This window comes from Meleagris gallopavo, chromosome 1 (genome assembly GCF_905368555.1).
Source record: "Meleagris gallopavo chromosome 1, MGAL_WU_HG_1.1, whole genome shotgun sequence".
Lineage (NCBI taxonomy): Eukaryota > Metazoa > Chordata > Aves > Galliformes > Phasianidae > Meleagris > Meleagris gallopavo.
The window spans coordinates 162737739-162881917 of record NC_139404.1 but is presented as its reverse complement, the minus strand read 5'-3'; the positions used below and the strand labels follow the sequence as shown (position 1 = coordinate 162881917).

At 36.8% G+C, this 144179-nt stretch overlaps 1 non-coding gene across 1 annotated transcript; it reads left to right on the top strand.

The window, feature by feature from the left end:
* The first annotated feature begins 9720 nt into the window (after positions 1-9720).
* On the top strand, positions 9721-9801 carry LOC116216249 (small nucleolar RNA U2-19). Its single transcript, XR_004158702.1, has one exon. It is a non-coding gene; the product is annotated as a small nucleolar RNA U2-19 (small nucleolar RNA).
* The last annotated feature ends 134378 nt before the right edge of the window (positions 9802-144179 follow it).

Below are 144179 nucleotides of genomic sequence, written 5' to 3'. Positions count from 1 at the left end.
GTTTCTGTATTTTTTTTCTGACAGGTTGTCATTGATCTAAGTCAAAATCTATCTTAATGTAAATTAACTTTTTTTGTGACGAATATCAGCAATGAAAGTTTAAACTTTGCATTTTGCCAATAACAAGGGTTCAAAGCCTTTATTTGTGAAGGGAAACAAAAGTTAATTCATCATAATCCTAAATAGATGAAGCAATAGAGAAGAAAACTGCGAAGTAAATATGAAATTTAATAATGGTCCTTTGACAACTTGTTCTCAGATTATTAGGAATTCGTTAAACAGTGGTTGAGCAGAACAGACAATTAAATTATTCTTGTATCAATAATCTATCCATATTATGAATATTGCAAACAACAGTACATATTTCTGAAGAAAAGTTGTCAATTTCCATTACAGAGAATCAGCAAGAGTCTTCATCTCAGCCTCCAGATATACCCATCTTTTTTTCTCAGACAAAATAATAATAATCATAACAATAATTGGGATGCTGATGTATATAAACAGAAAATACAAATAATCTTAAGATTTGCATGCAACCCTGCTACAGTTTAACGCCTGTGGGCAGCTCAGAACCACACAGCCACTAACTCAGTCTCCCCAGCTTGGATGGTGAAGGTAAAAGTGTGAGAAATCATGGGATGAGATTTAGACAGTTTATTGGGTAAAGCAAAAGCTGTGCTTGCTAGCAAGACAATAAGGAATTCATTCACTCCTTCCCATTGGCAGGCAGATGTTCAGCCATTCCAGCACAGCATGGCTCATCATGTGGAATGGTTTCTCCCAAAGATAAAGACCATCACTCCTAATATTCACACTCCTTCCTTCTTTACACAGAATCACAGAATCACAAAATGGCCACGGTTGGAAGGGACCTCAAGGATTATGAATCTCCAACCCCCTCACCGCATGCAGAGCCAGCAACTTCCACATTTAATACTAGACCAGGCTGCCCAGGGCCCTATCCAATCTGGCCTTGAACACCTCCAGGGATGGGGTATCCACAACCTCTCTGGGCAGCCGGTTCCAGCACCTCACCACTCTCATAGTAAAGAACTTCCCCCTAAATCTTCCCTTCTTCAACTTAAAGCCATTTCCCCTTAAAACCATTTTCCCTTGTCCTGCTGTTATCTACCCTTTCAAAGAGTTGATTCCCCTCCTGTTTGTGGGCTCCCTTTAGGTATTGAAAGGCTGTAATGAGGTTACCCTGCAGCCATCTTTTCTCCAGGTTGACCAAGCCCAGATCCCTCAGGCTGTCTTCAGAGGAGAAGTGCTCCAGTCCCCTGATCATCTCTGTGGCTCTCCCCCGGACTCAGCTTGTGTTATTGAATGTGATGTCATACGGAAAGGAATATATCTTTGGTCAGTCTGAGCCATCTATCCTGGCTGTGTCACTTCTTAGCTTCTTGAGCACCTCTAGCTCCTTGCTGGAAGGGGAACTGGAGAAGCAGGGGAATCCACGATTCTGTGTAAGTACTAAGCAACAAATAAAAACAATGATACGGTATCATCATTTTTATTGAAAATTGAAAACAGCTTCATATGAGCATCTAGGAAGAAAATTAACCTTATCTTAGCCAAAACCATGACAAACCTTTTGATGGCTACAGACAGAAACTTACGTCAGTGGCTTGACAGATATTTCAGATATACCTTTTCTGCACAATTAAAACAATCTTACACATAAACACAGGAAGAACTGATACAATGTTCATACCAGAATGAAAATATGTCAATAAGATTAAAAGTGAGTCAAAACAAAGACAAACACAAGTAGAATTTGCATTGCAGTATATCTTGATGTGGAATGAACACCGAATGTTGTGAGAAATTTATCTCATAATAGCATTCAGTCCTGTTGTCATTTTAAACCTGACTTATGACAGATAAGTACTAATCAAAAGAGAATCTGAAAAAGAAAATTTCTGCTTTACTGGACACCTAATCAGATAGACTAGCTATTTATTAGGAATGAACTATGTCACTGAAAGGCACTGATAAATACCAAGAAGCATGCCTAAAACAGGAGTAAAGAAAATTTTGGATTCATTTCAGATGAGAAATTGGAATAAAAAATGCATTTTATTTAATATTCAGAGCTAAGAATACTACCTGGTGCATAAGTTGATTATGCAATTTTTAAAATTAGACTAATGAGCAATATCTAAGATCAAGATGACCAAAAGTATTATAAATAAAATAATAAAATGATATATTTAAAACAGCTTTGAGTTAATGTGTTCTTAAATGAATATTTTCAAAGGGAAAGCTATATGCAAAATACAGATATGTCTGTTGTGCAGATTTACACTGATCACATTCAGATACAGATAATTAGCCAATTCAAAGAGCAGACTCTTACCTAATCTCTAATGTCAGGCTTTTCAGATTATAATTAAAAACATAAGTAGGGTGATCATCTGGCAAACTTGGTAGGAGCTGCCATGCTTGCTTTTCTTGATGTCTTCTCCTGCTTCTTTGTCAGTCTTCTACGACCTTAATCAATGAGAGTACTCTGGCTGCTCTGTTGTCTGTAAGCACTGCAGAATGTTCTTCTATGGTCTCCAGGCAGCTCCTCTGCCATGACAGTCTCACTGAAATGCTAAGGAGTGACAGATTGTTCACTTCTAATTTCAGTGCTAAGATCCTGACTAGATCCAAAACTTGCAAGGCTTTCCCATACTTTCAATAAATCTAAAACTCATTTTGATTGTCTCTTGTTTCAGCATGAATAACATTCTCTCTACACTTGACAAACGCAATGTTGCCTCACTTACATAAAATTATAATTATTTTCTTTTTTCTCATCTATTGCTTGGCAATGCCATGACCCATTAACACATTTTTTAGTGCTTCCCTGCTTTGCTGAGTAATATTATTTCTCACCTTACCCCACCACCTCTTGAACCTTATTTCAAGATTTCTTTGTATTTCTTCACTCTGTATATTGCTTTTTATTCAGTATCATGCATTGAGACTTGGTCTTTTTATTGACTCATCCTGTCCACCTCCATTGTACACTAATTATGTTTTCAAAAAGCACCTTTGCATGTGCCTTCAAATTACATATATGTATGTCAGAGCATGGTTAAATGTATACCAGTAAGAACAGAGTGCCTTTCAGTATTCCTATGCCATGTATTTTAAAAAGCTTTAGAATGTTTTTATCTGGGCTGACTTAATTTCATGCAGGATGACGATGTGCTTGTTCGGCTAATTGAGGTATGCTGGCATCAGCTACAGAAATGTGTGTGCCAGCTGGGAAAATTTTATCTGTACTGGTGAGGCATTCTGTATGCTGCTGAAGAAAAAATCATCTGTGCTCATAGAGCTAGTTGCAATGTTTAGATGCAAACTGAGTTGATGTTTTTTGACTTCATTCAAGAAACCCAGAAATTCTTTTCTCATCCCTTCAGCTGAAGAAAGGCCAAATAATGGAAACTAGGTATTCTTTGTATGTCCTCACTTTGCACAGTGGCAAAGTTATTCTCAGGTATGGCCTTGCTGGGGATCTGGGAGAAGGGGGGCAAGAAAGCATGCCTACTTAGCCTTGAATTCATACTATTTGGTGTTTTTGCTCACCTATTGTGTGAGACAGTTGTATATCCTACTCCTCTGTTTGAACCTGTAGGAAACTTTCTTTTCAGTTATAGCATCTGGTCTTTAATCTTGGTTATAGATTCTTTGTTTATCTATCAGGAGCAGGAGAAGAAGAAAAATGAGAGTGAAACCCCTTCTTCAAGACAATGAGTCAGGAGGCAAGATACACAATTTATTCTTGACAGAAGTCAAAGGAAGAAATAGCTACAATCTAACAGTTCTTGGACAAAGAATTGGCCTTCACAACCAGCCCACACACTCAATTTGGACTCTTGTCATAGATTTTCACCAGAGGTCAAGGCAGCCTGGATAGCTAAGGAATTTGGTCTTGCCAGTATAGGAAAGTACAAAAATAATCATTAGATCCGCCTGCATTTCTGATGTGTAGGTGCCTTGGAAGTATCTCAGGTAGAAACATCTCAAGGCTTTTGACTCATTATTTTCTCAAAGACAATTGAGAAAGAGATTATATTAGTAAAAAACAAACAAACAAAACAAAAAAAAAACTCATATATAACATAAAATACAACCCTAGAGTAATAAGACAGTAAAGGCAGTTCCAGTGTAATATTGGTAGATATAGAAGAAATACAACAGGGTTGAACTGCAGAAAATGAGCAGGCTTTAAATAACCTTTCTCATTGCTCCTGAAGCATAGTACTGGACTAGTTGTACTATTGGTCTGATCCAATAGGAAATTTCCACCATTTTAAAGATAAATCTATCTTTTATCCATAGGAGGACAAAATGAAAATTTAGTCTTCTTTCTCCTCTGAAAACATAGCATTTTCATGATGACAAGATACCTATGAAAAATTGGGACTATGTGCTCTTCATATACTCCTTCTGGATATATAAGCAGACATCGAAATTAATATTTCAAATTTTATTCATTTAGACAGTTATCTTCCGAGGGGTTTTAATTTCATGGGCTAGGGCAAATCAGACCAGGGAATTTACTATTATTATTCTTCCAATGTTATTTAAGGCTAGGCTAGCCTTGGAGGGGATTAATCTTCTGCAAGTCCCAGGGGGAAGAGAGAACATTTTCCAGGCTACTGGTGGAATCCATCTGTCTTGAAGAGGAGATTTTTCATTGCCTACTCACTGAACAGCCTAACAAGGGATGGAGTGGGCTGCAAAGCTATCAATGAATTCTGGAAATGTGCCTTGCCCAGAAATCTCATTTGAGCATCTTATGATCCTTCTGCACAAAAAAATTAGAAAAACCAGCACTAGAGACTTTGATCAAAAAGCAAAGTAGTTTTAGACAAAGATATATAGGTATACAAACTTATTGCTACTTCCTTCTTTAAGTTCATACTGGTATCAACTGTAAATGATATATACATAAGGAACTTTCCAACTACTGCAGCCACTGGGACATAGTCTGGAATGACGTGTCTAAAATTGTAATGTTAATAAAAATACAGTGCATTCAACTAATGTAACAGAGCTGTGCAAGAAAAGGCATATGATGCTGTTACTCAGAAATAAGACTGCTGGCTTCCTTCTTGAACACGTAGACAGCATTAATTTAATCTCTTTCTGGCTGCAGTTCCTAGAATCGCTTTTGTCATTCCTGATTTTATAGTTTGCTATCTTCTGTTACGCCTGTGCTCAGATTAAGGCTGGAACAAATAGTGCCAAGAGACTTTAACAAGTGCCCATACTTCTTGGAGAAGGCAAATATAAGCAAATACTTACCTTGTTCTGTCATCCTGGAAACTTATTTAGCTTATTCTAGACAGAAACTGTTGTGTAAGCAAATATATGTGCATGTATGCTCAATAAGTTTAGTTCAATAGCAAGCTGAAATTCAAACCTTGTCTGAGAACAACATTGTACATCACTGCCCTGTGTTGTATGGCAGTTTAATTAAATTCTTTTCTGCTCTTTAAATTGTCCTCATATAAATGCAGATATAGGATATTTTAATTAAAACAAAACAAAACAAAACAAAAAACAGCCATCCCTCTGGCAGAAATCTTGAGTGTTCCCTCCAGCTAACTAATAATAGCTAAGCATTAGCTGCCTTTCAACGCTGTTTGGTACCTCAGGGCTAGAATAAACCCCATGGAAGCGAAGGTACAAACACCAAACAGGTGTTTGTAGTCTGCTAGGTAACTTCTGCTAAAGGCAAGGTAATGCAAGAAAATAGGTCAAAACATACAACTTCCAAAAATTGTGGAATGATGTGAATAGATTATCTCACCATGAACACAGATTCAATACTAATGTCTTGGTATTCTGTACAAAAATATAAACTCTTTACTCCATGCAGAAAAATTAGTCTTAACATGAACAAATATAATGTTTTAGGGAACTTTTCTGTGGATATGAGATGGTGTAAACAAAATCCAGGGTAGACCTCAGGTTGTACTCTGACAGTGTGGTCAGGTGCTGGAACAGGCCCCCCAGGGCAGTGGTCAGGGACCCAAGCTGTCAGAGTTCAAGAAACATTTGGACAACTCTCTCAGACATATGGCTTGAATTTAGAGTGGCCTTGAGTTGAGCCACGAGTTGGACTCAATGATCCGTGTGGGTTCCTTCCAACATAGGATATTCTATGATTCCATGATTAATATAATTTACAGAACAGATTGGAGAATTGTGACTTTGAAATGTTTAAAACAAATATGGGAATGAAAAAGGGGAAGGATTCAGTCTGAATTTCAGTTAACCAAATTTAAGTGCATCTTCACAAGTTTCTACATGACAGTAGACTTCTAAAATTTCATTGATGCTAATTGGAACAGGATTCAGCTGCATTATGATGTGCCCCATTTAGTTTCTTCTGTGGGTCCTGTGTAAGTTTTGCTAGCTTTTTGCAGATGTTTCAAATGTCCTAGAGTGTTTCAAATTGCACTGGCTACCTGTATTTAGACAACAGGGTCTCATTTGTGGAGATACTCAAAATATTTGGAGGAATTTAGCCTTCTGTCGTAAGGGCACATTTCAGTTGCCTAAACATAGGTTTCTAGCTCAGTTTCAGAAGCTCTGGAGTACTCAAGACGTCTGCACAGGGTAGACAGATATGACACAGAACCTATGGGAGACTGATGCTCTTCTGAAGTATCTTTTAGAGGCTAGGCAGGATATGACTGATCTTTGAAATTGCATACATATCTGTGTTTAGGCATTAGAAACAACTCCCTAAATGTAGATGTCTTAATCTCAGATTGAATCCTACCCAAATAGACTGTGTTAGGAATTTAATTAAGTAAATTGATTTGCAGAAGTTATTGAAAAACAAACATCTTCCACTAAAGTCAGACTCATGCTGGATAAAGCAGTTCTGATTGGTGAATATACATATAAAGAAAAATAAATGATGCCTACCCAGTTTTCTCTCCTCTTGAAAAAAAAAGCAAAAAAAAAAAAAAAAAAAAGCCTCTTTAAATGCAGTACACTTTTTCTTTTTCTTTTTCTTTTTTTCTTTCTTTCTTTCTTTTTTTTTTTTTAATTGTAATTACAGGGGAGAGAATACTCAAATTGCATGAATATTCACATTTATAGACGATTTTTCTTTACCTCTGCTTGTGTCTCTTAACTAACTTGAGTATCTTCAGGCAATCAAATTTAGCTGGCAGAATCATACACACAAGCAAATTTCAGTCAGAAGTGTTTTCACAAACTGATTGGCACACAGAGGGATTTTTTACAGAATTGCTTCTACGCTCATCCAAACACGAACAATGATGTGCAATTTTATCTGACCTGTGCTGGGGAATGAATTTAAAACATTGAATACCGATCCATGCAGGAAACAAATCTATTTTAAAAAAATAATAATCATAACAACAGAAATCAAGCTCCATGTAAATATTGTCAGCCTGCTAATGGGTATTACATGCAGAAAAGAGACTAAATTGATTATATGGATTTGTTTCAGAAAATACACTAAGCTGTGTTAGTAATACACAGAACTAATGATTTCTACACAGAGAGTGTAGTTCAAACCATGGTTTGTGTACATGAAGAGTCAGTCAGCATAGAGGAGGTATAAGGAGTTTATGCTTCCAAACAGTACATTGGTTAGAGCAGACTAACAGTATACACTGCATGTCAGACAGCAAGAGAATCCTCCTGTACTGTACAGATGCTCCTGCCACCCTGTCCAAAACCAACACAGCCTCATTTAGCCCTGTGTGCTGGGATTACTTGCTGCATTGTGCTTCCACAGAGCCCTCAGCAGTGCTTCACTGTAAATCATTCTTGCAAACAGCCATGCCACACCAGTTTCATCTTTCATGCTACCAGTTTCCACCTCCACAAGATGACCTGTGTAGAGGTTAGCTTTACTGCAAGGCAGAGGAGCCCATGGGGCTCTAGCTCACATATGTTTAAACAAGAACAGCATCTGCTAGTGGCAAGAGACATGGATGAGATACTCTTGGGAGAAGACAGGTTGGAGAAGATACTTGGAAAGATGTAGGAGAGGCTCTGAGGGAGACAAAGGGAAGGAAAGGTTGCTGGGGGGACATAGAGAGATGCTCTTGAAGGAAACTTGGGCAGAGGCTCTGAAAGTAATGCCGTTATTTATTTCCATGGAAACTACAATAGATACAAAGAACACTATAATGCTGTTTGATAAGCAAATTCTCAGCTACAGAACACTATTTTTCAATATAGTCACCACCATTATCCGTATTTTCACCAATGATGAAACAGCATTTGCATGCTGTACTCATAAATATCTGCACCAGCGGAAATGACCCACACTTCTGCTATGATGACTTCACCGGTAGGAATATATTGCCCCCACAGATCATCTTTCATCAGCTCAAATAAATCAAAGTTAGAAGGCACCAAATCTAGACTAAACAGTAGGTGTGGTAGGACAGTCCATCCAAGATAAGCAGTATGCTCCACAGTTCTCAAACTGGTATGTGACTAGCGTTTATTATGTTGCAAGAGAAGGGTTATCTTCTTCCTTGGCTTTGTCTTGTTCTCTCACTCTGGAAGTTTGACCCTTCAGTTTAGTCAGCATTGTGATGTAGTCGTCAGAGATTATGGTTTGTCAGGGTTTCAGGAAATTCAGAAAAATCATCCATTTCCTATCCCAAAGGAAAGTGCAGAACACTTTACCTGCTGAAGGCTGCATCTTGAAATTTTTATTCAACAGGGGATTCACACACTGCCACTCCATTTTAACTGTAGTGGACCTGACAGACTTGTATACAGTGTTCTTTTTCTTCCTGTGTGAGCATTTGTGGAACCCACCTGGAGCATACTTCATGATGTTGCAATATTGTAACCATTGTTTCCAATGCACTGAAACAGACTTTCAACTCCATACACAGTTTCTTGATCATAATATTCTGATTCGCATTAATGAGCTGATCATAATATGCTGATATGCATTAATGAGCTGATAGAGATGCTCTTCATTTTGTGGTATGGCTATCTGAAACATGGCTTCTCTTTCGCATTGCTGTTGTCACTATTGAAATGCACCACCCATCACTTCACAGTGTTCAGATCCACTGTTAGTTCTCCGTAAGTGTTCAGCAAGTATGGGTGCAATTTTTTCCTCATGGAGGAATTCAGTGATATATTTTTGCTCCATCCACACTTCTATGTCAGATGTCATTTTGTCAGACTACTCCTCTGCTGCCACCTGTTGCATGACAAGAACAGGTAATGGAACATTGTTGGAAGGTTCAGCCTCTATTGAAATATCACCAACATACACTTCTGAGATTATGGGCCAACATAATAAAATAGGAGGCATTACTTTCAGAGCACCCTTCATATATTAAATGTGTTTATAAAAAAAAAATATAAAATATTCAAAATAATATAGGGAATTGATTTTTTTAGGCTTATTTTTATTTCCTTAATATATGTTAAATTCATAGTTTTGTGAGAAATTAAATGTCCACATATCTTCCTTCAAAAATTGAAAATTTAAGTATCTGTATTCTCTATTCTGTGACTGAAAAGCTTTAAAATTAAGGAATACGATATTTTAGGAAATCTGATATACCTAACTGAAAAAGTAGAATTCAACTCCCAAGTCAGTCTCCTGTGTCCCAGAAGACATAGACCTGAAAATACTTGTAAAATTCCTGAGTTCTGCATTTATATTACTTTGAAATCTACAATTCTACTGAAGAGAGTCTGCAATGAAAAACTGCCAAATCTGAACACCAGAAGATAAAACGATCTTCCAGATATATACAGTATGCAGTTCTGAGAGGTCCCTGTGTGTGTGTGTGTGTGTGTTGAAGAGACGGAGCTGTTGGAGACTGTTGTATCTGGGAGATTGGATGTGAATGTATTGTACTGAGCAATGATGAGTCTGTATTTGCCTGACTGCAAAAAAAGATGAAGTCTTCTACACTTGAACTGAGCTCAGAATAAAATGTGTGGTTGTAAACTTTCAATTTATAGGTGTCTGAATACATGATAACAGATGTGTTAATTTGTCCTAGAAAGTATTTTCTATTGTAATGTCCACAGTCTTACATTCAGAGGCTTCAGTGCAAGCAGTACCATGTAATTTATCTTCAACTATTTTCACTAGAAGCTTTTTTTATTTTTTATTTTTTTTACTACAGAAATGTTGAATGCCAGTCCTACCGACTCTGGCAATTGTTTGTGCTTTTTTTTTTTTTTTTTTAATAATAATAATAATAAAATGGGAGTCATTACTTTTGGAGCAGTCCACATACCTTCACAGAATCATAGAATGACTTGGGTTGGAAGGGAACCCAATGATCATCAACTTCCAGCTGCCCTGCCACAGGTAGGGCCACCAACCTCCAGATCTGGCACTTGACCAGGCTGCCCAGGGCCCAATCCAAACTGACCTTGACAACCTCCAGGGATTGTACATCCACAACCTCTCTGGGCAGCCTGTTCTAGCATCTCACCATCTTGTCTGGATACTCTTTCCTATCTGTTTTGATTCTCTTAACAACTACTTTGAAGCCTATTACTTTTACAGTCTTACCCCAAAAGCTCTTCTGCTTCTGTACACAACTTATCTCTATTTTTTCCTGACAGCAATACTAACCATCATCTTCATAGGATCCCTTCAACTGAAAACAACACTAGGTCCTCCAGCAGACTGCTTTGCTCACCATAGATGCAACCATTCCTGGAAAACCTCACCTGCTGGACTTTCTTATGTCTGGCCATCATTCCACAACTCAATAATGTTTAATATATATTCCTTTGGAAATACAAACTTCTTATGTCTCCTCTCTGCCAATTAATTCTTCATACATGCCACACATGGTTTGAATTGTGTTCACTGCACAGTCATCGCATTAGTCAAATGCTAGTTCTTTATAGGCTATGACTAGAAGGAAGGTAGCTGTGCAAACTCACAGTGCAAACATATAGTAAACTGCACTCCTTTTGTCCTGGAGAAAAATTATTATTGATCAGTGTCTGTATAATAGAGTAGTGGAGATAAAAAATGCAAACAATGTGTGAATACTGAGGTTGCTAGTATATATTAAATGAAGATAAAGGAAGGTATTACTAAAATAATATATTTTGCTTATCAGTGTGTTTGTCTTGAATAACATGGAAGAAAGTGATCATTTTTTTCCTTCTTGACTGTTGTATTCTAATTTACATACTGCAAATGTGTGCAGTGATATTTTTTTAGCTAAGTTATTTTACTAAGTTAAGCACACTGTTCCTTCTGAATAATCAAGTAATAACACTGTAACTTTAAACTCAAGGAAGCTGACTTGAGTGTTTACCAATACTTACGGAACCTGCATATGTATTTCTTTTGTTTATTTGGAAAATATGACCTGATAGTTACTGCAGACATATTTAACAAACCATAATACTTGGATAATGTTAAATTACAAATTCTTTCTTTTCTTACTAAGATTTTATTGTCATATTATACATGTTTGAGGAGCAGCTGCACTTAGGCTAGCTCAATTACACATCATGAATACACGGTTACAAACGTAGAATAAAGAGTATTTTCTGTTGGATGCTGCCTTTGAAGTAGAAAACCATCAGAGACAACCTCAGACTTTCAGATGGCCTTTATTATGTTGTTCTAACCCTTCACATCTCATTATTATCACTTTTTGTCTTTAATCTTCAGATTATAATTTATTTTGATTCCATCGTTCTTTATCTACTTCCACTTCCTCTCCTGACCATACTTCTGCGCTATTTCTGTTGTGGACCTTACCCTTTTTTTAACTAACCATTACTATTTTTTTCACCCAAAACCAATGGATCCAAATAAGGAAGTCCTTTCTTTGTATTTGTATAATTTCATTTCTAGGGTTAATTTGGAAGCTGATTCCTGAACCACAGACTCGCTAGATAATTCTGTACAATGAGCTGAGCTCCAAACTTGAGCTTCATTTAAATTTCAACATCATTTATAAGCCTGTTTCAAACACTGTAAATGACTTCTTTACTTTATCATTAGTTTACATTGGTGGAATTGAATGTCACTATCTTTTCATTTTCCTACTACGGATTTGTCAAGCATAAGCTACCTATTTTAAACAGCAACATTTGATTTTCTTTATTTGTTAAGCTCATAGGCAGGAAAAAGAAGAGCAGAACGATTTGGATTTTAGCTGGGTTGCTCTCTGTGTGCATCTCTGAAACATCTAGATACTTAGCTCAGTAACAGCAGGTTCCCTTTCCGCAACTGTATTGTGAGATTTCATCTAAGAGAAGCTTTTTGCGATGCAGTGCCTGAGGCACTAAATTAATGTTGTATCTGTATATTTATTAGTCATCTCTTCCTGTGGGATCTTCCCAAAGCAAATGCTTAAGTTGCCTGTTTATATTTCTGAAGACCTTCAGATGCCAACTTGGTCCATCAAATTCAAGTCACATAAAGGGCAAAGAGTAATACTGGGAGAATATACTCATTTGGGTTCCAATCCACCACAGTGTCAGATGGAACAGAATCAACTTTTAAAAAAGGAAAGAAGATAATAATGCAGGTTTCACATTTTGCAAAATACCCTGGTGACTAGAGTTTTTCTACCATAATTGAGAGGTCATTATTTTAGATCTAATATAAACAGAGGTTCATGAGATCCATATCTCCTGTATAGCAAATTTTGAGAGTGGGAGTTCTTGCCTCTTTTTTATTGAAATATTATGCATTCAGGAGGAAAGTAATGGCATGATGCCATTCCATTAAGTGCACACAGGAGAATGCATAAGGACAAGAAGAAGGAGACCTCTGTCCCATCATATGATCAAGATCTTAACTATCTGATCTTTCAAAGAATACGCTTTTAAAATCTGTTTGCTCATTAGGATAAGCTCAACTTTTATCTGATGGTGTTTCTATAAGGATGGATATTTATCAAATCTGCACAAAGTTGAATGTGTTGTGAAAAAAAAAGAAAATAGAAAAATACATAAGCAATTCTTTCAAAATAAAGTGTGTTGCCTGATATAGCCACAAAGGTAGAATTGCCACCATTAAAAATAATACATAAGTAATGCACAGATACAGCCTTAAATCATTAGTGCTTCTGTTACTGAGTTAATTAAGAGCTTCAAGATATGTCTTAGTTCTTAATTTGGTGTGTTAATTATAAGACTGCAATGACATTAAAATCAGTCACTGACCACTGCAGTAATTTCATGTACATTAGACATGTCTTTGCTTTTGATGAAATAATGATGATACAATAGATTTCCATCCATCATCATTTCATTAATGAAGAAATGTCAGTTTTCTTTTAACTAGAAGTGTCAGTCTGTCTTAAAGTGTTTTAAATTATGAAAAGCAAAAATAATCGTTACCAAATGCCAGAACATGATAAAATCATACTATATTGTAGGAAAAAAAAAAAAAAAAAAAAAAAACTTGCAGGGAAAGGTGCTGAACGGATTCAGCCTGAGAATACCTACCAAGGGCATTATATATTTCTAATTAGATTGACATACATTTTAATTTAAGAGAACTGAACTTGGTTTTCAATGCATAATTAAGTATGACTTTTGACAAAACTGTTACTACTATTACGAATCTACCAGTTAATAGCTTGATTACGTCATTGACAGGTAATAATATTTACAGCATTTTTGTAACTTTAGTAACTGTTGCACCAGAGGAGCTTGTAACTGCTATAAATCTTAAATGTAATTTTCACTTTCCAACTCTGTTTTCTCTTTGCAGCTAAATTTTTTGCAAAGGATTGGACAAAACTCAACAGGGTCATGTGGCTTTATAGAGCTTCTTGAAAAGAAGGGATATTCTATCCATTAGCATATGATATAATGTTATGCCAGTCCACATGGTAAAGGAAAAATGGCATGAAAGGGGAACTAAACCAGGAATGGGATAGGAAATAGAACTGGGGAATTCAGATTCATAAAAAATGTTTTGTTTGTATATTTGAAATTTGGACTCATTGTTTATGAAATTCTAGATATCTCTGAAGACCCTTGAAAAAAACCTGTGACTTTTGTTTGTGTTCCCCATGGGTTACTGAGAAACTGTCCTTTAGGAAATATAACTTCTAGTGATATATATATCTTCTATAATGTTTGTAAGCTATGTGTTGGAGACAAATTTTAATCAGTGACAAAGTTATTATATATAATCTGTTACTTTCCTGGTATTTTTTTTTTTTTTTTTTTGACAATCTTCCTGAAGCATGGCTACTGACATAAAATCATAGAATTATATTATAGAATGGCTTGACTTGGAAAAGACCTTAAAGACCATCCAGTTTCAAGCTCCCTGACATGAGTAGGGTTGCCACTCAGTAGTTCAGGTTGCCCAGAGCCCCATTCAACCTGATCTTGAATACCTTCAAGAATGGAGCATCTAGGCTTCTCTGGGCAATCTGTTCTAGTGCCTCACCACCCTCTGAGTAAAAAATTTCCTCCTAACGTCTAATCTAAATTTCCTCTGTTTTAGTATAAAACCATTTCTCCTATCACTGTCTGGCCATTTGAAAAATCGGTCTCCCTCCTGCTTATAAATTCCCTTCAAGTACTGGAAGGCCACAGTGAGGTCCCCCCAGAGCCTTCTCTTCTCCAGGCTGAGCAAGCCCACTTCCCTCAGCCTCTCTTCATAAGAGAAGTGCTGCAGCCCTCTGAGCATCTTTGTGGCCTTCCTCTGGACCCACTCCAACAACCCTATGTCTTTCTTGTGCTGGCTTTCTTCAGGCCTAGATGTGACGTTGCAGATGGGATCTCAAAATGGCAGAGCAGGGTGAGTCAGTCACCCACTGTCCACCCTTTTTTCGATGTAATACCATCTGGTAATACAAGTGGTCATAGAAAACAGTTGCAGAATGCACACTTCTAAAGGTAACACTCTAATCGATGACTTAAGTAACGAGTTATAAAAAGCAATTAAGCTAGATTTTGGCTACAGGTATAAAATCATGCTTTAATATTTTATCATCTATCATTATCTTCTGGATGATGAGCAATCATGATTTAATAACACCTGGCTTAGTCATTCTCATTCTGTATGTACATAAACAATAGGGAAGTAATTTGCAATTGAGTAGTTTATCAAAATAACCTGAAAAACCATCATAAATAGTCTAATGTTGATCAAATTGTCCTCAAGGAATCACAGAATTATACAATAGCTGTGGCTGGAAAATACCTCTGGAGCTTATCAACTCCTACGATTTCAATAAAATATGCAATAATTTTAATAAGATGCAATAGCTTACAAGAAAACATGTAAAAGACTTAATCCTCAAAGCAAATTTAAACTAGTTAGGTTCAATTTCTTCAATTTCACCCTCTTAAAGTGGGCTATTAGTTTATTTAAATACTCCCTTGCACTTCTGGATTTTGTCCAGGACCAAGAGCTGGGTTGGTAAAAGATTGCAGAAACCTGTCAGATTCACCTGAAATGTTGAATCTGAGAAGATATGTTACTGTTAAAATTCTTCTTTGAAGATCACATTGTTTCATCTTTCATATCAGATTGTTATTACTGAATTTTGAACTGGCTTTTTTTTTTTTTTTTTTTTTTTTTAAGATACAATTATATTAGCACTATATGAACATTTGTCTCACGGACATACCTAGGTAAATCAGTAGAATATCTCTTGCTGATTTCAGCAACTACAAAGTTCACCCAGTCTAAATTTCATTGCTGAAATGTGTCTACATTAGAAATGTCAACCCATGTGTTCAAGAGTTAATTGACAAAGTTCAAACTAGTCACATGTGACTGTGGGTGATTCACTTCACCCCAAGAAAGACTCTGATGTGAATAAATCACTCTCCCAGCTGATCTAATGAGCTTATAATTCCCTGTACCTTAAGACTTTCCAGAACACAGGATAGCTCTGTGGTTGTCTCATGGTTCTCTAGGCACTTTTTTTTCTATTCCTATCTCTTATTGACTGCAGATGGAATGTCAAACATTTATACTCCTAGCATAGATTCTTCAGTTAGATGTTCAATGTGAAATGGGATTATTTTGAAGTGGGCAGATATCCTCTCAGAGGAATATGCAGTAAATTTACTGCTGTGAACACCTTTTTTCACGTTGTTCACGTACAATTGCCTGAACATTTCCATGTGGTTCCTTTCTCTTTTTCTCCTCCCACCACTTTCTTCCCCACACCCTGTACAACTTCTACTATTTCTGGTGCGTGGGTTGAAACAAAAACTTTTTCTGACAATCTCAATAGACTGTGATTGCATCAGCTCACTTTATGAAAGTACCTACATGCAGCTTTCAGATGGATAACTTAGTTAATATGATTACCAACCCTAATGAATATAGAAATAATATTTAAGGGAAAAAAAGAAATCATACACACACACACATATACAAAAAAAAGTAATAACAACAAAAATCCCTAGATTTACTAAGGATAGCTAATTTTTACAAGAATTCAGTGACTTGGATCTTATTTAGACATTAGAATCTTGACCTAGAGTTTCTTAAAAGATTCATATTTTCAGCGTGTCTCACTGACAATTGTGCTGTTTTTCCTTGCTCTGCCTCCCAAACATCTTCTGTTGTTAATGCCTCACTTCTGTAATTACCCATCAGAAGTGTTACACTGACTTTTTCAATCTGATTATCTCTTTAGCACTCTCTTCCAGCTCTGAGTATCTCATGTCCAGTAAAGTCCCTCCTTCCCTCCTTCCTTGTCCCTTCCCTTCCCTTCCCTTCCCTTCCCTTCCCTTCCCTTCCCGCCCTCTCCCTCTTACCCTCCCTCCTTCCCAACCTCATTTCTTTCTTCCTTCCTTCCTTCCTTCCTTCCTTCCTTCCTTCCTTCCTTCCTTCCTTCCTTCCTTCCTTCCTTCCTTCCTTCCTTCCTTCCTTCCTTCCTTCCTTCCTTCCTTCCTTCCTTCCTTCCTCCTCCTTCCTTCCTCCTCCTCCTCCCTCCCTCCCTCCCTCCCTCCCTCCCTCCTTCCCTCCCTTCATTCTATTCTTCCATTCTTTCTTTCACTCTCTCTCTCTGTTGGTGGCCCTGCATGTGGCAGGGGGGTTGGAGATTCATGTTCCTTGAGGTCCCTTCCAACCCTGGCCATTCTGTGATTCTGTGATTCTCTCTCTCTCTCTTTCTTCCCTTCTTCCTTTCTTCCTTTCTTTCTGTTTCATATCTCCATACATTTGTTTACATAAAGAATTCTTCTGCTTTTTCACCCTAGGGTATTGTAGCATCCTAGGGTATCTTAAGTTGTCAACTAAGCATGTTAATACTTTTTGATGTTCTGTGACCCCTGAGGAAAAATGTGGAAATGCATTCTGGTTTTACATTAACTAAGTCTTCAATTTATGCAAAACTGACAGACAAATGGAGTGGAAGTGATATATAAGTGAAATATAACTAGACACCCTATCTAATAAACTAACATTTATTTTGCCATCTCTATGGAGAAGGGTGTTTTCAACAGTAAAAGAAGTCTCTAAGTATGAAGTTTTCCTTTTATTATTATTATCTTTTTTTTTTTTCTTTTTTTTTTTTTTTTTTTTCTAGAGAGAAGGCAGTTCAGGGTTCAAGAGCACACTTTGCAAACAAGAATAAAAATTTATGTAAAGCAAATAACTAATCCTTTTTTGATGATGTCAGAAATGACAAGGGGATATACGGTGCTGAATCCTTATAAATCTTTGGCTTCCCTTTCTTCTACATCATTCCTTATGTAAATGTTTGTACTTGTGAAGAAAATGTATAGAATGTAATCATTTTAAAAGGCATGGATGATACATAGAGGAATATAATTCACATTACTATAAAATAGGAAGCATCCCAGGTAACAGTCCTAAAGTAACTTGTCTGTTTTCACTGGCTGTGGAAGACTCATATAGACCAGATTTCAGTTTTCAGGTGGATAATTTAGTTAAGATGATTACCAATTCTGAAGTATGCCTAGATTGAGATTTAAGTCAAATTTAGGTGTAATAAATCCACCCTTAGGCCCCTAGGTCCCTTAGTTGCTTTTGAAAATCTTAGAATTAATCACATTCTTTTCAGAAAGATAAAAGGAACTCGACTTTTAGCAGAAGTAAGCATCTTTTATCTATAACCACAAAGTTTATGATGTGCCCACAAAGCATAAAATGTGATACCTTTCCAGCATTTCAAATCATGTCCCTAATTTTTATCCCAGAAAGTTGGATCTGAAACTATCTTTTAAAATTCATTTCATTATATGAGTTTTTCTGCTTTGTAGCTCACACTGTGCCTTGATCATGAGCTTGTTTGCTAGCCTATATTCACTTGCAATTTTGTATTTGCCTGCCTCCATTATCTCTTTGCTGGTATAAAGCTTTTTGAACTTTCAGTCACTCTTCCCATTAATAACTGTGATATGACACATTCCCTGAAATGAAACTTTGTATATAAACATCTCAAAATCTTGAAAAATGACTCAAGGTTTGAGTAACTGAATATACTGTATAGCACAGCTAATCTGTCTCTCTCATTAATGCTAGCTGCAGGTCCATAGGACTTCTTCAGTCTGGAAAATTATGTTCTAAAGGAACCAGACATTTCAGTGAGTCTAAATTTAAAGTCAGAAGATAATCACTAAAGCCGATCTATTTGAATTACTTATCTGAGTCAAAGTAATTCAGGTGCAGTGAAACACTTCTAATTTTAAATTTAGGAGCAGTGAACAGTGAGTGGGATTCTTTGGCATAGCACTTAGTTGATACCACTCTCTCCCTCTCACTCTTTCTGCTTTCCGACTTCATCCTTTTAAAGCATGTTTCCAAAATCTAAGTGCTGATGGTCTTAGATAAAAACTGTATCATTAACAAAGCTGAAAACAAATATTGTTACCATGAAATACGCACAACTATAAATATTAATTATGTAGATATTATTTCTAAAATTCTGTAGTGGGTAGTGCCACAGAACATGTTCTGTGTTGCAAAGATTAGAAGGTTGATAAACCCATCAAATGGTTGATAAAGTAAGACTTGTAGGGATTTTCATTAAAGTTGAGTTTGAAAAGATTTATGTAAATAGATGCTATTTGGGCTACTCAGGCACAGCAAGGGCAGGAGAAAATTAAATGAAAAGTTTTAATATGGATGCACTCCATATTAAATGCTCATGCATTTCTTTAGTTCTCAAAACTGGAAAGAAAAGAGTCATTAGTGGTTCTCCAACGGTGTTTGATGACAAAATTGTTTACAAACTCACAGAAAGAAATAATCTCAGCAACATGCACATGAAAATGTTACTTTTGAGTTTCATCATTTTCTTTAAGTTTCACAATATATTAGTCACCATACATTTGAGAATTATTAGTAATTTTGGAATTACAAACACAATCTCTAATAAATGTACTATTTAAAATTCTAGGTTAGACCAAGAGAGATATAAGTAATTTTTGAGAGTCAAAGATTTATGTTCTTTACAAAACAATATGGAATGGGGTTATGCCATATTTTCTATGTGCTACACTTTCTCCAGCTATGAAGTACACTGTTGTACTGAAAGTCCTAAGATGGGAAATCTTAGGTGGTGGTGAAAGGAGTTAAAACCAGCTGGCAACTGGTCACAAATGTTGTTCCTTAGTGGTCAGTACTGGGGCCTATCCTGTTCAATACCTTTATTGATGACCGGATGAGGGGATTGAGCACATCCTCAGTAAGTTTGCAGATGGCACCAAGTTTGAATGAAGTGTTGATCCGCCTGGGGGGTAGAACAGTCCTACGGAGGGATTTGGACAGGATGAATTGCTGGGCTGAGGCCAGTGCAATAAAGTTCAATAAGACCAAGAGTTGGGTCCTGCACTCTGGCCACATCAACCCCAAGCAGAATGACAGGCTTGGGGCAGAGTGGCAGGAAGACTGTGTGGAAGGAACAGACCTGAGGGTGTTGGTCATTGCTCAGCTGAACATGAGCCAGCAGTGTACTCAGGTAGCCAAGAAGGCCAACGACATCCTGGCTTATATAAGTGTCATAAAACCATGACAAGCAGAAATATTGTTGCCAGCAGGAGCAAGGAGGTGATTGCTCCCTGTACAGCTCTGTAAGGCTGCACCTCAAGTACTCTGTTCAGTTTTGTGCCTCTGGTAAGGAGTTTGGAGCACAAGTCTTAAGAGAAGTAGCTGAGGGAATGGGTTATGTTTAGTCTGGAGGAGACTCAGGGGAGACCTTGTAGATCTCTACAAACTACCTGAAAGGAGGTTGTGGTGAGGTGGGGGTTGGCTTCTTCTCTAGTGATAGGAGACAAGTTGTGCCAGGGGAGATTCAGCTTGGTTATTAGGAAAAAAATATTCTCCAAAAGATTGGTCAGATACTGGAATGGGCTGCCTGGGGAGGTGGTGGAGTCACTGCCCTTGGAGGTGTTCAAGAAGCATTTAGATGAGTACTAACTAACATGGTTTAGTGGGGAGATACTGGTGGTAGCTGGGTAGTTGGGACTGGATCCTCTTGGAGATCTTTTCCAACTTTGTTGATTCTGTAATTCTGTGAAGTTCTTAAAGGAGAGAAGGGTAAATCTGGCAGATTATTAAAGTAAGAAGTGAAACAAGTAAATAAATAAATAAATGACACTTCTACTGCCACAGATTAGTAATTCTGATTGTTAGTTATTATAATAACAGTAGGTATATATAAAAAAAAAAAAATTATGGCCCAGCCAGTAGCATCAACCAATGTTATGTGTTCTTATAACACATCATATGATGATATTCACAGCTGTTTTTGCAATTCAGACTAGGACTGCATCTCCCATAGAGTTCATTGATACAGTAAAGAGATAGTCTAAGAAATGTAAAGGACAATTTGTTTAAGAAAAGATTTAATAGTACAAGTCAGTTACTGAAATGGTGGCAGAGCCACAATGCACAAATCAGACATACTGATTCTTTAAACAAATACACAGTTTTGCACTTCTGACTGTGCACTTTTGAGAAAAAAATGTACACTGGCATAATAAGTAGTCTCAGGGAAAAGAACATATCAGGATGCTTTTTGCTTTTGTTAGCTAAATATTGATCAGTAGAAATTTTGACTCTTGGTATACAAGAAGATTACAGGCTAGTAAAGAAATACATGCATGTGTTAAAAAATTGTATTCTGAGAATATGCCTTAAATGAATTAATCCCATCAAGTTTTAAGTAGTTAACTCAGATGTTGGACTATGAGGCAGGTTTCATTAAGGACACTACAGTCAGTGGACTGAACTACCCACCTCAAAGAGTTTCCTTCAGATGGAAATTCAGTCTAGAAATACTTACGTCCTTGTTCTTTGAGTGGCTAGGTAATGTTGTGCAATAGGACTTCTAGTGTAGAGATGAAAATTCAGTTATAAAAGCAAGACTGGGTGTACTTGTGTCTTTCTGTTTTTGTTTTTGTTTTTTTTTTTTTTTTTTTTTCCTGAAAGCAGTTCTTATTTCCAAATTTCCACACAGAAGTGTGTTTCAGTCTCAACAGCAGTGCTGAACTTACTGGTTAACACAATTTCAGGCAGGAGCAAGTTACATTTCTAAAGGTAAGTTAATAATCTTGATAAATTTACCACAGCTTTACTGAAGGGGTAGAATGTTACAAAGGGTAATTGAAAACATTCTATGTACTTGTTAGTTTATGTATCTTTTATGTTGTAGAAGGCATGACTAACCTCTCTCAACATTTATTCTCTCTTTTCCTAATTAATAAATAAAATTAGTAAGCACCTCTTGGCTGCTTTTCCAAATGAAATATGACACAATTTTGAAATGAGGCGTGACATCAATGATTTGTTTTAATACTTTCTAAAATGGGCACAAGTTCATGTGACATATTGGTAAATAAGTCTGAAGATGCCTTGAATTGCAAAAATGCCCAAGGCCATCAAGGAATTCAACAATTATTGTAGAATCATTTGATTTTCTCACAAATAAAAAAAAAATGATTAGCTACATTAAGTACATGTAACCTGTCACAAAACGAATTATGCCAACCCTAGGTAATTCCAGCTTGCGTACACTGTTCATTCAATTCTGTAATATACTGTACTAATAAATTCAGTAATAGATTTGGATGGCAAGTGCTGAACTTAGGAACTTGTCTTTTTTTTTTTTTTCTCAGTGCTAATATCTTTTATATCTAACAAGTTAAATCAGAGAAATAACGATATGATGGGAGATAATGGCCATATGTTGCAGCAGAGGAGGTTCAGGTCGGATGTTATGAATTTTTTTTTTCTAAAAAAGAGTGGTAATGCATTGGAACAGGCTGCCCAGATATGCAGTGGAGTCACTGTCTCTGGAGGTTTTCAAGAAATGTGTAGGTCATAGAATTATAGAATCATTAAGGTTGGAAAAGACCTCTCAGATCATCAAGTTCAACTCTCCACTTACCACCAATATTGCCCACAAAAACATGTCCCTAAGCACTACATCTATCCTCTCCTTAAACACCTCCAGGGACAGTGACTCCACCACTTCCCTAGACAACCTGTTCCAATACTTAACCTAGATGAGGTATTGAGGGATGTGGTTTGGTGGGCATGGTGATTCTGTGCTGCTTCCTGGACTAGATTATACTAGTGGTCTTTTTCAAGCTTAACAATTCTATGATTCTATGTAGAGGTAAACAGAAATTAGGGTAAAACATGATGTATTTATTTGTTACAGAAAACACAGGACTAACTTGGATTTTTTAAAAAGGTATATTATTTTCTGAATCAGTATCTCCCTTAAATTAGTAAAATATTTCATATGGTAATATGGAAATATTATAGGAGTTTGGAGAATAATGTAAAGTACACATGTAACTTCAAATAAGGATGGCAGAGATCGTGACAGTGAATTCCTTACAATCTTTCATGAATTATATATTTGAGCATTTGTGAATAACCTATAAGGTTGAGTCTTGATATGGATTAAAAGCATATAGCTGGGAGGTAGAGTGAGATATCGTTTGTGGAGATTTAGCAACTCTGAGACGCCAACACCAATATAGGATGACATACAACAATAGAAAGTTTAAGGTCATAAATTGAGCATAGGAGGCAATTAATGGGACAATTATGGTCAAGGAAAGATTATTATGTTGTTAGAAAAGAATTGGAAAATCCATAGCCAAATAGAAATGTCTGAAAATATGTCTAGAATATGTGTAAACTTAGAGGAGAAAAAACAACTGAATCTTAGGTACTGCACCACCTGCATTGCATCTAATGACACCTTCACATTAAAATTGTACATAACCTGAAAAATATCATTACTGTCTTTTGAATAGTTACTGTAAGGGAAGAAATCCTAGGTAGCTTAAGACAGACCTTGGCCTACTAATGCATTTAATGGTGTGATTTAATAGTTTCAGAACTCTTCAGTTGACGACTTAAACAGCTTCTTCTAGTCTCAGACAGAATCACCCATAAAGTTTGTCTTTTGGTAATTAGCAAAACCAACCTCCTGCCTCTTCCTAGCTTTGAAAAAATTGCCCAGGGCCTCTGTGCTGAGACATTTAGAATTTTAAAGAAAGTGAACTCTTCTCATCTTTTCTTGTTTCACCTTATTCTTGAAAAATTTACATCTGTGAGTTTTGAGACTTAGATTCTTTTTCTTTCAAATAGTGTAATTGCAACATTGTCATACATCCATGCATTAAGCATCTGGTTCTCTTTTAAAGGAAACTGTACTGAATCAATGGTATTTGGTTTGAGTTTACTTTTCAAAAGTATGACATTTGCATACTAATGATGAGAACAACACAGTTTTCCTATTAAATGCAAACAAATCATAGCATATAAATTGCTGGATGATATGCACTGGCCTAAGTAGGCATACAGTTAAAATAAATAAATGTAAAAGCCTCTTGACAGAGGGAGAGAAGGAGACCTGATTGTGGCCTTCCAATATACACAGGGGGGCTGTAAGAAAGAAGGGAACAGAGTCTTTATCAGGGCCTGCAGTGACAAGACAAAGGCAAATAGGTTCAAATTAAAGGAAGAGAGATTGAGATTGAATATAAGGAAAAAGTTATTTACAATAAGATTAATGAGGCACTGGACTAGCTTGCACAGAGATGTGGTTGATCCCCTGTCCCAAAGACATTCAACATCAGGCTGAATGGGTCTCTGAGCACCTGATCTAGCTGTAGGTGTCCCTGTTCATTGCAGGAGACTTGGACTAGATTATCTTTAAGGGTTCCTTCCAACTCAAACAATTCTATGATTCTATGATTTTTTTATTATTGTTGCAAGAGCCTCCCACTCCCAAAATATATATGTATATGTGAAAGAAACCTCACCACCATGAAACAAAAGAGTAAAACAAAGACATGAGTTCCAATTCCTGTGTAAGTGACTTATTAACACTTTTATGTCAAAATAGAATGCTAACAAGGCAAATAGACATAATGTCAAAAGCCAAATAAAAAATAAAAAAGCTGTTTCTCAACTAAGGGGTGTTGGAAATATCCAAATAATTTTCCAGGACGTTTCTCTGATAAAGCAGATATTATTCGCAATTGCAATGGCGGACGTCCCGCAAGCAGGAGCGCCCCGAGAAAGCAGTGTTACACCTTTTATCCCCTATTGCCCGATGCTTATCTCTTTCTGCCCTGGTTCCTCATTGGCTGAGTACTGCAGGTTCACACTCTTTCGCGACGCTTCACTAATCATGCAAATACCAAGTAAGCACAAATCTTTTACCGCTCGGACACAAATATCTTAATTGATTAATTGCCTTCTAACAATTGCTTTCTTGACAAGTGTTTGATCATAACTTTTTGATGATGACTGTTGTACAACCATAAACACCAACACGGCCTCTTAATTGTTTAATTACCCCCCTTGACACTTACCCCCCTTTACAATGGGTCATTGTTCTGGTCATTTATTTGTCCTTGCATAGAGATAAGCTCGAAAGGAGGATGGAGGGGAGCATCCTGAAGCCTGCACGTGGCATCCTCACATTCCCACAGAGTGGGACAGCTCTGCTTTGTGTCAAGGCCCTGACTCCTTGAAAGTTTGTTAAGTATATTTCACTCTTGCCGGTCGAATGAACAACCTCACAGTATGTTTCCTAGTTCAGAACACTATACCACATTGTTTAAAACATTTAAATTCTATTGCAGCTTTGTGAGAAAGTATTTGTTAGGCAATCCGGTAACTATGTTTCTAAAATATGCTACTAATATGTATATGTTATTCTTACATTCCACATCAGCTAATTCTAAAGATATGTTACAGCTTAATTCTTTAGATCAATTGCCCCTTTTCAGTGATCAGTGCAGAAACAACACTTTTCACTTTCCACAGGGGTAAAAGAGAAAACTGTAGAATGAAAAAAGAGTATAAAATAAGACGATCTTAAGGTTGCCTTCCAACACAAACAATTCTGTAATTCTGTGAAATGTGTAGCACATTTCAGTTCCTCAGCAATTACATTAAACTGCAGTATGTTACAGAATACTTCTGTTTATAAAGAGAGTGTCATGGTTTCATGATTTTTCGTCATCATAACATCATGTAATGCACTGGGGGTTTGACTGCTGATGCTCAAGTTCCGGGTGCCTGTCCGGAGGAGAAGAAGAGCTACATTTCCCCAGGGGGCTTTGCGGTCAGCGAGGAGATATAACTCCCAGCAAGGTCACCTTATGTTCTCTTCTTTGCCTGCGCTGCTTCGCTTGCGCTTCTCTGCCTGCGCTTCTCTGGACTGCACTTCTCATCTCAGCGTTGTGGTGAGGCCAATCCACCTTCAATTTCACACTCTCTCTCTCTCCTTATAAAATTTTGCTGATACCATATTTAGTAAATTAGTTTGTTTCATCTCAGATTGTTGCCGCTGTTTTCAATTATTTCGGGGTCCCCTATTTTCCTTTTCTGGGAGCGCGGATCCGCGGATCCCTCCGCCCTTCTACTCACGGAACCGGGCCGAACCAGCCCATAAACCATTGACATTCTTGGTGGAGAATGCGGGCATCAATCCCGCTACCTCTCGCACTGAGCAGGATTACTAGCGCAGGATTACCACCCCACCCCGCAGCCCACGCACGCTGCTGAGACGCTCCTGGGCTGAGTGGGTGAGCGCGGGGCGGGCTTTCGTCACGGCCACAGACACACAGGTAGTGCGGAGGCGAGTCCTGCCAGCCAGGGCCGCAGCACCAACAGAAGGGGCTCACTCTCAGGCCATCCCCTTCCAAGAATGTCAACGGTTTACGGGCTGGTTTGGCCCGGTTCCGTGACTAGAAGGGCAGAGGGATCCGCGGATCCGCGCCCCCGGAAAAGATACTTGGCCATCAATACTAAAAATCTGTGTCACAATTGTTCAAGTTCAGTCATATTCATCATTTATCTGTGTCAAATAATATTTACTGAAATCTCTCTTATGTAGAACAGCCTAAAAAAAGAGAGGGATATGTAATTTACATGCTCTTATCCCTTAATACTTCACATCCAGGGGACTGTAAGAGTCTTCTGGACCATGAGATCTGTGTGGTCAAATCCTAACAAAGCTGTGAGAACAGCTGTTGTTTCCATACACAGGAAGAGAGAAGAGCTTTAGTTATTGAGAAGCTGTCTGGAAGAATGGAGGCAGCACTTCATTCCACTGCCGTTTTGAAGAAGAGTGTTGCTCATTCATTTTCTCTTGGAGAAAAAAACTAAGGAGCCCTATCTTAAAGAAGAAGATATTGGAAATATCAATCCTGAAAGAAAACAGACATTTTTATATTATGTAAGACTAAATAGAGTTAAAGTCTAGATTAGCTGTCTATCAAATTTGCTTTTGTACCTATATCTACCATCATGTTCTGAATAAATTTCTATTAGAATGTGGTGAATTTCACATGTTTATGAAGATGCCAAGTTTTAAACATGAAGTGAAGCTTTAGATAGCATGAAGAAGTTGTAAGATCATTAGGACATGAAGACATTAATATTTAGCTACATTGCATCATGCATTAGACCGTCTAGAATAAAGAAGAAAAAAAAAACAAAAAAACTTCTTGTGCTTCCGATCATTATATAGTGTGAAGGAAATATAAAGAAATAGAACTTCTAAATTAGAAGGATTTTATCACAAACTCTAGGCTATTAGAAACATACAAAGTATTATTAGAGGCACTCTTCATTTGAAATTCACATTTAACTTATTCAACCATTGGATTGATGAGATAAATAACAAGAAAAGCCACTGAAACAATTTTATTTTTAATTGAGAAAGAAACAGAGCACAAAAGTGATTGAAACTTATAATGTGAGCAGCTTTCAAATGAAACAAACTAATATAAATCTTCTTTAAGAAATTTACCTGGATCTATCTTATGTTTGAACTTAATGTGAATCAAAGTGCATTACTTTAAATTGAGATGTGTGATAAGTAGTGGAAAAAAAAGAATAGAATTAAAAAAAAATAGCCTTAACTGCTGCAAATACAGACAAATTTGTGAAATAAAAGCATTTTGTAATGGTGTAGAATGAGGTAATCTTTTGTGCAAAGAATTATGCTACTCAAACTCTGATTAATAATATAGAAGGGAGAAAAATACAACGGTATCAGCTATCTTTTAGATGCAAGTCTTTCCAGCAACCTTATGAATTGATCCTCTCAAGTGAGAAAATTACTAGCCTCATGCTGAGGGACTCTGGTATAAAATTCAGAATAAAAATTTTTGGTTGTGGAAGAATTAATCTCTAGTCTTGTGATTGTCACATGCTGGTTTTCTATAAATAAAGATGATGTCAGTTATCAGAAGATTATTCTTTTCCTTTTTTTTTCTGTTTGAAAAACAAATAGCGTGGATGCATCTGGAATAATTTTTGTGTTGTTTATGGCAATGATGAAGTTGTGAGGCTACGATTTATTGTATGATATGTTAAACTGGGAACATTAATTTAAAATACATGTTTTGGAAGCTGGGTAAGAACACACATATTGAGCAAGTGATATGATGAATATCTGAGGGTAGGACAATTCACTTTTATTGTGATTTATTACATTACTGAAAATCATTTGAAATAATAACTTCTGTAAAAGAAGATACTGAAAAGCATGCAACAAGGTAATGTATCAAAACTCATTGGACACTAGAAGGAGAAAATATCCTACCAGAAGTCAGAAATACTATAACATGTAGTAAAGTAACTAAACACCTAAACCTAAATATCATGTCCTGGAATAAAATTTTAGCAAACTACTACAATCCTGAATTAAGATTACTTCTAACTATAAAGCTATACAGTGAAGATGGTAATGGGCCATGACATAATAGCCACAAGCATGGAGAATGAGATCTCTACCAATGAAGGTTTTGCATTGTCAGAAACTTGATCACATTTGAATTTACTGCCCATAAAGAGAGATTTATTAGCATAGTTCATTCCTTCTATAGCAACTCAAACATGCAGAATCTTAAAGTGATATACAAGGTAATGCTGCTTGAAGACTGATGTCAAAACAATTCAAATGTTTCAGTGTGACAGGACAGCCTTTCTTATCTGCTAAATAAGTATGCAGCTGAAGCAACGCATGCTGGCTATTTGGAAGTCAGCTGGCAACCAGGGGAAAATCCATTACCACAGCAAACTGTTAGTGGCAAAGCTGGAAAGACACTGTGATGTTTTGATTTCATTCTCTACATGATAATAATGCTTTGATACTTAGATCCTATAAAATCTTACTTTTATTATTTCATATTGTCATTTTTTCAGAGATGAAGGCTTGTCTTGAACAATAACAACAATATTACAAAAACCAAAAACAAAGAGGGAAAGAAGGGAAAAATAAATGCATTTTCCAGATGTGTTAAGAAACCCTTGAATAAGTTAGATAATAGGGATAGTCTTGATCTTCTCCTTAGATTCTGAGAATAAATTTTACCAATCATGCTCAGAAAATAACTACTAGGAATACAGTTATGCTTCCCTGTTGGGACTTGACTGAATACATGGACAGTTGGAAGGACTCTCCCTAGGAGACATTAATAGTTGGTGGGTTTTTGTTTTTTTTTTTAATTATTATTGTCTTCAGAAAGATAAGAAAGTTGACGTCATGAAAGACTTGATATCTTGGCAAATAAGAGGAAAAAATAAGATACCAGTGATAAAGCTTCCCATCACTATTAGAAGTCAGGAAGAGTATCTTAACGAAGAAAGCAAGTTGTCCAAACAGACAATACTTCTCTTTGTTAGACATTCTTTATGACAGATTTAGATACTGATGAGATCTCAGAGGCACAGTATAGCCTAAAGACAATCAGATTTGCTATCAGTCTTCATCTATCTAATGAAGGCTTATAGCCCTTTAATACCTGTATAAAAGTGATTCTTTACATCTCTTTTTGTATCAAGTCTGTCTATACGAATCAAGTTGTGACAACGATTGCTGAAAGCATAAATGTCTGATATTTTGTACGACTGTCATCAAAGTAGATAAACCTTCAACTTCTCTTGAGGGCAGCAGCTGGCTTTCTGCTTTCTTTGGCTTTCTCTTGTGTGAGATGAGAAAGGTTTATTCACATCTGTGGAAATCCAGCATACAAAGGAGAGAGATTTCTTGCTGATTGTTAATTCTGCTTAGGAAAACAGAAAAATCATTGGAAAATGCACATCAGGTTTGCTTAGGGAAGGCTGCTGTGTTGCACCCATGGCATAGAAAATAAATAGCTCTTTAGCCTGGAGATGTTGATCTTCAAATTTTTGAGCAATTTCTCCCTCAGCATGCATTCATTTCCAATCCCACTCAAGGGCTGGCACCTGGAGCTGTTGCTAAGTGGTGTATCTGCCACATGGTGGAAACATAATATTGATTTTCAGGAAAATCAATTCCCAGTTTTACAAGATCAAAACCAGAAGATAGCAAAAGAGATACTGGACTTTATTATATAACGATAATCACTATTCTATACAGATTTTTGAAAGAGATGCATGGCTAAGAGACATCATATTGATTTACTAGTAATAAACTCTGCCTGTTATGGTTCTAACTGAGATGCTTGAATCTCTAGATATAACACTATAACACTATTGATCATAAGCAGTGAGGACTTTCTTATCTGTAAATAAAGAATTCTATTCTTTTTTCAGCCTCTCAAATTGGTGAAAATGTGGAGAAGCACAAAAGGATGCCAGATGTCATTGCAACAGTTTATTGTTAGGGAAGAAAAAAAAAAATCCAAGTAAACTTTGAACTTTCTGAAAATTATGAGGATCAAAACTACAAATGGATTCTTTGGGCAACATTATTTAAAAAGATAGCTTGACCCGTTTCTGCTGAATCCCCATTTTAAATCAAAACATGTTATTATTTTTCTTTAATAGATGAGTGCAACTACTCTCATTTATTAAATAATGGCTTTCAGTGTGGGTGAAGTGAGAAAAAGTCTCGTAAATTGAAAAAAATTATATTATTAGTACAAACAATTTAAAGGGGACATAAAATAATGCATATGTCAATATAACATTATTACGTATACTGAAATATTTTTGTGAAAATTAAAATATTTATTATACTTTTGTAAGATGCTTTTTTTTTTGCTAGGTGATTAGTCTAAGAAAGAAAAGCTGTAACCAGAATAACAATAACAACCTAAAAAAAAAAATTATTCTTGTCAGGCAGACCCTCCTCTGCAAATACATTTAAACATGTTGATGTAGTAACCTAACACTTTGTTACAATAGTTTAATGCTATTTTGTCACTTACAGAAACAAACAAAACTTATTTAGGCAAGCAACAGACCTGCTTACGTTCACCCATCTAAATGCATTAAACCAAAATAATTTGTTTATAAATGGTTTTGACTCTGAAATAAACTGCCCTAGTTCAGACTTCTCTGTTAAGACCTTAATTCAAAGCTCACTGAATCATTTGAAGTATTCTCATAGACTTTAATAGGTTAGGCATCAGTTCCAGATCAGTGGATGTTTGTAGTGCATTTTGAGTTCTTGGATGAAAGGATTCATTTAATCACAACCTGCAATTATTTTATTATAATACAGAATTATTCTTGCTTCTTTCCCCCAATCTTACTGTGAAAGTATTATACTGTGCAAACATTGTTGTTGTTGTTGTTTCCAGATATGCATCCAGAAATCTAAATAAGCAGTAAAAAAAAAAAAAAAAAAAAAAAAAAAAAGGAAATATACAGAAATTTACTTGTTAGCACTTGTGACTTTGGTATAATATGGACATTGACAGTAGCAATGTTTAAAAAGAGTTACTTTCCTTTCTTGAATCCCGGTGATATTGTGTCTGAAACTAAAGACAGAGAGTTTTAAATGGCCATTTTGAACATACTCAGACAGAGAAACAGTTCCTATCTTCACTCACATACTGGAGTGTAAACAAAGCCAAGATCACTCACATATTTTACATCCACTATTCAGTTCTAGTATGCCTGTCTCTAAGTTGACTTCATTTTCCTTTTGATGAACTTGCTGTTATTCCTGAGAGAATGATGATGACCTTTGACCCAAAAGTTGCTCTGTGAAAAATCTTCTTGGTCTAGTGTCAGATCCATCATGCATTGCTAAATAACTTTTAGCAATACCCAGTCTAGCATTCTATTACTCAGAAGTTTGGCAATCATTTTGTGAAGGCAGCTAACACTTTTCAAATTTGTTTAATATTTTAGCATGAAGAAACTGGGCCCCAACTAGAACTGCTGACACTCAAATTGAATTATCTTGTCATAACCAATCCTGAAATATTCAAAAATTTCTTTTTTCTTTTGCACAGAAATGACCAGAACAGGAGGATCAAAGCTAGATTAAGGCTGGAAAGGAAAGGGAGAGGGGAAAAGGAGAGAAGAAAGGGGAAGGGGAAGGGGTGGGGGAAGGGGAAGGGCAAGGGAAAAGAGAGGGGAGAGGAGAGGAGCAAAATGGTAATGTAACTACAAACTAGTAGTCTCACTTCTGCACCTGAGAAGATCATGGAGAAAATCGTTCTGGAAAATGTGCTAAGACATACAGAAAACAGAGAAGTAGTTGATGACAGTCAACATGGCTTCACTAAGGGAAAACTGTGCCTGATATATCTGTTAGTCTTCCATGACGGGGTTAGTGTTTTTGTGGATACGGGAAGAGCAAATGTCATTATCTACCTGGACACATGCAAAGCATTTCACACTGTCTAGCACAGTATCTTTGGGCATTTAACATTGTCCTAAATGTCCTACTTGTTTCTAAATTAGATTTGACAGATAGATCACTCAACAGATAAGGAATTGTCTGGATGTGCACATTCAAAGACTTTTATAAACATTTCAAGGTCAAGGTGGAAATGAATGGTTTCCCTCAGGGATTGATACGGGACAATCACTACTTCACATTTTTGTAAGTGACATGGATAATGAGACTGAATACACTCTCATCAGGTTTTGTTATGACACCAAGCTTTGTGGTATGAGAGAGAGATGGGCTTATGAGAACCTCACAAAGTTCAAAAAGGCCAAATGCAAGGTTCTGCACCTAAGTTGGAGCAATCCCAAGCTCAAATACAGGATGGATGGGGAATGGATAGAGATCAAAAACTTCTTTACAGAAAGGGTTGTTAAGCACTGGAATAGGCTCCCCCTGGGGTGGATTGAGTCACCATCCCTGTATGTGTTTAAAAACCATTTGGATGTGGTGCTCAGGGACATGATTTAACGAAGGGTTGTTAGGGTAGTATGGTTAGATCGTGGTTGGACTTGATGATCTTTAAGGTCTTTTCCAACCTGAGCGATTCTATTCTTCATTGTTGGTGTATGAAAAACTCAGCATGAGCTTTTAATGTGCACTTGCAGAGCAGAAAGCCAACTGCTTCCTGGGCTGTGTCAAAAAAATGTAACCAGCAGCATATTGAGGAAGTTGATTTTCCCCCTTTGTTCTTGTGAGACCCCACCTGGAGTACTGCATTCAGCTCTGGGGTTCCCAGCATGGGAAAGACATGACCCTATGGGAGCAAATCCAGAGGAGAGCCATGAAGATGAAGATGATCAGAGAGCTGGAGCCTGTGAAGAAAATCTGAGGTAGTTGTTTAATGCAGAGAAGGCTCTGGGGACACAGCACTGTAGCCTGCCACTAGTTAAAGGGGTCCTACAGGAAAGCTGAGGAGGAATTCTTTATCAGGGTGTGTGTGTGATTGGGCAAAGGGTAATTAAACAATTATTGAATTAAACAACTCAAAATTAAAGTGTAGATTTAATTTAGATTTAAGGAAGAAATTCTTTGCTATGAGTGTGATGAAGTACTGGCACAGATTGCCCAGAGAAGCTGTAAATATCTTAACCCTGGAAACATTCAAAGTCAGGTTGGATGGGGCTGTGGGCGCTCTGGTCTAGTGGAAGAAGTCCCTACCCATGGCAGCTGGGCTGGAATTGTGTGATCTATCATCTTCCAATTCAAGCCATTCTATGATTCTATAATTAGTTTTATTGAGTTGGAGTGAACAAAATGTCTACCTTACTAATCTGTAACTTCTCAGGATGTCCTTAAATTGTATCTCATTTGCTCATGCTTATTTTTACCTTGTTTATACAATCCCTGGGTTTGTACAGTTCCTAGAACAATTCTATCCTGAAACATAAAAAAGGACTATTAAATACTGGATGATGATGACAGTGTTAATAATAAAAGTATCATTTGATTAATTGCACAGCTCTTTATTTGCATGAAAGAGGTTTGCATTTCCTTCTGCATTTTAATAATATAGTAATGGTTATTGTATTGAACTCATTAAGTCTGAGAGTCAATATTAATGGACTATGAGAAGGATCTTCATGAAATTCATTGGCAGGCTACGAATAGTAGATTAATATAAACTACAGAATGAGTCAATTGGTTGTATAGTTATGAGTAATCAATTTGTATTACTAAAGTGCCTTAAGTTAGAAGCAACATTTTAAAATACTAGGCTGGATACTTGTTAGAAGTAAATCAATAAAGGGAGGTCAGTCTAAATCAGCTGTAGTTTTGGATCAGTATTTTAGCAAAGGAAGTACTTTTTGTATTGATAAAAATATTGCCAATACTAAATCATGGGGCAGACCCCAGAATACCATGATACTAGTACGATAAAATGTGGTTTTAATGGACATCTGTGTATTTTATTTGGTGTAACCATGTATCCATAGACTGCTTTCATGAAATTTTAATTAGTCTATTTTCCGTCTGTTTACTCACATACACATTTTTAATATTTTCAACTCAAGCACTATTTTCAAGCCTTTATCCACTCTGCAAGAGTTAAGCACTTACTTTATTATTTTAAATTACATCTGAGTTAATTTTGTTGTGCAATTGCTTGTGCTTAATAGCTGTTGCAACAAAAATTATGAGAGTTGTATTAAAATTGGAACAGCTGACAATATGGCAGTAATTCAATTGTAAAAATCCATACAAAAAGAACTAATACTCATGGAAACACTACCCTTCAAAATAAAGTTTTTATTAAAAGAAAAAGTGTCATAAGCTGTCATAAAATGGTTTTATTTCCTTGTTCCTTGGCTTTTAGTTGTGAAGTCCATATATAGCAAATAATTGAGTCTTCCTGTACAACGTTGAGAAATATTATGCAGCCTTTTAATCTGACAGAACTTAAATTTCTTAATGATAAAGGTTTCTATCTCCTCTCTTGTGCCTTCATTAGCATTGGAATTGGTAATGCCCAGAGATGTAGTGGTGGAATCAGGAGGCTGGAATGGTGACCGTATCCCTAGACATAAACTGGGAATCGTTTTCTCTGTTTCTCCTTAATATGGAAGCACTTATCTTCAGGTCTCCAACTGAAAATTTACCAATATCCAGGGCCTTCTTGCTGACTTTCACTTATTTGAAACCACTCACATCTGTTAAGTACTGGATTCACCTAACAATCTCTGCCTCAATGAAAGGATTTAACTCCTCTTTCCAGCTCCCTGTTTTCTTATAAACTGTAGGAAATTAAAAATCACCACTGAGATTTAAATCCCTCTGTTGAATTTAGCTGGATATTAGTTGGTAAGTTAAAAGGTGAAGAAACAGATAGAAATTCCTTTTGGAAGAGAAGAAAAAAATTCAAAAGCCTCAAATACTATGCAAATGAATTTTAGCCAGCAGCCTCTTCTCTCTTTTATAGCTTTCATTACTGTACACTGTTATGCCACGTTTTCTTAAAATGCTCTGAAAAATAGTTCCCAGTTTTACTTTTCTCAGTATAATTTGAATTCATGTTTCTTTTCTTCTACATTCTCTCTTGACCCTAAAGTCAATGAGGACTACATGTAAGAGTTTTTTTTCACCAGTTTGTATCAGAGATTCAAAGTGTTTGAACTGAGAATTTGATGCAAGCAAGAAAAAAATGCTGAAATGATCTTGGAATGTGCCATAATGAGCATATCACTTCAGAGCTTAAGTTGGTATATTTCCATATCTTCATCTTACTCAGCTGGTTTTACCTCGCTGAATATATATTTTACAGGCAAGTACTGGTTCAAAATGCACACACACACAGCTTGGCAGCCACTAGAAGTCCCTGTTCAGAAGTGAGAAACAAATAAAAAGAATGAGACCTCAACCCACTCACACACTCCCTGGAGCATTGCATGTGTTTGTAAAGTAGCTCAAATAGAGAAAGAGGGAGAGGAAAAAAGAAAAGAAAGCTAACTCAAACCCACAGTATTTTCTGACCTTCAATGAAATACTTGATCTTGTCACTATTCTGCCCTTTCATTTTTCTCCTAGATATTTGAACAAATGATCAAGTCCATGAATCTTGTTACTATCACTTACTTATTTCTCTCTCATGAGAAGTAGAAACTCAGTTATCTGATTTTTCTCATTTTTTACTTCAGTCATCCAAAGATGAAAACATCTACAGAAATAGTAATACTAATTTACTTCCTTTTTCACAGCTTTTTTTTTTTTTTTTTTTTTTTTTTAATTCTCAGTATTCAATAAGGCATATAACTTACTTGTATGGGATGTTTCTGAAGTATTTGAACTTTTAATATTTACCAACCACCATGAAAAAGAGGTGGTACAGAGGCCAGCTAGGAAGGTTATTTCTTTCTATTGGCAATATAAGGTTTTATTCTTTATGTAAAACAGCAACATGGGTCCTTTAAGTTGTCAAATGCTCCAAACGCAATTTGAAGCAGACAAAAGCTGATTCAGGTTGAAGTAACTCAACATCAAGTTAGGGGTTCTGTTCTTGACACATGATTTTACAACTCTTTAGATGAATTATTATGATTTAAATAGCTGTTAAATTGGCTAATCAAATTGGATACTTCACTGTAGGATGAATTTTTGCATACATAAAATATCAAGTATTTAAATGTTATATTCCTCGATCATTCTCTAACATGCAGCCACATAATTCCCTGCTGTAGAAAAACCTATTAAAATCAAGAAACAACATAAATCTCCCTTAACCTAGATTTCTGTCCTCTTCCCCAAATGAATCTCCCTTTTCTGATTTTGTTTCCCTATTTTCATCCTCTTTTCAAGCTATCTTGCTTCTACTGTTAATCCTTCATTCGTATTTACAGTTTCCCTTCTCAATACATTTGGAGCAGCAGGCAATGGAGTTCTGCTATCATAAATGAGCTGAGGAGCTAGTCTCAGTTGTTGAGACTGTGGGATGTCTTTAGAACATATATGTCCTCAGAACATATGCATACATATGTGAAAGGTCATTACTGCAGTTTGCTGAAAAATCATCAGACCTTTTCAGATATAAATATACACGTTTATGTGACATAGTCTTTTCAGGTATAAAGGCAATTGCTTTAATTAGGCTGCACTGAAAAGGAATTTGATATATGTTAACTGAAGAAACAAGACAGTCTTTCCCCTCTTCACAATTCCTTGTCTACCATCCTCATATTTCTGTTTTCTTTGCTGCGTATCTTCCCAGAGCTCTGGTAGTGAATGTTAATGACGAAATGTTTGGTTTACTCTAGACAATTACTCTCAGAAAATTAAGCTACACACATGGTATACTTTAAGCATGATGAAATTTTCCCACAAAAGAATAATGATGATACGCAAAACAGTTCAAATTCTGATTAGCGAACATTTTACCAACTGGTTAGGAATGAATAGCAATTAATAGAAAAAGATTTGTGGAAGGTACAATGTTTCTCTAGTTTTGTAGATATTGTTCATTTTAGCAGGTTAGAAAATTCTGATTGAGCAGTGGAGAGCTTATGGGTGAGAATCAAGGGGCAGGCTGGTACAACACTGTTGTGGGTGTGTACTACAGGTCCCCTGATAAGGATGAGGTTGATGAGGCCTTCCATAAGCAACTGGATGTAGCGTCACGTTCTCAGGCACTGGTGCTTATGGGGGACTTCAATTACCAGATATTTGCTGGACGACCAACATGGCCAGGCACGCACGGTCCAGACGGTTCTTGCAGTGCGTTGAAGACAGCTTTCTGACGCAGGTGGTGGAGGAACCGACGCGGGGAGGGGTGTTACTGGACCTTATTCTCACCAACAGGGATGGACTTGTTAAGGAAGTAAAGGTTGGGGGCAGTTTGGGTTGTAGTGATCATGAGATGGTGGAGTTCAAGATCCTGAGTGGAGAAGCAAAGCAGTAAGTAGGATTGCTACCCGGGACTTTAGGAGAGCCAACTGCGATCTCTTCCGAGACCTACTTGGAGCAACCTGTGGGCTTAGGTGTTAGAAGGTAAGGGGGCCTGTGAGAGCTGGTTAGCATTTAAACAGCTCTTCTTCCAAGCTCAGGATCAGTGTGTCCCTATGAACAAGAAATCGGGAAAAGGTGGCAGGAGACCTGTGGATGAGGAAGGAGCTCATGCGCAACCTCAAAGGAAAGAAGAAGGTCCATGAAATGTGGAAAAAGGGTCTGACCACCTGGGAAGAATATAGGAATGTAGTCAGGGCCTGCAGGGATGCAACGAGGAAGGCTAAAGCCTGTCTGGAATTGAATCTGGCTAAAGTGATAAAGGATAATATAAAAGGCTTCTTCAAGTATGTTAACAGCAAAAGGAAAACTAGAGAGAATGTGGGCCCCTTACTAAGTGAGGGGGGGTTCTGGTAACGGGGATGCTGAGAAGGCAGAGATACTGAATGCCTTCTTTACTTCTGTCTTCAGTGAAAAGGCTCTCCCTCAGGTTTCCCACACCCTGGAGGTTAGTGAGAGGGTCTGGGGAATGGGAGACTTCCCTTTGTCAGGAAAGAGGACGTGTGTGAGCGCCTAGGCAGTACTAAGGTCCACAAGTCCATGGGACCTGATGGGGTGCATCCACGTGTGCTGAGGGAGCTGGCGAAGGTCATTGCCGAACCGCTCTCCATCATTTTTGAGAGGTCTTGGATAACAGGGGAGGTCCCTGAAGACTGGAGGATAGCCAATGTCACTCCGGTCTTCAAAAAGGGCAAGAAGGAAGATCCGGGTAATTATAGGCCTGTCAGCCTCACCTCCGTCCCTGGAAAGGTGGTGGAACAGCTTGTGCTGGATACCATCTCCAGACAACTGGGAGAAAAGGAGGTTATCAAGAGTAGTCAGCATTGGTTCACCAAGGGGAGGTCGTGCTCGACCAACTTGGTGGCCTTCTATGATGTTGTCACGTGCTGAGTGGATGGGGGAAGAGCGGTAGATGTAGTCTACCTTGATTTTAGAAAGGCATTTGATACTGTCTCCCACGACATCCTCATAACAAAGCTGAGGAAGTGTGGGATAGATGAGTGGACAGTGAGGTGGGTTGAGAACTGGCTGACTGGCAGAACGCAGAGGGTCGTCGTTGGTGGTGCAGAGTCTGGCTGGAGACCTGTAACCAGTGGTGTCCCCCAGGGGTCTGTGCTGGGTCCGGTCTTGTTCAACATCTTCATCAATGACCTTGATGAGGGGACAGTGGCCACCCTCAGCAAGTTTGATGGTACGAAGTTGGGAGGATTGGCTGACACGCCTGAAGGCTATGCTGCCATTCAGTGAGACCTGGACAGGCTGGAGAGCTGGGCAGTAAGAGACCAGATGAGGTTCAACAAAAGCAAGTGTAGGGTCTTACACCTAGGGAGGAATAATTGCATGCACCACCGCTACAGGTTGGGGGATGAGCTGCTGGAGAGGAGCTCTGCAGAGAGGGACCTGGGTGTCCTGGTGGACGACAGGTTGGCCATGAGCCAGCAGTGTGCCCTCGTGGCCAAAAAGGCCAATGGCATTCTGGGGTGCATTAAAAAGAGCGTGTCCAGCAGGTCGAGGGAGGTGATCCTCCCCCTCTACTCTGCCCTGGTAAGGCCTCATCTGGAGTACTGTGTCCAGTTCTGGGCTCCCCAATACAAAAAAGACAGGGATCTCTTGGAAAGAGTCCAGCGGAGGGCCACAAAGATGGTGAAGGGCCTGGAGCATCTCCCCTATGAAGAAAGGCTAAGTGAACTGGGTCTGTTCAGCCTTGAGAAAAGATGACTGAGAGGGGACCTGATCCAGGTTTATAAATATCTGAGGTGTGGCGGCCATAGCGGTGAGGCCAGTCTCTTTTCAGTGGTACGTGGAGACAGGACAAGGGAAAGGGAAACGGACATAAGCTGCAGCACAGGAAGTTTCGCACGAATGTGCGTAAGAACTTCTTCACGGTGAGGGTGACGGAGCACTGGAACAGGCTGCCCAGGGAGGTTGTGGAGTCTCCTTCTCTGGAGATATTCAAGTCTTGCCTGGATGCCTACCTGTGCGACCTGGTGTAGGGAACCTGCTTTGGCAGGGGGTTGGTCTCGATGATCTCTAGAGGTCCCTTCCAACCTCTACAATTCTGTGATTCTGTGAATATGCTACAAAAATAAATTAACACCTACATAACTCTGCCATTTTGAAACAATGTGTTCCTAGGCAGTTCACCGTGCAGAAATGACTGCAGATGATATTTCTTTTTAGTCAGAAGTGAAAGAGTCATTTGATTTCATGAGCACTAAGCAGGACATAGAACCCAGTTAAAACAACAGCAACCAACTGGCAGATTCACTAATAAAGCTAAACTCCCTAATTTTTGATGTTGTTGGTTAATTATACTTTACATGTAAATTCTACAAAATGATTTGCTACACCAGCCAGATAGCACATATATACATTTCTGTTTCCAGACTGTGCATTTTGCTAGCTTTATCACTTAGTTCTAGGATCATTGAGACTGCTTATGTCCATTGTGGACATACCTACCTGACTATCAGAAATATGATGAAGTTTATTAAATATCTGACACTATTCAAAGAGGAAAGCACTAGAAAAATGTATTCTGAACTTCCTCTCTTCATAATCTCAGTTAAAAAAAAAAAAAAAAAAAAAAAAAAAAAAGAGAAACATCATCAGGGCCTATATTTTGTATTAGTAAAAAAATCTACATTTCAAGGAACAAAAAATTATGAGAGTCCTCTCTTGCTTCCATAGCATCATTCGGAGTCAGACACATTGACAATTGACATCAAAGGACAAAACAACTGTAGCAAATTGCAGATGGGTTGCAAGAAAGGACTGGAGCAGATGGAGCAAAGGGACTTTGGTGATGCATAACAGTGTTGTCAGAGATATTTAAAGAGATCAGTATCCAATTCTAATTTCAACAAGGTTTTTTTTATAGATTATATAGGATCTAAGACAGCAGTAGAATTTCTTCTTAAACTCATCCTTACAATCACACTAAAATAGTAAGATAATTTGATGTAGAAAATCTCCCATCCTTAATAGCAAATATTTACTAAAAATTGTGAATTTTCCTGATAACTGGAGATCTCAATAGATGTTACAGTACACACTGGAAAATTTAAAATGTTAACAAATCTGGATCTGGTGAATTTAAAATCCTATATTTGCTGTGTACCGCAGAAACAAAAATTCAAAATAAAACCTAAAATATGTAAATAAGTAAATAAATTAAGCACACAAATAAATAAACTAAAAGTATCAATAGCAGCATGAGGGGTTAGAGATCCTTATCATTCACTCTACAACAACCAGTATGTATGTAGATCTCTTGCCTTAGGGTACATCACTATCTCCTATTAATTGAAAATGCTTCCCATTAAGCACAAATAACAAGATGAAAATACTTAGTCCCTCTCCCATCTTTTCAATTCAATCCCTTAACAAAAAAAAAGCATATTTGAATCACTTTCGGCAAGATTACATAGGACTTTCCTGCACACTTGTGAAATGAGGAATTTTTCCCCTGTGGGGATAGAGAGCAATTCTTCATTGCTCAAGATGAACAGGCTTTTCATCTTGGAGGTTTACGATTCTATCGTATGGTTTTCTAGCTACACACTGTACTCTTGGGAACAAAACCAAGCAATTGGTGAATGAAAATCTCTATTGGTGATGAAAAGTTTCATATGGTGAGAGGTGGATGACAATTCTAGTTTCTTCTGCTCATCTATATATTTATATATTTAGTATATAAATCCATATATTTAGTAATATCCATTGTTGCAGATAAGGTTTAATGAAGAGATGAGCAGATGGAAAGTTAAAATTCTGAAGGAGTCCTTTGGGACTACATTATTTCATGTGTTTTTAGTTATGCTTTTACAGTGCAGTCACTTTACTATTCTATTTTAACATACATTAAGAATTTAACCCTTGTAGTTTAAAGAATCTGTTGCATGATTATGCTCCACTTTTTTGGCTTAGTGTTTACAGGAGGTGCCTGGTCTGCAAAGCAATGACAACATTCTATGATAGTTATTGAAACATGCAAGAAAAAAAACACTCTTGAGGGAACAGCTGTGTCTAGAAAGTAGATCATACTGGGCAAGGAGGATGGGACAAAAAAGATAGAGATGCATGGTGATTTCAATTTAAGCCTCAAAAGTTTTCAAAAAACTCTGTTTCTCAGAGAAATAAGTGATATTAAAAACAGCCATGGCATACTAACAATTCACATGTTCTGTAATCTCTTACAAGAAACTTTCAGAGTGATTAAAAAAATAAATAATTATTTTGGGAATGTGTTCCAAGTCCTGGATTATACTTCACTAAGGCCATTACACATTCAAAACACCAACTGTGCACTGATAGTCTGAAACGGATCTGAAGAAATTATGTTAACATCTTCAAAAAAACATGAATGACCTGACTTCTTTGCAGCATTTTCAAACCTGGCTAAGTTGAAGTATTTCAATATTCAAATACTCCAATATCTAGGTATCTATTTTTATTTTTTTTTTCCCTTCTAAGAAATGTCAGTGCACTTCTATTGATTTTGATGCCACTAATTTAAATATTTTAATGAGAGTATGTTAGCAAGGCACATTCAGAAAATCCTACCAAGCATCAATATGAAACTCAGAGTCCCTTACTGCCCTTGTAAATCTGATCCCATTGTACTCAGAAGTACTTAGAATCACAGTGAAGGTCATAGGAATTTGGTCTCTGAATTACCTGTGACTTAGACAAGTATGTGATTTAGGAAATTCTCGAACATGGAAATGAATTTGTTACTTCATGCTCTATTGTGATTTTTTCTTCCTTTATTCCACTGACATGAACAAATAAAATACACAGGTATGTGGTTTACTGTAGGATAGTAGTGAAACACGACATATATACTGCACTATAATAAGACATAAATGAAGGTTGTGATTGATATTCATACTGGCTATATTTAAGTAGAGAAAAGGACCATGGAGGTGACTGCACTTAAGAAAAGATATAAAAATTGAAGTATGAACAACCTGTAAACACTTTTTTTTTTTCTGAATACATTTTTCTGAGAACCTCATACAATATCAAATCCCCAGTGTATTGAGAAACTGCTCAATGTTATTCCTGTTGTGTACTGAAAAACCAACACCATAAAATCCTTAAAATAGAAAGGTTCCCCTTTACCTACTGCTGTGACAATAAATTAATGTGCTTTAGCTACTGCTATGAAATGACTGAAGACTGATTTCATGAGGACAAAACAACCTAGTATGCAGAGAACTCTTGGGAGGAGCACGAACTCCAGCCACTGCCTAATCACTCTTGTCGCAACAAAGCACTCAAGGATCACAACTTTCAGGGTTCAAAAAGGTCAAAGAAAACAAAAACTATGCTGTATGTAAGCTGCTGCATGTATGCTGCACTTTTGATAAGTAGGTTAAATGTACCCTTAGTAGGCCAGAATTTCTGTGTTCACATTGGATTAGAGATTGGGTCACAAAGAGTTTTACAGGACTTAATGGGACAATTCTTACGGTAAGAGTCTTTGCTCTCTTTTCTATTACTAACAGCTAGTCTGCACCATATTTTTGATGAGTACTTACCCTAAGGAGTAATCAGCAGAAGTAATCATGAAAGGAAATTATCACATGAATGAGTGACAACTGCATAAATCATCTTCTGAACCAGAAGCAAAGACTCGTGCTCCAGTTCCTTAAGGCTTCTTTTTCCATACATGTTGATTGTAAATCATTGTTTATGGAAGCTTTTGTTAAACCTACGTACATTTAGCTTTGTAGTATTAACAGCTCTGTCACGAGAAATTATGTAGATTTTTAGTTTTGTCATGTATTGTTAACTCTAGCTTTGCTTCAGATCTGATTTCCAGCTCTGTACTATTTCCTTAGATTTTTTTTTTCCAGTAAATATGATTGATTATATTTCTAAGTATATCTGAATAGAATTGACAAGTTTAAGTACATCGCCCAAAATAAAAGCTAAAACAATAAAAATAAAATAAAGCAAAAATCCTAAAAAGACCTAAAAAAAAAAAAAAAAAGAAAAAGAAAAGAAAAGAAAAAGAATTGCTTTACAAAATCTTATAGGTCAAGAAGAGAATAATGTTTTTGTAGCTCTGCACATTTCTGTAGATTTCTACCATGAAACAACTCTTCAACATTTCTGGTAACTCCTTTTGTGCTTAGTTATGCAATACACACTGAGTATTAAGTGTAGTAGAACCAATTACATCATACCTTCCCTTTGTTTCCAAGAGAGAAAGCAAAAGATAATTTATGCCACAACAATTTCCCTTCTTCAGGTCCTTAGGAGCGCTTACAGTTCTCCACTGACTTTACTCAAAATTTAGTTTGCCATCTTATGCAAACCCTGCTTTCATGGACCAAGAGTTTTCAACATGGTGCCAGTGATGTTGTCTTTGAAATACAACCAGATCAACCTTCCTTCCTCTCTTCAAAAGTAACATAATTATTAAAAAACAAACAAAAAATCAACATCAACAAAACAAGTTGTTCATGCCTAAGTATCAATAGAGGTGATGGTAGGACTTTCAGAGTAGGAAGCACAAGCTAGTTCAGGCCCCTAGGTATTGCCTTAGGGCAGTATGCTGATCTGTGGTGCTATGTGTGCTAGAAATAGCCCAATTGCTTTTTATATATATACTGAATTAAGAAGAAAAAATGCTTAATTTTTATAAGAGAATTCTGGATACAAATGTTAAAAGTAATCTGTGGTATTTTTTTCTGCTTAAACTACTATGGTTTATGATGTCTTAGACCTTTGTTGTTATGATCTAGAGGCTTTTTGTTTGGTTGGCTTTTTTCTTCATTTCCAAAGACTGAATAAATCTATTTAAATAAATCTTATCAGAAATATGCACATTATTATTCCATACTTAACCATCTATGATACTTATTTTGATTATCTACCAGGATTTAATGTGTTATTATTACAATAAAAAATTCTCCTGTATGATTTATTACTTGATTACTGGATTTGTCATTTGAAGTTATTGCAGTAATTGTCTTTGGAACTAAATAAAAATACAATGAGGACAAGTAATCCGAGGGCTTACCTTATAATGTCAGAGTGTCTTACTCCAGACAGTAAGAAAATTTCCAAGTGCAAGTTGCTGCATTTTCAACTATAGCAAATTTTTTGCTGCTGTAACAATAGGATTTATGGCACATTCATCCCATTGGGAGGCTCTGAGAACATACTGCTGTGACTTTTATACTAAACCTTAACCAACTTTCCCAGCTATCTTACTTTCAGATGTCTGTAAGTACCAGATACTGGTTTAGAACCAATGGATTCTGTGTTGCAGCACATGTTGTACATGTGGCTCACAATAGTCTGTCTCTACTTAAGACTTCCTCAGGCAATAGGAGCTGAAGTTTTTCTCATACAGACAATCCAGAAGGAAGCTATACCACATCTGTAACTCTGTGGGCATGCCAGGGAAAGAACTGTGGCTCATTATTTTTCTTTTGCACAGTCACGGTACTGAGGAGTGAGAGGATAATAATTTACTACCGGCAGATGTGAGTGGTACTTTCAACCCCTTGCATTTCCTGCTCTATCACTCAGACAGTCAGAGCTCCACCCTCTAGTCAGCACAGGTAAATAAACAAACAGATGCATAGAGTTTTTATTTTTATTTTTTGTTTATTTTCAAGACAAAGAGAAAAATATATAGAAAAAAATCATAATATCTGAAAGCCAAGGAACTGTGTCTTCAGCACAGATAATACTTGTGAAATCCAAAATGATAAACAGAGTTTAAGACAAAAAATTGAAGGGCAGCAAGAGACAGAAATAACAGAATGTAAAAGCATTTTTTCCATCATTCTATTCACATTTATTGAAATATTCCCATTTTATTTCAGGATATAGTAAAAGGAGACTCATTAATACATATCTCTATAGAGCTGTAAGGAGGATATAAGAGATATTATGTTGTTATGCAGATGACTCTTGGTCTAGGAGGCTTGAAGAAAGTGCCATTGTGCTTCTAATTAACTCTAGAATGACTAAGCCAACTGCTTTACTATGTTTAAAACCTTCTGTTCTCATATGTTTTGATGAGTTGTTTATTCACGAAAAATACTTGGATGTTTTGTTGTCCTCAAAGCAGCACTCAGGAAGAGTTACCTTACACCCACTTGTCAGGCTAACAGAATGCATTAACAAACTTCAGGAAGAGTTCCCGTAGACTACCATTGATTGAAGGGTAAGGTCTATGACTATAGCCTGTAAATATTTCTTGGCAGTAATTCAATATAGCTGGAGCTCACTGTTCTGTAATGAACTGCAACTCTACCTTCCTGTTAAACTAAGCTATCACCCAAGTTTGTTATTGAAGTCTTTATGGAAAGAGGATACCATGATCCTTACTCAATTCTTTAAAAGATTAGTAGTAAATTAAATGCTGGCACACAAAGTAAATTAGAACATCAAAGAATACTGGAATAATAAACTTAAAACAGTGTACCAAATTGCGTTTAGCTTGCAAAAGGCAAGATATGTAAATTGAGCCCAATACACCAGGCAACCATTGTGCATATAGGAGCGTATACATAACTGTGTGAAATATAATGAGAAGTGCATATATTTATAGCAGTTTTGAAGTTATTTGGCTGATTCCCGGGTAGGTAGCCTCCAGGAGTATATTAAAGCAAATGTTGACATATGGTTTAGACATACATTTGCAAACATATACTGTGCAACCACATCGAAACAACAACAGCTCACATATGTCTATTTACTGATCAAGTGCTTGGGTGAAAACTGTTTCTTGGATGATACACTAACTAGTTTATAAGGTGCTCAGCTGCACTCACAGACATCTTCACTTTCTCTAGGACTTCCCACAGATTCTTGTGCATCCTCAACATGGAAAAAACTGAGACTTTGGAAAAGAAGAAATCTTATTTATAAATTATATGCATACAGAGAAAAAGTGGGAAAAAAGTTCTTCAACTTATTTTTCATTTAAAAAAATAAAATTTCAAACAATTTCCTCCTCAGGTAACTGGATTCCTCGATTATAATTGTGTTTCTCTAGGAGTTTGTCAACGGTTTAAAAGAGAAAGCAGAATCTTTTTTTTTTTTTTTTCTCTCTCTTTACAGAAGCAAGATAGCAGTACTCAAAGTTTACAGATATCCCAGAACATTGGCAGTCCGCTTGGACTTTCAAGGTCAAGTTTTCAGTGAGCACCTGTGAAAAAGATAAACTTTCCCAACAAAGCTCTCCAAGAGCAGAGAGATTTGTTCTAAAAAGCTAAAAAGCAGCTTTTGCCCGCATCCTCCACCAAGAATGTCAATGGTTTACGGGCTGGTTCGGCCCAGTTCTGTGATTAGTGGGGTGGAGGGATTTAGCAAAATCTGCGCCTCTGGAAAAAGGAAATAGGGGACCCCAAAATGATTAAAAACAGTGGCAACGATCTAAGGAAAAACAAACAAATTTACTAAATATAGTGTCAGAATGCAAGATAACATACCATAATACAATATAATTAGAATTGAAACTAATAAATCAAATATAATAAGAGAGAGAATGTCCAAAAGGTGGATAGGCCTCACCATAACGCTGAGGTGAGAGGTGAGATGCGCAGTCCAGTTGAGCAGCAGGGAGATGAAAGGAGAGCTGACGAAGAAGAATGGACAAAAAAGAGCACATCAGGTGACCTTGCCAGGAGTTATATCTCCTCTCTGTGACTGTAAAGTCTCTCAGGGAATGTAGTTATCTTCCAGGCAGGTACCCAGAACTTGAGCATTAACAGTTAAACTCCCAGTGCCCCACATGATGTTATGATGTGGAATACTGAAAACCAAAAATCACAAAACTATGACAGAGTTGCATACAAAGTGTGTGATAAGAGTTTTAATCTAAAGAGACAGCACAGGCATAGTAGCAGGATAGAGAAAGGAGTTTTACTTTACAGATATGTTGCAAGTAAACACAGATCTTCAGAAATATGCAATATCTAGAGCTGTGCTTTGGCAGGCACCCTGGCACATTGATGCTAGGAACAGTGATTGGATTGCCAATAGAGCAGTCAGAGCTTTCAGAGGGCATGTCTGCAAAGGAGATTTGACCTGAGGTCCTCTGTCCTGTTGGATTAGCAAATGTTGTGTGTGACTGTATCTGCATTGCTCCTCATATGTTCTGGCCTGAACATCCCACACTGTGCACATACAAAAGAAGATCTGTACTCATTTTAAAATTGAGACAGTAAAAAGAGCAGAAAAAGCACATGCAGCTCTATTCTATCTCATTACCGGTGAACAAGCAGCAGAGAAGTACTACCGTTTGCATGCTTTGTAAGAGGGCCTCATGTCTTGCATTCCTTCCAAAACAGTGGCCTATTTTCAAAACAAAAGGCCTGAAGCACCATGAACTTGCTACAATGGGGTTCAAACCCTCGGAGGCAAAAGATATTTTAAACCTTACATTTCTGGGCTGAATTCTTTGACCATTATGCTAACACAAGCAGTACATTGTTTTCTCTGTACTTGTTTTTTAATAAATTGATTGGTACTAGTATGTGTTAGATAAAGCCTTGAGGATGCCTATAGGAATGACTCCCTAGGTGGCTGCTTACAAATAACAGCATGCTCATAAACCCTTTCAAAACAGAGGTATTATCAGGCCTGTTAGAGAGTAGTTTTAAGCTTCTGAAAAATTTTCATCTGAAAACTGAGGTGTTCATATAGGAACTATGCACACTGTGTTTTAGGATTCCTAACACCTGCCCTAAGCTTCCAAATTCCTTATTCAGATCTGATCGTACTTATCACTTTTCATATCGTAATTCTGAATACTATGCTGAACATAAAAGAGAATTATCAAGAGAGACACTCACTAGCTTTTGTTGTTGTTGTTGTTGGATAAAAAAGGGAAAAAAAAAATCATACTGGGCAGCAAAAACACACTAGACACCAGGAAGCCATTATCAGTTTAGGAATGTTCAGGAACATTAAGGAAACAAACAAGACATGAAGTATGAAACATAAACATTCAAATTTCTGAAGATCTGGCTTCCCCTGAATTTGGATTCAGGTTTGTTTATTTTAAGCAATATCATTATATTTTTGAGTCATATTGTCTAAAAAGAATGAGGTAGCCAGTACTGTTAAAAAAGGGAGTGAGAAGCATCTTAAATCCCTTTTTTTTTTTTTTTGTTAGTAATGTTTTATTACACTGCATATATTATTTATATAAAGGATTAAAAAATGTATTAAAACAGAAATGCCTTCTTAATAGCTATTCCTTGTGAGCACTGCCCTGCATTAGTGCAATCGATTTTCACATCATTTTCATGCTCCAGCAGTATGTCTATCCTATTTTAAATGCACAGATTTGCTGTAAGGATAGGATATTGTCACCATCCATAAAACAGCAGCTAAATTTATGGGAACTCTGAAATCAGCTTAAAAATTCCTCAAGTCTCTTCCAAGTGTGATCATTTTCCTCCTGGGCCCAAGATTTCTTCTCTTTCAGTCTTAAATATGGACATTGACCAAAATATTGCGAAAGCAGTAACTCATTCATCACTCATGGTATGTTCTGTGAGTACTGATTGCACAGTATCATTTTTTCCCATGTACTGGGGATGCTTCACTTGTCAGAGGCCTTTGGATGTAGTCAGCTTTCATCAGTGATTCTTGACAACACGGAAAGAATGAGTCACCTGAAGGAAGCATAGGGCATAGCATTTCAAAAGTGATATCTGAAAGACTGATTAGTCTTTGTCCTTGACACCTTGCCAAAGGCTAGATACGGTGAACATCTGGGAAGTAATGGTGCCTACAAATCACTGGTTGCCTCCAGTCCCATTCAGGCCACAAGAGAATAGCATGCTTGACTTCAATTCAGTTTTTATTATATGTTGTAAACTTTTGACTGTTCTGAACTATGTTGTCATTGATGTGTCAACATTGAACCCTGACAGGATGTCTGACCTGATTGAGATCAACAATGCTCTGTTAAAAATAATAATATAAAAAGCACAGAAGAATAGCCACACATTTGTGGAACTTCCACAGTCAATATCTGTGTCATATGGAATCAAAACACAGGGGTGGTGTTAGCCTGTAACAGTACTTCTAGGCTAGATTGGAGAGTGTAAAAATGTGCTGCCTAAGTGTTCTGTGATGTATGTATGACCCAGGCTGTCATGTTCCCTTTCTTGCTAGGGATCCCTTTGTGGTGGAATTCCTGCTTCTAACTCTTTCAATACTGTGGATTTTCAGATGTAAAGAGAAATCACCGAAAGGCTTGAGTGAGTATTGAGGATACTCCTTAGGTATTGCTTTAAAATATATTAAAGATGGATCATATGATATGTTTTGGAATTAATTTTCTCTGACATGAGTGCTAGCAGTCAGCTTGCCCTGTTCAGAGGGAATCTGGTATCAAATCAGTGTGTTCTTTCCCCCTCTAATTGAAGAAAAGCATCGTGCCCTGTACAAGCTAGAGGAAATAACAATAACAGTGTTTACACAGACATTTGAAATACAAAACAACAACAAAGGAACAGACAGTATTATCCCAAAGAATGTTTCAGATTTTACTTACAGGTATAGAATTCCCATGCAGAGTGGAAAGACATGGCCCCTCAGAAAATGGCACCGAACCCTATGAACATCTGCAAGCAATAATGTTCCCTAGTCTTTTGCCAGAGTTACATCAAGGCAATCGAAACATTACAATACAGCAAACAAAATGAGTGTACGTCAAAGATGCCTGTGCATGGGAAGTCAAAGAGCCATTTTAATGTAGACAGCTGAATCTGTGGGATGCAAAACAGCAGGAATTTAAGAACTCATTTTTTTTCTCTCTGAATACATACTTAAAATCAAAGTATATGTTTTACAATTTCTCCAAGCATGCCAAAAGTTATGGTTCTCTTTCATAAAATAGTACTGATATAAAATACTTCAGAAAGGTTATGTAACCTCTGCGCTTTGCTATTGCTATTAACCTCTAGCATCATTTAGAAGAAAACCTTCCATTATTATTTATCTACCAGGTGTCTATAAATCCTTACAACTACTTAACAATTGGACCAGTATTTATAGCTCTCTTGTTGAATATAGACAAATAGCTCAATCTAATACATTGGAAGGAAAGTAATAATTTACAGTTTAAATAAAACCTTTAGAAGTTGAGGATCCTTTTGATCTTGACATATAATAATGCCCTTTGAAACAACAGAAGTGCCCTGTAAATCAGTAATTTATATTTCTATAGACTGCAGAAGTTATAAATTGTTGAGATGGAAATTATTTCCTAACACTGGTTCTGTCTTTTAACAAACAAAGTGTGCAGAACTTAACTATATTTTAACACTGTGACATTATAGGCATAGTTCATCAGTAGTAACAAAAATGTCCAATAATGTCCATTTATAGTTTGGCAAAAATTATCTGATATACTCTAGACAACCTCCAAACCCTTGTTTTCAGATATGGTGCATTACATGGAATAGTCTGAATTCATCCATGTGATTCAGCTTCCATTTCATTCTTTGGGTCAGCACAATTTAAATAATCATACATTTGAGAATGTTTCTCCAGTACTTAGTCTACATTTTATTTAATATATTGTCCCTAGTTTCACATTTTTGTCTTTTCTAACAGCTTAAGTTCACCTGCTTTGTTAATTAAATCTCTTCAGTATTTGTACACAGGCAATGTAACTTACCTGTAACATACATAATTAAGGACAATAGATCAAATTAAAATTAAAAAAATACGAAACAAGAAAAAATTACATTGATAAGAATAGGACCGTGGAATAATTTGTCAATTGATTTGCCATGGCCTTCTAATTTCTTCAAGCAATTAGAAAGTCAAAATGTAAAAAAAGAAGTACCAGGACTAAATCTAAAGCAATAGAGTAAATCAGCATGTAAGCTTTCCACCAAATTAGGAAACAGCGATAAAATAAAGGAGCTATATAAATAACACAAGATGAATATTAATAAGAAAAAAAAACATTACATGTCTGTGAAAATATATGGAATGCTCTACTTCAGATGAAGTAAAATAGTGCTTAGGGAGAGTATTATTTTCAAAATAATTAAACAGTAGTAGAAGGTCATAATGACAGGTAAACTGCATTAACTCCCTTTTTGCCAATTTCTCCAGCTAATCAAGATTCCTCTGAATGGCATCACAACCATCAGCTGCACCACCCAATCCTTCCAGCTTTGTAGATGGGGGCAGATGGGAGCCTCTCTCCTGTGCAGCAGCATGCCACTATCACTGCTTGCTTCTTTCTGCCAGTGATGCTGTTTTGGTTGGGCTCAGTGACTTGAGTCCTTCACTGGACAGAGCTCCTAAACCCTCATCTGCTACTAGAGTGCTGACCTTATTCTGTCTTCAGTTTGTGATTAAATTTAATTCCAAAATCCTTTTCCAGAGAAGTGTTATGGTGCCAACCCTGTATTAGCCTTGACTACATTTGACCGTATTTAATTTTCCCCATAGTATTTCTCCCATTTGCCAACACCATTTTGAGTCCTCAAGTCCTATTCTTCAATGTTATTCCAGATCCTTCCTGCTTTAGGGCTATCAACTAAGTCAACAATAAAATATTTTGGTAGAACTGGGCACAGGAAGATTCACACAGCACCACAGAATTGCAAGGGTTGGGAGATACCTCAGGATATCATTGAGTCCAACCCCTTTGATAAAGCAGATACCCTAAATAGGTCGCACAGGTAGGTGTCCAAATGGGTCTTGAATATCTCCAGGAAAGGAGACTCCACATCCTCCTTGGGCAACCTGTCGCAGTGCTCCATCACTCTTACTATAAAGAAGTTCTTCCACATGTTAGTATGGAACTTCCTATGTTCAAGTCTTAGGCTCCTTGTCCTACCATGCACACCACTGAAAAGAGCCTGGCCTCATCCATTTTGTCTCCCACCTCCTTTTAGATATTTATAGACATTAATCAAATCCCTTCTCAGTCCTCTTTTCCCCAAACTACTTCTATTCTGACAGGGAACCACTGATAACTAAAACAGCACTGGTGTTTTACTTCTCTTAGGGAAATTTGTTTGCAAAAAATATATTAATATAAAACACTGAAAACACCGTAAAAATTAAGCCAAAACCTCACATTTAAATATAAATATCTAGCAGCAACAAAGACAGAAATTTCTGTAAAAACAGTGAATTTACTGAGAAGTGGGATTTAAAAAAAATATAAATAGCATTCCAATTATGAATAAAAATGCTTAATATTACTTACACAATTGTATGTGTAATTGAGATATGAGCTTTAAATGGAACGATGCAACTGTTTTCTATTAACGTAGTGTAATATTTTACTAACAATTTACTAATAGTATCTGCTGCTATGTATTATTAATGCCTAGATTCTGATCCTAATATCTAAGTATATAATATTCTGTAAAAGTCAAGAAAAGAGAATTCTATTGTGCTTTTTCATCATGGTCTTAAGGTGAAATGACAGAAAGGAAAATGTAATAGTGATGCAGATCAGACTGTCTCATTATACAAAAAAAAAAAAAAAAAAAAGGAGAGAGAGAAGATTTGATGGAAAAAAAAAGAGTTTTCTCTGAGAGGATATGTCTGAAAAGTCAACTCATGCACTGTGATGTAATGGCAGATTTTCTTTTTAAAATGTATTTTAATCCAGTTTAGTCCTCAGTTTGTACCTTGGCATTAGATTCAGCTAAAACAACAGACATAGAAGATTTAAAGTTGGGATTCATCTCATCTAACTTTAGCTTTCTAGAAGACAGTTGTCTAATTAGGGTGAATTATTTAGGTCTTCTCTCTTGTTAATGGAAAGAGAGAGGCATCTTTACCCCTTCCTAAAATAAGTGGAACTAATCTAAATTTATTAGAGTTGCTTATCTTGTGGGATTAATCTAAATTTAGTAGACTTGCTTATCTCTCGATTGACTAGTAAGAGAATCTCTATACTCTATACTCTATTTGAGACAGTTAAGTGGAATAAATCTTAACTTATGCAAAGAGTGGTTGCATTTTAAGAATGAGAAACAAGAATCTACCATGAGTAATTCAGGAAAACTCAAGATTTGGATATAAAATTATAGTAAAGCATATGAATTTGAAACACTTCCCAATGTGTAAAGAATAGACTTCTTTTAACAGCACTTCTCTTATTTTTTCCCCTTTGTTACTGACTCCAGTATGTGTAATCAGCACTTTACCATTAACTGAGATATGACAAAGGTGGTATTTATCCAAAAAGAGGTTACCTCCTAACCTATAAGGAAAAAAAAATTGCATCCTTATCTCTAAATCAGTAACATACAGATAAAATCCTACAATAAGAGGACTGTATTACGTTACCTTGATGCATATATATTCTGTTACAGTTATATATATATTTTTTTCTTTTCATTAATTATGCCTCCTATTTTCTTATGTTGGTGCACATCAAAAGTTAGTGGTATCTCAGTAGAGGCTGAACCTTCCTGCCAATATTCTGTCACATTTTTGCCATGATGGCAGCAGAGGGGCAGCCTAATAGGATGCAGACTGTTATAGAACTGTGTATGAAAGCAAAGGTGTGCCACTGAATTCCTCCACTGTAAGGAAAATTGCACCTATTGACATTCATCAACGCTTGCTGAATGATGCTTGTTGTAGCATGTACATCACAATTAAGCTAACAGAAAGGAAAAGAATGTGAGGAAAATGTTTAAGAACAGGTATACCTAAATTCGTATCTCCTTGAAAAATGCTGAACTCAGCTATTACATAGTATGGGATATGAAATATGATTAAATAAAAATCCTTGTAATGTCCTTGAAATCTTCCCTGATTTTTTCTTGAAAGTTGAAAGAAAGCTTGACATTTAGTTCAAGTATTTACTTGTGGCACCTTGGAAATTCTTGAGCAAAAAATGCTTAATAGGCAGATCTTGCTAAAACTGACTGAATTGCAGGGCATTGTTGTTGATAATACGGATCTATTTACGCAGTAGCACTTGGTTAAAAGGAGAAAGAGGGAGCAGGGGGAAGCCTGGGAGGACTGTCTTCCTAAGATGAAGCTGCTGAGATGGAAAGAATTCAAAAGGTCAGCATGGCATCAGGGGAAGTATTTGTAAGAGAGAAAAACAAAACAAACAAACAAAAAACAGCTACTGCAAGTGAGCCCAGAACTGTCAGACATTTACTTAAAAACGAGAAAAAAGAAATATGTCCAAGAGAAATATTTCTAGCTAAGGAAAAGTGAGAAAAACTCCAGTTAAAGCTAGAACTGCGACACACCACACACATCTGCTAATATGGACTGTGAAACACTTGGCACATTTCTCTGCGTTAAAGATTATTAGGAAAATTTTACATATGACTAATGATTGTGTAAGGCTGTTACTTTACATGTGGATCAACCATGAGAACCGAATGAGATCAGGATTTCACCAGTGGATTGAATTATATAGCTATTTCCCGGATAGCAATGGTGAAAAATAAATAAAATAAAATAAAATAAAATAAAATAAAATAAAATAAAATAAAATAAAATAAATATAATTCCTCACCAAAGCAGGGAATTTATCCTATTGGTTTCACACTCTCCGGGTCAAAATTCCCACAATCTCCTTTGAAGCCCTTCTCTGCTCAAATTCCTATTTTACATTGCTATCAACTTAAAACTCTCTCTTTCCCCAGCTTTTAATTCTGCATCAGTTCTATCTCCTGCTCCTGTCCTTTATTACTGCCACAGTCTGCTCACACCCCCACCCCGACATTCTCCTCCTCCTCTCCCTGTTGTCAGCCCCTATAAGCCCTCTTTTGTTTCTGTCCCCCTGCCCCTCCCCATTCTCTCAGTGAGTGCACTCTGTTCTTGGAAGCTGCTTCAGCCACCTGCTCCTCCTCTGCTCGCACCACTCTGCCTCCACCAGATTTCTTCTCCCTTGCCACTACATTTCTTTCTCGCTAGAGTCCAAAAGAGGGAGCAGTGAGACCATAGAGACCGTCTCCCTGCTCGCAGTTGCTGCTTAGACTGGCGGAGCTGAGAGGAGAGTGGCACTGTGCGTGGAGGGAGATCACGTTCTGGGGATCCCGCATTTGCAGCTCATGGGTGCTCCATCCCATGTAGATCAGGTGGAAAGCTGACAGTCTGTGCACAGCCAAACTGCTGAGCACCCAAAGCTCGCAGGGCGGCTGCACAAGGTGGGGAATTCTATGACAGCAGTGTGTTTCTCAAACCTGCCCCGTTCCATGCCCATTCCAGATGGGAAATGGATTGCCTGGGCTTCATGAATTTACATGGGGTAAAAAACCAAGCTGTTCATTGAATTACCTTTTTAAGGACTCAAGTACGAAAGAAATGACCCGTAATTAAGAAATAGCAGAGACAATAGCAAAGAGAAGAACTCCTCAGTAGCTACTCCACAAGCACTCAGACATAGTCTTGAAATGAGTCATCCTGTACTTTGTAATTGATGAGAAGGAGAAATAAGATTAATATCGGTATTATAAGATATTAAAGTTAGTTTCTGGTATTCTGCAAACCTTTCTGTAAGATGTTCAGGGAAAAGGGCCAAAGACAGAGAAAGGGAAGGGTCAGGGTAAACTGGAAAGAGATAGGCTCAGTAAAATAGAGAGGAGGGAATAAAGGTGGCAGATGCCTATCTTATTACTGAATCTTTTTACCACCTGTATTCTTCTGTGCATTCTCACTTTTTATCCCCTCTGCTGCAAACCCTCCATGTCAGTGTCTGGAAAGGACCGATATATCTATGTGACAGCAACTGGGGAAACGAAGGTGATTATATATGTGTGAGATGGCTAAATGTTATGAACAAAACTAGCTGGGAGTAGGAGGGAATACCCATCTGGAAGGAATCAGGGTGTTCGCCAGCAGGTAGCAAAAGGACCCAATGTCCAGGATGGATATTAGACACAGACCATTCTGAGTCTGTGATTGTAGGTGTACATGGCAATTCAGAGAGCGGGGGTGTGTGCCTTCTCTTATAGGATTTTCACAAAAGAAGTAGTAGGGCTGGTATTAACTGTTCTATTTTCTGTGAGTTTTGGTGATCCTATATGTGAGCGATGCTAAGGTCAGAATTTCCTATGACAGTCTGTGTGATCATATTGTCTTCTGTGCAGTGGATCTGTGCACATGTCTCTGGGGTATGTGCTCAGCCCTACCTCTGGTCATCACTGAAAATGAGACTAGCAGCTGCCACACGGAAGTGATATGGAGAGAATTCCAGCGTCCCAGCACACACCATGCTGGGCTCCAGCAGCCAGGAATGGGAACAAGACTCCACCAGGTCTGACAGCTTCAGTAGTATACTCCCATAAATAAACGAATAAATAAATAAATAAATCAGTGTGACATTTATTTCTTTATAATAGAAAAAAAAATCTCTTAAATATTATTTAGCCTGGCAAAATCCTAGAATGGCAAAATTTGGATCAAACATTTAGAATTAAACAAAGGTACAAGGAAGAAAAAGGAAACAGCTTGAACTAGCCTTACTTTTTCATTCATCATTTCAGAATACAGGAAAAAAAAAAAATTATCCTGATTCAGCATAGACTACATGCACATAGTTACAGTAACAGAGCATTATGTTGTAAGATAAATGCTGATTTAAAGATTTCAGCCACTCACAGAGGTCACAGCAAAAACAGAGCTCAGATGAACTTTGCTTTCAGTAAGCAATTCTCAGGACTTGAGGAGCAACTGAGCCATCTCATGGAAGTTTTCTGATGAAGCCTTTAGCCATAAATTTCTAGAACACGAAGTTAATGCTTCTGCTAAAGTTTAGGGAGCTGTTGATATTGTCTGTAAGTCTGACAAGGCAAATTATTCCTGTGAGAAAAACAACAAAAAAATAGATTATTTCTATTTCTAGCAGCAATAATGAATTGATATGCAACAGTGTCTGCCCAGTGTTCATTGCCTTCTTTATAAAGGGGGTGGCAGAGAGATTGATAATTTGTTCAGAGCAAGGAGCAGCAAAACAAGTATCCTTGCCTCATCCAACAAAAGAAACAAGCAGATGGGGAAAAGAAGTTGAGAGAGCAGGCTTCACTGGGATAGAGCTGTAAGAATTTCATAATGTTTCTGTACAAAAGGCCTGAGGCTGACTATCAGGTAATGGAACAGCGCCACGTGTATTGTGCCATGAAACACATCACTTTCACACAGCTTTTATTACTGGTACTAGTTTGATGTCAAGCTAATACCTCCTTCTCACTATAAACTTTTGAGGATGCATTACACTTCTAGATTTTGTTCGTTTCTTCCAAATGAGAAGCATTATCTTCTGAACTTCTGTGGTAGCAGAGAAATTCCAGGGAACCTGACCCTCCTTTGGATTCCTTGCTTCACCTGCTTGCTGGGCCCCACCATTAACAAGCTTGTTTAAATTACATTTTCTTTGGTTGGGAAAGTAACACATTGCTTATATCAGGACTGCGACTGAAGTTCAGCACATCAGAGAAGCACAGCAGTGCTGTGAAGTAATCATAGATAAAAACAGGACATATTTGTAAACAGGTTGTGTGAGCCTATTGGTTTTCATTCACCTGTGGAGAGAGAATGAATGTCTTATAAATAAAGCCAAAGGGAAAGATGCTAAACATCCTGTACTTAGTAAATGTATGCATCCAAAGATGAACTTACTTGCCTTTTTTTTTTTTTTTTTTACATTTAGCTCTGTGTTCAAAATAACTCTTTGCTGTAGCCTGCAAGGCAAATAAAAGGATATCACCAAAAATGAGGGCAAGCTCCAAAGCAAAATAGTGCTTAAAGAAATTCAGTAATAAGGTCCATGGTGAACTTTCAGCACATACATATCTGAGAAATTTTGTTGGTTTGCTTATATAAGATAAAATTAACTCCTTTACTGCTAACACCTTCCTTAAAGCGAATAGAAAGTCTTTTTTTGTTTTGTTTTGTTTTCCCTACTCATACCTCATTCTCAATTTGGATATCTCAGAAATACAGGCTGAGATCTTTCTGAACTGCTTCTTGTCCTTTAATGCATAGTGCATAATAGCCCTACTCCAAAATACCTTAGAGGGAAATAAAAACAGTTCTGGGTATGTTCTCTACATGATTCATGAACCTCTTAGGTAGTGAATACTCACCAGATCATTCTATACCACAGTGAACTGGAGGGAAATGCTTATGAAGTCCCCCAATTTGCCTGGAATTTATCCTGTTATCACATACATCTAGGACATACATTTGTCTGAGATCACTAGGAACCCCAAGGTTATTTTTGCCCCACCAATCTCCTCTCCAGCCATGTAGGTGAGACTAACTCCACAGTTTCTATCTCATCTCTGGCTGCCTTATCTATCATGTTCCTGCTAACAGGCATTACTGAAGAGTAACTTATTTGAGTTATTTCAGCTGCTTATCTCAAGAGGCCATGAACTGCCATAGGAGGTATGTATCAAGGAAGCCCAGGTGACTGACTCAGACTAAAAACCAAGCTTTCAGATGGTTGCAATTAGGGGGAGATGACTCCCACCACAGATAAGGTGATTTTACAGACTTGTACCTTGCTCTAGGAGGCATCTGAGAAAAGAAAACTTCCAGAGAAGAGGCAGGAGTAAGAAAAGTTAACAAACAAAAAAACATCTTTCAGTAGAATATCAAGCCAAAACTCTAACAGGATGAATCCTTTTTGTTTTCTCTCTGCTGGTCTTCTAAGTTTGTCCTCCCCCCCTACAACATCTCCCCATGGACTTCCTGCATCTTATGTAATTAGGATCAGTAGAGGGGGAGTCATACTGTCCTTCTTTTTGCAGGAGTATTGTTCTTTCTGGTCACCAGAAAAAGAATTTTGTTCCTTTTTTTTTTTTTTTTTTTAAACAGATGATGACATAGGCTGTAGCTATCCCATTTTCTATTAGTTTCTTCTTGACTGGTTGTAGGAGAGCTTCTGCCTGATCAGATCAAAACATCCTGGTCTTCTCTTATGCGTATTTTCTGATATGTGCTGCTGTCATCTAGTGATAAGGAGCAAAGTAAAGGTTACCCCAAAATGATTTTTCAGCTATCGCTTTAACAAAATTTTTCATCATCATTTTGAATCTTAAAGGAGGATTGTTTTCGACAATCCTTTTAGTGTTATGTGGAAAAAATGTGATTATAGCAGAGGGTTCATCATTTCTCCACAAAATAAATGATCATAATGGTCTCTTAATATAGACATATCGCATTATGTTACTGCAGAACCTTTTCTGACATAACATGCAATGTGGATATGAAGAAATTGATTGTGATTTTGTTTTTGGAATTTTAAATGTCAGCCCTTAGGAAAAATGTATTTTGAAACTTGGAAAAAGGCAACAGACCCCTTAATTAATAACCTCATATGAAATTATTTCTAGAAAGAAGATAGAATTATGTTACAAATATTAAAATAAAAGAAGGGGAATTTAATGTATTTTAAAATTATATACTGTTACCAAATAAAGTTACATACTACTTTATATTGTACAGGCTCATAGCATGTTTGTCATTTTCAATTATTTTTGGATATGGAAAAACAAATATTTATCTCTTAAAAGTATTAGTTTTATACAGTACGCTTCCAGTAAAGTGAAAAAGTTAAGTGGGAATTAGAAAATTTTGGTTGTACTCCACTATTCCATATTAGACCCAACATAAACACTTGTAGTGCCTTCCGATCCTGAGATAGAATGTATTAAATGTATTAAAAGTACTTTGCTCTTGGGTGGGTGCTTATGTTGTAGTCCTTGGAGTGTAGTAAATGGGTCTATTTGTAACTGAAAAAATAGAGCTGGAATTGAGATTGTGTTTGCCTTTTAGATGGCATGCTTCCTTTTAGAATAGACAAGCAACAACCACTTGGTTACTGGCTATTTAAATCTGTAAGGCAGCTTTGCCAAGCCGTCCTTTCCTATTTGTATGTTACATAGGAGGAAAGGTATTTTAGTAAATAAATAGGAGAGTCCACTTGCATGCCACGCTGCTCTTCACAGACTTTGTCAGTGCTAAGCATCTCTTAGAACTAAATGTTTGAAATAGGGCTAGAAGCCTCATAAATGGATATCTCTCAACGATTGCACACACATTTACTGTGATAACCTGTAATGGTAGGCAAGAGTCTGAAATGCCTTTGCCAGAGTCCCTGTCTGACCAACAGCAAGTCATTTACAGCATATGAGCCACTGAAAGCAGAAAGCTGTGGGGATGCTACATGCAGTCACTCATGTCAGCAGAAATCAGCAAGGGGCTTCAGGACAGGAGTAAAAACAGAAAAAATGTAAATGAAAGGGCCATAGGTAAGCTAAAGCAGTAAGGGTCAAGTGCTCAAGATCTGTTTACAGCAAGTGTTCTTCAGACATTGGAGCAAAGTGCATTTTTGCAATTTGCTTCATGGGACATTCTCTCCCTCTTTTCTTCAAAATCAAGCAGAAAATTTTGAAACCTAAGTTTTCTAAGCAGAACTGTTCTTAGTTCAGTTTTTTTTTTTTTGTAATATTTGCAACATGCACATTCATTTTTATAATTTGGAGTTACTTTTTGTCAAAGATGTTAAGGCATGGATGTCTAACCTTTTGGCTTGCCTGGACCTCACTGGGTGAAGAGGAATTGCCTTGGGCTGCATATGAACTAGTTAGGTTGCTCTGAAAGTAATGGCTCCTATTCATTTCCATGAAAGCTACAATAGTTACAAAGCGCATAATAACGTTAGTTGATAGAGCAATTTCTCAGCTACAAAAAACTATTTTTTGCATACTACCCACCATTAGCTTTGCATTTTCACCGGCAATGAACAAGAGCCTGCATGCCATGCTCGAAAATATCTGCATCAGCGGATGTAACCCACTGTTGTAACTGCTAAAATGCACCACTTGCCACTTCACTGCGCTGATATTCACTCTTCAGTCCCCATAAACATTCAGCAAGCATCAATGCAAGTCAATGGGTGTCATTTTCCTTAGCCATGGAGGAATTCAGTGATACATCTTTGCTTCATATGCATTTGCATGTCAGACAGTGAGCCCTGCCGCTGTCTCTTGCACAGCATCAAAATGTAATGGAGTATTGATGGGAAGATTCAACATCTACTGTGTTATCACCAGCATCCACCTCTGTGATGTGGACCAACATAATAAAATAGGAGACATAGCAGCCCATATATGTAGTGCAGTTAATGTATCTAAGCTACAAATTTATTCATTTATTTATTTTAATTAAAGCAGGAAAAAGAAAAAGAGCAATAAAAACATAAAACTAGTGGGATATTTGACCTTGGTTTTGTGAAACTAATGCATCATTCTTATTTTAATCAAAGTGAATGCATTTTTCAGTGAGTTCTCAAGGTGCTCAGGTGCTCATCGGAGATTTTTGATAAAATTTTACTTTTCCTGTATTTCACACTTAAAGAAGGTTGCTCACAAATGTATGTATTGCAAAAAAGCAATGAAATGAATAAGGTATGACTGTGAAGCAAGGATTATTTTTCTCTGTTAAGATAGATCTTAAAAAAGTCCAGTGGAGACAAATTCCTTTATCACAGCAGAAAGCATGGCTGCATATTTTCTGCTGCTCACAGGAATGTGTTTAGCCAATGTATCAAAATGCATATAATGATATGTCATAACTTGAGTTAACAGTGCACTATGGCCTCCCTGTGTCCTGATTTCAGCCCAGCATTAATAGCACAGTGATGTTTTGTTGTTGCTGAGCAAAGGGTGTGTGCCTGGGGCTAGGGCAGGCTGTTGGTGGGGCAGAACTACTGCCATGATGATGTGGGGCAGGGGGCTGTGCCAGGCCACATACAGCCTGTGGGAGGCAGGTCGAATACACCTGTCCTAAGGCAAGCTGCTGTCTCCCACTGTGTATCTGTGAGCAGTGCACATCAAAACTGCAGATCCAATAGTCACAGGAATGATCATCCTGAAGATACACTTATGAAAGAAGCAGGCTGTCGATTCCTCTCTCACATTCCACTAGAGAAAGATACATAGAATTTGAGATCCAATTTTATAACTCTATTCTATTTTGTTAGTTAGTTTCACTGATGTAATGTTTCAAGATGTAAAATTAGCAAGATCAGAGGAGATATTAGTAAATGTCAAAAGGGATTGTGCATGATACATTTTCTGTCTCTAGGGAGACTGAGAATAAATAGCAAAGGTTACACTTCAAGTCATCCCAGAATAATATGTCTGTTTCTGTAGTATTATTTATAGTATATAAAAGTCCTGAAACTAAATGACTGTCAATTTTGAATGTGGATTTTGCAAACAATGTTTTTTTCAAGGCTCCTCAACAGCCAATGGGGACAAAAACCACCCCATTCAGGTATTTCACTGACATATGGTAGGCAACTCTTTTAAGGCTATGATGAGTCCCCCTGTGTTTGTGATCATCTCTCTTCACTGCCTTTTTGTGGGAGCTTAGATAACTCAATTAGACTAGAAGTTTAACTGTTCAGTGGTTGCAGATAAGTGACTTGAATCCCACAAAATGACTATACAATACCCACATTAGCACTTGCTTGCTAATTCCTCCATCAGATGCAGAATCAGTCCCCACTTTATCATATAGCACAATGTAGTATGTTTGAGTGTACTTACAATTAGATGTCCCATATGAAGCTAACAAAGCTTTTGCTTTGACAGTATGTCTCTATCTGCATGTTATGGCAGTTGGTCATAACTGTGTCTGCCTATAGCAGTTTATCGTCATAATAAGATATTGACACATTTAACAGCATCCATTTAAATTTCATAAATATCATAAATGCCAACGCTTTCATTAAAACAGAAACAAAAGATATAAAAATTCAGTCGGAGGCAGATTACTGCTGTTTTAAAAACAAATGCAGCATTTTAACCACTGCCGTGTGGCTGCCAAGTTCAGTAACATATTCTTATAGCAATGTATTACAAATGTAATAGCTGAATAAGAAAATTTGGATAGAGGGGAAAAAAAAAAGTCCTCAAACTGCAAAATTCCAAAATTTCTGAAAAGTCCTACCACAAAAAGTTTGCAGGGCAAAAAAGAAATTGTTCCGAGACTTATTTTTTCCTACAGAACTTTTCAGTAATAATAATAATAAAAAAAAAAACACCAAAAACTTATTGTCAAAATCTCTTTCCCATTGAAAACTAATCCAGATGTGTCAAAAAATATACTGATTGTTTACAGTGACTACCATTTAGTAAGACTAACCTAGAATCTTATGATTGTGTACAGAAATAGCTCATTAATATAATCTCTGTGTGTACATAATTAGAGCTATTATAATAGTGGATTACAAAACTACAGGGTGTTTCTTTTCTTCTTTTTTTTTTTTTTTCCTTTTCTTCCCTTAGAAATCTAGCTAGATGATGGCTTCCTCTGTGAAATTATTTTATCCTACACTCCAGGATAAGATCTGTCTTTCTCTATCACATAACCTAGAAGATGAAGTGATCTGCAACAGAATTTGTAACTATACTATTGATGTATCCATGCAGAGGCCGATCTTAATGACAGCAGGGTTTCTTCAAGAACATGTATGGATCATTTACTTTTACAGTTCTTTCACTTATTAGGAGCTTACAGTCATCATTACAGATGTGCTTGTGAGCAGATGCTTTTCAAGTTAACACATTAGCTCCCATTTATGTGCTGTCTGCTTGGTACAAATACATTTGATTTGTCATCTAAACTCAGAGAAGATCCATAGATTCAAACAGGATCAAATGTGCTAGCTTTTTAATCAATTTTGGTAAAGAACAGATCTCCAAGAAGATTAGTTACAGAAACAATTATTCTGAAAATTATCTGGTTTGGAAGCCATTTTCTTAACTATTTGCAATGTTTTTTGTTTTGTTTTGTTTTGTTTTTTAAGTTTTTGTTTTCTTTTAAAGGCATGTCATATATTAAGAACCCTGCAGATATTCTGATAGACATGTTAGACAAATTAGGGACTACCTTGTCATAGGTTTTGTCTTTCACATAATAACTTCAGTGGGGCTTAGCATTTATTGAGAAAATAATTTCAGTCTATGTAACCATAAAACACTAAACCTTTGTAGTTCAGGTATCTTAAGCCCATATTTTAAACATCAGGTTATTGGCTTGGTCAACTGTCTTGCCTAATCTACCCACTTACATACCACTATGCATACAGGGATGTGAAGTTTGGGGACTAGAAAGAGAGAAAAGGTGTAGCTTACTCAGCTGCAAACATAGCTGGAAAATAAAGTTTTGTCATGAACTTTAGACATCTAATTCTATCTTCCTCACATATTGAGTAGAAAAAGCATTCACTGTAAGAATGTAAAACAATGTATTAAATATTGCGTTGGTGTGTCAAGTCTCATGTTACAAAGCCAGAGGCAATACATTACAATAGAAATTCTCAATTTACTAATCTACAAACAAAATAAATGAATCAAATAGAGAAATAAGTGAAATGGAGGCTTCAACTCTTTTAATCTTTTAATCAAAGGCTTAGCAGCAGAGTATTATAATGAAGACCCCACATTACCAACTCTTCATTACTTGAATGCTAAATTCATTAGTGTTACTATGAAGTTTCATAAATTATTTAAAATAGCCTTGTCAAAATAAATGAACAAAGTGCACTCTGTGATACTCTAGCATTTTTTCTTCTTTTTTTCCTTCTTCCCACTGTGTTTGCTTGTGTGCTTTATGGTTTAAGAATTAGTTGATTCACAATGGAGATGGGTTTTGAAGGCTATTAGTGTTAGTGGGAGTATTACAACTAAACTTGGTGGGAGTCTGAGTGGGCCCTGAGTGTCCCTGTATCAATGAAAAGAAGTAATGCCCTACTGTTATCTCTTATTAGCCACAAGCATGACAGAAAAGTCCCTGCTGACTTTACAACTGTACAGCACTTAATGCAATGGGGCCTCCATTCTACATGGAATATCTCCATTAATAAGACAGTTATCTTATGAATGCAATTATTTCAAATCTTTGCTATGTATTCAAGATTTTATTATTATTATTATTATTATTATTATTATTAACCTTCTCAAAGGTTCTAATCTGTGGATAAATAAAATATGTAATATAAAATCTGTCAAGTAGCTGTTATCAAGAATGACAACATTTTAAGAGCATCTTTAATAGCAGTCAAATGGTCAAAGCAGGAGAAAATAGAATGTTTTAGAGGGAATTTAATATTTTTAAAATAATAAACACTCATAAATATATACATACATATGTATTTCTGTTTATGCATGTGTACATAAAACTCTGGGTTGAGTTTTAATCTGCTACTTGAGCAGATAACCAAATGCTTGTGAGTTCTGTGAGAAGTTTTCTCTTATACAAAACTGACTCAATAGACACCTCAAAAAAAGAAAAAAAGGAGGAAATACTGCATGGCTAAAGGCATACAACAATGAATATCTGATAATAATTAATAAAAGAAAATTCCTATGATAGCCTTTTTTCTCAGGAAATGTAGTTTTACTCTCCTCTACATGGTGCTCTGCCTAATAGTCACAGTGATTGGAGACAGTAGGTGAATTTTATTAGATGAAGCATTAAAGGTAAAGCTCAACTCAGATCATTCTTATAGAACACCTGATACTGGAGACTCTTCAACTTCCATGGAATTCTCATATAAAGTATAAAGAAAATACAATGTTTAAACTTCATCTGCAAGAAGGCAAAATCATTCTTTAATCCCAAATAATAAAAGAATCCATCTTTTTAAATTACAATAATCCCAGATTTATTTTATTTTATTTTATTATTATGTGCATTGTCTTCATTTCAGTGATCTAAAATACTCTGTCTACTGGATTTATTCTGCTTTGGAATTCCCCTGGATAGTCATACACTTAGTGTGAGTACTGAGGAAAAGGTATTATTCTTAGGTTGTAATGTCTCTTCTTCATTTGGTTGGATATATTCCCATTAGTGTTTGTTCATATGTGAGTGAGAGGGAAGCTGCTGGCACTTTTCTCAATTCTTTAGTAATCTCAAAAGTCCCAGTAAAACCTATCTGCTTTCTGTCATTGGTAATACACTAATGCTGGCTAACATATTGCTGATTTTCATAGTCAGCTTTTACTGATGTGAAGGAAGAATGTTCTCCCTTCTTAAGAGTTAGATGACAAACCAGGTCTCTGTCTCTCTTACACCTTCATTGTGCATACAGATGCTCTCTATGTAACCTGATTACATCCTTTAGCAGCAGATCATATCATTCCTGCTACTATTTCATGGGGGCAATAGAACTCTGCAGACACAAAGTAGTAGATCTAAAAACAATTCTCTTTCTGCCACAAAATATTTTTTGTGCGGAGTCCTTTCATGTGTCCAAGCCTTTGGAAAATAGAGTCACACCAGTATTTTTCCTGCTTTTTATTTGTATGACATGGTAAAAGGGACAGTTGGTTCCCAAAAGCACTGTTTCAGTTTATCTGGAGACTCAGTCCAACATTGCTACCTATCTGGAACACTCTCATCTCTCACTGTAAGTACATAAGACTTCTTTCTCATGAAAGCTTACATTTTTCAGAAATGGATAAGCATACCAGAGAAGGTTGGCATGGTATAATGCCACATTCTGGCTCAGTTTGAACCCTTATAGCAGATAAATATGAAATGTCATAACAGATGTCTGCTTAAAATGCAAGGGCTTTGCTTGTGAATCTTATGTAAGGTTCAGCATCGCTTGTTCTCACAGTTGACGGTGAAGTGGGTCTGGCTCCCAGCCCAGGTCTCTCACACAATGATTAACCTGAGACTACATGGCACCATCTGGTACTGTCTCAGGTAGGAAACATATATAAATGACTGAACAGTTACGCTTTTCCCTCTGTAAGCAAAGTAATATTTGAGGAATAGAACGTTTTTCTTTTCCCAGGCAGAACTGCCTTGAATTATTTCATGCACAGATAAAACACTCAACAAGCACTAGACTCTCTCCTAAAAACATACTTTGGTCTCTTCTTTGTTTAGTCACATTCTTTCTTTTTCTCTGTCTTTTTCTCCCTTTTCCCCTCTGTTCCTTCCTCTGCACTCCCTCCTTCCCTCCCTGCCTCCCTCCTTCCCTTCTACTTTTCCTCTCTCACTCCCGTTCTTTCTCCTTCCTGCTTGTCTTTCTTATCTCTTTCCCTTCTTTCCTTCTTTCTTTCCTTCTTTCTTTCCTTCTTTCTTTCCTTCTTTCTTTTCCTTCTTTCTTTCTTCTATTTCTTTTTCTTTTTCTTTTTCTTTTTTTTCTTTTTCTTTTTCTTTTTCTTTTTCTTTTTCTTTTTCTTTTTCTTTTTCTTTTTCTTTTTCTTTTTCTTTTTCTTTTTCTTTTTCCTTTTTATCTATCTTTCTTACACTTTCAATTCATTGTTCCCGACCACTGACCTTGAGAAAGAGGCTTGATTAACTAGCAACCCTGATCTGCCTTATTTCCTGTTCTGTTTTATTTTATTTTTTTCCTCCGGAGAAGTACTTCTGTATGAGCTTTTTGTACATGAAGTAAATAACCAGAATCAGCTCAGAAAGAGTGATGACTCCCAGGATGGCATGACCCTCACTTACACAGAAAATTCTGGCTCTTTGGAAATGTCTCATGGCCAGTTTAAATGAAGGTTCATGTAAGGAAACAACAGTTAAGCGAATGGAGAGAAATGCAGGTGAAAAGAATAATCTTCCATCTTTTCCATCCCTCTCTCTGTTTCTCTCTCTCTTTCTCTATCTCTCTTTCTTGAGTAGTCACATATTTCAGTGGTTTAAAACCAGGAGGGCATGATCCCCTTTTGTTCCTGCCCTTTAGCATTTTAAAACACAACAGCTGAGCTTCTCACTGTTCTTTATGTTTCTAACAAATCTGTTTAGGATGGCCCTTTAAAATTCATAAAATCTGAAATATGAAAGCCTTAAAATGTGAAATATTCCATACAAATGCTTCCCATCTCTGCATGATCACATTAAGAAATAAAGGAAATATTTACAGAGGTAAAAAGAGACATGATTACAAGTAATGGGATGGAATTAAGGACAGACAGATGTAATTTGAAAAGCATGAAAAGTTTCCTCACACTTATACGTCTGATAACATAGAAAACACTCCAAAGAGAAGTTGTAAATAAATCATCAACATTTAAGGAATAGTCTAATGATCAGTTCTTCATTTACAGTGACATGAACTAGGCAGCAACAGGGCCTTTCTATCCTTGGCTTCCATTATTCTATGTTAAAATTAGAAGGCAAATAAGCAGAACAGTTCATGACAATCTTATCTTTTATTGCCAGTAGGAGAATGCTTACTGTTACCCAAGCTAATCATACTGCAATATAACTTCAACATTTTATATTGGATATTATTATAGGTACATATCACTATAACATACTGCTTTCATTTTGAACCCATCATGGTGCTGTAACAGTTTTCTAGCAACACACATTAAATTTAAAAAGGAAAAAATGAGTGGGAGGTATAGTACTCAATTATATCTACTGTAGCTTCTGTTTTACAAGTTTTATCGTTAGACTTGGTTTTCATTACTAGTTCACTATAGGAATTGGGATTTACTTTGTATGTACATCATTTTATTTTGAGAGTCTCCAGCGCTTTTAAGATTCACCCTTTTATATACTGTGGTATTTAATTTGCTTGTTTATTTTTTTCATAGTTTTTAATTTCACTTAAATTAATTGTTACTTAGATCAATAATTGTCACATGTCAGTATACTGTTGGGATGCTTGGGAAGAGAAGAGTTTTTGGTGAAGTTTCATGAGGTGCGGGGAGACTTACTTATATGCAAAATATATCATTTTAAAACTCTTTCATTTGAGGTGGTAGAAAGAACCTATATAATATTAATTATAATGTGAACTAGAACGTGATACTAGAAATCAGGCCTAGATACACAGAAGAAATAATGCTTCTCAAATTATCACATTTTTGAGAGGAAGTAGGTGACTTTATAAAGTAAAAGATCTCCTATTCTCCTTATTGCTACTTACTTTTCTGAAGAAATTTTAGATAAAAATACAGAAGGTCTGAGTTTTCATTTTATCTTTTTCTAAATTATGGCAAAATATGTGTAACAGTTGATTTTGTTAATCCATTAGCAAAGAGCTAATCTGAAATTCAGCTCTGTCTTACTCTAATATAGTATCACTAGATCTTCATTTCATTAGCTAAATACCAGATTAGAGAGATGTTCAGAAGATTCATCCTTGTTCATTGGCAGTCACTAGTGGATAATGCAAAGGTGACTGGAGGAGGTGGTATCTACCTGTAAACAAGGTAGGACATCTGTTTATTAACCACTCCCTAAGAAAAGGCCTTTTCATAGAATCATAGAAACATTTGATTTGGAAGGGACCTTTAGAAATCGTCTGGTGATGAACACGGACACCTATAGCTAGATCAGGCTGCTCAGAGCCCCATTCAGCCTGACTTTGAATGTTTCCAGGGATGGAGCATCCATCACCTCTCTGGGCATCCTATTCCAGTGCTTCATTACTCCAATCATAAAAATCTTTATTTTTTTTTTATATCCAGTATAAATCTCCCCTGTTCTAGTTTGAAACCATTTCCCCTTGTCCTATCACAATGCACTGTGCTGAAGCATCTGAGCCCTTCTATGTTATAGCCCCCCTTTATTTACGAAAGGCAACTCTCAGCCCCACCTTTCTCAGCCTGTCCTCATAGGATAGGCATTTCATCATCCCTTGGATAATTTTTGTGGACCTCCCCTGGATGTGTTCCAACAGGTCCATGTCTCTCTTGTTCTGAGGACTCTACATCTGAATTCAGCACTCAAGGTAATACCTCACCAGTGCGGAGTAGACAGGATCACCTTCCTTGCTGGCCATGCTTTTGATGCAGCCCAGGGTACAGTTGACTTTCTGGGCTGTAAGGGCACTTAAGGGCACATTGCTGACTCATGTACAGCTTACCATCTATCAGTACTGCCAGGCCTTTTTCTGTAGGGCTTTACTCAATCATTTTGTCCCCTAGCTTGTATGGATAGTGAGGGTTGCCATCACCAACTACAAGACCTCGCATTTGGCTTCATGAGGTTCACCCAGGTCCACTATGCGAGCCTGTTTAAGTCTCTCTGGATGGTATCTGATCTTTCAGGTGTGTCAACTGCACCACACCACTTGGTGCCACCCAGAAATTTTCTGAGGATGTACTCAATACCACTGTTGAAGTCACTGATTAAGATATTAAAGAGCATTGCTCCCACTGTTGACTTCTAAGGGATACTACTCATCACCATCTTCTGATGATTAGTTTCCATGTCTAGTACATCTTTGTCCTCTGAGGTACTATATGGAAACTCCACTACTTATACTACACGTACAAAATGAGAGTTTACACCTATAGTTTGATTTACATAAAAAATTATATACACAGCTTCTCTGGCTGATATCTAGTACTTTTAATCAATAATTTCAACTGAAAATTTCATAATGATACCTTATACAACTGAAGAATGTTCTATTTTGTTCAAAACAGAAGAGGCAGTTTTCATTAGGGATTTGATTTAGATGAGAAAGATAGAATCAAAGGTTCATTAATTTGGTTTCCATTTATTTCTACTGACGTATGTCACAAGTAGCTTATTATATACTAGTGACAAATAATGCTATGTGAATTTAGTCTTTCTTGCTGCTATTGTTGCCTGTGAAAGAACTATGCTATCAGAAATAATGCTACATGAATTCAGTCTTTCTTGCTGCTGTTTCTGTTGCCACTGAAAGAACTATTCTATCAGAAATTATTGAGACACATAATTAAACAGTGATAATTTTTTGTGATGATAATCAGGAGTGAATCAGCATCTGAGAGTTCGGATTAGCATTGTAGCATCTATGGTCCTTTCTGCCCTGCTGATGTCTGAGCCTTTCATGAAGTAAATGAGAAATGTGAGTGTGTGGGGACAAGGTGAGTCACCACAGCCTGGCTTCATCTTTTGTTTACCCAAATATCTACCTAGAGAGGCATCAGAATTATGATGGAGTGTTGTAGAGGTGAAAGGTGATGGGAAATGACCATTACAGAAGTGTAGTGAATCTGGGTACTAGTGCTAGACAGAAATCTAGTCAAAACTGCTATTGCCATGTTATTGACATAGTAGCAAACCTAATTTTATTAGCTTTATTTAGCCATGAATTATATAAAATTATATTTGGATATACTCAAAACTGTAATATTACCAAAAGCAAAAATCTCTGTATATGTATACATACATTTATTTATGTATAAATACACACGCATTTGTGGATAAAGCTGAATATGGGTAAATACACACATACATATACATTTATGCACGTACAAAAGCATATTCCTTTAAGTGGGAAAAATAAACCTGATATCTATATCAAATGGATACTTCTCACTATACACAGCCTCAGCAAGTATTTTTAATAAGATGTTAAGACAAGTGGGATGGGAATTGAAGTGAAGGGCTATATAGTGATCCATAGTCCTATCATCTCTGTAGTGACTGAATAGCTGTGTATCACAGCTTGTAAAAAAAACTCAATGCGCAGAGAGCATTTGAAGAAAACGTCAGCTCAATCTTTCTTTTCAAATGTTACTACTTACAGAAAGTCACCAGTATGATAAGAATTTAAAATCCTATTAGGCAATTCAGATTTTTTTTTCTGTAATTTGACATGAAAGTCTTTTTGTTAGTGAATTTCATATTGTATTAGCTATAAAAAGCGAATGAAGAAGTAGTTTCTGGCTGCTGGCCAAGTCTGAGATGCAATCCTACCACAATAAATTCCAGGATGAATGGCAGAAGCATGCAAATGAGTTACAAACTCAGATGAGCAAACGTGGCACATGCAGGCTGGCATGAAAGTGCAACAACCTCTGATTTCTGCTAGGACAGAATTGCTTTGAATTTGAAGGGCAGAGCATTAGCTCAGAGCTGTTTTTTATCCTTTAGTCTCACATACAGAGACGAATACTTCTTTAGCAGGTTGGACAACGTCTGTTCCACCTTATTAAGGATCATTCTTACACAAATCCTCCTCTTTTCCCAATTCGCGGATATAATTTCATCTCCCCATTGTAATTTGCTTCAGGAGGCTTACTGTCTAATATTTCTATTTTCTTAGAAACCTCAAATATTTAGCAGAGAAGTATAGCTCAGCACCTCTCTATCCATATATGAGTGTGGAAAGAGAATGAAATATGCACATGGTATAAATTAGACTTCAGAATGAGGTATATTCATTTTAGGGGGTAAATGAAAGGAGAGAATCAAAAGATTATGAGCCTAGTTAGTACACCTATCTACAGAGAGACTTAACTAGGAAAGAAAATCCATATCTAATTAAATTGAAAATTGCAGGGCACTATATGGGGGGAAAAAAAAAAGAATGTGTACCTTTACACATCCAATGTTACATCAAAATATCTGGTCTTATGGGGGTGGTGTTTTCTTTGTTTTTTTTTTTTTGGTATATGGGCTGCACAGTTGGTAAAAGCACTTTCCCTTCAGCCTGCAACAGAAATTCAAACTTTAAATGACACAATGAATAGATTTATGCAATTCACTTGTAGTGTCACTAAACCTTAACATAGAATTATACTGCTGAAAGTGAAAAGAGCTCAGAGGAGACAGCAGCCAGCGTTTACCTAGTAATCAAGGTACCATACTGACAGTGCTATGAATGTATGATATAAGCCAAGTATTGCAAAACCATTCCTTCTTTGCTTTCAGAAGTAACAGATTTTAAATAGCAGTATGTAGTGAAGAAATCAAAGACGTGCACACACATAAAATCATATTTCCCAAATCCTGTTTTTAAATGTATTTGAAATTATTTTCTATTAACTGTAAAATGGATGTGGGATTATTTAATTACTTAATTAATCAATTTAATTATTTAAATCTGTTTTTAGTACAGATGTATTAGTTGTCAGTGACTGGAACCGCTAACCCAGACTTAGCAGAGGTGCATTCTGTCCAGAGTTTTCTCAATAACTAACATAGTGTGCTGCAAGTTCTTTTCAAGGTCTGTGCTGCAGTGCCTCAATTTCTAAAATGCGAATAGTGTTTCACGTTAAGATATATGGCTGAAAAGAACAAGAAACCTGTATTTAGAATTCTGTGCTTTGAGTGAAAGAGATGATTAGAAATGAGGAAAAAAAACAAACAAACAAACAAAAAAAAAGCTTGGAATTATATTACCATCCAGAGATATTGGTGATCAGCTCAGGATAAATTTGGGTTAGTCACTAAGCTTTCTAATTTAACATCTGCAAGACTCAAGCATGAATCTTAAACAATGTTTATTGAAAGCCGTCTAATCTAAACTGCTGTTTATAGTATATTATGGTTTTTTAACATAAAAAATTCATACATATTTATAAACTTGTATATGTGTATATGCTACGGAGTAGCTGTAAAAGATAAACCTAAATGACAGTGCATGGAAGGAGGGAAAATACAGGCAAGAAAGAGCTCACATTTCAAAGTAAAACTGAACTTTTTTTCAAAGCACTTTAATATATATATATTATTTTCCAAGATACAGAACTTCAAAGACTCTGGTAAAAATGTAGATAAATAGATTATTTTTATGCTGTTAAAGTGACTCATCATTTCAACAACACTTGTGATATTTTTATGGATTTCCACCTCAAATTACTTGAGTTCTGTCTTATAAAAGATATGTTCCTTTTATCTACATTATTTTTATCTTCTCACTGAACAGAAAAAAAGAAACTTTATAATTACCTACAGTACATTGTTTGATGTTGGCACTAGACCACTCAACAAATGTAGAAAGTTGTGTATATGAAAGACTGATGATAGTCACTACAGTGATTTTTACTTACCTAAAAGAAAATAAAACATAAACAAGTGCAATAATGTCTATAAAGTAGAGCTTATTACAATCTTGGCAAAACTGGAGGTTTTTAGTTGTTTGAGTTTGCTACACAGCAGCTATGCCAACTGATTCTACATCCTTTCCTATTTTGAAACCACCTGGCTGGCCATTCTTTTGTCCTAGAACTTACTGTCTGATGCTCTGACAGATGACGCCCATTAAATCTTGGGCTGCACTTTGCATTTGATAGAAAAGTTAATTGGCATTTAATGTAAAAGTTTATACAGATCTGGGGCTTGAACATGAGTAATCCACAAACTCAAGTGGAAATTAAACATCTGACTTCTCTTGGCTGGGATTTAAGTACCTGGATAATTTAGAGGATCTAGCTTTGGCATTTTAGGGGATTTCAGCCTTGTTTAGGACATGTGACCCCAGATGCTGTTAGGATTTAGGAAGCAATAAAAGGGGAGAACAATCACAGTCCTGTTCATATTTTTGTGACTACTTTAGAATCATAGAATCCTCAGAGTTGGAAGGGACATCTAAAGGTCATGTAGTCTAACTCCCCTGCAATGAACGGGAGATCTACAGCTAGATCAGGTTGCCCAAGGCCTGATCCAGCCTTGCCTTGGAAGTCTCCAGGGATGGCTCATCAGCCATATCACTGGGCAATTTGTTCCAATGTCTCACCACTCTCACTGTAAAAAACCTTTTCCTTATATCCAAATTAAATCTACCCTCTTTAAACTTGAAACCATTTCCCCTTGTTCTGTCTCCACAGAACCTGTTAAAGAGTCTGTCCCCTTTTTTGTTTCCTGTATTTCCCCTTCAGATACTGTAAGGCCACTTTCCAATCTCTTTTGAGCCTTCTCTTCTCTAGGGTGAACAGCCCCAGCACTCTCATCCTGCACTCGGAGGAGAAGTGTTCCATACCATGAACCATTATTGTGGCCCTGCTCTGGATTTACTTCAACAGGTCTATGTCTCTCTTGTTCTAAGAGCTCCACATCTGGATGCAGTACTCAAGGTGATTTCAGTGTGTCTGTTTTACATGGTGTTGTTATTTATTGCACGCTATGATTTTCTCCATAAATACCATTTTAATAATCCAGAATGTTTTTGATAAAAGTATTTAAAATGTATCTTCAGATAGATGGTATCTTCCTAATACATTATAATCCTTCCAGGAGACAGTAAGTGTGAGGGCTAGCAGAAGCTTTCAAACACATTTTAAAAGATCCAAATAATGAGTTCTTTCAAAACTTTTTTTTTTCATTAAAATCCTCTGTGTAGTTTGTGAAGAATATTACATTCAGAACCACACTCCTCACACCAAAAAAAAAAAAAAAAAAAAAAAAAAAAGGCAGCATCCTGCTGTGGGAGAGTTTAACAAAATGGATATTCCCATAAAAATCATAACAAATAAATAATTTCCCCCAACACTTTATCCCCCAATACTTTATCCCCCAATAAAAATCCTCCTCCATCTCCCACAACTTTTTCAAGGAAAGATATTCACAGGTTTATTATCACTTCTTTCCAGAAATATGGATAAAATCTGTTCGGAAACTTTATTCACATTGCTATTCTTCTGAGCACAATAGGTGAACAAACCTTCAATTAATTCCTATTCACAACATTAGCAAAATTGGTATTTATAGCAAATGCATGGGCGCAGCCTAGATCTGACTATGACATCCTGTCACAGTATACCACTTGCATCAAAAAAAGGCTTTTATTGACAGTCTTACTTTCTTCCTGGTTTCATCTTTTTTTTTTTTTTTTCCTTATAATCTCAGAAAAATCCCCACTGAAAAAGGAAGAGTATAAAGCCTTCTGAAAAATTAGTAAAATACTTTAAGATGATCCACCTGCTTTAAAGCTGCAGATATACTAACGTTTGTATAATCAGCTTTCTGATGGAAAACTTCAAAGCTTCTGAGCTACCTGCAAACAGCACTGCCTGTAGCAGTGGGGCAAGGAGAATGGGAGAGAATTGACAGGAGAAAGGACTGATGGCAGGTGGGAAAAGGAGTTACAGGCATTAGCTGCCTCATGGTTATTACTATTTTAAAAAATTAAAGTGAAATAAATGCTGCTGTTTATTTTATCACCAATCATAACTATTTAATAAAGGTGATGTTGCTCTATGCTGGTTATGGGTCTTGGTGCAAAGGGCACAAGAGAAAAAAATACCACCACCCACTCAGTGTGCAGTTCCTATTTTGGTAAGCTTTAGTGTGCTTGATCTCTGGAAATGAGTTTTAGCCCAGAGAGCACTCTCTCTTATCCCATTGGGGAAAGAAAAAAACAAAAACAAAATTTATCTCTGTTCCTTATGCCACCTTCTCCATCTTGGTGTATTGACTATATGGTCTTGGTTGGTGAGAAATAAAAACAAACATTGCCCAACAGGGAGGAGAAGCAGAAAACCCTAGAGAGCTGCCTGGAAGAAAGATGTTGTGCTTTACATCCGGGTGGGGCCTCTGCCTTAGGCATTTTCCCTTTGTAAGTCAGTAGAGCTGGTGGCAAGGCAGATTTTGTCTCAGAGCTTTACCACTAAAAACACAATCATCAAATAAGAGCTCAGCTTTGAACAACATGTGCTCAAAAGCATCTTTTTATATTGCATGTTTTTGCAGCTGGTGCTTACACAAAGGAAAATGCAGGAAATAATAGGAAAACTCTTTGGTGACTTGTGTAGTGGGGCATGTATTCCTGAAGTAGACTTCAGACTACTCATTAATAAAGTAAAAGCAATAAAAATATATATATATATATTCCCCACTTTTTCTTATTCATACTTATTTTTATCTTAAATGGGTTTTGTTTCCTCTCCTGGTGAAACAGGGCGTGTATTTTGGGTGGGCTGAAGATTTCTGAGCCAGTTCCTTAGCTGGCCTCGTTAAAGCCTATTTACATGAAGGCAGTAGTGCTACGCCAATTTGCACCAGCTGTGAAGCCAGGACTCCATGTATTTGTATTCATAGGAATAAATGCCTGATGCAGTTTTGATTGGTGATTGAATACTGCCAGGTCCTAAAGTGCTGGGTACTCATTAATCACAGCATAGATGATTATTACCCTAGGCTTGATTCAGGCTCTCTTAAATAATTTCTAAATTGTAATTTGTTTGGATCTAAGCACTTAAAGGTGTGTCTGCATGGATAAGTGCAGTCAAATACATGTATTTTGGCCAGCATGTTGAAATAGCTGGAAATGTCCAGCTATGGTCATATGAACTGTGACATACATTGCATTTGGGTAGCATGCTGAACCACAGCTTCTTTGTGACTGTGAAGCACTCAGTGAGGACTGAAAGAATCTATTTCTATTTCTCTATATATATTTCAGACAAGATTTCCTGAAGCCTCTTTAAAAACATCTCCTAATCCATCTATGTACCTAAGACTCCTACACTGTTGGTGAAAAATTCTTAACACTTTATGTTGTTGTTGATGAATCACAGGTACCTACATTATCCTTCATCTCTCTTCTGATTTAGTGCATGAGAGAAGATGAATAACCTCTCCCCAGAAAGCTCTATCAACAGGATGTTCTCACACAACACCAAGTCTCCCAGAAAATACCAACCTCCCCAAGAAGATGCAGCATGGAAGAGGATGCAAAGCTTGTCTGAGAGCTTGAGGGCTTTGGCAGTCCTGTAGTATGCATTTGGTACTCCTGTTTGCCTACTGGGCTTTGGAGCTGATCTGCTAATGAAGTTACAAACAAGTTGCGTGTAAGCTCTGCCCATTCTATTTAAAATAGGTTTGTAAAACAAGAGGAGTGCAAGAGATAACAAGAGATAAAGTGGAAGGTAGATACTAAGTAATGGAAAGGCCGATTTGTTGCTGTTGCAACAATCACAATCCTAATATCATCCTTGAAAAAAAGACTAAGATGTAAAATTCTAAAAAAAAAAAAAAGAAAGCACAAAACAATTGGGCCTGAAAGAAGACTGTTCTCTGCCACAGAAGCACTTTTATTTACCTTCCTTAATGACACTGAGAAATTTTATGATATTTGGTAAACAACTTTCTCCAGTCTGGAGCAAAGCAGAGCATGCCACTGTCATACACCATAATGTATCTGACATCACAGAATCATAGAATGATTTGGGTTGGAAGGGACCTTTAAGATCATCTAGTTCCAACCCCCAGCTATAGGCAAGGTCACCTCCCTCCAGATCAGATTTTTAAAAGCCCCATCCAGCTTGACCTTGAATGCTTCCAGGGAGGGGGCATCCACAGCCTCTCTGGGAAACCTCTTCCAGTGTCTCACTACTCTCACAGTAAAGAATTTCTTCCTAATATTTAGTCAAAATCTACCCTCTTCCGGTTTAAAACCATTTTCCCTTGTCCTTTCACTACCCACCCTTCTAAAAAGTCTCTCCCCAGCTTTCCTGTAAGCCCCCTTCAGGCACTGGAAGGCCACTATGACATCTCAGAGCTTTCTCTTCTCCAGGCTGAAGAGCCCCAGCTCTCCCAGCCTGTCCTTGTAGAGGAGGTGATCATCAGTGGTGCTGTCCTCTGTCTGTGAATTTAACAAAATTATTGAGGCACTGACCGTTGCCAACTTTGTGCTGATTCAGAAAACACTCAACAGCTCTTGCCATGTTCCTCTCCCAACCCATAGTGGCATTTCCTGGCAGACACACACTGAGTTTGGGAGGAGGATGGGAGGAGATTTGTAAGCACTGACTAAAGAGCTATGATGTTGTAATTGATGTTTCCAAGAAAGAAGTATTTGTTTCATCCATTGGGTTTAAAAACAAGGAAGGAGAAAGAACTATGTAAGCTTTAAAAATTCTGCAGTTTTGTTTGACTTGTATGAAGAATACATAAAAGAAATATAAGGATTAAGGGAAAATATAAATGAGAATGAATATATTAAGCCAGATTTGAGGCTGCAAGGCTCTACCAGAATTATCAGGTATGTCTGCAAAGGCAGTATTAGCATATGCATTGCCAAGCAGTGGAAACGTAATTGTGATGACAGTTATGAGCCCATAAGAAATATATACAGAAAGACAGGACTTTGGGGGGAAATTCAATTTTAGCACAGAACAGCCTGGTTCCATCTCTAATACTGAGTATTTTTTTAGCTAGTGCATTTGGATTACAGCTTTCCTGATTCTGCAGAGTGCTTCCAGTGTCTGCAAAAATTACAATTGCTGTGGGGCTGATAAAGCTTGCACCAGCTGGCAATGGGTTGCTGAAGAGTCTGTCAGTGTAAGTGCAGCCAGGGCACATGTTGTCCTGACAGCTCCTGCCCTGTCTCTGTGTGCTTCTAAGATGCCTTCAAGGCAGGCAGGCAGGGAAAAGGCTTGCTGGCAGCGATGTGCTGCTGCTTTGTGCCTCATGCAGAGGGAGATCACCTAAGTAAGAATCTGTATATTTATACGTATGCCTCTAAAAGGCAGGAATGGAGTGCTGAAGAGATTTTGTCACTGGAATTGCAAAACCAGAATGGAAACGTGAATAGATTCCACATAGAGAGGCAAACATTTGTATGAGAACAGGAAGAAAGCTAAACCTAAGCCATGCTGATGCCAAAGTTAGATAGTTATACAGGGAAATGGCCAGTGTTCACTGTAATCTCCTGAAGTACCTAGATGCAGCCTTAAGAAGATGATGCACCTTTTGCTTTCCAACCTTAGTTGCTCTGGGCTCCTGCGCAAACTGTGTCAAATCAGAAGCCTTGTCCCACTTAGCCAACACCTCATCCATATTCAAGAATGGGAGGCCCTAGGCAGACAGGAAATGGTGCCTGCTAACAGATCTGGAGAGCAAGTAGGTATCCAGGTACTCATCTATTTCTTCTATGAGATGCCTCTTTGTGTCAAAGCACCCAAACAACTCAGGAAGATTTTTTTTGTTAATCTTTTGCTCAGCTAGTTACTATCAGTCAGTGGTGAGATTTCAAAGCCTTATTCATTTTGTATATCTAGTCTGGACATTGCCATAGTGTATGGGCTGTGGAAGAACTGGATGCAGCGTAGAAGGATGAAATGAGATAGTAAACACTCTCTCCACTCCCTACCTTTATTTTCTTGTATTGTCTTCTTTATTTGCATTTTAACCTAGTGACTTCTATTGTTTCCTCCTGGTTCTCCCCTTCCATCAGGCTGCAGTTTTCTTTACTCTCATTGCTCTATTCCTTCAGCACAACTTGGCTGGAAGCAAGACTAATAAGATTTTCAATCTACAAAGCACAGATGGCACTTCCCATGCTTCAGAGACTGGCAATCTTGTTTGTCTCACTTCCTGGTCATTAGCAGAGGGAAGAGAGGAATGGGAGGTGCAGCAAGTATCTGTTAAGGCTAGCAGAGGAAAATGCCCCCTATCAGCACTGCTAGAGAGTGAAGGTGGCTGAGGAGCAGAGAAGATAATAGAGAAACGAGATGCAGTGTTCGGTGCATGAGACAAATCTAATAATGATGTAGAAAAGAAAAAAAAAAAAAAAACAGTATAAAAGGGAAGTGCACTAAAATGAAAGTAAAGTGTATTGTTAGGAAATAGTCTAAATTCAGAGAGTTTAGAGAAGCAAGAGCCATGTGCTGGGAGATGGAAGAGATGCAGAGTTTTATGGCAAGAACAAGAACTGTACAGTATGTCAGCTAGTTGTGTGTGGATGGGTGTAACATTCATGGGGCCAGAGGCCTAGGGCTGGAGCTGTGAATGACAAAAAGCTGCTGCAATAGGAATGAGAACATGAGCAGAAAGAATTCTGTATTTTAAAATGTCTATAATGTTGGTTAGCAAAAACAAAAACAAAACAAAACAACCAAGAAAACAACAATATTTTCAAAATAAAACAAACAAAAAACAGAAAGCCTGCAGTGCATTTTCCTGTAGACTATTTATTCAAAAACAAAACAAAAGAAAAAGAAACAAACATGTTAGTTCTATGTCTCTGTTAAACTTCAATTTTTCTTAATAGCATTTTGTTGGATCTCTTAACCACTTACAAAAATACCCTGTAACTGGTGGGTAAAGAACTGAAAATATTTTTCCAAAATTTTTTTAAAATCTCTAGTCTTTTTATTTATTTATTTATTTATTTATTTATTATTTCAAGTAGAGATGAAGAGCCTTGTTAACATTAATGAAACACCTCCAGTAAAAGAGCAGCTCTCATTTAGTCCCTGGTGGATACACATGGATACTCACTTTAAGTCCAAGATCTATCGGAAGTCAACCATCTCCAGGTTGGTTGATCTCAGAACTGCTGATGAGAAACAGAAATAACCTTATGTGCTGGGCTAGAATGAGCCATAGCAAAAGGTTGTGATAACGATGAGTGTGAACTATCCTTATACCGTCTCCCAGTCAGCAAAGATGACTTGGCTGAGAAAGTGCTCAGTGTCCACATGGGAGAAGAAAATACCTGCAGTCCAACAGCCATTGCTAAGAAACATTGCTATATCAGACACTGAACTTTCCTTTGTCTCCTCTGCAAGAAATACAGGAAACCCTTCTAAAAAGACAGTCAAGGTGTCTTTTTATTTTTTTCTTTTACCTTGTTGTTTTGTTTTGTTTGCTTGTTTGTTTTTTAATCAAATGTATAATCAATCCTTGTGAAATAGAAAAATGTATGTATTTGCATATTATCATTTTTGAGATGCCAAACTTAAAAGCGATTGTAGAGCCATAGAAATGTTGGTTGGAAGGGATATTTGGAGTCATCTCTTCCAACTTCTCCAAGATGTGATATTTTGAGGTGGAAGGTTCCACACCTCCTCTGGGCAGCCTGGTCTATTACTGTTATTTTCCTACTGGAAAGGTTTTTCCTACCTTCTGATCTGAACATCCTAAGCCACAGCTTGTGGTCACTGCTCTTTGTTATACCACTTGTCAGTAACAATATGAGTTCGGCATGTACCCTCATCACAAAATGTCAATTGTGTTGATAAATGAATGCACTGTTTTTAATACCACAATGCTCAGTTCTCACTGCATTAGTGTTAAGTGCTTGTAAAGGATGACTTCATTAATGCATTGGAGATGGTGCCCTATATGTTTTTATCTCCTTATTTAGGATAAAAACTTACTATCTAGCTTTAGCTTTGTGCAAGCTAGCTGTCTGAATTATTATCTAGCCTTTTGTAAACACTGAATAGGACAGCACTCCCACGGTGTAATTAACTACACCTATCTTACATTACACCTAAAACTAGGAGGTGTGTTGCATGTTAGGGTCATCTACATACACAGAATGTACTACTTAAGCTGAATTAAAGCAGGTATTACTTGCAAAAGGTGAAATTACTAAACTCCTTCAAAACTAATTGGTACTAAACTGGCAGACACACAAGCAGATGAAATTGTTACCTTACTATCTTAGAAAACTACATTAGAGAAGAGTACTCAGTAACTGTTCTCTGTGCTCAGTATTGAATGTCTTGTCCCATGTGGCTTATGAAACTTGGATTAAAGTGTGGAGGTAGTTGAGTTACTATAATATCTTTATACAAACTAAACTCACAAAATATGGCTGTACTGCTCTCTTGCTTTGTAACTTCCATGACATTGCCACAGTTCATATGTAAGAGTCTTCTATCAATTCAGATATATACCACAACATTAAAAAGCTTCATATTCCTCCCATTCTGTGGATGATTGATGCTAGATCTGTATGTTTGAAAGTTTTCAAAGAAATAGAATTTATTAGTTAATTTTACGTGCATTCAAAAAGTGCAACTAAACCTTCACTTGTTTTCTTCTGCATTAAATCAGCCTGTCATCATTTCTAACTACTCACTGTAATTCAAGTTGTGTACAGTGAGCAATATCTTCATCTCCTCCTGGAAAAAAACATCTGCTTGAAATAGACAACATCCTTTAGTCTACAGATTTTGTCATTATTATTTTGTTCATTTTTAGTATCATACATAAATATTGATTTTTGCTTTGCTAAATTCTTCAAAGAAGTACACGGAATACAAAGGAATTGTCAGAATTTGGATTTGAAAAGAAATGTCTGTAAAGTGAAGTGAATTTTTATGCAGCAGTATTTGTGTAAGATGAAATAAATTCAAGAAATTTAACAGCCCAGTTGCAACCAGCAGATCACAAAGCATTCTCAAGGGTAAGAAAAAAGAAGATATTTATGTAGTTCAGTAAAATTTTCTTGAATCATTGATGGAATATCTTATATGTGAGAGAGTCCACATTTTAGAAGAATTAAAAAGGATATCAGATATAATTTAGAGCAGCAATGTGAAAATGAATTATTCTGTACCAAATTTCTCAGCTGCCTATGGATCTCTTCCAGTCCAATGATCCAAAGGGAACTGTCAGAAGGCTTGTCAGATTAATCCTACCTTTTGTTGAGTGGCTATAATGTAGGGTATTGTGTTTGGGTGTTGGTTGAAATCTCCAGTCAGTGAGTAACAATAGATATGTAGACTTTATGCCTTACATATTTGATCTGCAATTGAAAGGGAGGGAGATTTTGATTTTATTCTGATTCTGATACAGACTGACAGCAAAATCGAAAACTTAAAAAAAAAATTGTTTGGAAATAGTTTATTGTTCTTTATGTCCAGGGAGTGCAAAACTTAAATCAACTACAAAGCAATGAAGTAAAACAAGTGGAATGAATGCATGTAATATATGTGGAATCAAATATGTGTAAGAAAACAATAAGCACTTGATTTTGACAGTTTGTCCATTTAACAAACTCCCATCAAACATTCACCAGCTCCTTTCAGTGATGTATTTCTTCTTTTGCTTATGAGTCATCTGACTTAACGCTTTGAGATGGGTTTCTGGCCCTTGCTAATGACCTTCAGTGTTCTGTCCACTAGACCTAACACTCAAATGGCATTTATTTATTGTTTATTGTTTTTGTTGTTGTTTATTTTTCCTCTCTTTCAAGTTATTCCACATTACTGTTGCCCTAGGCAAGTGTCCCTGTTAGAGTAATTTTAGAAGTTAGCATTCTTAGTAACTCTTTTAAATTCATTTCATTGTCTCTATCCATTCCCTCCTAATATATCCTTGTTCATTACATCTCTGGAAAGCTCTTCTTTTTAATCATTATTTTAAAAGTATATTAAAACAAAACAAAACAACAAAAACAATGAACAACAACAACAACAACAACAAAACCCACTCTATTCACCTGCTGACAACCAGGGATCAACAAGAGTCTGGAAGATATATTTACACAAAAGAGATAAAAAGATTTTCTCTTCAAACTGCTTGATTCACAAATCTACTTTCATATCCAGTTTGGAAAAACACTTTAGAAATAGTCGAAGTATTCCACTCTGAATGATTTTAAAACAGAAAACTTTGTATGTAAACAAAACTGTTTCCATTTTTAATTTTTTAAAAAAGTAAAATGAATTTTGATAAAAATGAACTATTAAGAAAATAAAGAAGTAAATATGCACACATATTCTTCTGTTCATATTCATATATTAGATAAACACTTCCAAAATAAGTACAAATAAAAAATTCACATTTAAATGCAGACTTGATATCTTTGTTATTTTTATCAGCAAGTAAAAAAGAATTACTGCATAAACCCAAGCTTTATATCTAATTCTTACTTCTTTCATTTAACTTGTATAGAAAATATTTTTTTGAAGCATAGTTATAAAAAATTCACTTAGCTGTTATGGCCAATGTATAGTTTACGTTAGTGGAGACTTCAGATTTCACCTGCTTTTTAGGTAGGGGGTGTAACACTGAAAAGACTTTATCTCCAATGCAGTTATTTTTTTGAAGGATAGGTATGATTTTAAGCCTATATAATTATATATGGAGCGAGATTTTCTGCTGTTTTTTTTTTTTTTTTTTTTGCCTTTGTTGTAATTTACATTCATTGATATGGAGCCATTGATATTTTGGTATAAAATACTGTCATTCTGAAGTGGTTGACATTTATCTTACTTTGCATATTATGTACATAACTAATACTAAACATAGTGCAAAACACTGCAGTTTTACAGATTCTGTTAGGATCACTAAGGCTATTTTTCTCCATGTTTTCATCCTGATAAAATACTTTTTCCATACTCTAAAAAGAAGATGTGGAATGAGGAAAAACAACAACAACAACAATAAGGATAAGCAAAGAAACACAGAATAAACCCAAACCAACCAACCAACCAAACAAAAAAGCAAAAATCACTAGAACTCCTCAAATAGAAACCCAAAGAGCATTAGTTTGCTGTCTTTTGAATTATCGCAGACACAATTTATACAGACATCACACTAAATATCATTTCATATACCTAAGTAACATCTCAATTCTAGAAATGTTAGGCATTTTCCTACCTCATCAGCACTGCATGGGAGAGAACAAATCCAAATGAAGGAAAAAAAAAAAAATATAACTTTGATTGTAGCCACTATTTCGCATTTTTTGCTAGATTCAGCCTTTAAATACTTGACTCAGCTACTGAAAGATAGGAATCTATTACTGTTTGAAATGCCATGGAACATCTGATACATCCACATAGATAGTAATTTAAAATACAAAACTTTCTGGAAGGAAAGCTGGAATACAGATGGGACAGCTTAGATCTCTTCAAATGCACCTATGTTCCTATGTTTATGATGATCAAAACCATCCTCAAAGTTTCAGACATAGACACAAAAATTAGTACTACAACCTGTGTTTTTAAAGGAAACATTGTCTTAGAAAAATCCTGATTCTCTGAAGCCAGACTGAATACTTTTTTTTAGTTAGAGATCCAACTTCAGTCTCACAGGAGAACTAAAAACATTAACTTAAAGCATCTTTAAATATTTTATTTTGTAACCGGAGCAGACTTTAAGGATGCACTTGGTTAGTTAACACATCTCAGCTAGCGAACAATCTTGCAAGTCTTGGTAATTCCACAAGATGACCAGATTCTTTTGGTAAGTCTGTGCTGCCCCATTTTGAATGTGCAGAACATGAAGCACATCAGGATTTCAGCAGATAATAGGAAATTGCAGTAGACTATTTCTTTTTCCACTGGAGAATTAAGCAGTATTAATGGAAAGATTTCAGTGCTGGATATGACCAGGTTGAAACCTCCAAATTATCATCCATTTATAAATTAAGCTGTGTCTGGCTCTGAATCTCGTCTGTGAACCTAACTGTAGTTCCTCTTCAACAAGCTTAAGATTGTACTATTTTATCCCATTGACAGGACTGAAACTGACACATCCTGTCAATTTCCTGCATTCATATTAAATCTAGAAGTCAGCTGATATCCAATTTGTTCATGGCGTTCAGGAAAAATTTGTAAAATTTTGGTTTTCTCTTCTATCCCTTCACTGGCAGGGAAGGACACTGAGAGGATCAAAAAAACCCTCCTCATAAATAAATGGCTTAGAGGTTGGTGCAGGCACAAGAATTTTGTTGTTTTTTTTTGACCATGAGGCAATTTACTCAGCTCCTGGCATGACGGCTCCAGATAGATCTCACCTGTCTGCAAGGGGTAAAAGGATCCTAGCTCAGGAACTGGCGGGCCTCATTGAAAGGTCTTTAAACTAGGTAGGAAGAAGGAAGGGGACAAAATGAGGGCCGCTGGGGTTGAGCGGGTAGTTCAAGGCTCAAAACAGCGCTTGATGGGTGAATGAGGGTGGAGTTCTAAGGGATGGAGAGTGGCAGAGGGATGCTGCTTCTCTAAAGTATCTGTACACTAATGCACACGGTATGGGAAATAAACAGGAAGAGTTGGAGATCTGCATGTGGTCACATGGCTACAATCTTATTGCAGTCACAGAGACGTGATGGGACAGCTCGCATGACTGGAATGTTGTCATGGAGGGCTATGTGCATTTTAGGAAAGATTGGCTGCTGAGGTGGGGTGGTAGAGTTGCTCTTTATGTGAGAGAGCAGCTAGAATGTATTGAACTCCACCTGGGGGACAGTGGTGTAGCTGTGGAGAGCTTGTGGGTGAGAATCAAGGGGCGGGCTGGTATGGCTGACGTTGTTGTGGGTGTGTACTACAGGCCCCCTGATCAGGAGGAGGAGGCTGATGAGGCCTTCCATAAGCAACATGAAGTAACGTCACGATCCCAGGCACTGGTGCTTATGTGGGACTTCAGTTATCCAGATATTTGCTGGATAAGCAACATGGCCAGGCACGCACAGTCCAGCTGGTTCCTGCAATGTGTTGAAGACAGCTTTCTGATGCAGGTGGTGGAGAAACTGACGCGGGGAGGGGTGTTGCTGGACCTTATTCTCACTAATAAGGAAGGGCTTGTCAAGGAAGTAAAGGTCGGGGGCAGCTTAGGTTGTAGTGACCACGAGATAGTGGAGTTCAAGATCTTGAGTGGAAGAAGCAAAGCAATAAGTAGGATTGCTACCCTGGACTTTAGGAGATCCAACTTCGATCTCTTCCGGGACCTACTTGGAGCTATCCTGTGGGCTCGAGTGTTAGAAGGTAAGGGGGCCTCTGAGAGCTGGTCAGCATTTAAACAGCTCTTCTTCCAAGCTCAGGATCAGTGAGTCCCTGTGAGCAAGAAATCGGGAAAAGGTGGCAGGAGACCTGTGTGGATGAGCAAGGAGCTCATGCGCAAGCTCAAAGGAAAGAAGAAGGTCCATGAAATGTGGAAAAAGGGTCTGACCACTTGGGAAGAATATAGGAATGTAGTCAGGGCCTGCAGGGATGCAGTGAGGAAGGCTAAAGCCCGCCTGGAATTGCATCTGGCAAAGGTGATAAAGGATAATAAAAAAGGCTTTTTAAGTATGTTAACAGTAAAAGGAAGACTATGGAGAATGTGGCTCCCCTACTAAGTGAGGGGGGGGTTCTGGTAATGGAGGAAGCTGAGACGGCGGAGATACTGAATGCCTTCCTTGCTTCTGTCTTCAGTGAAAAAGCTCTCCCTCGGGAATCCCGGGCCCTGGAGGTTAGTGAGAGGGTCTGGGGAATGGAAGACTTCGCTTTAGTCAGGGAAGAGCTGGTCCGAGAGCACCTAGGCATCACCAATGCTCATAAATCCTTGGGACCTGATGGGATGCATCCACGGGTGCTGAGGGAGCTGGTGGAGGTGGTTGCTGAACTACTCTCTGTCATCTTTGAGAGGTCTTTGAGAATGGGGGAGGTGCCTGAAGACTGGAGGTTAGCCAGTGTCACTCCGGTCTTCAAAAAGGGCAAGAAAGAAGATCCAGTAATTACAGGCCAGTCAGCCTCACCTCTGTCCCTGGAAAGGTGATGGAACAGCTTGTGCTGGATGCCATCTCCAAACAAGTGGAAGAAAAGGAGGTTACCAGCATGGGTTCACTAGGGGGAGGTCATGCTTGACCAACCTTCTACGATGTTGTCACCAGCTGGGTGGATGGAGAGAGAGCAGTGGATGTAGTTTACCTTGATTTCAGCAAGGCGTTTGATACTGTCTCCCATGACATCCTCATAACAAACCTGAGGAAGTGTGGGATAGATGAGTGAACAGTGAGGTGGGTTGAGAACTGGCTGACTGGTAGAACGCAGAGGGTCGTCGTTGGTGATGCAGAGTCTGGCTGGAGACCTGTAACCAGTGGTGTCCCCCAGGGGTCTGTGCCGGGTCCGGTCTTGTTCAACATCTTCATCAATGACCTTGATGAGGGGACAGTGGCCACCCTCAGCAAGTTTGCCAATGGTACGAAGTTGGAAGGATTGGCTGACACACCTGAAGGCTGTGCTGCCATTCAGCGAGACCTGGACAGGCTGGAGAGCTGGGCAGTAAGAGACCAGATGAGGTTCAACAAAAGCAAGTGTAGGGTCTTACACCTAGGGAGGAATAATTGCATGCACCACCGCTACAGGCTGGGGAATGAGCTACTGGGCGGAGCTCTGCAGAGAGGGACCTGGGTGTCCTGGTGGATGACAGGTTGGCCATGAGCCAGCAGTGTGCCCTTGTGGCCAAGAAGGCCAATGACATTCTGGGGTGCATTAGAAGGAGCATGGCCAGCAGGTCGAGGGAGGTGATCCTCCCCCTCTACTCTGCCCTGGTGAGGCCTCATCTGGAGTACTGTGTCCAGTTCTGGGCTCCCCAGTACAAAAAAGACAGGGATTTCTTGGAAAGAGTCCAGCGGAGGCCACAAAGATGGTGAAGGGCCTGGAGCATCTCCCCTATGAAGAAAGGTTGAGTGAACTGGGTCTGTTTAGCCTTGAGAAAAGAAGACTGAGAGGGGACCTGATCCAGGTTTATAAATATCTCAGGTGTGGGGGGCGGAGTGGCGAGGCCAGACTCTTTTCAGCAGTGTATGGAGATAGGACAAGGGGAAGCGGACACAAGCTTCAGCATAGGAAGTTTTGCACAAATGTGCGTAAGAACTTCTTTACGGTGAGGGTGACGGAGCACTGGAGCAGGCTGCCCAGGGAAGTAGTGGAGTCTCTTTCTCTGGAGATATTCAAGACTCGCTTGGACACCTACTTGTGCGACCTGGTGTAGGGAACCTGCTTTGGCAGGGGGGTTGGTCTCGATGATCTCTGGAGGTCCCTTCCAACCCCTATGATTCTGTGATTCTGTAGCCCAGAGGATAATTCCAGTATTCAAGGCAAATATAGGTAATTAATGTTATGAATACTAGTAAGATTTTAAGCTTGATTTTGCAGACCAGAGAAAGTTTGACTGCACATCTAAATAATCTGAGATTCTCTAGCTACTGGTATTAATAGATCTACCTTGAAGATAAAGAACTATATTTTTCAGCAGAACTACTTCTTCAAACAGATTTAGACTACTTGCTTAAAGCTTTGAGTACTACTCTACTTTCAAAGGATCACAAGGCCAACAATTAACTTTGATGATAATTTCAATCCATTCCATATTGAGATCTTAGGTTTTTTTCATCTAACATTTCATCTGCTAGTGACCTCTTCTCCTTTTCCTTCCCCTTCCCCCTTCTCCCTTCCCTTCCTTGCCCCGTTCTCTTTCCCCTTCCTCTTCTCCTCCCCATTCCCCTTCCTCTTTACCTCCCACTTCCTCTTTCTTTTCCCTTCCGTATTCCTCTTTCCCTTTCCCTTTCCTCTCCTTTCAGCCTCCCTTTACAGAGTATCTACACAGCTCATAGAATTTGTTTTCTTAAATGGGACCCAAATAATTGCAAATGAGGCACAATTTATGAGGCACAATTATCAATGGAGGGGATAAGATGGAGGTTTTTGCTTATTTGTTTGATTTTTTTTAGTCCTAGTGTCCAAAATAATGTGAAGGCTGTACAGCAGTAAACAGGATGGTAGTTTTGCCACATGACAGTGAGAGTACATTCTGTGTGCTCAGAAGGGGCCAATGGAGGTATGAACATGTATTCAAAGGCATGTTTCTAAAACTTGTCTAGATAGCTGTGTAGGATACAGGAAGTCAAGACTGTTTTGTGCTTTTTCATACTGTCCCTAGGAGTAAAGCATCCCTGGACTGGACACATGACTTAGTTTCCAATGTGTTCATTTCAAAGAGAGCTTGTGGTCAGTCAGAGGAGTTTAGGATAAGCACTGAGAATAATACAGATTGAGAGCAGGAGGGATTCAATTTCTTCTAAATCTAATCAATCGCTCTAATCTAATCAGTCTCCTAATCTAAGCAATCTAATCTGAAATGGCAGATAATCAAGAAAAAATTCTTTTTTTCTCTTTTTTCCAAGATGTGGTTATGCCTCAGTTTCTATGGTAAACTGTAGTCTACCTTTTCTTCTACAACAGTTTAATATTGGTCTTTGATTAAATTAAAGAAATAGTGTACTTTCCAGGGCAAATGAACCAAGTCCAGGCAAACAAATAACCATTTCCCATCGGTCTATGTCCTCTTCTTCCTTGCTCTCTTCTAATTTCCTACCTGAAAATATTGATTTTGCTTTTTCTCCATTGAGAAAACTAAAATCAAGTGTTTTGTGCTAGCTTGACATTCATTTACGCTGGTCGAGCTCCCTTAGAGACCCATGAGGTATGGTTTGTGCACTTTGTGCCCTCTCCCTCCCCAGGCATCTGCTTGTCTTCTGAACTACATATTCCATGAGAATAAACCTCACACCACTACTCCTGAGGAGTCTGTATGTCTCCTTCTTTTGCTCTGTTTCTTTCTAGAGAGATCCAGTGTATCCTTTTCTCTGAAATTTCCTTTGTCTTTTCATTGGGAAACAAGATATTTCTCTATTTCTGCTTAATATCTCTCAGCTTCATTGCTGTCAAGTCCACAAGAGATTTAGATCCATCAAAAGTATTCTTCTGAACAATAGTTTATTCTAGAGTGATAATGGGGACATGCTATGCTTTTGCCATGAAAGGATTTGGCATATCAAAGGAGATTGGATCTCAAAAATATTGCACTTTTACTAAAGTTCAGAACATCATGAATAGTCTAGTTTTGTCTATGATGATTTTCTAATTTTTCATTATTTATTTATTTATTTATTTATTAATGAAGACCTATAAGTTGGTAACATCAGGAACGAACTTTTGTTACTTTGATATCTTTGATGGTGATACTGCCTCACACATACAGTTATGGATAACTAGGCACTGGATTTAGTGTCAAGAAAATGTTTTTCCCTCTTTCTGCTGTGCATGATGTGATTTCCTTTCTACTCTCATCTGTGATCCTCCTATATGAATAAATGGGCATTAGAATCACATTGAAAGGTCCAGAAAACTGAGAATGCCCTTGCTTCCTCTCCCTTGCCTTTTCCATGCTTTGCCTTTCCTTGCCTTTTTATTGTCTTTTCCTTTTTTCCTCTACTGCTTCCTTTTGTACCTCCAAGTGAATTAAGCCCTCTCTTTACTATTTCCCACAATTCCATTTGTGTCTTCAGAAATTTATTCTTATTATTTACCAGTTAAAATAGCTATTTTGGAACTACTGCAGATTGTATTATTTTCCAAAGAAAAATGCTAAGTTCTGCTTATTTCTAGGTAATGATGTTTTGAAGGTTATTTATTTTAGATATATTTAAGTTTTTGTACTTTTTTTTTTTGTGATAAAGTCTTTACTTTTTTGGGGGGAGGGATCAGTTAAATATAGGCTTTGATTTTTTATTTTTATTTTAAATAAAACTGAATTGAGTCTGGTTACCACAGTAAATGCTGATCATTTCTTGGGAAGCTTTGATAGAAAGAAATCTATTCTTTCATCTCCATGGAGGCAGACAGCAATGAAGTATCTCTCTGAGCCCTGGGTCTAGCTAACAGTGATGGAGTCTATCTATTGCTTATGAGCACTATTTGCCTGAGTTAATCTTCAGTACAGACACTAAGATATAACTATTATTAAAATACTATGACTGTGGTGAGGGAACTGGTCTCACTTTAAAAAAAGCAATTTGTTTGCAATAAGGCTATAAAAATGAAATTTCTAAAATATTTTTGGGGTGGTTAGAATAATAATATATGTATTTGGGACAAATGTGCTTTATTCTCTCATATCTTGACAATCTTTTTTTAGATTCTTGCTCACAATGTTGAAAGGATAAAACTAAACATCTCATATCCAGTGACTAACTACAGTGCATCCTTTAACATGAATCTTCCATACTCAGATGAAATGATGGATTTCACCAATTTTAGATCATATATCTACAGTTCAAACGTTATTTCAAAATATTTGAAAACAAAAAATAAAAATTACTATTATGTTGTTCCTTTAGTGAAGAAACCCAGGCTGCAGTTTATGCTTAGTCCCTATGTATATCACATATGTACCCAAAAAATCTGGAAGTTGAAAACAGTGAGATGGGATGTCAGATCTAGACGCTGAGGAGATCTAATTTGATCTCAAAAAATTGCAGATTTAACATAAAGACATCTGCTTTAACCTAATGACATCAAAGGATAAAAAAAGTTCATAGATTTTGTATGAGTATCATGAAGGCAGGCACATTAAATTTGGTGTACTTTTTGTTGTCTGATCTGTTAATAAAAGGTTAGAAACTTCTGGAAAAGAAAGGCAGAGAGAGAGAAAGAGAAAAAAAAAAGATTTGTCTGTAGTCATGTAACTTTAAGTCTTTTAATAACAGAAAAAAGAAAAAAAAAAAAAACACAAAAAATCCGGAGTGCAATAATTATTATAATAAAAAAAGTACTTTTTAAATGTTATACTTTATTCTGCAATACTGTTGTATGATTACACATAGCACTATGTTATACTCAGAAGTTATGTTCATTTAGAGAGAGGAATTTCATCCTGAAAATAAGCAGGATACCCAAAGAAAATTTCTCAAAAAAAAAATTCAGGTACAATTTCAATATTTTATACACACTTTCCATCTGAGAGACTGCATAAACAAGGTCTCCTTCAGGTATTGGACTCAGGGAAGTTATCGTCAGTAAAGGAAGAATAAGAGGTAGCAGCATGGAAAATAGATACATATACAAATTTTGTAACTCACTAAGTATTTTTGCTGATAAAAATGTCTTCTTTTCTGCTTTTCTAACGTGCTCATATGTTTATGCTTATGTGAATGACACAGCTGTGCTATGAGTTAAAAGTTTATACAAGTTCTTGGGCATAAGCAAATAGCACATTTCTTGTATCAGTGGAATGCAGTGTGTGAGGCTGTAGGGGGCTATTACTTTGATTCCTGCACAAGGGGACATTGAATGAACAGAAAAAGGCAAGGAGAGTGAAACAACATGAATGCCAAAGCTCAGAGGATGCAAGCATGCAAGAGGAACTAATATGTACCAGAGAATATTGCTGAACCATATAGTTGGTTGAAAATATATTTTTATCAGCAAGAGGCAGAGAGAATCAATCCCTGACTATCGTTCAAGGCTGATAAGGTACAGACAAAAACCAGCACATCAGGACAGATAAATCAAGAAATGTTAGAGACTCATCCACCAATAAAATCACACTTACTTACCGAGATGAAATAATAAAAGAAATGATAAAGATTATGATATCACGACAAAGAGGAATGTCTGAAAAAAATAATGAGTGCTATTGCCATGATCTGAAAGCATGAAGACAAAGAGTAATGTTTAAACAAAGCCAGAAATTACACATGTTGTCTAACTGAAGCTTCTGAAGAAGAAGTCTCAGCTGGTTTTACCAGAGAAAAATGTCAGATGGAGTTTGGAAAGGAGTGCTCAGTAAATTCAGGTTAAAAGTCACTATTTGGATGTTATTCATTTCAATGAATGCACTTCAGAGGAAGTTTTACTCCCAAGATATTTCTGAGATTAATTGGGTAGATCTAAGTGAGCTAGAAAGTTTTCAGAGTTTATAATGGATGATGTTTTAATTTGGCTTAGAGAATTTAAATTATGCAATGAGAGATTTTGGCAAGGTTTTCAGAGAGTAAGGAGAAAGAAGTACAAGAGAGACTTAGATTAATCTAACAAATGTTCTATGCATTAGCTGAAGAGAAGCTAATTCTTCACTGTTTTGTGTCCTTATTGTAACTTTGTGTAACTGCAAGTAGAACTCTCTTTTGGTAGGATCTGTACTATACAGTTCCAAATATCTACGCCGATTGTGATACAGAAAATTGATCTGAGTGTGAATCACTTTTCTACAAATTTGGGTGAAACTGAATTCTGAGCTCTTTCACACTGAAGTCTCTTTGTAATGCTTTGCTAATACAAATGCAGTTTGCAGGCATTTTAAATATACTGTAGGTTTCAGAGTAGTAAAGTCCTTTGAATTTCAGTTATTAGGGAAAAAGAAGAACTTTTTTGTTTTTATTTTCCTATTTGAAATTCATTTTATATTTGCTGTAAAATGGAATAGGAAAGTCTGGAACCCATCATTAAAATACATTTAAAATGGCATGAAATATAGAGAGTGAGCTAAGAAAATGCTCTTTCCACAATGGGTTACAGAAAAATTATTTAAATGACTGTATGAGATGAGACAACTCTATCTGTAAAAAACAATTTATTTTAAGTAAAGTATCAGAACAAAACTGATATTGCCATTTCAGCACCAAAATGCCTCTCTCCAGCTATTTACAGTGTCATTGCCATTCCAATTTCAGTGAAGTTCTGTAATATTTTTCTTTCATGCCTTTTCAAAGACTTGCAAGGGTTTTATGAAACCTCAAACAAAGCTGTATTTGGGGGAGTAGGGGGTAGGAAGGAGAGCAACAAGCACAATTGCCCAAGGCCATAGACTATGTTGGATAGAAGTCACTCCACCCTCGGATGGAAGAAGGATAGTATCCTTCCTATTATGTATTCTTAGGTCTCATGAGTCATCTCTGCCTTTGAATCCCCTTCAGCTCTGAAAAGACAAGGAAAAAAAAAAAGTAATAAACACATTAGCTTCTAAAAAGTATATAAAAAGGCAATCTCCATATCTTATGTTACAAAATATTATTTATGACAAGAAATAAGTTAAATAACTGGCATGTATGAAAAACAAATAGTTATCCACAATTCAGTGCTATAAATATTTCCAATTAACATTTTAGCATGAAGCATATGGTTAAGAACTGAGGTTCAATTGAAGCAGAACACCATTTGGGATTTAACTGATAGGTATTCAGTAAAACCCAACAGCGTGTTTAGCAAACAGCAGCAAAAAATGTGTGACCAATTTAATAAGTGTGCGCATGGGGAGTGGCTATAAATATGTTTCTAATGAATACCCAACTACCCTTGTGAAATCAACATTTATGTGCTGCTCTTGTATGCCCTGGCTTTTTCTCCCCCTCCCCCTTCTCCCCCCCCCACCTCTCCACCTGCCTTCTAAACCTTGCAGTCTGTGGGCATTCAACAGTAAAAGCAAAACCAACAAAACAAAAGCAAAACCTACATGCAAGGGCAAGAAAGGAGCTCTTGCATTTGAGCAGCCTGACAGAAGGAAAGGAAGGCAGGCTTCTTTGTCACTACCTTCAGTTGGATGAACGTACACACACAAGCTTGTGCACACATGCGCATGCAAATATTCACATTTGTAGACAGGTGTGTGTTTGTTAGTACCATGCCTTTGAAATTTTGCAAATTTTTATTTTAAGCTGCAGATTAGACTTGCAGCAGGAAAAGCAGAGGGGAAGTGGTCCCCAGGCTCTGCTCTTGTGAGATCAGTAGGGTCAGAATATAGTCATGATTCTACTGCCAGCAGGGCAGGGGTTTGTCATCATCCTTCGCTAGATCTTTCAAAAGAGGACAGCTGTCTACAGGTTGATTTCCTGTGCTGACTGCTATGATACTCCGGCTCTATTGCCAAAACACCAACAGCCATTTCCTGCACCATAATATGTTTCTACGGTCTGGTATTTTTTTAGTATTTCATTAACTTTGAATAGCAGAGTATCTTTTCAAAGCTCTCCTATCTTAGTGCAAAAGCTGGTGGTTTTGAAGTGGTTTCTTTTTGCAGCTATCTGCTAGGGTAAGAAAAAGAGAGGACTAAGTAGCTCTTGAGGAATGAGACTGTGCTTTTCATATTCACTTGATGTTAAGCAAAATGCTCTTGCTCAGGAGAAGAACTTAATCAATCAAGAAATGATTTTAAATACCTTTAAAATCGCTTGTTGTCTCGATTCTGTATGCTAATTCAGTGATTCATGTGGTTTCAGTAATGCAGGTTGCAATCAGTCTTTCCAGTTTCTAAACACAATCCTTTTAACTAGCATCCTGTAAAATCCACATTAAGAGGCTGCAAGCCTACTTCATTAATCTTTTCATTAATCTACTATTCAGCCATCAGACAAGAGAGGTAGTAGGCATATGTGGGCCATTTTATGCAGATTTTACCCCTGTAATTTCTAGATCACATCATAGTAATAGCTTTGTGTGCATCGTTGCAAACATATTTGACAGCATTTCTAGCTCATCTGATGAAAGAAAAGCATGTAAGTCAGCCAAAAAAAAAAAAAAATAAAAATCTATTCTGGGAACTGGTTCACATCTAAAGAAATTTTAAAGTTTTTAAACCATTTTCTTTTAGGAAAAATATTACATATAGGTTGACAGCTTGTATGACAAGTTTTAACCCAATGGGATTTTAAAAAGCTGATATATTAATCCTGAAAATCCAGGTTTATAACAGAAAGTCTTATAGGCTCTTACCTGTTTTGCTAGTGAGAGCTGTTAGAACACTAACACTTTCTTCAAAAAAAAAAAAAAAAAAAAAAAAAAAAGACCCTCAAAATTTCTTATTTTCAAAATTTAAACTTTTAAGCATTAGTTGTAACCAAAGCCATAATATTAGGACAGCAAAAATATCTTCTGTAGGAAATTTTTGTAAAATTTGTTTTATTCATCAGAAACATTTTCAGAACATTTTTAAAATAAAATTTGGAATGAGAAAGTAATTATTTTTCTTCTGTGCTGCATTCTGACTAAAGACCTTGGGAGTCTTTGTAAAGACCATAAATGTAAGCTTTCAGCTTATAATTGCCCTCATTTTAGAAATGGATAAACTGAGTCACACAGTGAAATTGGCACAGGTATTGCAGTTCTCCTTGTTTCCCACTCAACTTCAAATACATATTTCAGTAATTACTTATTCATTAGCCCAGAGTTCACATGAAAATGATTCATACTCACATTCATCTGGGAGATAAATTCATCTAGTACATTTATCTGGAAGATTTGGCCTCTATTCCATCTTTCAGGAGAAAGACAGGAACGTACCAACCATAACAGACACTAGGGCACATTAAATGTCTTGACTAGACTGTGTTTTCACCCAGCAGTCAAAGGCTGATGTTTGTTTCCCCTTTCTCATGGGCAGCCCAGACTTGAAGCTTTTCTGCTCTGCACTCCTATAGGCATCAGAGGAAGATAATGATTCAGGTTGTAATTGAAGGTATTCAACTACAGTGTGAATTTTTAAAAGGAAAACTTCTATTTTTCCTGTTGGCTTAGGTAATACCTCAGCGTGTCAGGAAGCACTGGCTTTCAGTTTGTCACATTATTTTTGCGGATATGTTACTAAGATGCTTTTTCTCACAGAAAAGAGATAACATGAAGGACAGAATAGATTAGGATAGGATAGGTTCAATTAGGAGAGGATAGGATTATAGAAAAGGATAGTAAGGATAGCCCATATTATTTTTTCCTATTTTTGTCTTACTTCTAAAGTATGAAATGGCTTAAACTACAGTAGCTACCATTTTGAACATTGTATTTAACTCCTACATTTATCAGCAATATAGTGTAAGCACCTACTGCATTTCAGCCCTTTCTATCCATTACTCTTTCTCCAAACAGTCCCAAAGACTCTGTCTTTACTATAAAAACAAATAGTGAAATGACTTACTCAAGATTTGTTCGCTGGCTCAAAAGGCTTGAACCTTCTTTGCCAGCAAAGACTTGAACTTTCTTAACTGGAATCAAGCAGAAAAGAAGATAAATCTGATTCCAGACATACCTGTCTGGATACAAATATAGTTAATAGCAGAAACGTGGTGCATTTTCACTGTCCAGAAAGGCTACACTGCTAGATTAATTCTGTTTATACAGTGCAGAGCTCTGCCCATGCTAAGTGGGTATTTGATTGTATTCAGCAATTGCTGTCTGATCATCAGTGCCTGTGAATCCATTTGTGGCACCACATAAAATTCTCCCTCACTACCAGCATTTCCAGCTATTGTAATTTCCCCAAAGAGATAGGAGATTTATTTTACCCAGCTACAGTACTTGAGAGATTTATCAGTGCTGGACATTGTACAACTGCTAAATGACCCTACAGAATATAACACAAACCAAATTTCTCTTCTCTCTCTTCTTCTCTTCTCTTCTCTTCTCTTCTCTTCTCTTCTCTTCTCTTCTCTTCTCTTCTCTTCTCTTCTCTTCTCTTCTCTTCTCTTCTCTTCTCTTCTCTTCTCTTCTCTTCTCTTCTCTTCTCTTCTCTTCTCTTCTCTTCTCTTCTCTCCTCTCCTCCTCCTCTCCCTCTCCCTCCCTCTCCTCCCTTCCTCCCTCTCCTCCCCTCCTCCCTTCCCTCCCTCCCCTCCCCTCCCCTCCCTTCCCTTCCCTCCCCCCTCCCTTTCCCTTCCCTTCCCTTCCCTTCCCTTCCCTTCCCTTCCTTCCCTTCCCTTCCCTTCCCTTCCTTCCCTTCCCTTCCCTTCCCTTCCTTCCTTCCCTTCCCTTCCCTCCTCCTTCCTTCCCTTCCCTTCCTTCCCTTCCTTTTTTTTTTTTCTTTCTTTTTTTTTTTTTTTTCCCCTGTGTATGTATGATTTTTATGGCAGGGATGTGTGTATTTGCCTGTGGAACTCATGGGAAGGATGGCAAGCCCACTGAAGGAGGGTTTCTTACATCCTTGTCAATACAGCTTTGAGGAAATATTTTCCTGCTTGTGCATAAGCGCTGGTTTGGAGACAAAACCAGAATTAGGGAGAGAAAAGTGAAATTCTGTGGGCAAATAGGAGCCCAGTGCTCAAGTTGTCTCTGTTGAGTCATTTTAGCAGGATAGATGTATATATGTGGAGTTTTTCATAGGTCTACTTTTTGTCAACTGTCCTTGCTAATGCCTACACTGTGCACCACCTAATGTGCAATATGCTTTCTCCTGAGGGATTTTCCCTCCCCTCCCCTCCCCTCCCCTCCCCTCCCCTCCCCTCCCCTCCCTCCCCTCCCCTCCCCTCTCTTCTTTTGTCTTGCCTTGCCTGCCCTGCCCTTTTTGTCCTTTTCTTTCCTTTTCTTTCTTCCTCTTTCTTTTTCTTTCTTTCTTTCTTTCTTTCTCCTTCTCTTTTTCTTTTTAAGAAACACTGAAGAAAAATGGAAATGGAAGTATATCAATGACTAAAGAGATGTTCAAAGCATCACACTTGGTTGTTACGTTCCTTCAACGCTCCATTGTGGTGACAATCAGGTGTGTATTGTCATTTACAATGACTCGGGCATTCAGTGGATCATATGATGATGATCTGAATCTCATGACTTATAGTCTGTGTGTCAGATACTCCAGTCAACAGGGATTTTTTTTTTTTTTTTTTTTTTAAGCAGAATGTCAGTCAGTGAGGAATGTCAAAGTGTTCAAAAGGCTGTGTCACTGTTACAGCCACATTGAACAGAAATATTCTCAGAGTTGCTGTGGCTTCTCTGCTGACATCAGTCACCATCTACCTGTCGAGCGCCTAAGAACTTGAAGAAAGATGAGGACACAAAAAAATGATATTTCCAAAGAATGTGAGACTAGTATAATTGCTCATGGCCGCTAGAAGGGGATGATTTCTTATTTTCAAATCGTGTTTTACTACTGCATGATTTTACTTTTGTACATTATTCCTTTTCTAAGCCAATAGGAGCAAACTAAAAAGGTTAGAATTCCACACTTATCCATTGAAAATTCATTTTTAAAACTACTTGGAATTAGGATGAAGTATGTCTGAGAAGTTTCCCATTACTGCATTTCTAAATTCTGAGATATCTGTATTTGCAACTTTTTCACTAGAAATGCTATTATTTTAGTCAGAACTCCTTCCATAGTTCTAAAATGCCACTTTTATGCATCCCCCTTTTTGCAATGATTGTTTCTTGCTGGCCAAAAAGTCTTCAAGCTGGGTTAAATTGATTTGCAGATGCTACTGATTGCTCTCACTAGCTCCTTACACTATTCAAACTCTTCCTTACGGACAAAGATGAAGCATGCCATATAAATATAAAACCATGAATTTATTGTTAGTACAACTGATATTTAGCAGTTTCCTGAATCTGTTAACAGATTCCTTTTCAATCTAGATCTAATTTTACAGGAAAAAGAAAGAAAAAAAAGTAGAAACTCAGTCAGAATACTTGCCTTAATATTATTAATAACACTTTTTTTTTTTTTTTTTTTTTTTTTTAATACACGCTTCTTAATTTCTGTCTCTATTTTTTTTGCATTTCTGCCTACCCTTGCACTGCTCCTCTGAATCTTAAACTGCTTAAAGCAGCTACTGAAATTATGCCTGGACTTCTAGAGAGGGTAACACTACAGATTGTCAGCTTATCCTCCTTATTCTGTGAGAAACAGGTTCTTGATGTTAGTTACTACTTCCTCACTCAAGAATCCTCTTGTGGTCGTCTTCCCATGTTTGTTGATATGCTTTTCTGCTGTTTCTGTTTCTACATTGGTCTACAGCTCTATGTTATATCCAAATCTACTGCACGTGGTGTCTCTAGATAGTATTTCTTTGTTTTCTCTTTTACCCCTAAACCCAGTTTAGCCCAGCTTCATGCCTTTATTTCTGTAACTGGCCATTGGTGAGTTAGAACCAATGAATTATATAATGGCTTGAGATGGAAGTGGCCATTAGATGATGGAAGGATCATCTAATTACAGCTCCCCTGCCACGGACCGGATTGCTAGTCACTAAATGTGACGCAAGATCAGGTTGTCAGGGCCACATTTAGCCTGACATTGGACACCTCCAGGGACAAGGCATTTAAAGTTCACCTGTTCCAGCACCTTGTCACCCCCTTTGTGAAAGACTTCCCACTGATGTTTAATCTAAATATCCTCTCATATAGTTTAAAACCATTTCTCTTTGTCCTATCTAATTGTGTAAAAAGTGCATTCCCTCCTGTTTATAATCTCCGTTTAAATATTTGAAGTCTGCAATGAGATCTCCCCACCTTCCTCAGCCTGTCTTCTTAGGAGAAGTGTTCCAGCACTCCGACCGTCTTTGTGGCCTTCCTCTGGACCCTCTTCAAAAGCTCCACATCTTTCTTGAACTGGGGGCCCCAGGCTTAGATACAATACTCGAGATGAGGCCTCACGAGGGCAGAGTAAAAAGGGACAATCCCCTCCCTCTCTCTGCTGGCCACCTCTCTTCTGATGCAGCCCAAGATACTGTTGGCCTTCCAGGCTACAAGTGGATACTGCTGGCTCATGCTAAATTGTTTGCAGCTGTAGGATCTCCAATGCTGTGAGATGTTAATAGCAGTAGGTTCTCTAGTATTCATCCATCATCACTGTACACCTTTACTTCTCTGCGATGCCTCTCTGATAGCCTGTTAGTAGCAGTGATCATAACATATTACAGTGCAACATGGAAGAAATAAGCTGAAGGAAGTCAGGCATTGTTTCAGGCAGACTGAAACATGGATGTGCAGTAGTATGAGTCAGGGTTAATTTTCATCTGTTTCAGCTTCCACAGTGTGATATTGCTGAGGAGACGGATAGCAAATTTGCAGCTGATTTTGGTTTGTGTAAGGAACAAAATCCCAAGTACACGCCTTTTACAATTTGGAATGTGTTTCAAATCTTCCTACTAAACTGTGTAATGACATCTTTTCTGAAACAAAATACAAAGTATTGATTTAAATGGTTCTAAAGTATTTTTATTTCTGTGCTGAATGAAAAGCACTGCTTCAAAGTCTGGTATATTGTACCAGCAGTATGATCTGACTGAAGAATACTCGATTTGGTCATTCTATACACCATTATTTCAGAGAAATAGGGACCATCTGCTGGCATTTCCATATGGAGGAGCTGCTTTTTTTCAGAACAAAATCAAAAGACTTATTTTTGCATTAATTATTAGAATGAAGGGGGCCTTTGTTCTTTGTCCTCTTTCTCTTTGTTCTTTATTCTTGAATGTGGAAACTGATGTAATAAATAATAAAATAACCTGTAGATTGGAAGATGGCCCCATGCAACCGTAATTCCTAATGAAATATTTGTAGCATTGCTTATTTCTGCAAATTCATCCTGATCCCTGATATGATTCTAAACAGCCTAAAAATGTCCATCCTAAGCAAGAAGGCTTTTACAGATAGACTTTATTTCTTTTTTTGTTGCTAGGCTCTATCAGTTATGACTGAGTTCCCTAAGGATGTAAACATATGACTTGAACAAATTTATTGCACTAAAAATGCCCTAATCCTTACTTATACCTCTCCATCTCTGAATAAACTTGCCGCTACTTATTGAGGTGGCATGCATTAGTATTACTTGTATCCTGACAATAGACAGAACCTACAATATAACATTTAAATATTTTTACCACAGCCTCATTCTGTATATTGTTTTCTTCTTGCTAGTTAAAATTGCAAAATGATATGGAACAGAAGAATAATATTCCAAAGCCTAGCAGAGATGAATCAGCCAAATCTGAGGCTGAAATGACAAGCACATCAGTCACTGACATAAACCACTTGCCAGGCCTCTCTATATGCAAGTCATTCACTGAGATATCAAAATGTGGAAAATATAATACTCCTATCAACATTTCTTGTTGAATTAATGCCCAGGTGAGTTATTCTGAAATGCTGTAGTTGTATCTTAGCAAAAACAAGAAGCAGTAAAGCATCATACTTATTAGGACCCAATTTGCCACAGCAGCAGTCAAGTGGTTCAGTCTCTCCCAGTGGCAATGGGGAGGGAGGACTGGGAATAAGGAAACTTAGATTAAATTCATAGTGCAGTGCACATTTAGAATTCAATATTGACAGCTCTAATTACACACACCTTTCCATCACAAGTTCATTAACTAAGAGGAAAGCGCTAGAAATTGTAGTATCAACTTCTCGTGGAAATAAATAAATAATTGCAGAGCCAGGCACTCCAGAGTTTCTGACCTTTCCCCTTCCTTTCTGGCAAAGCCCCACATACTATTCACTGCATTTGTATTTATTTTTCAAATTGAAAAGAAAGAAAAAAACTTAATGGATATTAATCATTCATTCAAAATACAACCTTGAAGTGTTACAGATCGTAGATTATGAAGCACATTTAGAGTATTTGCGTTTCTGCAACTTTTTAGAAAAGAGAAATCTTAACTACTCTTTAGGCTTTGAAACAAAAGAAGAGAAATAAACACCTTGTGGAGGAAAATATTTTAGGACTGAACTGTTTCAAGGAAGAAATTAATTCCTTCCATGGGCAAAAGAGAGAATCTAGATGACTAAGTGCTGGATGAGATGAACCCTGCACCTTCTGAAGATATCACTGTGAACATGAGAAGTTCAATACTTAGCACAAGATCAAAGGAAGACTGACCTGTATGCCATAATTTATACTCAAGGCCTCTGTGTAATTGTGTTTATCAGCCATGATCTAGATAGAGTATGGCTAATCAACTAATTTGAAAAGACATTTTCATTAGTATAGCTAATACCATAGTATAACTTCACTATAACTATCAGTATATCCCAAGTTAAGTAACTGAGACAACTAATGCAGCCAACTACAATTTACAAGTACTGATAGTGAGGGAGGAGACTTTCTTATGTAAGGTTATCATTCCCTCATATTTACCATAAATTTTAGGTAAGACCAGATTTTCCATTATACCACCAAACTTTCTATTTGTAATTATGTGTAGATAATTTTAAACTTCATCAGTGATGAACAACAGCATGCATACCACAATCCTAAAAATCTTAATGACTGTCAGGAATGTGTCTTGTCTTTCAGATCATTTTCACCACTGCCAAAACACACAGTCCACTGCCTGACAGTGCTCACATCCACTGTTTGGTCTCCATAAGTGTTCAGCAAGCATCAGCGAATGACAATGGAAGCAATTTTTTTCCAGATAGAGGAATCCAATGACACATCTTTGCTTCACATGCATTTCCATGTCAGATGTCCTTTTTTCAGACTGCCCCTCTGCTGCCATCTTTTACACAGCAAAAAAAAATGTAATGGGATATTGGTAGGAAGGTTTATCCTCTACTACCATATTACCAACGTAATAAAATAGGAGGCATTACTTTTGGAGCAGCCTTCATACTTTGGTGATGTTTGTGTGTGTAATTCAATGAGCACTAAGGTCTCAGCCAGTCCGCATGTAATAACTTACCTGTAATAAGGAAGAATGTCAGGAAACTGAAGGAAAGAGTGACTCACACATCCTTCTCACAGTCATGTGAGAGTATTGGTGGGGAGCTCAAATACAGCTGATGCACATACAGTATAAGACAAGTTAGAGCAGGATAACCACATGAAGTAAAGAATCCCTTGTTTGATTTTACCATGTATACCAACATTTCATACATACAATATTGGTATATTCTAAAACTGCTATGAGTAAACTCTCCAGTCCCTCAAATTTTAAATAATCTAACCATGATGGTAATAGTATGGTATAAACTCCTTAACTGCATTCATGGAACTATGGTATATATTCACTGATATTTTAGTGAATATTAGTGAATGTTCTAATGTGGAAGGGGCTCAAAAGGATCTTCAAGTCCAACATCCACACAGGACTATCCAAATCATACCACATTTCTGAGTGTTGTCCAAACACTTCTTGAACTCCTTCACGTCTGGGGCTTTGACTGCCCTGGGGAGCCTGTTCCAGTGTCCAAACACCCCTAGGATGAAGAATCTTTTCCCTATTCCCAAACTGATGGAGATGAGTGACTGCCCCTCCACTCCCTTCATGAGGAGCTGTAGGGTGCCTTGAGTCCTCCCCTTAGTCTCCTCTTCACTGGACTGAACAAACCAAGAACTAAAAAACAAACTAAGAAGCTCCTCATACCTCTTGCTCTCTAGATCCTTCACCATCTTCATAGTTGTTTTTTGGATTCTCTCTAATGTTCTTCTAATACTGTGGTGCCCAATCCCACGCCCAGTTCTCTAGGCAAGACTGCACAATGCAGAGCAGAGCGGGGCAATCCCTACGCTCACTTACTTACAGTGCTGGGTCTGATGTACCCCAGAGTATGGTTGGCCTTTTTTGCTTCCAGGGCACACTGCTGACTCATATTCAACTTGCTGTCAGCTGTAACTCGCAGACCACTTTCCAAGCTATTCTCCAGTCTCTTTTCTCACCAGGCTTGCTCCATTCCAGGTGCAGAATCCAGCATTTGCTCTTGTTAAACAATGTGGTTGGTGATGCCCTAAGCCTTTAATTTGTCAAGATATCTCTGCAAGGCCTCTCTGCCCTCAAGGGAGTCAACAGCTCCTCTCAAGAATCACTTGCTTCTCTAGTACATGAGTCGATTTGAAAGATTTGTTTAGTAACACTCATGAAATGAATAATATTTTAAAAGGAGAAATATGAATCAATTCTTATTGAGATGCAAATCAGTATTTTACCTTCTGATAAGACATGAAAGGTATATATGACATTTTTCTCTTTAAGCACATGAAAAACTGTAGAACTTTGCAAGCTAGTAGAACTTTCTACCTTCAAAAACATTCAGGAGTTTGTTAAATCTTAAGAAAAAAATAATCCTTCCATAGACATTATGAATATTTTTATTATGTATATGATTCAGCTCTTCACAGCTAGTTGCAGGATTCAGTTGTTGCCATGCAGACTACTGTAAAGACTACTGCAGTTTTTGCTGTATTTCCTACTGACAATTTCTTTTTGTCCTCAATCCAGACATTATTCTTTACAAAGTGCTTTTCTCAATAGGTGCATTAATGTTTTGACGTGCCAGAAATTCTTTTGTTAAGAGAGTCTTATTATTAGGATGCTATTTTTTATTAAAAAGATTGAGCATCACTCTTCTAGAAGAGTTCCACGTTTTGTTTATCTGTCAGTCTTGCTGTTATCTATCAGTCACAAAATACTTGACAAGGAGATTTCAAACAGTTTCATCAATTATTTTTCAAATTAGGCCATCTAGAGTTATGTTTCTGACTTCAGAAGGGGGAAACAGACTAGAATAGCATGAATATGCTGAATATGAATCCAGTGCTGAATATCTAGGTGATAAGAAGGTCTAAAATGTTGTAATCATTAGAAAATGCTGGGGAAACACTAGACTCTTTCAAGGAACAGGCAGTTGCCAGGATTTGTGTCTTCAGTCTTCTTCTTTGTAAATATGTGTATGGCTAGGTTATACTGTTTCTAGAAATGAAACAAAACAAAACAAAATAAACATCATTTTCTTAAGCAGTATCATGTAATCATTAAACTACAGAATGTTTTGAGATGAAAAGGACCTTAAAGACTACCTAGTTTCAACCCTTCTGTCACGGGCAGGAATATCTTGCACAAGACCATGTTGTCCAAAGCCCCCATCCAATCTGGCCTTCAGAGATGGGGCATGCACAACTTCTCTGAGCAACCTCATCCATTGCATCACCACCCTCATAGTAAATAATTTCTTCCCAGTGTTTAATCTAAATCTAGCCTCTTGTAGTTTGAAACTGTTACTCCTTTTCCTATCACTACACTTCCTGATAGAGTCTCTATCTTTCTTGTAGGCCCCTTTTAAGTATTTGAAGGCTTCTATAATGTCTCTCTGAAGCCTTTTCTTCTCCATGATAAACACTCTCTTAGCATGTCTTCACTAGAGAGGTGCTCCAGCCCTCTGAGCATCGTTATGGTTCTCCTTTGGACTCACTGCAACGTCTACATCCATATGTCAGGAGCCCCAAAGCTAAATGGAATATTCTTGGGTGTGTGTGTTTGGGGGGGGGGAGTGGGGGTGGCAGGAAGAGTGGGGAGGAGGTGAGTCTTAGGTAGTGCTGCAGCTCCAGTTGGTATTTCTCATATAAAAACACTAGACCTAATTTTCTTTTTCAAAAGTAAGTACAGGGTAAGTACAGCAGGTCTCAAAAGCCATTTGATATCTCTAGCTCAAATCTCATAATGAAAATCCCAAAATGTTATTTATACAGCCTATCTGGGGTTGCGCAGAATGTGACAAATTGCTAGTTCTGGTTTAATTGAACATGTTGGTTGTACCATTTTCAGCTGCCTCTTCTTCCAAAGTATGTAGTATTATCATACTATAATCAGATTTTCTTTTAAGGAAGCATTGATTGAAATGACTGCTTTCGAATGAAGCCTTTTTTCTTTGAGGTGTCCATTTTCTAGAATAGAAAATTCAAATGTTTATACAAAAAGAAGGACATAGTGTGGTTTTTAAGAATATTTTTTTATTATTATTTATATATAATTTGACTTTTAAAGTAGTTAGCTGAAGTGTGGACAAGTTCTTGATTCAAAACTACAGCAGCTCTGCATTTTAGGTTAGATTTTATTTTAGTAAATCTTCACATGGTTTCTGTACACTTTTATAATTACATCAAAGTGCCTCTAAGAGCCATGTCCTTTTTTAAATATGCAAAATTTATCAGTGATTAGTAAACATCTGTTACCAGGTCTGTTGTTGAATACTATCTCTTCATCAAACTAGAAGGATTGCATTAAATCTGTTCCAATAACCCAAAAGATTAAAGGTATGAGAACTTTATTTTCAGCTTTTTTGTTTAGAGCTTCTTTTATCATGTTATACAATTGCTCCTCATTAGATCAAATCTTCAAATGTTTAAAATGATATATTATTATGTTGACAAATGCAAGCTGGTGATTTCTCTAGTCTTTCAGTAACAGCGGAGTGATATTTTTACTCCCTGTACAAAAAATTAGTTGAAGTGAGAAAGTAAAGGACTACTATTGATCCAACATTAGCAGTATCTGCTGAAGTGTGTTTTTCATATCAGAGGGTACCCTACCATCAGAACAGAGATACTGAGATTGTAAACATTGTATGAGAAGTGAGTGTTGGTGCTAAGTACACAGACATGTCTGTAAAACACATTTCCATAAGCTTTCCATGAAGGAGCCAAAGACCTCTAGAAGAATGCAAGATTAGAAAAATCAACTTATATGATTTCTCCAGTGATGCAGCCACCAGTAAACTGATCAACACAGTGATTGAAATAGGCTCATAGTTGTTTAACAGTAAAGCTAGTCCCAGAATTACTTCATTTCAAATTTTGAAGAAAACCATATTTATGTTGATAAATGCTCAGATTATTAGAGTCTTTGTAGCATAACAGAGGCTGCATCTGTATTTAGTTTCATTTTACTCCAGAGAGAAACTTGTGTCCCAATTTGGCTAAGAATTAAAGCAGTATAACACTGTTTTTAAAGCATTTTGTTGAACTTAAGGTATTAATTCAAAATTAAAATTCCCATCTGCCGTGCATTTTCCCCTGAAGGCCCAAATGAAGTTAAGGTTATATTGCCAGGCTGCAGATTTCATAGGAATGAACTGTAATGTCATCATCCCCAAATTTTGAAGGAGCTGTTGTGACAAACGTTTAAAACTTTACCGTGGCCTGTAGAACAAGGAGTAATGATTTTAAAATTAAAGAGAGTAGATACAAATTAGACATAAGGAAAAAATTATTATGAGAATGGAGAGACACCAGAACAGGTTGCTCAGAGAAGTTGTGTGTATCCCCTCTTTGAAGGTATACAAGGCCAGGTTGAATGGTGCTTTGAGACCTAATCTAGATCTACCCAGTCTATAGCAGTAGAGTTGGAACCAGATGATCCTTAAGATCTCTTCCAACCCAAATGATGTAATAATTCTATGATTCTGTGCCTGCAGAATGTCCTACTGGTAGATTCCCTATTTACCAAGCAGCCCATGCAAATTTGATCTCTACATAGAATCCAATATTATTTTGTCTGGAAACAGGCGATTTCTTCTGAAAATCCCAATACAATATTGGTATTTTGAGCTCCATTTCCATTATCTACTGAACACGCAGACATTGTTTTTTGAATTTCAGTCTTTCAAATACTGTGAGTTTACTTCATTTACCATCATATATATAATTATTTTACACTTCAAGGTTGTGTGTGTTCATTTGTGAGGTCACAAATATAACTCAGTTACCTATACTTACCTTGTCCTTCATTTTAAAGTCAAATTACTCTCACTGACTGCAATTGCACCTTCTGTTTTCTTTAAGGCTAAACACATAAAATTATGTATATTTCAATGGAATATAATTTTATCACTGATCTTTTAAATCCCATGCAAAGTAGAAATGTCTTTTTTTTTTTTTTTTTCCCCAACTGTAAAAATGATGAACACTTGGCTTCATCTGTAATGTCTTCATAATGCATTCTAGGGAGCTAATATGATCTCTGTGTTGAGAGGTGTTGACTGAATCACATCTAAACACTTTGCTGAATACAGACCTTTAGAGTTCTCCTTTCTAAGGAAACTAATTGATTCATTCACAACTGAAGATCTAGAAGATAAAATCGATTGTAGAGGAAAGATTAGCAAAGATTCTAGATTAAAAAATGGAGACAGTACTTGTCAGTGAAATTTTAGCTTTCAAGATTTCAGAGACTTGATGCTATCATTTATGCACCATTTTGTATCTAAGTACCTTAGGATGTAAACTGTGTATGTTTAAGCTGCATTTCTCTCTATCTTCCTTTTTTGGAGTGCCTAAACATCTACATTTCCAGAGAATCTCCATGCTTTGCATTAAAAACACTTGGCATACATCAAAGCATGTGTGCTAGTTAAGTAAAAACTCACAAAGCATGTGAGTTAAGTAAAAGACAAAGAGCTAATTTAGCACTTAGAAAACCCTAACAAAACTTCTGTTGCATTTGTCAGGTAATTATTTAAATAAAATTATAAGTTTTTCATAAAAAAGATTGGGGGACATTTAATTTTAAGTCTTCGTAGCGCATATGGAATTTCACAGATAAAATATTTAAGTCTTCTAGTTTTCAGTTTTGAGTTCATTTACCTAAGTGGATGTACTAAAGGAGGAAAGAGAATATCTGGCTTGTCTTTCAGGAGAAAATCACTTCCTATCTACCTGATTCAAGTATAGGATTTGTACCTGAAAAGGCTGAGCAGTCCAGACTCAAGAAACCATGTATCTACAAAAGGCCAGAAACTAAGACCTACCTGGACCTTGTCTGTTCTAGAGTATCTAACTTTTTGTCTACCAGTTTTACCTATTCAGCAGAATCAGTTTATACAAATCATCTTCAGATTCCAACTTTGGTACTCTACTGTGTATTCCTGCTGTTGTAACAGAGCTATCAAATGTATTTATGCTACATACCATTTCAAGAATTTATTTCTGTTCTAGTATAATTACTTTAAGTGTTCTTCAAACATAATAAGAATTTACTGACTTTCTAATGTTTGTGCATACTCACAGCAAATGGACACTAACAAAAATTCTGTGGCCTATTTCAAATGTAAAAATGAAGCAACCTTGTATTATTCAACTGGTCTGTAAAAAGCAGTCACAATTGGACATTTCTTGGTCAGGATCGTGTGTCTATAAATTAATTTTTCATTTTATAAACCCCATCTTAATATATCAGTTATAGTTCTCATTATTCAATTTTAATTATTTGTAGCTTAGAAACAGTTTTAGATATTTAATTTACCTTTACTAAAATTCCAGATTTATGGATCTATGAATTAAAATAAGAGTATTACCTTTAAATGTGAATATAACCATATATATACCACATGTACACATGCTCGTGCAAACACAGGTTTATCTGATTCAACTTCAGCCAGATTTGATTTCTCCATCATTTTGATAATGTTATAACCTTCTCTTATTAGCACATCATGAACCTTTTGCCCCTATTATGTGTGCTTTTCTTGAGGTCATGGTGGGTCATACACTTCCCTGGAAATTTGTGATTATGAAAGCATCTGCCATGTAACAGAGATATATTGTAATAGTGGAACTATCATAACCCATTGAGAAAGGTCATCGACACCATGATTTCTCTTGTGTCAAGATCAGAGCCTCTGAGTACTCTATTAGCAGTCACCTGGCCTGGCTTTCATGGTGCCTGGCAGAGCACCTAACAGAAATAATTAACTACAACGTTAGAGATTCCTCTTATGTGCTATTATCATGTGCTTTTAGCGTTCAGATTGAGAAGTACAAATGTCTTTTATTTGTTTGTTTTTTGTTTTTCAGTTGATATTTATCTATAAAGACACTCTGTCTGAAATAAGCAATGTAAGATTTTTCAGCTTCCCATTAAAGATCATTTGTGACCAATTACATTAAAAAAAAGGAAAAAAAAATACCACTAACTGTAAATTCTAACTAGTATTCATCATAAGATAGGTTGCATATGTTAATGTCATTTTACCTTCTGTCTTCAGTTAAAGGAATGGTTTTATATAGTGAATTGTGCCATTTTTTTCTATAGCATTTCCAGGTGCAAATGAAGATAAAGGTAGTTAATTAGGTATAAGTGTATTTTCATCAAGGCTTAAGCATCAGTAAGATGATTTTTTTTCCATTTTTTTCCTTCTTTTAGTAATCACAGATTTCAAGTGGCATTCTTTCTGAGCTTTATCCCACCAAAAAGTGCTTTAGCATGAAATCTGAGCAAAAGCTATGGTGTTAATAGAAAATAGCCCTCTGAAAAGTGCTATGAAGTTTGAAAATAAGTTTTTTATGAATTTCATAAAATCCATCTGGATTGGTCAGAATTTGGATAAGAAAGCTAGAAGAAAAAAGATATTAAATTGACTAGTACATTGTATGCACAAATAATTGTTTATTCTTTGTTTGATTGGTTGCCTTTATGAACAGTAAAAACATTTTAGTAGAGATAAACTTTTTAATCAGAGCTAAATATATTTTTCCATGAATTTTTTATTCTCTAATGAGTTGAAGATACTTTTCCAAATAGTTTTAAAGCTGTTCTTTCTATCTTTGCCATATTTCAACGGAATTACGTTCTGCCTACTAAAATCTGTCATGTTTACGTACTGGAAGTTTCGTTACTCCCTACTTAGCAGTTACATTCCTCTTTACAGGAGGAAATTTTTAATGCTATTTATCAGGAGCATAGTGCATTGGTGTTGAATAGCTGCCATAGTCTACACCAGAAGCATTTGCATTTTAAAGCTGAGTAAAATGAACAAGATGATGAATATAGTCACTTTAATTTGTGCATGTCTGTATTTTTGTGTTGTTAGTTAAAACTGACAAAATGTTCTTTATGTTGCTAGGTTTTTGTTGTTTGTTTGTTTGCTTGCTTGCTTGCTTGCTTGCTTTCTAAGAGGAGAACATTTAAAACTAAAGAAAGATAAAGGTGTAGGATGCTATGGAAAGTGAAGGAAGGGAGTCTGGAGCAGGTGTTTAGGTAGAACACTGATGTGTGGTCCACTGATGCTAAAGAGATTGACCAGATTAGGTCTTCATCTTTCTCATCTGAAAACTAAAGATGTTTCTGGCTTTTTTACTCACACAGGAGCTTGTATTTCTTGTAGATATGCTAATAGCTAAATATCACTAAAAAAGTGATAAGTGCACATCATTCAGGATGTCTAAGAAGAACAACTTTGAGAGTTAAGGTAATAAATATGTCAGTCACTGAAAATGGGTCATGCTTACATTTTGCTGTTCTTCCATTCTGCCTATTTAGCTTTGAGTTCTATATCACTGTGAACAATATGTTGTGTTTGAGTTAGGAATATGAACATACACTTCACAGTAAAGCATAGACACTTTATCTGGTTATTTCTATAATGGGTAGGCTTTGGCATTCAATCTGTAGTCTTTAGCAGTATAAAACTGTTTTATGGCTGTATGACCCAGTTTATGTGATTTTACTGTACTCTTTTCTACAAAAACATTCAGAAATTGTGACTTCAATCTAAGGAAATCACAACTTTTAGGGTTTTTTTTTTACTGATTGGAATTGGTAATTCAGGTCTTTAAGCTCTCCTTCAATTGTGATGGATGCAAATTTGCTTAATGAGAAATGAAAATTTAGCATCTGCTCTAATCACTGGATTCCAGGAGCTGAGGTTATAGGGGAAAAAAAAAAAAAGGCAACAACAAAAAAGTAAACACAGTGTTTCCTAAACAACTGGTGAAAACAAAACAAAACAAAAACAACAACAACAAAACGGTAAGGATGTATCATAGTTGCTCTGAATGCCACTAATGGGATAGAATTTCATATTTTTACTGTGCTACTTTGCAGCACCCCTCAACCCTCAAAAATCGACATTATAAAAATCGATATTATAAAACCCACCTCACAGCTATAAGGAAAAGTAAGAAGTGTTTGCTCCTTATGTTCATACACCAGAAGTGTAGAATGGAAGAGAAATCCAGTTTCTGACAAAAGGTCAGCTTGATGCCTTGTATTATTTTAAGATTTCTTCATGTATAAATATTAATGCATTATTGAAACATGGAATATTAACATAAAATTAATCATTTTTCCATGCAGTAAAAGAAGAATTGTAAAACCTTTAGAATAAGAATGGAGAACAAGACAAGTCTGCATCTTTTTTCTTTTGTGAGAAAACAGTAGACTGGCCTTATTTTACAGAAAACATTTATGAAGATCACTCAAATTTTCAGAATATTTAAAATAAGAAATGTTTCACTTTGTCATTCTGAACAAATAAATCAACAGTCATTTTCATGTTAAAAGAACTTATTTCATCAAAGTTACATCTACACAGCAGAACTTAAGAGCACATCCTTGTTCCCCAATCTGTCTGCCTGTATTGGACATGTCCTGAATCCACAACAGAATGGAACATGCATATGAATCATCCTTTTTGTTATGGTTTGAGCATAGAAACAGTATGCACAAGGATTAGACTGGAACAGTGGTGCACAATGGCCTTGTCTATATTTCTGATTAAAAGAAGTTTAGAAACCGCACCATGTGGCTGAGCATTGTTTGATATCCATGCTACTTAGACCTACCCCCAGTGTTAGCAGAAGAGTCTTGGAGAGACATTCAAAACTGAGCAATTTGGCAATTCAGCACAGTGGATGAGTAATGATCAATTGGTTAGGTTCACCCCCTGGCCTGTTTTTATTTAACAATGCAAATATAACCCTCTGCCTATTCTGGATGGTCAGTGAGCCTGAGATAGGCCACAGCAGGCATTAGCAAATATAGCCAAAACTAAAGATATGACTATATAGAAGAAGGGTTAGCTGTCTGGTTCAAAGCTCTAAGTGCGAACAACAGAAATTTAATTGGTTTGGACCTCAGCATGTGCAGAGATAACAGGCAGCTTCTTATATTAGGTATTGCATTCACATATGAAAGTCCTGGCTTAGTCAGCCTGAACAAGGAGTCACCATCCTGCGTTTGTGAAGGCTGTGTGTAGGGGCAGGGTAATAGATATGTGAGGAGAAAGGGAGATGTGAGATGAGAGCTTGGACTCTTAAGATATTCTTATTATCACTTGTCTTCAGGCAGGGTTTGGACCTGAGCTGTAAAGAAACTGAAATCATAATCTCTGAAGAAATCAGACTGAAGCCAAACCACCTCGGCATCTGTTTAAAATATGTTTAAGTTTCCACAGCTCCACAAGATGTAATTAAAATTTTTCTCTTTCTGCAAGTAGCTACATGGCTTGTTGAATTCATTTTTGAATGCTTTCAATGAGCCTGAATATTGAATTTACAAGCCTGATTTATCAAATCTTTCTGTCTGACCTGGTTCAATGTAATTGAGGGTATGAGAAGCAGATGTATTTGGAAACTGCTGCTTCACTGCTCTTGCAGGCAGATTCATATTAGAAGTTTTCCAACACGCCTCGTGAAACTGCTCTGAAAATAAAGATGGTATGGGAAGAACTCTTGAAAAGGGAGTCAAGGCATCCATTCCTGGACAAGTGATGAAGTACAATGTAAAAATGATTGCAGTATGCTCTGTTCAGTGCCCCTTCACCTGAGAAGAATGAGAGCATATTGTGAATGTCGGGAAGATCTACTTGAATATGTGCGTTAAATTATTCTCTAAATTACACACATTCATTAGATAACACTGGAGGCCTATTATCTCTCTTATTCCTAGAATTGATCTGAGCACAGGTCAGTCAAACCTAAAATCTGTTCTTATAAATCAAACTTATCTCAGTATAATTTAATCAACCAAATAACTATTTGCTGTAAAATGCCAATGCACATTTTTCTCCCCAGTAAAGATAGCTGGTAGAATTTATTTATTTTGTGCCTGGAGATCATGAGCGTTTTCCTTGCTTGATCTATTCAATTTTATTTTGAGCAACAAAACAGCTCTAGGAAATCAAACTCAGCATAAATGAACATAACTAATTTTATGAGAGACTTGAAGGAATTACATTGCATATAATCTATGTGCATGTGTCAACTCTTATTTTCTATGTTTCTGTGTAGAACATTGATGGGCTTAAATTAAGTCATTATTTCTTGTAATAAAGTATTTTGAAATTACAAATGAACTAAAGTTTGGATTTTAGAGCATAGGCTATAAAATTGCAGTAACTTACTTGGAAGTCTCTCCTAGAAATTTAGCAGTCAGTGGGATTTTTTCAAGCTAGGGTATCAGTTATCTCCTTGAGTCATGGTAGAATTGGGTTGTTACAGTCATTCAGTGAGTAGCTCAGGATTCTCTAATGCAGCAGATGCTATCTCTGTGCTTGCTACCTGAAAAAACAAGGTTTATATGTTTGTAAGCAGTTGGAATATAGAAAGACACAGAAACATCTTACGCATCAGTGTCATGACAGTAGACTTTTTTTGTCTTACATGACAATTCTGAAAGCCAATATACTATTTGTAACTGCTACAAAGATTACTGTAGAAGATTGGAACATTTTTTGCTGAGTTTTAAAGTTGTTTTCTCTGAAAGACAAATATAATCTCCTTTGTAACTTAAAGTTGTGGATGATATCATTAGGCCCAATAACATCTATGATTTCTTCAGGGAGAGTTTAATCAGTTTGCTGTGACATGGTACCAGGAACTCAATTGTGATTGATCACTACTGCTCAAGAACTGGCCAGAAGGGAGTATGAGCAAATCATTTCAAAAGTACCTCAGAGCTGCAGAACCTCAGAAAACAAGAGGCCTCTTGAAGTTGGCAGAAATATTAGCAGGCTAAAGGAATGGAAGGATTTCTAGTGACTCTGTAAATACTGTCTTTGGCATGGCCAGAGGAACTTCTGTTATCCCATTACTCAGTGCAGTCATTCTCAAAATTGAATGAAGGGTAAAATAGATCAGTTTCTGAGGCTGTCTGTCTCCTACTTGCAAAGTATCAGAGAATTTTCAAGAAATTTTAAAATTTTTTTTTTATGAAATACAGTTTTTCAGTGGTTTTGCCGATCTCTCCTCTCTCCTCCCCTCCCCTCCCCTTCCCTTCCCTTTCTCTTTTCTCCTCTAGTTTCTTTTCCACATTTGTTTTCTTTTCTTCATCATCTTATATAACCAAAGAGGTCTTTATGCACATTTCTGAGTTACTAACAAAGTACACACTAATATGGAATTTCATCAGTGATGCCTATATTAGCTCAATATCTTATGGCTGATCTAGAGAAAGCTCTTAATAAATATTTAATCCAAGGTATCAAGTCAAAAGATCATCAAAATCCTATACAATTATTTTAATGGCTATCTTCCTTAATACTGGTTGTATAATGACTCCCACTTCCAGTCACTAGGCCTCATTATACTCTTGCCTTTTCCATCATTCAGAATCCCTTACAATAAGAAATCTTTTTTTTGTGTGTGCAACTGACCATTACCAACAAGATAGCTGAAGGGTTTCATTTTGGCTTACTAGCACATACTCACATACTATTATCTGTGCCCTCATACCTTAACCAGTACTAGTGTTTTAAAATGGTTTGCTGCAGGTTTCTTCTTTTGAGATTATCCAAAATTATTATACTGCAAAATATCCTAATATAAAGAGAATCATAACCTCATCATTTGCTCCAGGTCTCTCAGAACCTTCTATGTTCCATTCAGTTGTCAGCACATACTATGATCAAATCAGCATTTTACTAAGAATGATCAAATCTACCTTTTCTTTATTCTCTCTCTCTCTCTCTCTCTCTTTTTTTTTTTTTTAATTTGGGTAGTTTGACTGAAATGAATTCTAATACCTGATTGAAAATGTTTTCTTGCTCCTAATATTTTTTTCTAAATCCTATTTATTGCTCTTTCTTCTCTTTTTCCTCTTCTTGCTCTTTCTCTCTTTAAAAAATAAAATTATGTATATATATATATAAAAGGACAGTATGCCTGCATACAATATTATAGTCATAGATTTTTATTGTTGTTTAGCATTTTTCTTCTACTCTTCAGTGTTTCTTTGCTTATGCATCCAAGATTCACAGCTGCTTATCCAGATGTCATTTTAAGATAGGAACTTATCACCATGAGCTATTTAATTTTCCCAATTACCCCTCTCCCAAGTCATTTATTTCCAAAATATTGCATATTCTGTGTATTCTTTGAAAGAGGAAAATTAAAAGATAGAACAAAGTGTGCAAAATGGTCATGGAAAAAATAAATATTCAAGCATTAAAAAGTATTAAAAATACTGGGAATAAAACACTTATAGATTTTTAGGACAGAGTACAACTTAGACAGTTTTTATATATTTAAACTAGGTAATGTTATATGTATTACAAAGTCTTAGATCTTTCAGAAACTTTGTGACTGGTCTGCAAAATTATCTCTATATATTCCAGTGAGGTCTAACAGGAAAAGGATGTCTTTCTAGCTCCCCACTGAAAGCATTTATAGAAATAGACAACAAAGAACCTAGGGAAGCTACAAGTTAGGAGAACTGCTGGCAGCAGATGAAGAATCGAGAGCAGGATCAAAATGAAAGAAGATTCTGGTAACTCATCAGCACTTTTGTTAATGCATATTTAGCTTTGAGGTGACTACTCATAATCACATAATCAAAAAGCGCCAATGAGAGCATGCCAGGGACATGCAGAAAAAGTTGTTAATAGAGGAAAAATATAGCACATTGAGTTCTGTAGCTGTGGCAACAAATACTCCAGACGGCCCTGCGAGAAAGGCAGACATAAATAGGGGGAATCAGGAAGGGGAAAGATATTAACCAAACTTTTCAAAACAGTTAAATTGAATTGAGGGAAAAAATACAGGAAAAGAAAAAATGATTGGGATAGGAGAAAGTCTAAAAAATACCTATTTTGCAGATATCTGTATTTTATTCAATTGATATGATTATTGTATTTCTCCTCTTCAGATTGGATGCTACCGCATTCACAGATAACCTCAGCAGATTTATGCCCATTTATTTCCATGATATTCAAAATTAGTTTCCTGGAAACTACTGATTAGATGACTATTTATATTATCTAACTGAATGAAATAATACTTTTGGTGTGGATTTGCTTAATGAAGATACATATGATTTTTCATTTTCTACTTCGACAGCAAAATCTTTATTTAGAAAAAACTTATTTGTAACCAAATTGTTCTTAAAATTAAACACAATATTTTCTACAGCCTTTTTTAGAAGTTCAGAAATGATGATTCTGAATGCAGATTGAAAAAAAAAAAAAGATATTTGAGTATGTAGGTAAGTCTAAAAGAGAATGCACGTGTTTGGCAGCTAACAAAAATACTGGCAGCAAGACTCTGTATCACAGTCTAGGTCAGAATTCAAATGAGTATTTAGGAAAATGTTTTCCATTATGGACTAAATCCAAAGCTCCCTAAAAGTGAGTTAGTGGTTTTCTTGTGACTTCACATTGCTAAGGAAGCACTTTATATGCTTAGTTTATCAAAAATAAAGATCATCAATTTCCTGTGAAGCTAGACGTGATATCTTACATGTCGTTTCAACATACTTTGGATCTCCTTCAGATGAAAAGGAGGTAAGTAAAAGTAAACTGTATTTGTTGTTGTCAAGACTATTAAGTTACTTGAAATTAGATTGGCAGCTTTTCATTAATATGATTCTTAAAATATGCATTTCCTGTAGAAAACATAAATGAACGAATCACTGGCATGGAATACACATATGGTAGAGTGTCTCAGAAGTAAAGTCTAACAAGGAACCAGAGAAAATGGATTAGAAAAAAGAAGTCAATTTGTGGATCCTACTGGATCTATGAGGAAGCAAAGAACAAAAGTCCCCAATAAAGAGATTAAAAATTGTGTTATTGTTAACAATATGCACAGATTAGAAAGTAATGTGAGAGAAAAGGACAGAGAGGGAAGAAAGAGAAGAAAAGAATTCAAAAGAGTATCATGGCTCTGAAGGAGTTCATATGTGCTTGACAACTAACAAAAATACTGGCAATGTTAAGTAGAACTTTGAAGCCAAGGCTCTGCGAAGTGGAGGCAATAAAGATTAGCTCTTGGCAGAAAAGAGAGAAGGAAGCCAAGCCTTTCATCTGAAAATGGACTGGCAGAGAAAGACAAATCCATTATGTCAATGAGCAAGGCTTGATGCCTGAAAGTACAAGTACAGGTTTGAAAGAATGAAAGACATGTGTAGGTGGGCATGATTAGGAGGATATGAGTCCTACACAGAGATATGGATATGAGTCAAACAGGAAATTTTACCATTTCGAAGTAGATAGCCAGGAAGTCATTTCACATGAAGAAAAAAGACAATGCAATGCTTTAGAAAGGTAGAAGTGAACTTAATAAGGAGATAGAATCAAGTCAGGTGAGAAGAAACTAACCAAACTGGGAGAGAAGAGTAAAGATTGGCAAAGAGGTGAGAAGAGATCTGAAAAGCAGAAGCTGAAAAAATAAATGAAAAGTAGGGGAAAGCTTGGTAAGCTAAAGAAAAATAAAATTGTATTACCTGGTGCTAGGCAGCAAAATAGGCGGAGTGCTCAAAACCAGAGAGAAAACAATGATAAAGAAGCTCTAAGATATAGACTCGAACAGTCCAGTTCACAAAAGAAATGCCAGCATAAAGGAGGAAGGGAATCCTTACGGTATGTTCACAGCGAAGGACGGAGAAAATAGGAAATACTACAGTGGAACACTCAATATATATTCACCAACCTGTTTTATAACCTGTAATAGAAATTGCAAATTGCCAATCATATCATTTTAAGAAGACTCAACGTGTCATATAGTTTCGAACCTATGCAACTTTGTTATGCAGTATCTACTCTTTATAGGAAAATAAAGATAACCCTTCACCACACAAGAGTTAACCTTCTGAAGTCATCTAAATGTTATTATTTTAATATGTGAGCCAGGGTGCATGATCTATATCTCCTATGAGCAGTAGAAAAAATATAGTCTTACGTATGCATCTTATGACCTGGAATGTCTCCAAAATTAGTTGAACTAAGGGCAAGAACACACCACCAACATGATTTATCATTTTCATAGTGAGATTGAGATTTTTTGTATATAACTTTTGGTCCAAGCATTACAGAATTTTCCCACTGCATGATGAAATGCACCTTTCCAGTCAAAACTAAGTGATTTCAAAGGAGCTTAACTCCTAAGTTTTACTTTTTCAAACTTGAGAAGAGACTTGGAATTTTGAAGTAATGAGACTTTCATATAGAAATCATACATTTGCCATCTCTCTCCTGTTGTATTGCCATTTAGAAACTGTCAGTCCAATGAGGAGGAATTCAGTGTATGAAACTGTATGATGCTTTCCTCTGCAACCTACTCTAGGGAACCTATTTTAGCAGGGGGGTTGGACTTGACAATATCCAGAGCTCTCTTCCAACCCTTATGATTCTGGGATTTTGTGATACTGTGACATCGGCACTTAATCAATTTGCAGGATTCACTGGGAACCCATGTCCTTATGGGAAAGAAGTTGAAGGTTGTACATTGAAAATAGTAGCAGAGACCTTCATCTGAACGAATGAACTGAGGCACTTTTCAAAAATTAGTGATATCTGGATAGGTGAAGATCTAATCAAATGCAGGCAGCTATGCTAGGATGAGCTGAATGGCTCAGTAATTTGTATTAACAGTAATCAGTAGATCTACACTGTCTATACCACAGGTTTAAACACTATGGGTCACAAGTAGAGGTCTACATTAAGACACTAAAATTTACATGTCTAAAGATAACAGATAAAGCTGGAGGGGGCGCAATCATAACATCTAATGCTCTTTGAGATATTCTAGGGTATCTCATTTGTGCTATTCTAAACACTGACACAAAAATGGCTGACATAAGACAAGATTATATCTGCTCTTTTTTAGAGGAATAGCCAGAGGCGCACAGAGTTACTGTAGTAAATCTGATATGGTACTAAGATGCTTCTTTTTAGGTGAGAGAGTTTCAGCTGCCCCTGAAGTTTTCATTGCTTACACTACTCCTGACAATCTATATATATTACATTGTCAGATGACTATGAGCATGGGAATCCTTTTGTAAATAACTTCATTAACAATGAAAGTAATGAATTTCTTGCTAACGGTTCATGAACAGAATTAAGCATTAACTGTACAGGCTTTTTTATTTCCCTCTTTTGTTTCCCCTGCAGTTATTTGTCAATGACTTAATTCTCCATTCCTTTTCAGTTCATCAGAATGGATTGATGGAAACACCCAGGCAATATATGAGGGCTAGTCTGAAGATAACGCCTTCTATTTTATTATGTTGCCCCATGATGTCAGAGGTGAAAGTTGGTGGTATGACAGTAGACGTTCTGCCAATATTCTATTAAATTTTGTTGCCATGCAACAGATGCAGCTGACATACGACAGATGGCAGCAGAGGAGCAGTCTGACAAAGTGATATCTGACATGGAAGAGCATATGGAGCAAAAGCGTGCCATTGAATTCTTTCATGTGGAAAAAATTGTACCTATTGACATTCAACAATACTTGCAGAATGTTATGGAGACCAAACAGTGGATGTGAGTGCTGTCAGGTGGTGGGTGGTGCATTTTAGCAGCTGTGACAGTGACAGTGGGTCACCTCCACTGGTGCAGATTTTTATGACTGTAGTATGTAGGCCCTTCACTGCTGGGAAAAAAGGCAAAGCTAATGATGGTGGCTATATTAAAAATACTATTTTGTACCTGCCTCTGGCAGGGGGGTTGGAAGTAGATCATCTTAAGTGTCCCTTCTAACCCGAACCATTCTACTATTCTATGATTCTATATTCAACAGTGAGAGATTCAGATAATTTGGACCTCAATTCTGTCCTCAGCTATAGATGTTGTCTGTCCTTGAGCAGTTTTTATCTCTGGAAAATAAAGAAAACAACTGCTATCATGCTTTGCATATAACTTTTCAGTGAAATGGGGAAAAAAATTACTCTGTGAAAACTAGATAATAGCAAGTATATACATATTTGAGGGTTTCTAGTACAGTTAGTCTTTCTTACCATGTAATGGCCAACAATTTACAGAATTTTTCTGTTTCTATGTAGTCAGAATTACACTTTCCTTATTAACATGCCAACTTCTCTCATTTGCATTATATAAACTGTTTCTCACAGCTTATTTCCCCTTAGTCAAACAAACAACGACCTTTATAACAATGAAATATATTACCAGAGGGAAAGTTATTTTATGACAGTAAGGACCAATTTTTTTAACAACTGTATGATGAATGTTTTTCTCCTCTAACTCTTCACAAATGTGTTCAGATTTTGTTGTTGTTGTTGTTTTTATCTTCTTAACAGCATTTTTTTTTTCTGCTCATCCAAAAGATGACAAAATTAGGTCTTTGCTAGCAGATTTCAGACTTTTCAGGATATATAGTAACAAACAAAACTGGATTTTATATAGATAAGCATAGCAGTCATTTGGTACTGGTTCTAGCTTTCAGAAGGAAATGTATTCATTTGTGTCTGTGTCAAAGCATTTCTTTTGGGAATATCAGATTATGATTAATTTGCAGAAGGAACATTGCTTATTTGGTAAACATAAACAAGTGCAAAGTGTATGTAAAAAAATCTTTTCTCACTTGCTTTCATAGATATGGGAAATATTCTGGCTCATGACTTTTCAAAAACATTTTTGTTTTGAAATTGTGATTTTTTTTTCCTTTTCTGGATTTATTCTTATTTGATGCTTTATTGTCAAAATCGGTGGATTTCCCTCAATACCATTCACTACTATAAAAGAACAAGTGTTCTTTGTTAAAATAAATAAATACTTCCCCAGGAGAAAAATAGTTGAGCACTCACCTAATGTTAAACGCACTATTATTTATATTTTTTGTAAGTACAATTTCTCTTCTGTAGGTTCTTTTATATCAAGAAAACATATCAATGAAAGAAAAAAAAGGCCTTAAGTATGGCATTTTAGAAATCAGAAGATCTAAAGAGCTTGTAGCTTTCTAGAATCTCAGAGCTAAATTATACCCTCTGAGGTTAATATTTTGATTATTGCAACTGCATTTAAATATACACATTAACTCGATGATATATCTGTTTTTATGGACTCTTGGAGTGTGTGACTAACATTATTGGCTGATGTTTATCATTATACTGTTATGCACCATACAGATTCACACTCACAAATCACCTCTCTTTGATGACCTGAATTCTTTCAAAAGGATGCTGTGAGTAAGGTGAAACCCATTTGTCATGAGCTGTGAATTTTGTTCTAGCAAAGCTTTCCTGAGAGTGAATGCAGAAGTGAGGCATTTGGAATATGTCCATGGATAATTTGTTAGGCAGCAATTTTAAAGGATTCATATCTTTAATATAAATTTAAAATGAATTTTTTTAAACACACTGAGCTGATGTGAAAATTAATGCATTTTTTAGCAGATAATTCTGCCTACCTGCACTGAGCATTACTTGCTGGAAGTAAATGAGAAATTGCATCTGCACTTTTCTCCTTGTTTTCCTTGAGTACAATACATTCTAATGAATAATAATACTGTAGTCTGAAAGAAAATGATGGGGAAGATTCTGAGAAGGCCAAATTATACGTGTTTTCTAGTACAGAGGAAAATAAAAAAGGAAACCAGGGGGAAACACTTCCAACTTTCTCAGTAACTATTCTCTTGAAATTTTACTAGTTGGAATTGTATAATTTCCCCAGGATAGACACTAGTGAAAATCATCATAAATGCAAGATCATTGCGTGATTAAATGAAGATAGGCAGATCAAATCATCAAGTGTTGTAATAATATATTACTATCTAATACAAATGAGATCTAATTTGGAGATTGGCCCTGTTTTGAGCTCGGATTTTTTTCCCACACAAGAGTAGTTAATTCTGTGTGAAATCCTTGAGGCAATGTTTTGTAAGTTAGATGTAGCTATTTGTCTAGCTTTTACCAGCTTTTGCTCAATAGCTAGGGTTACACTATGAGGTAAGTCAAACGTACGTTCCAGCCTGATATTTACTGGTAGATCTCTTGCAGGCCGTGGAAGATTAAAATACTTTCTAACTGGGGTGAACTAAATGACGATCCTGACATAAAAGTCCCATGGAAGGGTTTGCATCTATTTAGTTGAATCTCTTTCCAAACTAGTTAAAGCTGCGTATACATGAATATGTCAAAATGATTTAACTGCATGAATTTTTAAAAACGAACTAGGGCATTTCCCACTACGACATTCTCACAGATATTTTTAAGAATATATTAAATCAATACATAATCTGCTTAAGCTATGAAGAAAAGAGTCTGATTTCAAAATTGAAATTATTTACCTGTTTATTGTTTATAAACTTAAAAGAAAATAGCGTCAAAAACATTGTGGTGTTATATAGACATATAGAGTAGAAGAACAGAAATAGAATGAGAAATTTCCTGGTGAGTGATTATCTCTAGTATAGGAGTTCTGTGAAAAGATGATGCTGAAGATACAATATGAAGAGAGGTAACCATAATTCTCTGTGTTCTAATGTTATATTATTATTATTATTTTGAATATTAATAATATTCAAAGAGCCCTTGGACACCAAATTTGACTGAGAACATGAGAATTTTATGCACATGTGGACTTCTGTACTGAAATTTAGATTCAGAGAATTCAAAGAATATGGCCTAGCTTTAAAAGAAAATGACTAGAGGCATATCCTTTCCTCATTAGCCTAATGTATTAAACACTGTTTTGAAGTACTGTTTTGAAGAACTTTGTGACAGGTATGATAACAACACTTTACTGGAAATGTTTGTTTTAGTAAAAAATCTTTAGCATCAGAGGCATCTTTAAGGTTTGGGAGTATGAAACTCTATATAACTAATTTCATAAAGAACCATGGTACCTGCAGTTGTCTTTGAGGAAGACAGAATTACTTATCTTTATGTTGATGTAGTCAACAGCTGGACCAAAGACACAATCTGTAAATGAAAGTTTCCAGTTCTGCTTGCTAATTTGGAATTCATAGCAGAGATTTATTTCATTTTATTTTATTTTAATTAATTTATTTTAATTAATTACCATTTCTTGTTTTTCTAGGTGTGATCAAGCTCCTCAGGACCATTAACTGAATAATCTTCGTTTCTCTAATCTCTGACATTTCAGACACCTTAAAAGGTGAAGAGGTAGAAGATGTAAGTGTGCTTTCTTTTCCTGTGTTTTCTTTTTTCCTCTTTTTTCCTCTTTTTTTTTCTTTCTTTTTTTTTTTTTTTAAGTTAATGAAAGCAGTGAAATGTACCAGTGATTCTACTTGATTTTTATTAATATTTTTGCTGCGTTTTTAGTTTAAGGCAATCATCCCATTTCGTATGGACAATCCGCATTTTGAATGAGCCTAAAGATTTGATACTTTTGATCAGAGTTTAACACACATCCGACTTATCTGAAAATACTGTTAAAAACGTTATTTGGATTATAAGCAAAGCTTTCATTTGTACAGCCCATGGCTGTCTGTGTCATAAATATGCATATATCTCTGCCTCAGCAAGACATTTCTAAGCACATTTCATGGTGCTTTTCATATGCACTGGATTTGATTTGTTTTAGGGCATAATATAAATTCTCACTGTGATACAGGGAAAAAAAAATCCTTTTTAAAAAATGGTTTAGTTACAAGGCTGCACTCATCCTAAAGAACTCTAACTTTTCTAAACTGTCCAAATAACCTGTTATCATTGTTTATGTACACAGCCCCTCATATGGTTCTGAGTACTGTATCTACCCTTTACTGAAATATCTTCAAGTCTATGTGTTTGCCCTCAGTTCCTAGTATGAATTCCTTCAGCATATAATGATAGCGTTTCACATTCCAAACCACGAACCTATACTATATGCCACAGAATACAAATGTGCACAAGGTGGTAGTTTCATTATCTTAGGGTCAGTAGCATTTCAAGTGCTTCAAAATTACCTCTATCAGTGATGCAAGTGTCAACTTAGTTTTAATAAATCTTTGGAAACAGCCATGAGTTACTTCTAGGACATCTTCCCATTTCCGGAAATGCATCATTCAGTTGCCAAACCTGCTATCAGTTTGTAGCAAATAGAATCCCATCCATTAAATGCAAAGTCTCATTTCAGCTTCTCCGTGCCATCACTCTGTGATAGCTGTAAGTGTGATTAACCTGAAGTTTAGTTGATATCAATCCAAATGAATACTATTCCACCTAAACAGGAACAAGGTCTTGAAAACTTGTATTTTAGGCAGCATATGCATAGGGAATGTTATATTTACCACACTTTTCATTATTCCACAGAATTGGTACTGGGTGCCATTAAGAACATGTAAAAAGATTTTGACAGTTTCTAGGTTTATGTTTATTTTATTTTATTTATTTCTTAAACTCACACACAAACATAAAACCAAACTGGGGAAAAAAAAAAAAAAAAAAAAAAAAAAGATCCAGCCTCCTATAAATAGGAGAATCAAAATATAGTGGAATATCTTGTTTGATGATGAAAAGCTAACACTGCACAACATTGCACTCTGCATCCAGCCAGGCAAAAGCCTAATTGAAGATAATGGGATAGCTACAGTATTTTACTCAATGCTGACTTACAAATAACAAAGTCTTTTTTAGACCTGGCAGCTACGCTAATTAATCCTGACAACAGCTCACTGAGTGATGGAAATATTACTGTAATTCTTTCGTTAATGTGGAAACAGATATGTGAAGATATTTGGTGCCTTTCCCAAAGTGATACAGAGATTATGAAGAAAACAATAAAACTGGTAAAGCAGATAACATAATTAAGAAAAGATCATAACCCTAAATGTAATGTTACAAGCACCAGAATACTTTAAAAGTCATATGTTAGGCTGATGTAAGTCAGATTAACTTTAATAAATCCTTTATCTTTTTTTTTTTTTTTTTTTTTTTTTTTTTTCCCCAGTGAAATTTATTTATTTTGAAGGGGATTTTTCTGTGTTCTGGTTGTAAGTTCCTGAAAGTAGGGGTAAGGCTTATGTACTGTTTTCTAAAGGCATCAATTGTACAGTCTACTTACAACTGAGCACATGTCTAAAGTTCTCTATGGCAAATTAATTAATTAATTAATTGTACAAAGATCTAAAGGACCACTACCTTCTAGCTGCATGCATGTCCAAAACACATTTCTCTGTAAGATAAATTAATGATAATGAGTATGGGGATGTCTGGAAGTCATGCAGTCCTTTGAAGCTATTGCTGGCAGTAGATCATGTCAGCTGTGGCTTTTTTTTTTTTTTTTTTCTTTCCAGACAAATCTTGAAAACTACTGAGAATGGAAGACCTGCAGTCTCCACAGGTCCTATCCTCTAAGGAGTGCTGTTAGGCTGAGATAATACATTTTGTTACTGTAAAACAAATATTCTATACAAAATATATTAAGTTCAATAACCTATTGCAAGGCATTTTATAATTCTGTGCATTTATAAATATGATCAAAAATCATTAAATTTATTTTCAATAGACTGTTGGATAAACACACTGAGGATGTTTTAACCTTGATTTATGAAATTAAAGGCTATTAAAATTATCAAGAATTTAAATAATGATTCATATTTAACCTAATTAAATTATCAGGAGTAGTCAGCATGGGTTCACCAAGGGGAGGTCGTGCTCGACCAACTTGGTGGCCTTCTATGATGCTGTCACATGCTGGGTGGAAGGGGGAAGAGCGGTAGATGTAGTCTACCTTGATTTTAGAAAGGCATTTGATACTGTCTCCCATGACATCCTCATAACAAAGCTGAGGAAGTGTGGGATAGATGAGTGGACAGTGAGGGGGGTTGAGAACTGGCTGACTGGCAGAGCGCAGAGGGTCGTCGTTGGTGGTGCAGAGTCTGGCTGGAGACCTGTAACCAGTGGTGTCCCCCAGGGGTCTGTGCTGGGTCCGGTCTTGTTCAACATCTTCATCAATGACCTTGATGAGGGGATAGTGGCCACCCTCAGCAAGTTTGCTGATGGTACGAAGTTGGGAGGATTGGCTGACACGCCTGAAGGCTGTGCTGCCATTCAGCGAGACCTGGACAGGCTGGAGAGCTGGGCAGTAAGAAACCGGATGAGGTTCAACAAAAGCAAGTGTAGGGTCTTACACCTAGGGAGGAATAATTGCATGCACCACCGCTACAGGTTGGGGGATGAGCTGCTGGAGAGGAGCTCTGCAGAGAGGGACCTGGGTGTCCTGGTGGATGACAGGTTGGCCATGAGCCAGCAGTGTGCCCTCGTGGCCAAAAAGGCCAATGGCATTCTGGGGTGCATTAAGAAGAGTGTGTCCAGCAGGTTGAGGGAGGTGATCCTCCCCCTCTACTCTGCCCTGGTGAGGCCTCATCTGGAGTACTGTGTCCAGTTCTGGGCTCCCCAATACAAAAAAGACAGGGATCTCTTGGAAAGAGTCCAGCGGAGGGCCACAAAGATGGTGAAGGGCCTGGAGCATCTCCCCTATGAAGAAAGGCTAAGTGAACTGGGTCTGCTTAGCCTTGAGAAAAGACAAATGAGAGGGGACCTGATCCAGGTTTATAAATATCTGAGGAGTGGCAGCCATAGTGGTGAGGCCAGTCTCTTTTCAGTGGTACGTGGAGACAGGACGAGGGGAAACGGACATAAGCTGCAGCATAGGAAGTTTTGCACGAATGTGCGTAAGAACTTCTTCACGGTGAGGGTGACGGAGCACTGGAACAGGCTGCCCAGGGAGGTTGTGGAGTCTCTTTCTCTGGAGTTATTCAAGTCTCGCCTGGATGCCTACCTGTGCAACCTGGTGTAGGGAACCTGCTTTGGCAGGGGGGTTGGTCTCGATGATCTCTAGAGGTCCCTTCCAACCCCTACAATTCTGTGATTCTGTGATGTGATTCTAATATGATTTCCTCTTTTATTTACTCATCAATTACTACTTGTAAGTTTTTGTGATATATGCCAGTGGCACACATGCCTTACTGTATTTATTACATGAGAGGATTTTTTTTCAGGGAAAAATCTCAATTGGGAATGAACAAAAGAGCAAGCTTTTGAATTTTCATTCTGGAATTCGAAGATTTGCGTGGCTTTTCTTTATATTCCTCAACCTTGTTTTAGCTGGACACACTCTTCTTAATGCACCCCAGAATGCCATTGGCCTTTTTGGCCATGAGGGCACACTGCTGGCTCATGGCCAACCTGTCATCCACCAGGACGCCCAGGTCCCTCTCTGCAGAGCTCCTCTCCAGCAGCTAAAACTAATAGTGACCTAGGTTTCCACTATTCCATATTATACAGTAGAGTGTGTGAGGCTTCATTTTTCTTCCCTTTCTGCAAAGTCTGCAATGTATTAAATACATATAAACAATCATTACCATAGTGGTTCAAGAGAGGACTTAAGTAAACATTTAAGTTCATGAATTGGGTTAATTTCTCTCCAATATTTTAGTATTTTCTTGTTTAAAGGTGTCCTTTATTTCATAGCAAACAGCGTTAATAAACATTTTACTGTATTTCTCTAGCATAATTTTACTGCTTAGCAGTAACACCGCTATTTTTATTTCTGCTAGATTGTCTAATGTCACAAAGAGCAGACTGCAGACTTCACGTCATCCATGAAAACTTTTAAGTAGCTTACAAAAGGACTTTTCAATTGTGGTCCCTTCTGGTCCCTTCACTTGATTGTAAATGTTGTGATAATTAGAAGAAACTTTTCAGGTTTGCTGCCATGGGCAGCTGTTCAGGACCGAAAGCTGCAGGAGCTGCCAATCTCTCTGATCCTGGGACTGTGTTCTCAGGGTTTTGTTAGCCTGTGAAAGATACCACTTCACACTCCTTAACACGCTCTTCTGCCCTTCCAATTCAAGCTACATAATGGCCAAAAGCTCCTGCAATTACTGTTCCAACAGTGCCATGATGTCATAGATGGCTAAATTTTGGACTCTAAGGGCATAAAAGAAAATGTACTAACAGTAGTAAGTACATTAAGAGCTACTAGAAATCTAAACAGACATCACGTGAAAAAGAAAAATACAAAAACTTGGATTACTGAGACTGAAGCAAATTAAATATTCCAATATTGTGAAGCCAGTTGGGTATGTATATTTTAGATGACATTTTGTCTTAGCTCATGCAGATTAAGTAGGAGAGTAGGAGAGGAGAGATGGAGAGAAGGAGAGAAGAGAGAGAGAAAGAGGAAGAAGGAAGGAAGGAAGGAAGGAAGGAGGAAGGAAGGAAGGAAGGAAGGAAGGAAGGAAGGAAGGAAGGAAGGAAAAGGAGAGAGGAGGGGAAAAAGGGCAGAAGGGAGGAATGGAGGAAGGGAGGAAGAAGGACTGTTTTTGACACAACTAGTCTGTGACTGGTTATTCCTGAGCATAGTGTGGTTGATTGTTTCTCTTTTTTCTCTTTTCTCTTTTCCCTCCTATACCCTTTCCCTTCCCCTCCCCTTTCTCTGTCCTCCCCCCTTTCCCTCCCTTTCCCTCCCCTCCCTTCTCCCTCCCTTCCCCTCCCTTCTGCCCTCTCTTTCCCTCCCCTTTCCCCTCCGTCCTCCCCTCCCTTTCCCTCCCCTTTCCCCTCCCCCCCCCCCTCCCCTCCTTTCCCCTCTTCTCCCCTCCTTCCTTTCCTCCCCTCCCTTCCCCTTCCCTCCCCCTCCCCCTCTCCTCCCCTCCTCCCCCTCCCCCTCCCCTCCCCCCTCCCTTCTCCTCTCCCTTCCCCTCCCCCCCCTCCCCTCCCCTACAGTCCCCTCCCCTCCCTTCCTCTCCCCTCCCCTCTCCTAGAGAAAGGTAAAATTAGTGACAAATTCTCTTGAGTTCTTTTTTTTCTTTTGAGAGAAAGATTTTACGCAGTGTAATAAATTAGCTCTGATTTTAATTAGATATTGAATGTGTGTGAGTAGCTGACATGAACTACTGTAACAAATACAGTTTTATACTTCTGCCCTTTATATTAAATTACTGACTATCGAGAACAGCAGTAACAAAATATTATCATCTCCCTGTTTCACTAACTTGAAAAATACAAGAGAAATATACTGAAGACAAAATAATATATCTGTAAATTTTAAAGGATAGCAAGCAAAGACTAGGAAGACTTACGCATGAATGTCAGTATCATACCTGAAAGATGGTGGATTGTTCAAATCCTGTTAAGTTTGTAGTTAATAATATTTGAGTGTCTCCATCAAGGCAGTTACAGATTAATCCTTTCTACCTCTGTAGAGAAAAGAAACATCAGATTAGAACATTTCACATGGAAAGAAGCTAAGCAGGAATGTGATTACTGAGACCATTTAATTAGGTTATATCTGTACAAACTATTAGGTTCAAAAGAATGGATTGGATGTTTTAACCAACATAGCTAGCCTGGAATTTCAGGCCAGCTTCCTTTATGAACTCCCCAGGAAGCTGTAGATATAGATTCTTTTGGAATCTATATTGAAGTGAAGATAGCATTGCCTTATTACGTGATTCAAAGTTCATAACGATGTGGTACATAATGCATCACAATACCTGGAGCATATGTAAGAGTTTTACCTTAGAGTATCAAGTAATTCTTCCACATTGCAAAGCATCTGCATTTTCACCTCAAAGAGTCTCTACTGCTCTTAAAAGGTGTAGACGAGACCAAGCTGGACCATGGGCCATGGGTCTTATAGGATGCACCTATTCTCAATAATATTTCAAGAATCACAGTAATTGAATGAAGCACTCAGTGACTTGAGGAGATCAAATGTGACTCTCATCTCCAAAAAGAGCAAGAAGAACAATCCCAGAAACTGTATAACACTCAGCCTGACTTTGACACCCCTGGAAAGCGATGGAACAACTGATCTTGGCACATGAAGGACAAGAAAATCATCAGTAATAGCCACCATGGCTCCATTAAGGGGTTGTCAGTTTTGACCAACTTTGCCAACCTCCTGTGATGAAATGATTGGCAAGGGAAGAGGCATATCATCCATCTAGACTTCAGTAAGATTTTTGACATTGTGTTTCATAGGAACCTAATAGAGAAGCTGTTGAGGTCTGGGCTGGATGAGGAGACACTAAGGTGTATTGAAGGATGTCTGAATGAAGGGCTGAGAGGGTAGCAGGCTAGGAAGCAAAGTCAAGTTGTAGGCCAGTAACTACTGATGTACTCCATTACTATAGAGTAGTGGAGTATTATATCCATGTAATTGCTGGTTCTGACTCATCATCTTCATCAACAATCTGAATGATGATGCATATTGTCCTCAACAAATTTTCTGATGTGACAAAACAGGAAAAGTTGTTATTACACCAGAGGGTTCTCCTGCCAGCTGGAATGAAATGGACAGCGTGGAGAAACAGACAGACAGGAACCTCATGAAGTCAACAAGGAATAGTGAAAAGTCCTTCACCTAGGAAGGAGCAATTCAAGCTACCAGCACATGCTGTTACCAGTATATATAGTCTCCTTCATAGAATGTACCTCAGTGTCTTTCTAATTTGCAGCTGTGTGGTTTTTATGGTGAACTGAAATGTTACCTAGTTAAGATGACCTAATATGAACAGTACTAACTAAAAACAGTCCAGATTATCTGTCCTTTTGTTTTTATTGATTTTAATTAAAACAATCTACCTATGTGAGAGAAGGGAAAATGTGAACCTATTTTCCAATAAATTGTTTTATGACCAGTAACTCTGTTTTTTTATATCAAAATGATGTCCTTACACTTCCATTGCAATTGGAGAAGATTTGGAGTGTTTAGGGGATAATGGAGTTTATCTGCCTTCATGATAGGTAGTATATAGCCTTTACAGCATGGCCTTCAATGCAGTGTATTTTGAAGCTTGGTCTTAGGTCAGTGGCAAGACAGTTTTATTGCTGAGAATCTCTGAATTAGAAAAAAGAAAGGTAACTAAGGCATTTTTGACTCTACTTCATATTCATGTGTCTGATATCATGTATCTATGTAGATGTGCCCATAAAGGAATTATTGATGGTGGTATCATTTTTACCATCTATAATCACGTCCAACAATTGAGCAATTTGGTTTCTGTATTTACAACAATTTATTCTCTTCTACTCAGACAGACACTGACAGAAATGGTCACAAAGGCTACTGTAGCCAAGTGCTGCCTTTAACAGAACTCACATAAAACAAAGGCACAGACAGCTAGGTCTGCTTCCTCCTTCCTCTCTAGCTGGTAGAGATCGAAGTGCAGTGCATGCACAGACAGCACTCCCTAGGTTCACAAGTAAATACACTTTTTACAGATCATTTGAGTACTTGGCACAGCCCCTTTGTGGCTGTCGCTTTCCTGACCAGACTTGGCTATCATCACTTTCTCTTTTTCTTTTTATTCCTTTATTGCCTTGGAAAAAGCCCTTAATCAAAAACCCTTAAAGGAGCAGACACTCTCCTTTTTGCATTCCCTTATACATGTAAATAGAATATCTGCTTTATGTTTGTTCATACACTATAATACTGTATTTGACAGATAGATCTCAAAAAGAAATACAAACCAAGTGATATACTGCAGCAGCAGTATTTTCTTTGTATTTTGTAATTTCTGCAGTTTTTAGGAAATTATCTGCCACAGAAATGTGTTATTTCTGACAAGCATAAATCTTCAAGTAAAGCACACTTTCAGTTTGCTGCTGAGCAACAACAGGATGTTGCAAAAGGATGTTTAAAGATGACTTGAATTTTGAATTGATATTAAGGTTGAAGAGATTTTAGGGTCTCAAAGATATTACAATAGAGGTAAATTTATGTTCTGGAATTCAGACACAACTGTAAGAATTAATGCTGATTGTCTAGCCTTGTGATGTGACTGGCAGAGCAGGGCAGGAGTGCTGTAATTCTCATGCACTACAGAAGGCATGGTGTTATCCAAATCCCAATGGTACTCCACTGAATTGATGAAATGACCGGGAAGGCCTAATTAAAGCTGTTCAGCTCAAATGTATTGATGTATTACATCTATTACAGCTTGGTTCAATAGGTCTACTCTATGAATGCTGCCATGTCTGTAAAGCAAACTAAACACACTGAATAAATAATATTGGAAGGAAAAGAGACACCCATGGAATCAAAGCTGAATCATGCAAAATGCAACAAGCTGCCCTATGCACTCACTTTCATATAACCTTATTACAATCGGGAATATTGCTTATTTGTAGGTCACTTTGAAAATAATGCCTGCTACTACAAGAGATGCAAAGAGCAAAATAACACAGTATGATGAAGCAAATTCTCAGCTCAAAAACACCATTTTCAACAGTCACCACCATTAGCTATTCATTTTCACCAGTGATGAACAAGAGCCTGCATACCACACTTACAAACCTGTCAGCAGAGGTGACTCGCTGTTGCCACCACTGACATGCACCACCTGCTGCAATGCACCACCCACTTCATGCACTGTTTGGTCTCCATAAATGTTCAGCAAGCACCAGTGAATGCCAGTGGGTGCAGTTTTTTTATATGGAGGAATTCAGTGACACACCTTTAATATGCAGCGTAAGTTGCCATTCTATTAGACTGCTCCTCTGCTACTGTCTGTCACATAGCAACGAAATGCGATGGAATACTGGTAGGAAGGATCATCCTCTATTGCCATATCACCAATATTCACCTCTAATGTCGTGGGCCAATGTAATAAAATAGGATACATTACTTTCAGAGCATTCTTGTATTTTATCAATTGAGTAAAAAAGGACAAATATTTGAGACTGAAAACCATCTCAGTAGTTTTTTTTACCAAGTATGATATTTTTGGCTCTATTGTTGAAAATGTAAATTCTAAAAAAATAAAATATTCTTTAGAGATATCTTCCCTTTCTACAACTAAAGCAAGTTCGAATGATAAATCCATGGTAATGACCTTGTCCTAGTTTTACTGTGTATTATTTATATTTTATTTATTTGTATGATAAATTGCTAAAATTTTTATGTTGTGTTAACCATTTACACAGGAATATATAACTTCCAATTTATTTATAATTTGGCTGCACAGTTAAAGTCTTCCTGTCTATGGCTTCAAGATGTCGAATAACCCCGTCTAAAAAATGTCAAACCACTTTGTTTTGATATTTAGACTTCTAGAAATGCTAAAACCTTCCTCTTTTGCTCTTAGAAACAAGTATACGAACTATATTCTTTTTTCTGTCTTCTACACAATTAGAAAAATATTACGGAAATACCTTGAAAATACAATGCAATAAAATAAAGCAAAACATTTAAATAGACCAGAAAATGTCATTTCAGTGCCAACGGTATTTTCAGGTTGAATTTTTGTATTTCCTAATTAAAACAAACAAACAAACAAACAAACAAACAAAAACCCTTATACATGAAAATTTTGTCTCAACCTAAATACAATTTTTCTTGCTTTTGTTTTTGCTTATCGAACTGAAAAATTTATGATTTCCCTATCTCCACTTAACAGTATGTTAGTAAATAGTAATAGAATAATAAAGATGCATATCACTATATATATATATATATGACAAATTTATATACTTTTTTAAAGGCAAAATACATAAGAAATATCTGAGGGGAAATAATATATATATATATACATATGTTCTGAGATATGGTATTCTTATATAACAAAGAAAGATGTACCGAAAAATTCTACATATTTTGGGATTTACACTTTAAGTAAAAAGGAAATTATATTAAAAACATGATTCTATAATCCAATAAGAATAAAAATTTCCTATAATTTAAGACCTATCATACAAAAAGTTATAGCGCTATACAATGTCAGTTTAGGATCAAAGTATAGATATCAGAACATCAAAAACTGGGACCTGTATCTATTTTTAAAAATTGACAAACAACAACAAAAGCAAAATATACAACACAATATGTCTAGAGTTTATGTTTTCAGAAGTCCAAACTGATAAAGGGTCATCTTGACTGTGAATGAAATACCGTTCCTTCTGAACACAGTAGTAGTTTTCTCCCTTTTCTGTCTGAGAAATTTAGCTTTCTCAGAAGCCGTATTTCCTTTAATTTAGTGGCAATGGTGTTATTATGTATTCTGTCTTTTTGGTCTCCCACTCATCTGAAAAGCCCTTGTAATTGATGGAAGATAGATTATCATAGTTTTCCCCCACTGAAACATTGAAAATAGCTAAGCTTGGAAGGTACTCTGAGAGATCATCTAGTCTAACCCCTGTGCTCAAAGCAGAGTCAGCCACAGTAGATCACTCACGGCCATATCCAGTCAGAATTTAAATATATCTAAGGATATCCATTTCTCTGGGCAACCCAGAATTTCTCCTGTGACCTTGAGTCACATGTTCTTTTCATAGTTTGTTTCAATAATAAAGGAGTGCATGGACAGTGAGTTTGCTTCTAGTTGACAAGTTTGTTGTCAGGGTGAAAAGAGATTGGTAACTATCTGCAAAGACTATTCAGAGTAATTTACCACTTGCAATATGAAAAATGTGCTATTGTTATTGTTGACCGAAAAGTGACTTTCAAGCACGATACATCTGCAGCAGGTGTTCTCTGCTGATGATGGTTGTAAAGAGGCAGTAGGAAATAAACAGGCTATTTTTGCTGTACTGGTTCTGTACTACAAGCTGGTCCTGCAATTCTTCTGTTGCGGTGTCATGACTGGTACTTAAATGGACTAGGAACAAAATGGAAAAAATATTTTTTCTGTGATCCTATTTTAACATACTACTCTGTAGCATCCACTACCTGGACCTTAGATTTTAAACCTAAATATGCCAACTGACTAGCAGAATTGGATTTAAGATTAGTGTCTCATTAATATATAGGGAAAAGCTTAGGTGCTTGGTCAAATCACAGAAACAAATGCCTTTTAAAACCTAAGTAGACAGCACATTTGAAAAAAGGTACAAAACTGATTATGCAGAAATAAACACAAATAGAAGTACTGTGAGAAAACCTGCTAACACAGGCAAAGCACTGGAGAAGAGATACACTCTGAAATACTAGGACAGGAAATCCAGAAGCTCTCTTCACTGTCTACACATTCCTTACATGAAGTGGGAATGTTAACTAAAATAGCTAAAAATCTAGTCAATTAACTTTTGGAAATATAAATGCTTCTTAGACATCCCTCTGATCTTGATCTTTTTTTTTTTTTTTTTTTTTTTTTTTCCTTCTCAATATTTTTAGGTTTCGATACAAATTGTTTTATTATCCTACATCTGGTATGAAAATACTTAATTGATTATAAGATTTCCTACCCTAGTGAAATTTTCAATTTTACTGAGACATCAATATCTTTTTACTCTTTGTGCTTTTATCAGGAAGTTCACATTTATCACATTCTTTTGGATACTCTGCAGACTTAGATGTGTAGAGCTTGTCTAGGAGCAAAGAAAGCCTCTGTGACACCATGTTGTGTTTTCCATAAATAAAATAGGTAGTTTGAAAGCTATATGGTATTCAGTTGGCTTACATGGAACAGGTCAGTTATAGTAGTTCTCGCTTTATGAGGAGGAAAGACTAGATAATTTATAAGCATAACAATCAAATGAGAGGATACTAACAAAATTCTCTTCTGGGAATAAACAAACAAAAAACAAACAAATAAATAATAATTAAAAAAAAAAAACAGAGAAAAAAAACATGACTTTATTATTTAAAAACTCTGTCTTTCCAGATGAATTTGGTTGCTTTGTATTAGGGATACAAAGGCTAAAGAGAAACTCAGTGAAACTACAAGTTGAATGAATAAGGAAAATTTGTAATGACAGTATTGAAAAATACGATAGTGAATAACGTTGTAATTTACAGATATTCCTATGTATATCCATAGGCTATACATTTCTTTAAGATAGTGTGTTTCTTAAATATATATTAAGAGGTATAATTAATAGGTAATAGACAAAGGAATAGGACAAGAGGTAATGGCTTCAAACTAAAAGGGTAGATTTATGTAAGATTTATGGAAAAAATTCTATGAGGGTATTGAGGCTTGGAACAGGTTGTTCAGAGAAGCTGTAGCTGCTCCATCTTTGGGATCTTTGGCATTCAAGGCCAGGCTGGATGGGGCTTTGCTCAACCTGCTCTAGTGGACATGTCCCAGCCCATGGCAGAGGGTTGGAACTACATAGTGTCTAAGTTCCTTTTCAACCCAACCTATTGTATGATTCTATGATCTTTAATTTTAATCAGAATTGGGCCTCTAGAAACACTCTATCACTCAAACTGGAAAGCAGTTCTTTCTTTTTAGAATATTAGATCTCTTCTTTAAAAGTCAATAGGAGTTTCTAACTAAAAAAAAAAAAAAAGGGTTCTTCAAGTCATATTTGTTGTACATAAAACATCAAAGTGATGTTCAGGTACAGGACTTTGGTAATTTATCAGGATTTCAGTAGAGAAATATGCCTCTATAAGCTAACAAAGACATCTAAAGGGGGCTAGCAATTTTGAGCTCTTCAGAAATTTGAGTACCCAAAGAAACATACTTAAAGGGAATGATTTTTCAAATGAAATTGTAATTGGAATATTTCTGTATAAAAGGCTCTTTAAACACCTCAGATTGTGACCAAACTCATACACTGTCTCTGTCTGACTCCTAAATAATGTACGATTTCACTTGCCTTCCTTCCTCCTTTGCTCTAACTCTTTCTCTTCCCCTCCCACTTCTACTTTTTCAACCATGTCAATGATAATAACAAATATTATTCCAGTATTACACCATCTAGTGGGACTTCTCATCTTACGTTTCTGTCTGCATTATAAATGAAAACTATGCCTTATGTTGTTTTACCATTTTTCTCAAAAATTTCTGCTATTTGACATGACTTGATGGATTCATTCTTCATTCAGCAGTTCATGTGGAAATGTGCTTATAGCACATTCTGTTTTGAAAAATTTCCTAAATGGCTCAGTGGGGGTCAGGACTCTTAGAATTACACACATAATTATTAATAAAACTGATTGCTAATTTCTCAGTTCTGCTAGCTGGATGTTATAATTGTATTTGTATCAATATTCAAGCTGTGCCAGTTCTGAACAATCCTACTTCCAGCTGAGATCACAGAAAATGATGCACAACCTCAAGCTAACATATTCTTAATCTCCGTATCAAATACAATGACACTGCAGTACATGGTAATGTAAAAAAAATACTCAATAATATTTTGAGACATATCTTCTGCCCTTTCTTTAAACTTTTCATGCTGTACTGGTATGGAAGGTTACAAGGGAAAGAGGAAGAGTCCCTAAGAATCCACTCAGCATATGACCCAAATCTAATTCAAGCTATTCATTTAAGTTCTAATCAATATGTCACTCAGTTGTTATTCTGTGATATCTTCTGTTTGATCTGTTTTTCATTTCTATGTAATAGTACTTGGAAAATAGGGCTGTTTATAAGCATCATAGCTGTCACCTGTCATGGACAGATTGCTTCCAAAGACTGTCCAATTAGATTAATATTTATATTTACTCACACTTATTAGGGTCTCATAAAACTAACAAGAAATTTGTTTCCTTGCATGTTTCTCCTTCACAAATCATGAGTCAGGAAGTCACTTGCATTGCCCAGATGCTCAGCATATTCCCAAAGGATCTTCTTCATAAAGAGGAAAAAAAATTATCACTTATCATGCGGAATAAACCACCAATGCACCATGCAAAAGTCTGATAAGAATGTCTTTCAAATAACCACAGAGAGCATCCATTTTATATTGACAGTGATTTGGTAATGATTATGGAACAAGAATTAACCTTGCTTTGACAATGGATTCTTCTTATTTGCATTATAGGTCAACAACTGAATGATAACCGTCAAATTGTATACAATCACATCTGAGTAAATAATGATTTTCCCATATCAGTCTTTGCTTAACAGTATTTTAGTCTGAGAAATGCCAGCAGCAAAATGCCCATTAGCTGCTTCCTCCCACTGTTCTTAGATAATTATCTGCATCTTTTCTTTCTGGGGTGATGGGGAGCAGCAGGGATACATGCCATTTGTTCTGTTTGTGTTACAGGCCTCACATTGCAGTGGGTTAGTCTGTTAGGTCATGTATTACGGCACAGTGTAATCTAAGACATTAGAATGTGTGGTAAATTCGTCTTGTTTAAGAAATATGAGATGACATTGTACAAATTTTTTACTTATTGAAATAGGCAGCCCTTCTTCTTGATGCAAAATTGAACTCTGAAAATAAATTAGAAAACAAAACCAACACCTTTGAATTTCCAACAGCTGTGCTATGGATTTTTCTTATGTTATAAAGATGCTCAGTGCTAGAGTAGGTGAGAAATTACATTACATTGTCATGGGTGCCTCGATAAGTCTCACTTACATTAACTGGCAAGGTGTGCCTCTGGCTTACAGTAAATCCATGTAGGGAACAATTACATCCCTGTCATGTTGGTACCCAAAAGAGCTTACAGAATATGTGTGAATTGCCTGCAATTTCTCCAGAGTTTCAGGTAACTTACTGAAATACTTAACACTAGCTCTTACACTACATATTTATTTCTTCCTTTAAAATCTCATTCCCCACAGCAAACACATTTAGGCATATTAGTAAAATTAGGCCAAAACTGAAACTGTTTATTCTACCAACTAATCCTGTGGATTTCACTGCAGTGGGATTCGGCTCTGTACCATCAATTATTAATGTTTGGCTTGCCAAATAAAATCCTTAGTTGCTAAAGCAAAATGAAGTATAAACTACTTCAGTTTTCTTTTCTTTGATCCCAAATCATCAAAAGAAAATATTACAATAGATAAGATGATTATAGCTATGTGAGGACGTACTAGGTGGACCTACATCCCATGTAATTTTATATAAACAAAATTGCAGTCCATTTATTTTTTTCTTCAGAAAAATTCTCTTCATCACATTGAACAGTGCTTTAATCCAAAATTAATGCCACTGAAACTAACGGCACAGGTTATTACTTGGACTTTGATCCTTTTCAGGTATATATCCATCTTGTTTTTGAATTTTCTTATGCAAAGGTGGAGTTTGTGAATCAAATACTTTTCTGTCTGAGATGCATGAGTGAGAACGGCACAACTGAGTCCAGAGATTTCTTTGGTTGTCCAAAATACAGACAACTCCTCCATTTTGAAAAATCCGTATCTTTTCCTCCTGGCCTCCAGCTACTGATCCAGGAATTCATGAATCTCCATGCAGTAGATGTGTCATACCTGTGTACAGGTATTCTGCACATCTTCTATCACAATTAAGAGTTCCATGTACCTCTCAGATATCTTTGCACATCTCAGACAACACAAGTTGTCTGTGTTTCAGTAGATGACTCGAGTCATAGATCTCCATTTCTTATTATGGGAATTTAAATATATAGCCCATACGTTGCTACCTAAAATGTGAATGGATGTCTGAATGTAGCAGTAAAACCTCATATTCCTTTGTGAAGTCAAGAGTATCCCTGCAAAAGCTATTGCAAAACAGTATAAGGCTGTCTGAAAAATGAATTGCTCTGTAAATCCACAACAGGAAGTGTGGTGCTGAAGTAGTGTAAGGTAGTTTTACGAAAAACATTTTCAGAATACAGGCAACTTTTTAATCTAACCTTGCAAAGAATAGCATACATCTGACAAATGCTTGCAAGCACAATGTGCCAGTCTCCCATTCAACTCACAACTTAAACAGACATGGTAGTTTCATTTATGTTACATAGCATAATATCTAGTTCCTTCAAAAATTACTTGGGCATTGATTTAGTAGAACATATCATCTCTTGCTTAGCATTTTGTACATAATTTAGAACACTGCATAATAAGGACTTTGATATCAGACTAATTTCACATAACTTGATAAAATTCAGACATCTAAAGCTGTATATAGTGCAGAAAGAAAGAAAGTCAAGAAAAGTATGAAAATTTTATTTAATTACCTAAACATTGGAATCTAAAGCCATCAGAGTTTTCCTAAGTTACCTACTCTGTCCTTGACTGTATCTTCAGAAGGTCAGGAGTCTTCTGTATGTTCAACTGATAATTTATGGATATCTCAGCCATACCTGGTTCATTTCAAATGGCTCTTGGTGCTTACATGGGCAGTGGAATAAGCAATCATTTGAAATAAAAATGAATCAGCAGAAGATAACTTAATCCCTCAGACTTTACAATGAGACAAACCATCATTTGGAAATGTACATCTCCTGCTGTGCATACATGAGTCATATGGACAGCTAAGTTAGTCTTACATGGCAAACTCTAGGGGACAAAAAACCTTCCTTCCCTTAGTTAGCAAAACATAAATTCATCATTGTTGCTCCAGCATTATCATATATATATATATGTATACAAATATATATATATATATATTTTTTTTTTTCTTCAGTGTAAAGGATTTTTGTTTTAGGCGAGTGAATAGCTGTAACAATTCATGAATAGACAGAAGAGACATCTGGCAGTTTTTCAAGATGACTTGTTTTACTACACAATGTATGCACTGGTTTTGATACAATGACTTGCACACTGTTATTTTTGTCCCAGATTAAGTGAGCAGAAACAGTCCCAAAGATTGCATTACTCATTTACCTGAGAAAGCATTTTTTGTAAGGTAAGACAATATAATAACACTATATCATGATCTGAGGTATTGTGGATTAGGGATAATAATAACAAGAAAAAAAAAGTTATTTGACTCTAATTTAAACTCTTACATGGTAGGAATGCCTTTATTTAACTGCAAAGGTGACTTAAAGCATAAAATTTTAAAACCATACCTGAGTAGATATGGGATTTTTTTGTAAATATCAGTGCACTAAATTTCAAACTAGCAATTTTATCTATGATAAATCATGTTGAGCAAAGGAGCTGGACCTTGATACAATCAACTAAGTAAAAATAATTGTTCTTGAACCAAAAGTATGAAGTTATTTTGTCAATATACTATATACTAATAAGCATGTGATTCATCAAATGTTGAATTCACAGGTACACCTCTGCAAATAGGCTGGATACAGTCCAGCAGTCTAAAACAGAAATCATATTTTATCACTGCCTTGAGAAAGAGATCTCATGCATGTTCTGCTTCGATTCCACAGAAGAGGACAAAGATCTCTGCAGCCTTTAGATCCATCTTCTGGACCCTGATGACAGACCCATGATTCAACACTGTAGTGTTAACACACCCGTTTCAGTTCAGAGTTGAGATACTACAGCAAGTTTCACTGGATTCAGTGTGAGGTTTTGGTAAAGATACATGCAAATACCGAGAGTAAATCTTCATGTATATCCTTTGCA